This window comes from Moschus berezovskii, chromosome 15 (genome assembly GCF_049115385.1).
Source record: "Moschus berezovskii isolate FMDL1 chromosome 15, NW_MosBer_1.0, whole genome shotgun sequence".
NCBI classification, from domain to species: Eukaryota; Metazoa; Chordata; class Mammalia; order Artiodactyla; family Moschidae; genus Moschus; species Moschus berezovskii.
The window spans coordinates 36,562,329-36,706,507 of record NC_142474.1 but is presented as its reverse complement, the minus strand read 5'-3'; the positions used below and the strand labels follow the sequence as shown (position 1 = coordinate 36,706,507).

General features: G+C 39.6%; 1 protein-coding gene and 1 non-coding gene across 4 annotated transcripts; one reads left to right on the top strand and one right to left on the bottom strand.

The window, feature by feature from the left end:
• The first annotated feature begins 31,685 nt into the window (after positions 1–31,685).
• On the top strand, positions 31,686–31,790 carry LOC129535542 (U6 spliceosomal RNA). Its single transcript, XR_008681674.1, has one exon. It is a non-coding gene; the product is annotated as a U6 spliceosomal RNA (small nuclear RNA).
• Positions 31,791–60,698: 28,908 nt separating this feature from the next.
• GPCPD1 (glycerophosphocholine phosphodiesterase 1) lies at positions 60,699–127,798 on the bottom strand. 3 transcript variants are annotated; one of them, XM_055431970.2, is made up of 20 exons: positions 127,621–127,797; positions 122,460–122,536; positions 119,422–119,518; positions 114,583–114,667; positions 108,451–108,526; positions 106,597–106,638; positions 97,186–97,309; positions 90,946–91,177; positions 89,015–89,177; positions 88,385–88,517; positions 87,700–87,754; positions 83,117–83,209; positions 79,236–79,313; positions 78,481–78,520; positions 75,374–75,435; positions 73,107–73,172; positions 71,465–71,601; positions 70,861–70,996; positions 69,757–69,917; positions 60,699–64,122 (listed from the first exon to the last, which is right to left on the bottom strand). In XM_055431970.2, exons 2-20 carry the CDS (start codon positions 122,506–122,508, stop codon positions 63,933–63,935), a joined length of 2,019 nt encoding a protein of 672 aa, XP_055287945.1. In that variant the 5' UTR covers positions 122,509–122,536; positions 127,621–127,797; the 3' UTR covers positions 60,699–63,932. The 3 variants fall into 3 exon arrangements, 2 of the variants coding, with proteins under 2 accessions (XP_055287945.1, XP_055287947.1); XR_008686692.2 differs by having other exon boundaries at positions 63,988–64,122; positions 68,355–69,917; positions 127,621–127,798; XM_055431972.2 differs by lacking the exon at positions 122,460–122,536.
• Positions 127,799–144,179: the final 16,381 nt, after the last annotated feature.

The following is a 144,179-nucleotide window of genomic DNA, read 5'->3' as shown; positions in this document are numbered from 1 at the left end:
TTGAAGAGGCAACTTGGCCATTCTTTAACTAGGGTTAGGGATAGGATTTTTGAGATAAATGAGAATCTGGGCTCTACGAGTCCCTGGCTACCCTATCTGAGGGTCCAGCTGGCTACCCACTGCAAATAGAGGGACAAGAAGAAGGCTTTGCACTCTGCCATTCCCAGAGCTCAGTCCCAGCAATGGAAGCCTCTTTCATTAGGCCCATTTATACCCTTCCTGGACTTCCTTGGTGGTCCAGTGGCTAAGACTCATGCTCCCAAAGCAGGGGGCCTGGGTTTAGCCCCTAGTCAGGGAACAAGATCTTACATGTTACAACTAAGATCTGGTGCAGCCAAATAAATACTAATTTACTATTTACTAATAAATAAATAAAAATAAATACACACCTCCCAGCTTTTGATTTCTCCCTTCACATCATACACTGAATCCATTGCCTTCATAAATCCTTAGTTTTTCCATCACATGAGCCACGGGTAAAGGATGACTTCTGGGCAGCTAAAATTTTCAGCTTTTGTTTATCTTTGGCTGAATATTGGACATGGCATTTGTAAAATATCTGTTGAAATAATTTGATGTCAAAAATAATGTTACTTTCCTCTGAAAAGGATTTGATTTCCCTTTGCAAAGGACCTTGGGGAACTAGCAATCAAAGTTCACATTAATTCACATTAATTCAAATGCAGGGCTCTTTACAAGGCAACTGAATTTTGCAGTTAGGAGTTTATGATCTGAGCCACAATCAGCTCATTCCCTTGTTTTTGCTGACTGTATAGAGCTTCTCCATCTTTGGCTGCAAAAATATAATCAATCTGATATTGGTATTGACCATCTGGCAATATGTCTATGTGTAGAGTCTTCTCTCGTGTTGTTGGAAAAGGGTGTTTGCAATGACCAGTGCCTTCTTTTGGCAAAACTCTGTTAGCCTTTGCCCTGGTTCATTTTGTACTCCAAAGCCAAATTTATCTGTTACTCCAGGAATCTCTTGACTTCCTACTTTGGCATTCCAGTGCCCTATAAAGAAAAGGACATCTTTTTGTGGTAGTAGTTCTAGAAGGTCTTGTAGGTCTTCACAGAACCATTCAACTCCAGCTTCTTCAGCATTACTGGTTGAGGAATAGACTTGGATTACTGTGATATTGAATGGTTTGCCTTGGAAACAGAGATCATTCTCTTGTTTTTGAGACTGCCCCCAAATACTGCATTTTGGACTGTTTTGTTGACTATGAGTGCTACTCCATTTCTTCTAACGGATTATTGCCCACAGCAGTAGATACAATGGTCATCTAAATTAAATTCGCCTGTTCTGGTCCATTTTAGTTCACTGATTCCTAAAATTCACTCTTGCCACCTCCTGTTTGACCACTTCCAATTGTAAGCTTACAGTGAAAGATGTCAGATCCATGATCTCTGAAGATTTAGCTTCAGAACCAGGAACCAGGCTTGATCACTCAAGAGCTTTTGTGTAGCAGAGTTTTATTAAAGTGAAAAAGGGACAAAGAAAGTTTCTGTCATAGACATCAGAAGGGGGACGGAGAGTGCCCCACTAATTAGTCTTTAGCAAGGGAATTATATATTTTTAAAATTAGCTATTACAATAAATAAAAAAAAGTCTCAAGATTGTAAAAAATTTACCAGACCCACTCCCACAACTTACATTTTAGGAAAACAGGATTAGAACTTAACAATAGAAAGATCCTACCAGACCCACTCCCATAATAATCATTCTAAGATATCAGAATTAGTCAGAAGGTTTTCAGGAGGGAGAAACTGTCCTCAAGCAGGATAAATTGTTGTTATATAATCCCTGGTACAGAGTTTAAACTGAGTTGTTTCTTGTGTAAACATCAGTTCTGGGCTTAAGGGAAAAAACAACAATGTTATATGTGATTAAGACTAGTTCAGTTCAGTTCAGTTCAGTTGCTCAGTTGTGTCCGACTCTTTGTGATCCCATGAATCATAGCACGCCAGGCCTCCCTGTCCATCACCAACTCCCAGAGTTCACTCAAACTCATGTCCATAGAGTTGGCGATGCCATCCAGCCATCTCATTCTCGATCATCCCCTTTTCCTCCTGCCCCCAATCCCTCCCAGTATCAGACTCTTTACCAATGAGTCAACTCTTCGCATGAGGTGGCCAAAGTATTGGAGTTTCAGCTTTAGCATCAGTCCTTCCAATGAACACCCAGGATTGATCTCCCTTAGAATGAACTGGTTGGATCTCCTTGCAGTACAAGGGGCTCTCAAGAGCCTTCTCCAACACCACAGTTCAAAAGCATCAATTCTTCGGTGATCAGCTTTCTTCACAGTTCAACTCTCACATCCATACATGACCACTGGAAAAACCATAGCCTTGACTAGACGGACCTTAGTTGGCAAAGTAACGTCTCTGCTTTTTAATATGCTATCTAGCCTGGTCATAACTTTCCTTCTAAGGAGCAAGCATCTTTTAATTTCATTTCTGCAATCAACATCTGCAGTGATTTTGGAGCCCCAAAAAATAAAGTCTGACACTGTTTCCACTGTTTCTCCATCTATTTCCCATGAAGTGATGGGACCAGATGCCATGATCTTAGTTTTCTGAATGTTGAGCTTTAAGCCAAATTTTTCACTATCCTCTTTCACTTTCATCAAGAGGCTTTTTAGTTCCTCTTCACTTTCTGCCATAAGAGTGGTGTCATCTGCATATCTGAGGTTATTGCGGTTTCTCCGGGCAATCTTGATTCCAGCTTGTGCTTCTTCCAGCCCATTCTGTGATCTATCTTCTTACTTTTGTTGTGTTGTCCTTTGAAGTACAAAATTTTTAATTTTGATGAAGTCCATAATTTTTTAGTCACTTGTGTTTTCAGCATCATAGCTAAGAAATCATAGCCTATTCCAAGGACTCCAAGCTTTACTCCTATGTCTTCTTCTAAAAGTTTTATCGTTTAGCTCCTACACTTAAGTCTTTGATCCATTTTGAATTAATTCACACAAATGGTATGGGATAGGGGTTCAACTTTATATTTTGCTTGTGACTATCCATTTGTCCCAGAACCATTGGTTGAAAATACTTCTGTTCCCTATGTAGTTGTTTTGGCATCTTTCTCAAAAACCAATTTACCATAATTTCCAAGTGATTACGAAGACCCCTTTCTGATGCTGGGTCTCTTCACAAGCGACTGTGTAATTTTAAGGTCATACATATTTTAGTGTTTTTACTTTAATAATTCTGATTCATTTCATATATTTCTTCAATCACTTAACAAATATTTACTGAGTACTGACTATGTACCTTACACTGTTCTAGACCCCCAAAGAACAGTTTTGAAAAGGCAGATGAAGTCCCTGTCTCCTGGAACTTCCATTTTAAGAGGAATGAGTAAACAGCAATAAATATAGTGACAGTGGGTGGTGAACATTGCTATGACTAAAACATTTCAGTCATATCCAACTCTTTTCAACTTCAACCTGTGGGTCGCCAGGCTCCTCTGTCCATGGAGTTCTCCAGGCAAGAATTCTGGAGTGGGTTGCCATTTCCTTCTCCAGGGATCTTCCCAACCAAACGGATTGAAACTGAATCTCTCATATCTCCTGCATTGGCAGGTGAGTTCTTTACCACTAGTGACACATGGGAAGCTTAAAAAACATTTTGATAAAGGAGGAAGTGGAGACTTATTTTTATGACTAGCCTACCTGTTACTGTCAGCTGGATGAAAAATGAAGGGTTAATTTTAATGCAAAAATTCATGTATTTGCTGGGAAGTAGAATAGAAGGAATTCATTTACACTGGATCCGGTACTGATCTCAGAGAAGCAGCAGTGAGCAGTCCTGAAGAGAGATCTTAATTTCCTGCCCAGGAATTAAACCTGTGTAGCCTGGATGAAAACCAGGAATCTTAGCCATCAAACAACCAGGGATTAGAGGCTGGCTCTTTCCCCTGTTTGAAAGCAAGGATATTTCAAGGAGGCAAAAACTATAAAAATAGGTACAAGGTTTATTGTTAGAGACACAGCATAACATGTGGGGAGAGCACATAGAGAAACAGTTCATTCAGTGAAGACAGAAACAAGGCAGAAATACACAATCAGGAGTGTGGGCATCCTGAATGAGGAGCATGGTGAAGAGGTGATTTAAATCACTTACATAGGACAGTCCTTCCAGGTCTTTGTTTACATTTGGCCAATTATCCTGTTTCTTTTTTCACACTTGATTTGTTCTCAGACCCTCCCCAAAGATGCATGTACAACTTTTTGCTAAGATGGATTCCACTGCAGAGGCCTGTGGGGATATATCCACACTTGTTATATAGTGGGGGCCCCTCCCTTTTCCACCTCCAAGAAGCTTGCCTGTGTATATGCAGACAGGGAAACTTTCCTTAATCTCTAGAGTGGGCACCTTATCTCTCTACTTTAGCAGAACTCAGTTTTTACTGCCAGCTTTGTCCTTGGAGTGCCTAGATAAGAACAAAGCTTCAATTTTACTCCACGACAAACACCAGCTGTCCAGTCCAGTGGCCCATCTATCTTCTACCTCAATACAACCACTTTGGAAAAGAGTTTGGCTTTTTATCCAATAAAGTTGAATGTGAACTTTGGACCTACAGTTCCACGACTAGATAAAATTTGGCATGTGTGTCCCAGAAGACAAGTAAATCTTGTTCAAAGAAGCAAAAAGGAAAACAATCCAAGTGTACATTAACATAATGGAGAAATAAATTATGGTAGAGACATTGCATGTGGTAGAGGCATTGCATACATGAAATACTTCACAGAGCAGAAATGTACAAATCACCTGTCTATAACACTAGATGCAGGAAAGTCACACACATGGTGAGTTAGAAGACCAAGCAAAGAACTGAGATCAAACTACCAAGAAAGGCAATCAATTGAGAACCATAAAATTCCAGATAGTGGTTTCCAAGGATGTGACTCATGGTGGATGCATGGAGCCTGCAGAATTAACGTGAAGTCTGTTGAAGAGCTCAATTTGAAATCTGAGCTATTTCAAATCCAAAAAGATGCTGTGAAAGTGCTGCACTCAATATGTCAGCAAATTTGGAAAACTCAACAGTGGCCACAGGACTGGAAAGGTCAGTCTTCATTCCAATCCCAAGAAAGGCAATGCCAAAGAATGCTCAAACTACTGCACAATTGCACTCATCTCACACGCTAGTAAAGTCATGCTCAAAATTCTCCAAGCCAGGCTTCAGCAGTATGTGAACCGTGAACTCCCAGATGTTCAAGCAGGTTTTAGAAAAGGCAGAGGCACCAGAGATCAAATTGCCAACATCCCCTGGATCATGGAGAAAGCAAGAGAGTTCCAGAAAAACATCTATTTCTGCTTCATTGACCATGCCAAAGCCTTTGACTGTGTGGATCACAATAAACTGTGGAACATTCTGAAAGGGATGGGAATACCAGACCACCTGACCTGCCTCTTGAGAAACCTGTATGCAAGTCAGGAAGCAAGAGTTAGAACTGGACATGGAACAACAGACTGGCTCCAAATAGGAAAAGGAGTACGTCAAGGTTAAATATTGTCACCCTGCTTGTTTAACTTATATGCAGAGTACATCATGAGGAACGCTGGGCTGGAAGAAGCACAAGCTGGAATCAAGATTGCCAGGAGAAATATCAATAGCCTCAGATACGCAGGTGACACCACCCTTATGGCAGAAAGCAAAGAACTAACAAGCCTCTTGATAAAAGTGAAAGAGAGGAGAGTGAAAAAGTGGCTTAAAGCTCAACATTCAGACAACTAAGATCATGGCATCCAATCCCATCACTTCATGGCAAATAGATGGGGAAACAGTGAAAACAGTGGCAGACTTTAATATTTTGGGTTCCAAAATCACTGCAGATGGTGACTGCAGCCATGAAATTAATAGACACTTACTCCTTGGAAAGAAAGTTATGACCAACCTAGATAGCATATTAAAAAGCAAAGACATTACTTTGCCAACAAAGATCTGTCTAGTCAAGGCTATGGTTTTTCCAGTAGTCATGTATGGATGTGAGAGTTGGACTGTGAAGAAAGCTGAGTGCTGAATAATTGATGCTTTTGAACTGTGGTGTTGGAGAAGATTCTTGAGAGTCCCTTGGACTGCAAGGAGATCCAACCAGTCCATCCTAAGGGAGATCAGTCCTGGGTGTTCATTGGAAGGACTGATGTTGAAGCTGAAACTCCAATAATTTGGCCACCTGATGCGAAGAATTGACTCATTTGAAAAGACCCTGGTGTTGGCAAAGATTGAAGGTGGGTCGACAGAGAAGAAGGGATGACAGAGAATGAGATAGTTGGATGGCATTGCTGACTCAATGGACATGAGTTTGAGTAAACTCTGGGAGTTGGTGATGGACAGGGAGGCCTGGTGTGCTTCAGTCCACGGGGTCACAAAGAATTAGACATGACTGAGGAACTGGACTGAACTAAAGTGTTCGAGAGCTGAGAGATAGCTACACTGGGAATGCTTCCATGATTAGTTCTCTTTCTGCCTCACATATGCAATTATTTTTTCCTGTTGTTGTTGTTGCTTAGTTGCTAAGTCATGTCCAATTCTTGCGACCCCATAGACTGTAGCCCGCCAGGCTCCTCTGTCCATGGAATTCCCCAGGCAAGAATATAGGAGTGGGTATCCATTTCCTTTTCCAGGGGATCTTCCTGACCGAGGGACCAAACCCACATCTCCTGCATTGGCAGGTGGATTATTTACCACTAGGTCACTAGAGAAGCCCTTTTTCATGTTAGCTACTGTGTTTCATTTCTTAAAATAGAGAAAAATTCACACCCACAAAAACCTCAGCTTCCAGAAATTCTGAGAACCTGGGCCACAGCACTCAGTGCTCCACTGGATGAACTTCCTGCTAAAAACTGATTTGGGAAAAACTTAACCTCATACAAAAATAAGAAAGAGCTGGGGAGAAATATAAAAAACTGCAAAAAGACTTGGGGGGAAAAAGCAAACCAAAAGCTCACTGAAAACACTCACCAGAAAAAATAAACACTGCCTTAGGGCAAGGACCTCCATCCAGAGTTCATCAGGCACTCTATCTATCAGATCTAGTCCCTTAAATCTATTTCTCACTTCCACTGTGTAATCATAAGGGATTTGATTTAGGTCATATCTGAACAGTCTAGTGGTTCTCCCTACTTTCTTCAGTTTAAGTCTGAATTTGGCAATAAGGAGTTCATGATCTGAGCCACAGTCAGCTCCTGGTCTTGTTTTCGCTAACTGTATACAGCTTCTCCATCTTTGGTTGCAAAGAATATAATCAATCTGATTTCGGTGTTGACCATCTGGTGATGTCCACGTGTAGAGTCTTCTCTTGTGTTGTTGGAAGAGGGTGTTTGCTATGACCAGTGCGTTCTCTTGGCAAAACTCTATTAGCCTTTGCCCTGCTTCATTCCGTGCTCCAAGGCCAAATTTGCCTGTTACTCCAGGTGTTTCTTGACTTCCTACTTTTGGATTCCAGTCCCCTATAAAGAAAAGGACATCTTTTTTGGGTGTTAGTTCTAAAAGGTCTTGTAGGTCTTCATAGAACCGTTCAACTTCGGCTTCTTCAGCGTTACTGGTTGGGGCATAGGCCTGGATTACTGTAATATTGAATGGTTTGCCTTGGAAATGAACAGAAATCATTCTGTAGTTTTTAAGATTGCATCCAAGTACTGCATTTCGGACTCTCTTGCTGACCATGATGGCTACTCCATTTCTTCTAAGGGATTCCTGCCCACAGTAGTAGATATAATGTTCATCTGAGTTAAATTCACCCATTTCAGTCCATTTTAATTCACTGATTCCTAGAATGTCTATGTTCACTCTTGCCATCTCCTGTTTGACCACTTCCAATTTGCCTTGATTCATGGACCTAACATTCCAGGTTCCTATGAAATATTGCTCTTTACAGCACTGGACCTTGCTTCTATCACTGGTCACATCCACAACTGGGTATTGGTTTTGCTTTTGCTCCATCCCTTTATTCCTTCTAGAGTTATTTCTCCACTGATCTCCAGTAGCATACTGGGCACCTACCGACCTGGGGTATTGGAGAAGGAAATGGCAACCCACTCCAGTGTTCTTGCCTGGAGAATCCCAGGGACGGGGGACCCTGGTGGGCTTTTGTCTATGGGGTCACACAGAGTCGGACACGACTGAAGTGACGCAGCAGCAACTGACCTGGGGAATTCCTCATTCAGTATCCTATCATTTTGCCCTTTGATACTGTTCATGGGGCTCTCAAGGCAAGTATACTGAAGTGGTTTGCCATTCCCTTCTCCAGTGGACCACATTCGGCTGTGGTCCATGTGATCAGATCGACTAGTTTCCTGTGATTATGATTTCAGTGTGTCTGCCCTCTGATGCCCCCTCGCAATACCTACCATCTTAGGTGGGTTTCTCTTACCTTGGGCGTAGGGTATCTCTTCACAGATGCTCCAAGAAAGCGCAGCCGCTGCACCTTACCTTGGACGAGAGGTATCTCCTCAAGGCTGCCCCTCCTGACCTTGAAGGTGGAGTAGCTCCTTTCGGCCCTCCTGCGCTCGCTCTGTCACCGCCTATTGGACGTGGGGTAGCTCCTCTCGGCCGCCGGCCCTGGCCTCAGGCGTGGGGTAGCTCCTCACGGCCGTGCCTCTTTGCGTGGCCGGCGTCTCTCGCGTCTGCGCCGCCAGGGCCGGTGTCTCTCTGGACGGAGGTTCGTGACATTGTACAGGAGACAGGGACCAAGACCATCCCCATGGAAAAGAAATGCAAAAAAGCAAAATGGCTGTCTGAGGAGGCCTTACAAATAGCTGTGAAAAGAAGAGAAGCGATAAGCAAAGGAGAAAAGGAAAGATATAAGCATCTGAATGCAGAGTTCCAAAGAATAGCAAGGAAAGATAAGAAAGCCTTCCTCAGTGATCAATGCAAAGAAATAGAGGAAAACAACAGAATAGGATAAACAAGAGATCTCTTCAAGAAAACTAGAGCTTCCAAGGGAACATTTCATGCAAAGATGGGCTCGATAAAGGACAGAAATGGTATGGACCTAACAGAAGCAGAAGATATTAAGAAGAGGTGGCAAGAATACACAGAAGAACTGTACAAAAATAATCTTCACGATCACGATCACGATAACGTGATCACTGACCTAGAGCCAGACATCTTGGAATGTGAAGTCAAGTGGGCCTTAGAAAGCATCACTACGAACAAAGCTAGTGGAGGTGATGGAATTCCAGTTGAGCTATTTCAAATCCTGAAAGATGATGCTGTGAAAGTGCTGCACTCAATATGCCAGCAAATTTGGAAAACTCAGCAGTGGCCACAGGACTGGAAAAGGTCAGTCTTCATTCCGATCCCAAAGAAAGGCAATGCCAAAGAATGCTCAAACTACTGCACAATTGCACTCATCTCACATACTAGTTAAGTCATGCTCAAAATTCTCCAAGCCAGGCTTCAGCAGTATGTGAACCGTGAACTCCCAGATGTTCAAGCAGGTTTTAGAAAAGGCAGAGGCACCAGAGATCAAATTGCCAACATCCGCTGGATCAGCAAAAAAGCAAGAGAGTTCCAGAAAAACATCTATTTCTGCTTCATTGACTATGCCAAGGCTTTTGACTGTGTGGATCACAATAAACTGTGGAACATTCTGAAAGAGATGGGAATACCAGACCACCTGACCTGCCTCTTGAGAAACCTGTATGCAGGTCAGGAAGCAACAGTCAGAACTGGACATGGAACAACAGACTGGTTCCAAATAGGAAAAGGAGTACGTCAAGGCTGTATATTGTCACCCTGCTTGTTTAACTTATATGCAGAGTACATCATGAGGAACGCTGGGCTGGAAGAAGCACAAGGTGGAATCAAGATTGCTGGCAGAAATATCAATAGCCTCAGATATGCATATGACACTACCCTTATGGCAGAAAGTGAAGAGGAACTCAAAAGCCTCTTGATGAAAGTGAAAGAGGAGAGTGAAAAGGTTGGCTTGAAGCTCAACATTCAGAAAGCAAAGATCATGGCATCTGGTCCCATCACTTCATGGGAAATAGATGGAAAAACAGTGGAAACAGTGTCAGACTTTATTTTTGGGGGCTCCAAAATCACTGTGGATGCTGATTGCAGCCATAAAATTAAAAGACGCTTATTCCTTGGAAGGAAAGTTATGACCAACCTTGATAGTATATTGAAAAGCAGAGACATTACTTTGCCAACCAAGGTCCGTCTAGTCAAGGCTATGGTTTTTCCCGTGGTCATGTATGGATGTGAGAGTTGGACTGTGAAGAAAGCTGATCACCAAAGAATTGATGCTTTTGAACTGTGGTGCTGAAGAAGACTCTTGAGAGTCCCTTGGACTGCAAGGAGATCCAACCAGTCCATTCTAAAGGAGATCAATCCTGGGTGTTCATTGGAAGGACTTATGCTAAAGCTGAAACTGCAATACTTTGGCCTACCTGATGCGACGAGTTGACTCATTGGAAAAGACTCTGATGCTGGGAAAGGCTGGGGGCGGGAGGAGAAGGGGATGACAGAGAATGAGATGGCTGGATGGCATCACCGACTCGATGGACATGAGTTTGAGTGAACTCCAGGAGTTGGTGATGGACAGGGAGGCCTGGCGTGCTGTGATTCATGGGGTCGCGGAGAGTCAGACATGACTGAGCGACTGAACTGAACTAGGACAAGGACACTATGACCCAAAATATTGCAACAAATGGCAATGTGGCAGTTGTGAGATCTAAGTGCTCACACAGCAGATGGGAGACAGCAGGATACCTTGGACTAAAGCTGGCAGAGCTGGGGCATGGAGAGAGGGAGGGAATATTAGAGAAGATCTTTGTGGCTCAGTTCAAATAGGAAAAATGGGTTTCTAAAAGGGGCAGACAATGGGGACAGGCCAGGGGAGGAGGTGGCTGCTTCCTGAAATAAAACCTGTTAGAAGGTATTTGTTTAATCTATGCTGAATTAACAAATTTTATTTTAAAAATAGAAAATATTAAAAGGAGACTTTGGGAATTCCTTGGCTGTCCCGTGTTTAGGACTCTGCCCTTTCACTGCCAAGGGCTCAGGTTCAATCCCTGGTGAGGGGACTAAGGTCCTACAAACCAGACAGCATGGCCAAAGAAAAAAGAAAAGAAATGAGCCTCTTTCCTGGCCATCACCCAGGGTTGATTCACAGATGGTGTTCCCTGCAGGAGGAATCTCAGACCTCTATTCACACAGCCAGAATGCCCACTGCCCCACCTGCCCAGTCCCTTCCAGGATAACCCCATCAGCACCAAGATCTTCCAAAGACAGAGTTATCCCCCACCTCTCCCAGTGTATCTTCTTCAGGCTTGTCCTAGCACTGGCCACCCAGGACTCAGGAATATCTGGGTATATCAGCCAAACCTCACTTATGTTCCCCAGAGCTGCTGAGACCCTGAATTGCTATGCTTCCCGTGGCTGCCACTCTGTTTCCCAGGTCCAGAGCCCTGGAATTCAGTGCCTCACCCTTCCTTGTCTGAGACCCTAAGGTTTGGCACTCTCCTTGAGGCTTCATTTCTCTGTATTTCTGCTCATTTCACTTGCACATCTGGGCTACCAGCCTGTGGCAATATTATTCTCTTTACACCTCAGTTATTTTTGTGTTATGCAAATACATAATCACCTTTACTCTGGATGATGGGGGTAGGATGAGGTGAGATGGAGATGGAAACAGGAGCTAGAAAAATGGAAGCACAGATTGGGAGTTGGGCTGGGCAGGATAAGAGGCAATTCCTTGAATAAAGTAACTGGGGAAGGGGCAGTGATGTCACAGGAGTTCCACTGTGACACCTATCACACCTACCCAGGAGAGGAGCTATGACTGGCTGGGAGGGCACAGAAAGGAATAAAAGACCATTTGCCCAGTAATCAAACTAGAAATCTGTAACAAATAATAAGAAAACCTCCAATACACTTGGAAACTAAACCACACATTCTAAATAATCCATGGATAAAAAAAAGGAAGTCCCAAGGAAAACTTTTAATAGAGTGAAATAAACAAAAATGATAACAAAACATATCAAGATTTATGGGGCACAGTTAAAGCAGCACTAAAAGGGGAATTTATAGCAATAAATGCACACAGAGAAAAGGATGTATCTCAGATTACCCAGTTGCTCCCTCACGAAGCTAGGAAAACAAGAGCAAAATAAACCCAAAGCTAGCACAAGGAAGGAAATAATGAAAAACAGAAATCAATGAAATTTCAAAATAAAAAGAGAAAATCAATAGAGCAAAGGGTTTATTCTTTGACAAGACTGGTAAAATTGACAGACCACAAGAGTGACAAAGGGAAACAAAGACAAAGGGGGAAAAAAAGTGTTAATCGCTCAGTTGTGTCCAATTCTGCAACCCCTTGGACTATAGCCCATCTGGCTCCTCTGTCCTTGGGATTCTCCAGGCAAGAATAATGGAGTGGGTTGCCATTCTCTTCTCCAGGGCATCTTCCCAACCCAGGGATTGAACCCGGGTCTCCTGCGCTGCAGGGTGACTTTTTACTGTCTGAGCTACCAGAGAAGCCCAAGACTACCTTTTCAATAATAGGTCTTAGAAACTGTAATACATAAATTACTAATATTGGAGTGAAACAGGGAATATCACTGTCACCAAATTTGCTCTGCTGTTTGCACAACAGGTCAATAAATGAGAAGTTGTTGGGGCAAAGAATAATGACTTCAACTGGAAGGCTAGCTGACCTAGAAGATGGACTATTGTCTCAAAAAAATTATCTGCCCTCAGTGGAAATTTGGACTTCTCCGATACATATGAAGGGGAGGGGGAGGAGTCCACTGTGATTCCAACCAATGCCTGAGACAGACTGATAACAGCCGTGCACCTGCCCTGACCATATCACAATTCCCCACTGTCAATGTCCATTCCACAATCACGTGGGAAAAGGAGCAACGATGTTTCTGGCTACATCCTACTAAACAGGAGTAATAAAGAGGTGACTGTGAAATAGAATTGGTCAGTTTTGTGTCCAGAATTCAAAATTTTTAGTAAGTAATCCAATTCTTTTTCTTTATCTACAACTATTTGAATCTGACAAAATTCCTTGTACAATGAAATTTTATTTATACTCAATACTTATACTTTTTGAAGAGCAAACTTAACCCTTCTAAGGGTTCACAAACCACTGTCCTCTCAGGAGTTGGGTCATTTTCTGATGACATTGGGGCTGCTTTAACCCGAGTGTGATGAATCCATGGCTTTACTCCGGCTAACTTCACGGGTAAGTGCATGGTAAGTAGGATCACATGTGTTCCTTTCACTTTGCAATCAGCGATGCTCAGGCGCTTGTTCTCTCCAGGTTTTAAGAAGGACTTGGTCTCTAGGCTGGACAGAATGTAAGTCTATCTCATGTGATTAACCAGGCCTGTTGAAGGAAAACTCATGAACAGAGGTTAGTATAGTGCCCAGAGTTGTAACATAATTGGCAACTGCTAGATATTTCAGAGCATTTATAGATTCTCCCACCTTGGCAGACACCTAGAATGGCATACCATACAATAGTTCAAAGGGGCTTAATTTACGTCTACTTCTGGGAACCACTCTGATCTATAGCAGGGCAACTGGCGACGCCTTATCCCAAGTTAAATTAGTCTCTTGACAAATTTTGTCAATGCTTCTCTTTAATATACAATTCATTTTCTCAGTTTTTACTACCTGTGTTTCTGGGTCTTGCCATTCACAAGCTGCTGTGACTTTTATGCAGCAGGAATGCAGAAAAAAGCATTTTGAAGTCCAAAACTGAGAACTAGTTGTATTCTCCTGTAATAGTTGTGAGAACGATGTATAGATTAGGTACCACAGGGTGCAAATCTTGTACCTGCAAGGGGGTCCTCTCATTAATAGTCTCAGACAAAGCAATACTCTACTGAGTTTGGCTTTTTGACTGGGAGGATAAGGTGGTTATATGGGGACCCTGAAAGGTTTAATCAGTCCTGTTTTCAAAACTTTTTGAGAATTGCCTGAATTCCCTTCTGAGCCTCTGGCCTCAGAGGATATTATTTTAGATTAGGTGTCCCAGTGTCTCTTTTAAATGGGATTTATATTGGTCATGTGTTTTACCCTGGATGCCATCAGCCCACCCTTCCAGCTTTACCTTTTTGTAGACCTCAGGGGAAAGAGCTCTGTCTGAGTGTGCATGAATGCAACCTTCAGGCTTACAGCATGCTCTCTTGGGACCTTGATGTTAAGCTGTCCTGGCAAAAAAGTTACCTGCATGTTTAATTTACAAAGGAGATCTCAGACCAACACTGGTATATATAAAACACTGAGTTTCAGGGTGAGGTCCCTTATTGGGATTCTAGAGGTTGTAAGAAAGAACAATTTTGTACTTCTCCAGAAATTCCCATAACCAGGATGGACTGAGAAGTTTTCTGTGCCATCTTGGTATTTACCACAGAGTATGCGTGTGTGCTAAGTCTCTTCAGTTGCATCCAACTCTTTGGGACCCTATGGACTGTAGCCTGCCAGGTTCTACTGTCCATGGGATTCTTCAGGCAAGAATGCTAGAGTTGGGGAGATAGGAGGTAGATTCAAAATGGAGGTGTTATATGTATTCCTATGGCTGGTTCATGTTGAGGTCTGACAGAAAACAGAAAAAATCTGTAAAGTAATTATCCTTCAATTGAAAAAAAAAAAAAGAATACTAGAGTGGGTTGCCATTCCCTCCTCCAGGGGATCTTCCCAATCCAGGAACTGAACCCATGTCTCTTATATCTTCTGCATTGGAAGACAGATTCTTTCCTATTAGCGCCACCTGGGAAGCCCCCACCACAGAGTATGTTGCACCCATATCTATCAGAAACTCAATCAACATTTCCCTCACTATCAGAGTTTCCTGGGGCTTCTGTTGGGGCCCCATCAGAGGGTTCGTCTCTTTCTACCATATGAGAGGCTCCTTTTATTGTGTTCTTTCTTATTCCTTCAGTTCAGTTCAGTTCAGTCACTCAGTCATGTCCGACTCTTTGCAACCCCGTGGACTGCAGCACGCCAGGCCCCCTGTCCATCACCAACTCCCGGAGTTTACCCAAAATAATGTACATTGAGTCGGTGATGCCATCCAACCATCTCATCCTCTGTCATCCCCTTCTCCTCCTGCCCCCAATCCCTCCCAGCATCAGGGTCTTTTCAAATGAGTCAGTTCTTCGCATCAGGTAGCCAAAGTATTGGAGTTTCAGCTTCAACATCAGCCCTTCGAATGAACACTCAGGACTGATCTCCTTTAAAATGGACTGGTTGGATCTCCTTGCAGTCCAAGGGATTCTCAAGAGTCTTCTCCAACACCACAGTTCAAAAGCATCAATTCTTTGGTGATCAGCTTTCTTTATAGTCCAACACTCACATTCATACATGAGTACTGGAAAAACTATAGCTTTGACTAGATGGACCTCTGTTGGCAAAGTAATGTCTCTGCTTTTTAATATACTGTCTAGGCTGGTCATAACTTTTCTTCCAAGGAGTAAGGGTCTTTTAATTTCACAGCCGCAGTCACCATCTGCAGTGATTTTGGAACCCAAAAAAATAAAGTCAGCCACTGTTTCCACTGTCGCCCCGTCTGTTTGCCATGAAGTGATGGGACTGGATGCCATGAATGTTGAGCTTTAAGCCAACTTTTTCACTCTCCTCTTTCATCAAGAGGCTCTTTAGTTCTTCTTCGCTTTCTCCCATAAGGGTGGTGTCATCTGTGTATCTGAGGTTATTGGTATTCCTCCCAGCAATCTTGAGTCCAGCTTGTGCTTCTTCCAGCCCAGTGTTTCTCATGATGTACTCTGTATATAAGCTAAATAAGCAGGGTGACAATATACAGCCTTGATGTATTCCTTTTCCTATTTGGAACCAGTCTGTTGTTTCATGTCCAGTTCTAATTGTTGCTTCCTGACCTGCATTCATGTTTCTCAAGAGGCAGGTCAGGTGGTCTGGTATTCCCATATCTTTCAGAATTTTCCACAGTTTATTATGATCCACACAGTAGCCTAGGGAAATCTCTTTTCCAAAGCCCTTCCTCCTTGCAGTAAGCACATTGTTCCTCCCCCAGTGGTATGGCTAACCTCTCTTCAGGTTACTTCAGTTCAGTTCAGTTCAGTCGCTCAGTCGTGTCCGACTCTCCGCGACCCCATGAATCACAGCACGCCAGGCCTCCCTGTCCATCACCAACTCCCGGAGTTCACTCAAACTCATGTCCACAGAGTCGGTGATGCCATCCAGCCATCTCATTCTCCGTCGTCCCCTTCTCCTCCCGCCCCCAACCTTTCCCAGCATCAGAGTCTTTTCCAGTGAGTCAACTCGTCGCATGAGGTGGCCAAAGTATTGCAGTTTCAGCTTTAGCATCAGTCCTTCCAATGAACATCCAGGATTGATCTCCTTTAGAATGGACTGGTTGGATCTCCTTGCAGTCCAAGGGACTCTCAAGAGTCTTCTCCAACACCACACTTCAAAAGCATCGATTCTTCGGCGATCAGCTTTCTTCACAGTCCAACTCTCACATCCATACATGACCACGGGAAAAACCATTGCCTTGACTAGACGGACCTTTGTTGGCAAAGTAATGTCTCTGCTTTTAAATATGCTATCTAGGTTGGTCATAACTTTCCTTCCAAGGAGCAAGCGTCTTTTAATTTCATGGCTGCAGTCAGCATCTGCAGTGATTTTGGAGCCCAAAAAAATAAAGTCTGACACTGTTTCCACTGTTTTTCCATCTATTTCCCATGAAGTGATGGGACCAGATGCCATGATTTTTGTTTTCTGAATGTTGAGCTTCAAGCCAACCTTTTCACTCTCCTCTTTCACTTTCATCAAGAGGCTTTTGAGTTCCTCTTCACTTTCTGCCATAAGGGTAGTGTCATATGCATATCTGAGGTTATTGATATTTCTCCCAGCAATCTTGATTCCAGCTTGTGCTTCTTCCAGCCCAGCGTTCCTCATGATGTACTCTGCATATAAGTTAAATAAGCAAGGTGACAATATACAGCCTGACGTACACCTTTTCCTATTTGGAACCAGTCTGTTGTTCCATGTCCAGTTCTAACTGTTGCTTCCTGACCTGCATACAGGTTTCTCAAGAGGCAGGTCAGGTGGTCTGGTATTCCCATCCCTTTCAGAATGTTCCACAGTTTATTGTGATCCACACAGTCAAAGGCTTTGGCATAGTCAATGAAGCAGAAATAGATGTTTTTCTGGAACTCTCTTGCTTTCTCCATGATCCAGCGGATGTTGGCAATTTGATCTCTGGTGCCTCTGCCTTTTCTAAAACCTGCTTGAACATCTGGGAGTTCACGGTTCACATACTGCTGAAGCCTGGCTTGGAGAATTTTGAGCATGACTTTACTAGCGTGTGACATGAGTGCAATTGTGCGGTAGTTTGAGCATTCTTTGGCATTGCCTTTCTTTGGGATTGGAATGAAGACTGACCTCTTCCAGTCCTGTGGCCACTGCTGAGTTTTCCAAATCTGCTGGCATATTGAGTGCAGCACTTTCACAGAATCATCTTTCAAGACTTGAAATAGCTCAACTGGAATTCCATCACCTCCACTAGCTTTGTTAGTAGCGATGCTTTCTAAGGCCCACTTGACTTCACATTCCAAGATGTCTGGCTCTAGGTCAGTGATCACGTTATCGTGACTATCTTGGTCGTGAAGATCTTTTTTGTACAGTTCTTCTGTGTATTCCTGCCACCTCTTCTTAATATCTTCTGCTTCTGTTAGGTCCATACCATTTCTGTCCTTTATCGAGCCCATCTTTGCATGAAATGTTCCCTTGGAATCTCTAATTTTCTTGAAGAGGTCTCTTGTTTTTCCTATTCTGTTGTTTTCCTCTATTTCTTTGCATTGATCACTGGGGAAGTCTTTCTTATCTCTCCTTGCTATTCTTTGGAACTCTGCATTCAGATGCTTATATCTTTCCTTTTCTCCTTTGCTTTTCACCTCTCTTCTTTTCCCAGCTATTTGTAAGGCCTCCTCAGACAGCCATTTCACTCTTTTGCATTTCTTTTCCATGGGGATGGTCTTGGTCCCTGTCTCCTGTACAAGAGTCCAGAGTTCATCAGGCACTCTATCAATCAGATCTAGTCCCTTAAATCTATTTCTCACTTCCACTGTATAATCATAAGGGATTTGATTAGCCGAGAGGAGCTACCCCACGTCCAACAGGCGGTGGCTGCACGGGCGCAGAGGGCCGAGAGGAGCTACTCCACGTTCAAGGTCAGGAGGGGAGGCCTTGAGGAGATACCCCTCGTCGAAGGTAAGGTACAGCGGCTGCACTTTGCTGGAGCGGCTGTGAAGAGATTTTCCACGACCAAGGTAAGAGAAACCCAAATAAGACGGTAGGTATTGCTAGGGGGCATCAGAGGGCAGACAAACTGAAATCATAATCACAGGGAACTAGCCGATCTGATCACATGGACCACAGCCGAATGTGGTCCACTGGAGAAGGGAATGGCAAACCACTTCAGTATACTTGCCTTGAGAGCCCCATGAACAGTAACAAAGGGCAAAATGATAGGCTACTGAATGAGGAATTCCCCAGGTCGGTAGGTGCCCAGTATGCTACTGGAGCTCAGTGGAGAAATAACTCTAGAAGGAATAAAGGGATGGAGCAAAAGCAAAACCAATACCCAGCTGTAGATGTGACCAGTGATAGAAGCAAGGTCCGGTGCTATAAAGAGCAATATTGCATAGGAACCTGGAATGTTAGGTCCATGAATCAAGGCAAATTGGAAGTGGTCAAACAGGAGATGGCAAGAGTGAACATAGACATTCTAGGAATCAGTGAATTAAAATGGACTGGAATGGGTGAATTTAACTCAGATGACCATTATATCTACTACTGTGGGCAGGAATCCCTTAGAAGAAATGGAGTAGCCAATATGGTCAACAAAAGAGTCCGAAATGCAGTACTTGGATGCAATCTTAAAAACTACAGAATGATTTCTGTTCATTTCCAAGGCAAACCATTCAATGTTACAGTAATCCAGGCCTATGCCCCAACCAGTAATACTGAAGAAGCCGAAGTTAATCGGTTCTATGAAGACCTACAAGATCTTTTAGAACTAACACCCAAAAAAGATGTCCTTTTCATTATAGGGGACTGGAATGCAAAAGGAGGAAGTCAAGAAACACCTGGAGTAACTGGCAAATTTGGCCTTGGAGCACGGAATGAAGCAGGGCAAAGGCTAATAGAATTTTGTCAAGAGAATGCACTGGTCATAGCAAACACCCTCTTCCAACAACACAAGAGAAGACTCTACACATGGACATCACCAGATGGTCAACACCGAAATCAGATTGATTATATTCTTTGCAACCAAAGATGAAGAAGCTGTATACAGTTAGCGAAAACAAGACCAGGAGCTGACTGTGGCTCAGATCATGAACTCCTTATTGCGAAATTCAGACTTAAATAGAAGAAAGTAGGGAAAACCACTAAACCATTCAGGTTACTTACCTTCTTGGAATTCAATGCTTCTCCCAGGCAAGTGGTGTTACTTCTTGGTCATCTTAGTTCTGTCTTTGTTCCCTGCTGTTCAGCACCTTAAAAACAACATATACCAATTGAGAAAAGTTCATTCCAAATACAACATATAACTTTTGTAATTTTCTTCTTATATCTGGGATGCTTTCGCCAATGAAGGTCATATTTAATATACTTGTATTTTGAGGGGCCTCAGAGTCTGCATCCATGTAGCTCCTTGGAAGGAAAGTTATGAACAACCTAGACAGCATATTAAAAAGCAGAGACATTACATTGTCCACAAAGGTCAATCTAGTCAAGGCTATAGTTTTTCCAGTAGTAATGTATGGATGTGAGTTGGACTATAAAGAAAGCTGGGTTCTGAAGAACTGATGCTTTTGAACTGTGGTGTTGGAGAAGACTCTTGAGAATCTCTTGGACTGCAAGGAGATCCAACCAGTCCATTCTAAAGGAGATCAGTCCTGGGTGTTCATTGGTAGGACTGATGTTGAAGCTGAAACTCCAATACTTTGGCCACCTGATGCGAAGAGCTGACTCATTTGAAAAGACCCTGATGCTGGGAAAGATTGAGGGCAGGAGAAGTGGATGACAGAGGACGAGATGGTTGGATGTCATCACCAACTCAATGGACATGGGTTTGGATGGAATACAGGAGTTGGTGATGGATAGGGAGTCCTGGCGTGCTGTGGTTCATGGGGTCACAAAGAGTAAGACACGACTGAGTGACTGAACTGAACTGAGTGCCTATAAGCTTGGCAAATTCTTTCTAGAAACCCTAAAAATTTGGTTTTTTTTTTTACTCTTTGGCCTAGGTAATGCCAAAGAATGCTCAAACTACTGCTCATTGCACTCATCTCACATGCTAGTAAAGTAACACTCAAAATTCTCCAAACCAGGCTTCAGCAATACCTGAAGTGAACTGTGAACTTCCAGATGTTCAAGCTGGTTTTAGAAAGGGCAGAGGAACCAGAGATCAAATTGCCAACATCTGCTGGATCATCAAAAAAGCAAGAGAGTTCCAGAAAAACATCTATTTCTGCTTTATTTCTCAAAGCCTTTGACTGTGTGGATCACAATAAACTGTGGAAAATTCTAAAAGAAATGGAAATACCAGACCACCTGACCTGCCTCTTGAGAAATCTCTATGAAGGTCAGGAAGCAATAGTTAGAACTGGACATGGAACAACAGACTGGTTCCTAATAGGAAAAGGAGTACGTCAAGGCTGTATATTGTCACCCTGCTTATTTAACTTATATGTGAAATGCATCATGAGAAACACTGGGCTGGATGAAGCACAAACTGGAATCAAAATTGCTGGGAGAAATATCAATAACCTCAGATATGCAGATGACATCACCCTTATGGCAGAAAGCAAAGAACTAAAGAGCCTCTTGATGAAAATGAAAGAGGAGAGTGAAAAAGTTGGCTTAAAGCTCAACATTTAGAAAACTAAGATCATGGCATCTGATCCCATCACTTCATGGCAAGTAGATGGGGAAACAATGGAAACAGTGGCTGATTTTGTTTTTTTAGGCTCCAAAATCACTGCAGATGGTGACTGCAGCCATGAAATTAAAAGACGCTTGCTCCTTGGAAGAAAAGTTATGACCAACCTGGACAGCATATTAAAAAGCAGAAACATTACTTTGCCAACAAAGGTCCATCTAGTCAAGGCTATGGTTTTTCCAGTAGTCATGTATGGACTATAAAGAAAGATGAGTGCTGAAGAATTGATGCTTTTGAACTGTGGTGTTGGAGCAAACTCTTGAGAGTCCCTTGGACTGCAAGGAGATCCAACCAGTTCACCCTAAAGGTGAACATCCACTGTTCCAATCCTGGATGTTTATTGGAAGGACTGATGTTGAAGCTGAAACTCCAATACTTTGGCCACCTGTTGCAAAGAGATGACTCATTTGTAAACCCCCTGATGCTGGGAAAGATTGAGGGCAGGAGGGGAAGGGGATAACAGAGGATGAGATGGCTGGATGGCACTACATTAGTTTGGGTAAACTCGGGGAGTTGGTGATGGACAGGGAGCCCTGGCGTGCTGCAGTTTATGAGGTCGCAAAGAGTCGGACAGGACTGAGCAACTGAACTGAACTGAACTCCCTTTCAAAGACCTACTAAGATACACTTCCTATAATGCTTTAGTAGTGGCATATCTCCATTATTAGAATCCCAGCCAGGCTCATCAAAGGGAATTGCCAGGGTTTTTTTTTGTATATGGTTTTTATTTATTTAGTGGCTATGCTGAGTGTTCGTTGCTGTACACGGTTGTTACTGCTCTCTACTCGCAGTGAGTTAGGTTTACTCTCTAGTTGTGGTATGCAGGCTTCTCATTGCAATGACTTCTCTTGTGGTGGAGCATGGGCTCTAGGGTGTGTGGGCTTCAGTAGTTGCAGCACACAGGCTCAATAGCTGTGCCACACAGGCTTAGTTGCTGCACAGCACGTGGATCTTCCTGGACCAGTGATTGAACCTGTGTCGTCTGCACTGGCAAGTGGGTTCTTAACCACTGGACCACCAGGGAAGTCCAGAACTTCCAGATTTACTTCTGGAGTCCCATCTGAATCTGCTAGATGAAGCTGGTACTCTTTCTCTCTAGCCTTGTCAATGACCACCCTCCTTTCAGTAAACATTATGCTCATGAGAGTGTGAATGTCTGCCCAAGAGGGATGGTGAGTAACAAAGACAGAAGTGAAAAGTTCAGTCATGTAGAGGGGGTCCTCTCAGTAAGCACAGTTTTTCCAAAAAGCAAATGTTGAAGTTCAGAATGTGCTTCCCAGGTGGTGCTAGTGGTAAAGAACATGTCTGTCAGTGCAGGAGATGGAAGAGACACAGGTTTGATCCTTGGGTTGTGAAAATCCCCTGGAGAACAGCATGGCAACCAACTCCAGTATTCTTGCCTGGAGAATTCCATGGACAGAAGAGCCTGGCAGGCTAGTCTATAGGATTGCAAAGACTGAAGCATGCACACACAAAGTTGAGAATGGCTTGTGCATCCATGGAAACTCAGCTGATTGGCCATCTGTATTAATTTAAGGCCTCCTGAAAGGAGATCCAACCAGTTCATTCTAAAGGAGATCAATCCTGGGTGTTCATTGGAGGGACTGATGCTAAAGCTGAAACTCCAATACTTTGGCCACCTCATGCGATGAGTTGACTCACTGGAAAAGACTCTGATGCTGGGAAAGATTGGGGGTGGGAGGAGAAGGGGACGACAGAGTGAGATGGCTGGATGGCATCACCGACTCGATGGACATGAGTTTGAGTGAACTCCGGGAGTTGGTGATAGACAGGGAGGCCTGGCGTGCTGTGATTCATGGGGTCGCAAAGAGTCAGACATGACTGAGCGACTGAACTGACTGACTGATGAGATATCAGCACAAGGGAAATTTCCCTGCTGCCAAAGTGACTCCCAGTCCAAATTGGGTGCCCTGTTGGATCTTAGATAATAACACTAGACCAGGCCCCAGGCCCCTGTGCCCTGAGGGTTAATGTGTGTGTGTACTAAGTCACTTCAGTCCTGTGCCTCCTGTGGCTCCTGCATTACAGGTGGGTTCTTTACTGATGAGCCTCTGGGGAAGCCAGAGGATTAACATAGAAAGTTCTAACTGAGGTTCAATGCAATCCCTATCAAGCTACCAATGGTATTTTTCACAGAGCTAGAACAAATAATTTCATAATTTTTATGGAAATACATAAAACCTCGAATAGCCAAAGCAATCTTGAAGAAGAATGGAACTGGGGGAATCAACCTGTCGGACTTCAGGCTCTACTACAAAGCCACAGTCATTAAGACAGTATGGTACTGGCATAAAGACAGAAATATAGATCAATGGAACAAAATAGAAAGCCCAGAGATAAATCCATACACCTATGGACACCTTATCTTTGACAAAGGAGGCAAGAATATTCAATGGAGAAAAAACAATCTCTTTAACAAGTGGTGCTGGGAAAACTGGTCAACCACTTGTAAAAGAATGAAACTAGAACAATCCGTAACACCATACACAAAAATAAACTCAAAATGGATTAAAAATCTAAATTTAAGACCAAAAACTATAAAACTCCTAGAGGAGAACATAGGCAAAACACTCTCTGACATAAATCACAGCAGGATCCTCCATGACCCACCTCCCAGAATATTGGAAATAAAAGCAAAAATAAACAAATGGGACCTAATTAAACTTAAAACCTTCTGCACAGTAAAGGAAACTATAAGCAAGGTGAAAAGACAGTCTTCAGAATGGGAGAAAATAATAGCAAATGAAGCAACTGACAAATAATTAATCTCAAAAATATACAAGCAACTCCTGCAGCTCAATTCCAGAAAAATAAACGACCCAATCAAAAAATGGGCCAAAGAACTAAACAGACATGTCTCCAAAGAAGACATACAGATGGCTAACAAACACATGAAAAGGTGCTCAACATCACTCATAATCAGAGAAATGCAAATCAAAACCACAATGAAGTACAATTTCACACCAGTCAGAATGGCTGCTATCCAAAACTCTATATGCAATAAATGCTGGAGAGGGTGTGGAGAAAAGGGAACCCTCTTACACTGTTGGTGGGAATGCAAACTAGTACAGCCACTATGGAGAACAGTGTGGAGATTCCTCAAAAAAACTGGAAATAGAACTGCCATATGATCCAGCAATTGCACTCTTGGGCATACACACCGAGGAAACCAGAATTGAAAGAGACACATGTACTCCAACGTTCACTGCAGCACTGTTTATAATAGCGAGGACATGGAAGCAACCTAGATGTCCATCTGCAGATGAATGGATAAGAAAGCTGTGGTACATATACACAATGGAGTATTACTCAGCCATTAAAAAGAATACATTTGAATCAGTTCTAATGAGGTGGATGAAACTGGAGCCTATTATACAGAGTGAAGTAAGCCAGAAAGAAAAATACCAATACAGTATACTAACGCATATATATGGAATTTAGAAAGAGGTAATGATAACCCTGTATACGAGACAGCAAAAGAGACACAGATGTATAGAACAGTCTCTTAGACGCTGTTGAAGAGGGCGAGGGTGGGATGATTTGGGAGAATGGCATTGAAACATGTATATTATCATATGTGAAATGAATCGCCAGTCCAGGTTCGTTGCGTGATACAGAATGCTCGTGGCTGGTGGTGCACTGGGATGAACCAGAGGGATGGTGTCAGGAGGGAGTTGAGAGGGGGGTTCAAGATGGGGAACACATGTACACCCGGGGCGGATTCATGTCAATGTATGGCAAAACCAATACAATATTGTAAAGAAATTAGCCTCCAATTAAAATATATAAATTCTTTTAAAAAGTTCTAATTGATCCCCATAAGTAGGGGAAACAGGAGGCCGTGAAAGGAATGAATATGTTGGTGGCATGAGGATTGTCAGAACAACTGTGGGTGTAGCCTGCTTGGCCAGTGGGGGAGTGGGGTTGGCTGGACGGTGTTAAATTTTGAAATAACATGTCTTCAATCTCATTTTCTCCCTCTCCCTCTTGTAGAACAGTTTTCCCTTTAGACTGCTCTACCATAAGGCAGCTTTAGCATCAGTCCTTCCAATGAACACCCAGGATCGATCTCCCTTAGAATGGACTGGTTGGATCTCCTTGCGGTGGAGGCCTGACGTGCTGTGATTCATGGGGTCGCGGAGAGTCGGACACGACTGAGCGACTGAACTGAACTGAACTGAACTGAACCATAAGGCAGCAACCATCTGACTTTTTTCTTCTGATGCAGTAGCACAAATGTTTCTACATATGGACTCATCATGTTACCTGCTCTTTCACGAAACAATTCTAATTGCACTTCTAAATGATAATAATAATAAGTGAGCCATTCAAAGGCCATTACTCTTCTGATCTTAACATATATTGGGACAACACACTATTACAATAGAAAATCATCTCTTTCTTAGTCACAAGCCCACAGCTATATTTTGCTCTTTTATTTAAGATATGCCCCCAAGGACTTTCCTTAAGGACAGATGGAGCATTTTCTATATTTAAATTCAAAAGCAACAAAACAGAAAAATCATAAGTATATACCAATATCAAAAGCACAAACAGAGTCCATCATGAATAAATACAAAATGAAAGCAATGAAACAGTTCACAAATCAGGTAGAGTCCAACAACAATTCCCCTTTCCAACAAGGTACCCCCAAACAAATGCAAAATAAATTGGTTTTTCCCCCTAAGGAAAAGCCCAAACACCCTGCTATATAGAGCCTGTCAACTCCCAAATGTCAATTCTTTTTTCCAACTGCCAAGTGCTGAGGCAGCTAGTTCCACTTCAGGGAATTTTGAAGGGAAGATCCTCAGGAAAAGTGGTCTTAGCAGTTGCTAGGGCCTGACCCCAAAATTCCCCAATCAGAGCAGTAGGCCACAAGCAGCAAGGCTCCTGGCTGACTTTGCTAAAATTGTTACTAAGTCCAAGCTTGCTCTGCTCACCACATCAGTTCAGTTCAGTTCAGTTGCTCAGTCGTGTCCGACTCCTTGCGACCCCATGAATCACAGCACGCCAGGCCTCCCTGTCCATCACTAACTCCCGGAGTTCACTCAAACTCATGTCCATCGAGTCAGTGATGCCATCCAGCCATCTCATTCTCTGTCGTCCCCTTCTCCTCCCGCCCCCAATCCCTCCCAGCATCAGAATCTTTTCCAGTGAGTCAACTCGTCACATGAGGTGACCATAGTATTGGAGTTTCAGCTTGAGCATAAGTCCTTCCAATGAACACCCAGGAGTGATCTCCTTTAGAATGGACTGGTTGGATCTCCTTGCAGTCCAAGGGACTCTCAAGAGTCTTCCCTAACACCACAGTTCAAAAGCATCAATTCTTCAGTGATCAGCTTTCTTCACAGTCCAACTCTCACATCCATACATGACCACTGGAAAAACCATTGCCTTGACTGGACGGACCTTGGCTGGCAAAGTAATGTCTCTGCTTTTTAATATGCTGTCTATGTTGGTCATAACTTTCCTTCCAAGAAGGAAGTGTCTTTTAATTTCATGGCTGCAATCAGCATCTGCAGTGATTTTGGAGCCCAAAAAAATAAAGTCTGACACTGTTTCCACTGTTTCCCCATTTATTTCCCATGAAGTGATGAGACCAGATGCCATGATCTTAGTTTTCTGAATCTTGAGCTTCAAGCCAGCTTTTTCACTCTCCTTTTTCACTTTCATCAGGCCGATAAGTCAAGAGACAAGCTGTTGAGGCAAAGGAATAGTGACTTTAACCTGAAAGTTAGCAGGCTGAAAAGACGGTAGACTAATGTCTCAAAAAAATCTGTAATAGGGGTGGGGCAGGCATGACTTATATAGCAGGCCTGCTCAGTCATTGGTCAGTGCTGACGTGCCCCACCCACTCCCCCTCCTCTGTATAAAAAAAGCCTGAATTTGACCTGGGACAAGATGGTTTTGGGGACAAGAACAAGCTTGGGCTTGGTAATACATCTTCACTCAGTCTGAATTCAGGCTCCTTTTATACAGAGGATTGGGAGGAGTAGGAAGCCCACTGTGATTCCAACCAATGGCTGAGTGGGACTGCTAATGGTTGCTTGATAACAGCCTCTCCAAACAGTTGCTCACTAATGGTCGCCCACTTGAGGGAGGGGCCAACTTCAATGCCAACCAATGGCTGAGCAGGACTGCTACTGTTCACTCACTAACAGCTATGTGCCTGCTCTGCCCCTATTACATCACTGAAGACCATGCAGACATCAAAAGATAGTCATGGCATACTACAAACAACTCTAAACACAGATTTAGCAGCAACTGCAGTAAGTCCCCTACACGAAAACAAGTTCCATTTGGAGAGCAGGTTTGTAGGTCCAACGTGTTAATAAGCCCAACAAATTTAGCCTGTGTAACCTAACTAACACAATAGGCTATATAGTACTCTACTGTAATAGGTTTATAATCCTCTTCATACAAGTAATACATGAACAACAAACACAAAAAATAAACATTTTTAATCTTACTGTATAATCTTACTGTACCTTGAAAAGTACAGTAGTACAATACAACAGCTGGAACTTCTTAGCAGTGCCAGCTTCTCACCATTGCTTTTACACTTGCTTCTGGACATCCTGGGCTTGAAATAAAGATGTTTTGCTACTGTATTCTATACAGTACTGTACAGTAAAGTACACAAAAGCCCGATTCCTTGTAGAGGATGCGTGCAGGTGACAATGTACACCAGAAACATCAACTAACTTACATGTTTGGACATGCAAATGCCATTTGCATCTTTGAAAGCTCACAACTTGAAGTTTCATATGTAGGGGAGGACTCACTGTACTATAAAAGCACAAACTTACCACAACTCACACAATTGAAGTAGATAATTTGAATAGTCAAATAGCTATTAAGGACTTTGAATTTATAATTAATCTTCAGACAGTTTCACTGGAGAATTCCAGCAAACATTTAAGAAATAATTAAAATCGACTCTACAAAATCTTTTCCAAAATAGAATAAGAAGAATGACTACTTCCCAACTCATTCTAGGAAGCTAGTATTACTTTTGTACCAAAACCAGTTAAAGACAGTACAAAAAAAAGAAAGAAAACTATGGACCAATATTTCTCATGAATATAGATGCAAAAATTCTTAACAAAACAATGACAATAGTATTCAGCAATATGTTGGAAGAAATATATATCATAAACAAGTAGGGCTAGTTCCAGAAATGTAAGACTAATTCAATATTTGAAAACCAATTTAACAACATAATATACAAATTAACAGGCTATTGAAAAAAAAGTCACATACATATATTAGAAATTTCCTAGCAAAATAAATAGGTCCTCTTTGTGGATGACATGATCTTCTACTTAGAAAATCCCAAATAATATTAAAAAAACAATAATACCCCCCCAGAACTAATAAGTTCAGCATACAAAATCAACCTACACTATCAACAAATATATGGACACTAAATTTGAAAATATAAAACCGTTTACAGTTACTTAAAAAGATATGCTTACTTACATGCAAATGTAACATAACTTATACAAAACTTATATGCTGAAAACTACAAAACACAAATGAAAGAAATCTAAAGAGATCTTAAAAATGGAGGGACATACTATGTTCATGGATTGAAAACCCAATAAGGAAAAGAGGTCAATTATTCCCAAATTGGAATACAGGTTTAGCAAATCATTGCAAAATATCAGCAGGGCTTTTTTTGTAGGTTTAGAAAATATTATTACAAAATGTATAAGGAAAGGATTTATGACAGTTAAAACAATGAAAAATAAGAATAAAGCAGGGAGGAATCAGTCTGATTATAGGGCTTATTATATAGTTATCATTAAGACTGTGTGGTTTTGGCAGAGGGATAAAGATACATATCAAAGGAACAGAATAGAAAACCTAGAAATCACCCAAGTAAAGTGAATGCGTTTTTTACAAAGGCACACAGGCAATTTAATATCTGAAGGATAGCCTCCTCAAGAAATGGTGATGGAGCAATGGCAAAGAATGAACCTTGATCCAATTCTCACACCTTATACAACAATTAACTTGAAATGGATTATGACTTTAATGTAAAATGCAAAACTATAAACCTTTCAAGAAAAAACATACAAGAGAAAATGTTTATGTTCTAGGGCAAGAAAAGAGTTGCTAAATTTTATACCAAAATCCTGAGAAATAAAAGGCAAAAATAATAAATTTATTTTCACCATAACAAAAAACTTTTTCAGTGTAAGAGATCTTTTAAAGAGGATGAGCATCTCCAGATAGGGAGAACATATTTGCAAACTACATATCTGAAAAAAAAATGATATAAATGGAGTATATAAAGAATATTTAAATCTCAATAGTTTGAAAAAACCCAAATCAGTTACAAAATGGGCAGAAGAGACTTCTGCTGAAGGGGATGTACAGATAGCAAATTGACACATGAGAAGTTCAACATTATGAAACATTCAGTTCAGTTCAGTCGCTCAGTCGTGTCCGACTCTCTGCGACCCCATGAATCACAGCACGCCAGGCCTCCCTGTCTATCACCAACTCCCGGAGTTCACTCAAACTCATGTCCATAGAGTCGGTGATGCCATCCAGCCATCTCATTCTCTGTCGTCCCCTTCTCCTCCCACCCCCAACCTTTCCCAGCATCAGAGTCTTTTCCAGTGAGTCAACTCGTTGCATGAGGTGGCCAAAGTATTGCAGTTTCAGCTTTAGGTAAATGAAAATTAAGACCACAGTGAGATATCACTATATAACTATGATGATAGTGATTAAAACAAAAATAGTGGTAAGAAGAGATCAAGATGATGGAGTAGGGGAAAACTGAGCTCACCTCCCCATGAACATATAAAGAATATCTCTACAATTCTCACTGAAAACAAACTAGAGACTGTCAGAAAGACTCTTCTACAACCAAGGCTTCCACATGGAGTTGCACAGGAAGGCAGTAGAAGGGATCAGGTTGGGACTTGAGCCCCAAGCAGCAGACACAGAAGAGGAGGGGGATCACATGGGCTTGGAGAGCCTCCCTGCAGAGTCAGTAGTTAGAACCACATATTGGGAACTTCAGGCCTGAGGGCCAACAGCCAGAAGATAATTCTCCTTAGCTGGTAAGAAAACCAATGGGGCTTAGAGGAAAGCTGTAAGAAATCTAGACTTTGCTCATGAAGTTCATGCAACTGCTTGATTCAGTTTAGGTCAGTTCAGTTCAGTCGCTTAGTCATGTCCGACTCTTTGCAACCCCATGAACTGCAGCACACCAGGCCTCCCTGTCCATCACCAACTCCCGGAGTCCACATAAACCCATGTCCATTGAGTCGGTGATGCCATCCAACCATCTTATCCTCTGTTGTCCCCTTCTCCTCCTGTCCTCAATCTTTCCCAACATCAGGGTCTTTTCAAATGAGTCAGCTCTTCGCATCAGGTGGCCAAAGTATTGGAATTTCAGCTTCAACATCAGTTCTTCCAATGAACCCCCAGGACTGATCTCCTTTGGGATGGACTGGTTGGATCTCCTTGCAGTCCAAGGGACTCTCAAGAGTCTTCTCCAACACCACAGTTCAAAAGCATCAATTCTTCAGCACTCAGCTTTCTTTATAGTCCAACTCTCACATCCATACATGACTACTGGAAAAACAATAGCCTTGACTAGACGGACCTTTGTTGACAAAGTGATGTCTCTGCTTTTTAATATGCTGTCTAGGTTCATCATAACTTTCCTTCCCAGGAGTAAGTGTCTTTTAATTTCACGGCTGCAATCACCATCTGCAGTGTAACCCTGATTGATTACTCCCAGGAAAAAGATTGAAACTGCCCAGGGAATTAGAAAATATAAAAAGAATCAGTCAGAGCTGAAGAATACAATGACTAAGATGAAAAGCAATAGAAAGAATTAATAGTCAACTAGGTGATACAGAAAATGCAAAAGTGACCTGGAATATAGAATAGCGGAAAACATCCAATCAGAACAACAAGGTAAAAAAAGAAATGTTCAAAATGAGAATAGGGTCTCCCTGATGGTCCAGTGATTAAGAATCTGCCTTGCAATACAGGGGACACTGGCTCAATTCCTGGTCTGGGAAGATTCCACTTGCCACGGGGCAACTAATTTGTTGCACTGCAACTACTAAGCCAGCATTCGAGAGACTTCTAGCCACAACTACTGAACCCACACACTGCAACTACTGAAGCCCAGGCACCCTAGAGCCTGTGTTCTGCAACAAGAGAAGCCACCACAATGAGAAGCCCTTGCACTGCAGCTGGAGAATAGTTTCCACTCACCACAACTAGAGAAAGAGCAACAGATAATTTTTTTTTTAATGAGAACAGCTTAAGAGGCTTCTAGGACATTACAGAGGTCCCAGAAGGAAATTAGAGGAAGCGGTCAAAAATGTATTTGATGAAATTATTGTTGAAAATTAACTGAACCTGAAAAAAAAAAACCAGATACCCAGGCCTATGAAGCACAAAGAATCTCAAACAAGTTGAAACCAAGATAAAATATAATTAAAACAGCAAAAGTGAAAGATAGACAATTAAGGCAACAAGAGAAAAACAATGAGTCACATACAAGGGAACTCCCATAAGCTAATCAGCTGATTTTTCTGCAGAAACTTTGCAGCAAGAAGGGAGTGGTATATTTTAAGTGCTGAAAGGGAAAAACCTACAGCCTAGGATACTCTACTGAGAAAGATTATAATTCAGAATCGACAGGCTCATTAAGAAAAAAAGAAAAGAGTGCTGGCTTCAGCAGCACATATACTAAAATTGGAATGATACGGAGAAGATTAGCATGGCCCCTGTGCAAAATGATATGCATATTTGGATGCATTCCAAACTTTAAAAAAGAGAAAGACATGAAAAAAAGGGAAGGGGACACAAATAAACAAATAAGAAATGAAAGAGGAGAAATTACAATCAACATCACAGGGAACAAAAAAATGATAAAAGGTCCAATGGTTAAGAATCCACCTTGTAGTGCAGGAGAAATGAGTTCAACCCCTGGTCAAGGAACAAAGATCGCACATGCCACAAAGCAACTAAACCCATGTACCTCAATGACTGAGTCCACATGCTCCAGAGCCCATGTGCTGCAACTAGAGAGCCTGCATGCTGCGACCACTGAAGCTCATGGACCACTACTAAAAAGTCCACAAGCCACAGTGAAAGATCCTGCATGATGAAATAAAGACCCTGTGTGCAGCAACCAAGACCCAATGCAGCCAACAGATTAAATAAATAAAAAGGATACTATAAACAATTATATGCCAACAAATTCAACAAGCTAGGAGAAACGGATAAATTTCCAGTAACATACGGTCTTCCAAAACTGAATTGGAAGAAATAGACAATCTGAACAGATCAATCATTAGTAGTGAAACTGAATTAGCAAAAAACAAAAAGTTTAGTCTCTCAGTCGTGTCTGACTCTTTGTGACCCCATGGACTATAGCCCACCAGGCTCCTCCATCCATGGGATTTTCCAGGCAAGAGTACCGGAGTGGGTTGCCATTTCTTTCTCCAAACAAAGCAAAATAAAACAAAAAAATTCCCAGCAAACAAAAATCCAGGACCAAAAGCCTTCACAGGATAAGTCTAACAAGCATAATAAAAGCTAAAGCTTATCCTTCTCAAACTACTACAAAAAATAACTGAAGAGAACGGAACACTCCCAAATTCATTGTATGATGCCACCATTCAGTTCAGTTCAGTTCAGTCGCTCAGTCGTGTCCGACTCTTTGGAACCCCATGAATCACAGCACGCCAGGCCTCCCTGTCCATCACCAATTCCCGGAGTTCACTCAAACTCATGTCCACAGAGTCGGTGATGCCATCCAGCCATCTCATTCTCTGTCGTCCCCTTCTCCTCCCACCCCCAACCTTACCCAGCATCAGAGTCTTTTCCAGTGAGTCAACTTGTCGCATGAGCCACCATTACCCTGATACAAAAACCAGAAAAAGATACTACCAAAAAGAAAAAAAAAGGAAATTACAGGCCAATATCTCTGATGTCTATAGACACAAGAATTCTCATCAAAATATTAACAAACCAAATTCAATAATATATTAAAAGGATCATACACCACAATCAGTGAAATTTATTCCAGGGATGCAAGAATAGTTTGGTATCTGCAAATCAAGCAAAGTCACACTAATAATAAAAGGAGAGATTAAATTACGTGATCATCTCAACAGATTTAAAGAGCATTTCAAAAACTAATAATAAAAGGAGAGATTAAATCACATGATCATTTCAACAGATTTTAAGAGCATTTCAAAAACTTCAACATCCATTCATGATTTTAAAAAACCTCCCATCAAAGAGGGAGATTATATATGACACAACCATAGGTAACATCATACTTGATGTGAAAAGCTGAAAGCTTTTCCTTCAAGGTTGGGAACAAGACAAAGAAACCCACTCTTGCCACTTCTATTTGACACAATGTTAAAATTCCTAGCCAGCAATTAGCCAAGAAAAAGAAATAGAAGGCATTCAGATTGGAAGAGAAGTGACAGTAAAACTGTCACTATTTGAAGTAACATACTATATATAGAGAAGACTCTTGAGAGTCCCTTGTACCACAAGGAGATCCAACCAGTTCATTCTAAGGGAGATCGATCCTGGGTGTTCATTGGAAGGACTGATGCTAAAGTTGAAACTGCAATACTTTGGCCACCTCATGCGACGAGTTGACTCACTGGAAAAGACTCTGATGCTGGGAAAGGTTGGGGGCGGGAGGAGAAGGGGACGACCGGGAATGAGATGGCTGGATGGCATCACCGACTCTGTGGACATGAGTTTGAGTGAACTCCAGGGGTTGGTGATGGACAGGGAGGCCTGGCGTGCTGTGATTCATGGGGTCGCGGAGAGTCGGACACGACTGAGCAACTGAACTGAACTGAACTGAACTATATATAGAAAACCCTAAAATCTGTAAGCCAAAAAACTATTAGAACTAATAAATGAATTCAGTAAAGTCTTGGGATAAAAGATTAATATATAGAAATGTTTTTCTATACACTAGTAATGAACTATCAAAAAGAGAAAGCAAGAAAACAATTTAAAATCATATCACAAAGAATAAAATACCTAGAAATAAACTTAACCAGGAAGATGAAACACCTATACTCTAAAAATTGTAAAACACTGACAAAGGAAATTGAAGATTATACTGAAAAAAAGGTAAAGATATCCTGTATTCATGGGTTGGAAGAATTAATGTTCTTGAAATAACCATACTACCCAAAGAAACCTACATATTTAATGTAATACCTATCAAAATATCCATGATATTTTTCTCAAAACTAAAATAGTCTTAAAATTTCTATGGAACCAAAAAAGAGACCAAATAGCCAAAACAACCGTGAGAAAAAAGAAAAAGCAGGAGGTATCATGCTTGCTGACTTCAGGCTTCACTACAAAACTATGTCCCCAAAAGAAATGAGAACTCAAATTTACACAAAAACCTGTACACAGATGTTGATAGTAGCCTTATTCATAATAGCTCCAACCTAGGCACAATTTAGATGCCCTTCAGTGGGTGAATGTCCACAGAATATGAGGACAGATGCTACAGTTTAGACTCAGACTGTTTGTGACTTTCCAGAGAATGAATACATGATTAGGGCAGTCAGGATATATGCTGAGAGGCTCGGAAAGAAAAGATGACACACAAGCAGAACTGAATAATTCAGTCTATAATTAGTAAATATTGAACTGAATCTGTAAGGCCTTAATGTTTCCAGATCTGCTTCAGTCCAAAACACTTAGGAAATACAGACTCAGTAGGTCAGCCTCCTAGGCTTACCGAGCAGCATGTATTTTTCCTTCTTTGGCAGAGATGAGCCTTGTCATCTGTTCTGCATTTAGAACAACCTGTGAATAACTTCATGGGCAAAGTGACCCACTTTGTGGAACACAAATTTTGTGTGTGGATTTATGGGTGTTTGTGTAAGATGTATGTGTATGTAATATGCAGTTTGCCATCCTCAGAAAGGTTGTTGTTGTCAAGTCACTAAGTTGTGTAAAACTCTTTGAAACCCCATGGTCAGCAGCACGCCAGGCTTCCCTGTCCTTCACTGTCTCCGAGTTCATTTAAATTCATGTCATTGAGTCAGTGATGCTATCAAACCATCTCATCCTCTGCCGCCCTATTCTCCTTTTGCCTTCAGTCTTCCCCAAAAACAGTGGCCACAGGACTGGAAAAGGTCAGTTTTCTTTCCAATGCCAAAGAATGCTCAAACTACTGCACAATTGCACTCATCTCACATGCTAGTAAAGTAATGCTCAAAATTCTCCAAGCCAGGCTTCAACAGTACGTGAGCTGTGAACTTCCAGCTGTTCAAGGAGGATTTAGAAAAGGCAGAGGCACCAGAGATCAAATTGCCAACATCTGCTGGATCATCAAAAAAGCAAGAGAATTCCAGAAAAACATCTACTTCTGCTTTATTGACTATGCCAAAGCCTTTGATTGTGTGGACCACAACATACTCTGGAAAATTCTTAAAGAGATGGGAATACCAGACCACCTGACCTGCCTCTTGAGAAACCTGTATGCAGGTCAGGAAGCAACAGTCAGAACTGGACATGGCACAACAGACTGGTTCCAAATTGGGAAAGGAATATATCAAGGTTGTATATTGTCACCCTGCTTATTTAACTTGTATGCAGAGTACATCATGAGGAACGCTGGGCTGGAAGAAGCACAAGCTGGAATCAAGATTGCCGGGAGAAATATCAATAACCTCAGATATGCAGATGACACCACCCTTATGGCAGAAAGCAAAGAAGAACTAAAGATTAAAGTTTTTCTTAATGAAAGTGAAAGAGGAGAGTGAAAAAGTTGGCTTAAAACTCAACATTCAGGAAGATCATGGCATCTGGTCCCATCACTTTATGGCAAATAGATGGGGAAACAGCAGAAACAGTGACAAACTTTATTTTTGGGGGCTCCAAACTCAATGCAGATGGTAACTACAACCATGAGATTAAGACGTTTGCTCCTTGGAAGAAAAGTTATGCTAGACAGCACATTAAAAAGCAGAGACATTACTTTGCCAGCAAAGGTCTGTCAAGTCAAGGCTGTGGTTTTCCCAGTAGTCATGTATGGATGTGAGAGTTGGACTATAAAGAAAGCTGAGTGTTGAAGAACTGATGCTTTTGAACTGTGGTGTTGGAAAAGACTCTTGAAAACCCCCTGGACTGCAAGGAGATCCAACCAGTGAATCCTAAAGGAAATCATCCCTAAATATTCATTGGAAGGACTGATGTTGAAGCTGAAAATTTGGTCACCTGATGTGAAAAACTGACTCATTGAGAAAGACCCTGATGCTGAGAAAGATTGAAGGTGGGAGGAGAAGGGGACGACAGAGGATGAGATGGTTGGATGGCATCACTGACTCAGTAGGCATGAGTTTGAGTCAACTCCAGAAGTTGGTATTGGACAGGGAGGCTTGGTGTGCTGAGCGACTGAACTGAACTAAACTTCCCCAGCATTAGGGTCTTTTCCAGTGAGTCGGCTGTTTGCATTAGATGGCTAAAGTATTGGAGTTTCAGTTTCAGCATCAGTTCTTCCAATGAATAGTCAGGGTTGATTTCCTTTAGGATTGACTGGTTTGATCTCCTTGCAGTCCAAGGGACTCGCAAGAGTCTTGTTTAGCACCACAATTCGAAAGCATCAATTCTTCTGCGCTCAGCCTTCTTTATGGCCCAACTCTCACATCCATACATGACTACTGGAAAAACCATAGCCTTGAACTCAAAGGCCTCTTGATGAAAGTGAAAGAGGAGAGTGAAAAGGTTGGCTTGAAGCTCAACATTCAGAAAACAAAGATCATGGCATCTGGTCCCATCACTTCTTGGGAAATAGATGGGGAAACAGTGGAAACCGTGTCAGACTTTATTTTTTGGGGCTCCAAAATCACTGTGGATGCTGACTGCAGCCATGAAATTAAAAGACACTTACTCCTTGGAAGGAAAGTTATGACCAGCCTAGATAGCATATCAAAAAGCAGAGACATTACTTTGCCAACCAAAGTCCATCTAGTCAAGGCTATGGTTTTTCCCATGGTCATGTCTGGATGTGAGAGTTGGACTGTGAAGAAAGCTGATCACCGAAGAATTGATGCTTTTGAAGTGTGGTGCTGGAGAAGACTCTTGAGAGTCCCTTGGACTGCAAGGAGATCCATCCAGTCCATTCTAGAGGTGATCAATCCTGGGTGTTCATTGGAAGGACTTATGCTAAAGCTGAAACTGCAATACTCTGGCCACCTCATGCGACGAGTTGACTCACTGGAAAAGACTCTGATGCTGGGAGCAATTGGGGGTAGGAGGAGGCGGGGACGACAGAGAATGAGGTGGCTGGATGGCATCACCGATTCGGTGGACATGAGTTTGAGTGAACTCCGGGAGTTAGTGATGGACAGGGAGGCCTGGTGTGCTGTGGTTCATGGGGTCGCTAAGAGTCAGACACGACTGAGCGACTGAACTGAACTGAACTGAACTGACTATACAGTACTTGTGTAATCAGGCTAAGTGGTGTCTCTGCTTTTTAATATGCTGTCTAGGTTTGTCATAGCTTTTCTTCCAAGGAGCAAGTGACTTTTAATTTCATGGCTGCAGTCACCATCCACAGTGATTTTGGAGCTCAAGAAAATAAAATCTGTAACTGCTTTCACTTTTCCCCGTCTATTTGCCACAAAGTGATGTTAGACCTCACCAAGTGAGCAAACAGCACCAGACTACATCAGAGACATGTTCCTCAAAATACCACAAGATGGCAGCACATGCACACAACATTTGAAGTTCCTTCATTCAGAAAAGTGAAAGTGAAAGTTTAGTCACTCAGTCAAGTCCGAGTCTTTGGGACCCCATAGTCTGTAGCCCACCAGGTTCCTCCGTCCATGGGATTTTCCAGGCAAGAATACTGGAGTGGGTTGCCATTTCCTTCTCCAGAGGATTTCCCTAGCCAGGGATTGAACCCAGGTCTCCCACATTGTAGGCAGATGCTTTACTGTCTGAGCCATCAGGGAAATCATCCAGAGAACAGTGCAATTAAACTGTCCCCTGTTAATACCTCTGCTATCCTGGAAAACTCTACACTAAAGGTTTATGATGAACCTTTATGACATCCTTTATGGTATCCTTTTATGACAATGTGTTGCAAACACAAAGAAATTTAGGTAAATACATAGATCCAAGAGATGGCCAGAGGAACTTCCTTAGTGGTCCAGTGGTTAAGAATCTGCTTTCCAATGCAGGGAATGAGGGTTCAAGCCCTGGTCTAGAAACTAAGATCTCACATGCCTTGGGGCAACGAAGCCCGCATAGGCTGATGAGGGTGTCAATACTGGACAGGACATCTTTGAGATGTGACTGTGGGAACACACAACTGAGACGACACGATCATTGATGGAGAGCCGGGAGGCCAGTGTTTTGGAAATGTTAATATTATCTTGGCAACCCACTCCAGTACTCTTGCCTGGAAAATTCCATGGATGGAGGAGCCTGGTGGGCTACAGTCCATGGGGTCACAAAGAGTCGGACACAACTGAGCAACTTCACACCGAGATATTGATCTTACCAAGGAATATGACTAGGGGGTGTTAGAGAAAGTTTCAGTGATTCAGGAAGTGAAACTTCAAGGAATAAACTCATCTGCCCAGACTTTCCCTAGAAAAGGAAATGACAACCTACTCCAGTACTCTTGCCTGGAAAATTCCATGGGCAGAGGAGTCTGGCGGGGTTCTTGGGGTTGCAAAGAGTCAGACACGACTGAGTACACACACACACATGCCCAGAATTTGGTAGATGACTGTGACCACAATGATGGTAGGAGAAACAATTCCTGGTGAGAAGGAGGGAGTATGTTCCAGGAAAGCAACAGTGAGTGAGGGAGGAAACAGCCCCTTCTCCCCGCCTTCAGGCCCACAGAGGCACAAAGAGTTCACGAAACATCCGCACCTGAGAGAGCAGAGGGGAAAGGTGATCTAGCGTGCCAGCTGCCAGTCATGTGTGGCCATGAGCACTTGAAATGTGACTGGGGTGGCTGAGGAACCGATTCTTTAAATGAATTTAATTTCAATCGGGTTAAAAGCTGAAGCCATATAAAATTTTTTTCTGTTACTCACAGATCTGTTGTTTTGGTAGGACTACATTTCACTTTAACTGTTGGAAATCCAAACTGACATATGCTCTAAGTGCAGAATACACACCATATTTCAAAGACAGTAAGATAAGTTTAAATATATCAATATTTTAAATATTTTGTTTATTAATATTTTTATAGTTTCACATATTAAGTATATTATTATTAGCATGTTACACAAATACATTTTTGCATGTTGGAATTGTTTTGTTTGAGAAGATATATTATCAAAATTAGTTTGGACTGCTTCTTTCTACTTATTTTGTGTGGTTTTTTTTGTTTGTTTGTTTGTTTATTTGGCTGCCCCAGGTTTTATTTGTAGCATATGGGATCTTTGATCTTCATTGTGGCCTGTAGGATCTAGTTCCCTGACCAGGGATCAAACCCAGGCCCCCTGAGTTGGTAGTGCAAAGTCTTAACCACTGGACAACCAGGGAAGTCCCTTTTCTTAATGTGACTATTAAAAAACTTAGAATTACATGTATGGCTTACTTTACATTTCTATTGGGCAATGCCAGCTTAGGGAAAGATGATGAAAGAAGCTCCTAGAAAAGAAATGGGCACTTAGCTGACAACTGACCAAATGTTTCAAAAGGCACAGTAGAAAGGCCAGAAAAGGTCAGAGAGGCAGAAGCACACTCATGACTGTGGGTGTCTTGACACTGAGGGATCTCCAGAAAGTCCTGGGCCTCTTGCGGTGCCTGGAGAAAACACAGACAAATATAAAGAGCTGTCTTGATTTTCTCAAAGCAAGAACCAGTGGTGAAGCCGTGACTGGAGGTAAGAAGGTGAACCTTCTAGTTGGGAACCCTAACTCACTTTGCCAAAGGAGGCAGGGAAAACAACTCTTTGGAAGGAAACCTATTCTTCAAGGTATGAAAGTAAAGGAGGAGTCAGGGGTGACTCGAAGATTTGGTAACTGAAAGGATGGAGTTGCCTTTTATCAAAAAGGGAAGACTGCAAACCGAAGATGGGGTGGTGGTGATGAACAGCATGGATTCACAGCGGGCCACACTAGGTTCAAAGATTCTCTTAGACTTCCAAGGAGAGATCCTGAAGAGGCAATTAGTTGTAGGAGTCTGCAGTTCACAGAAGAGTTGAGGCTAGAGATAATCTTCGAGTCTTCAACATCCAGATTGTATTTAAAGCTATGGAATGTGAATTCTGAGACTTCCCTAGTGATGCAGCAGTAAAGAATCCACCTGCAGTACAGGAGATGCAGGTTCCATCTCTGGGTTGGGAAGACCCCCTGGAGAAGGAAATGCCAACCCACTCCAGTTGGATTTCCAGGTGGGAAATCTCATGGACAGAGGAGCCTGGCGGACTACAGTCAATGGGGCCTCAAAGAGTCAGACATGACTTAGTAATTAAACAATGACGAAAACAACAATGTGAATTCTGAGGTCAAAAAATTCTAGATCATTACAGCTATTTCCCACTAGTTTGCTGAAAAACTATGAAATACATAACCCCTAATTCATTTTTTAGCTTATTTTTTCCTCGGATGTATCTTCCTATTGATATTTAACTCAAGCGTATATTACACTGAATACCTGCTGATAGAGGGTACAAGGGTCCAGAAGCCAGACTGGTGTTTCTACATTTCATACCAAAGAGGACCTATTACCATTGACTCATTGAGAGCTTCCTAACTGCTGCTCACCATGCTTACAAGTTGCTCCTGCCTCATTGCAAATGTTTGCCTACATGCCTGAAATTTGTTTACAAAAAATTAAATGTTGGGTGAGAGTCTTTTGAACTGAACTAGCTATATCACCTCAACTGACGGCAGTCATTCTCTTTGCATTAGGCTAACTGGTGAATAAGCAGTTATCCTGTCCAGATCCTTAGAATAGAGCTTTCTGCACAGTAATTAAACAAGAGCATATGGAAGAGAAAGAGAGACAGAGGAAGGAAGAGGAAAAAGGAGCGGGGGCAGAGAGAAGGAAATTACATCAGATAAATCTGTCTTTCCTTTTGTGGCTCCTTGGTTAGCTGAAACAAAACAAAAACTCTTAATTTTCACCATTTAACCCTGATGTGGTTTTGCACTCTACTTCCTTCTGGAAGCACCCCACCACCATCCGGCATCCCATCCCCCTTCCCACACAACTTGTACTACAGATGCCTCCCCTCATGGACATAACTGGGAAGGCATTTTAAAAGTGGTTTCCAAGTTGAAGAGAGAATAAAAAATCACAGAGGTCAGACTGCAAGCTTTTCCTTTCAATTACCAATTTGCTGAGGAAACTGAAGCTTAAAACTGGTGGTGACAGAATCAGAACCAGAGCCCTTACTCCCTTTTCTGCCTTCTCTTTTAGCTTCTTATTACAGAAAATTAAAAACACATACAAAAGTAGACAGAATAGTATAATGATTCCATACATACCCATCAAATTCCCTGGAGGCTCAGATGATAAATAATCTACCTGCAATGTGGGAGACTTGGGTTTGATGTCTGGGTGGGGAAGATACCCTGGAGAAGGGAATGGTCATCCACTCCAGTATTCTTACCTGGAGAATCCCATGGACAGAGGAGCCTCATCCATGGGGTCACAAAGAGTCCAACACGACTGAGAAACTAACACTTTCACTTTTTTTCATCAACATTTTGTCAGTATATTGCTTTATTCATCCCCTCTTCTATTTGTACTGAATTGTCGTAAAAAAAATCCAAAATACAGTGTCATTTCTCTTGTAACTACTCTAGCTTGCTTCTCTAACTGATAAAAATAGCTTAAAAAAGAAAACCACATGCCATGAAACATTCAATAAAGTTAACAATAACTCCTTTAGTATCATCTAATACCTGTCCATATTCATTTCCCTGATTATTAAAGGTGTCTTTGTAGTTTAGTCATTGGAATCAGGATTTTAAAAATTCATACATTGCATCTGGTTGCATGTCTCGTAGGTCCCTTGAAGGATGTGGCAATCTTACTGCTCTTTGTGATTTAGCGCCATTGATTTCTTCAGGAGAGTGGATCATTTAGCTTCCAGTATGTTCCTTGCTCTTAGTTTGGCTTTTGGCTTCCTGCGGTGTTGTCTGGGTCCCATGGTGCTCTCCTGTTGCTTGTACTCCCTGCACACCAGAAGTCAGGTCTAGAGGCTTACTCAGATTCAGATTCAACTTTTTAGGCAAGAAGAATGAATAGGAGGGATTGTGCACTTGCTATGACTCTCCATCAGGGGCATATCATACAGAGCTCCTGGCTGTTTCTAGTGACGCTAAAGCTGTTTACCAGGTCCAAGTGATACTGGCCTGATCCGTCCATTATGAAGTTTCCTATCAGGGCTTCTCTGATGGCTCAGTGGTGAAGAATCCACCTGCCAATGTGGATTCCATCCCCAGTCCACGAGGATCCCGCAGGCAGTGGGGCAACTAAGCCTGTGCAACACAACTCTTCAACCTGTGCTCTAGAGCCTGGGAACCTCAACTGAGGAAGCTCGGGCACTCTGGGGCCTGTGCTCAGCAACAAGAGAAGCCACTCCAATGAGAAGTCCATGCACCTCAACTAGAGAGTAGCGCACACAGCAACAAAGACCCAGCACAGCCAAAAAACAAACAAATAAAATAAACCTTCCTATCAACTTTCACACCCAGCACAGCCAAAAAACAAACAAATAAAATAAACCTTCCTATCAACTTTAACATTGTGGTTCTAGCATCACATGAAGATATACTCATTGCTTCATTAATGCTTGTTGCTGTTGTTTGTTATTGTTGCTGCTGCTAAGTCGCTTCAGTCGTGTCTGACTCTGTGCAACCCTACAGAAGGCAGCCCACCAGGCTCCCCTGTCCCTGGGATCCTCCAGGCAAGAACACTGGAGTGGGTTGCCAAATCCTTCTCCAGTGCATGAAAGTGAAAAGTGAAAGTGAAGTCGCTCAGTCGTGTCCGACTCTTAGCGACCTCATGGACTGCAGCCTACCAGGCTCCTCCATCCATGGGATTTTCCAGGCAAGAGTACTGGAGTGGGGTGCCATTGCCTTCTCTGGTTGTTTGTTATTGTTTAGTCACTAAGCCGTGTCTGATTTTGTGACCCCGTGGACTGTAGTGGATTGCCATTTCCTTCTCCATCATTAATAGTGGAGTGGGTTGCCATTTCCTTCTCCATCATTAATGCCTGCAAGATGGCAGTTTTTCTAATTCTATCATTCCTTTTGCTTCTATTAGCTGGAATTCTATAAAGGGAAATTTTTCTTTATTAACTACTTGGTTTTCCTGCTATGGGACTTCCCAGGTGACACAGTGATAAAGAACCCACCTGGCAAGGCAGATGATTCAAATGAAGGTTCCATCCCTGGGTCAGGAAGATCCCTTGGAATAGGAAATGGCAACCACTCCAGTAATCTTGCCTGGAAAATTCCATGGACAGAGGAACTTGGTGAACTGCATAATTCATGAGGTCGTAAAGAGTCAGACACAACTGTGCACACACCACCTTTCCTGCTATGTAGTTGATCTTATCAAGGATAAATGTTTGATTCTGTCCATTTATTTACCAATTGTCAAAGAACTGAATTTTGCCCTGGTAACTTCTAGTGGTGACAAATGCAGGGATTTTGTTCTTTCACTTTTTTTTTTTTTTGGTATCATTATAATGTGTTTCAGTCTATTATCTGTTTTGGGGCTAAACTGTTCAATCTTAGGTGAGTGCAAGTCCCTTCAGATTGGCTTGTGTGCTCTTTTACTTCTCTGATACCTTCCCTTTTTTAGGCATAATAAGCTATCCCATGCTCCTGTCCTTCAAGCCCTGCCCTACACCTGTTGAAATCTATTTTCTGCTGGTCCGGTGGCAATCCACAGCCTTTCTTCATACTGCCTGTTCCTTAGTGCATATCTGCGCCTTTCCTTTAGCTGACAGTTGTGGTCATGAGAATCTGCTCTTCACTTGGCAAGATACCTTGGAAATTTTACTCTGTGGGTTTATATAACCCTTTCTTTTTAAGGCCCCTGAAGCTCTTTGCATGCCCAGATCTCATGATTTGCTTTTTGTTTTGTTTTTCCTCTTAACATGACTGCTTCATAGCCACATAGGGAGATACAGAGAAAAAGCAGGAGAAAGAAGAACATTGTGGAGGGCCAGGTTGGCCCTTAAAAGAATCCAGTATTGATTCAAGCACTGCCTTCCTCCTTCCTCTCCAATCACTGTTTCCCTTGGCCAGAGTGGATGGCTTAGCTGAGGCAACTTCTTGAATGGGCATTTGACATCCAACATCCAAAGAACAAATTCCCACTTGCTATTATCCACTTCTGATTCTTCCTCCATCTCTGAGGTCAGAGGTAAAGTGGGACAGGGAGCAGTGAGTGGAGCTGCAGAAGCAGGGATGGACTGGAGCTCCAGGTGGGAGCGGAGGCCCAGGGCTCACTGCTGGGTGTGGTTCAGGGATATGGGGCATCAAGGAAGCTGGGGAAGAGGAGGGGAGGTATAGTCGGGCAGAGTGAGACTCAAGGGTGGAGTGAAATTACCTGCTGTCCATATACCAGCTGGAAGTTCTGTTGAACAACTTTTTGTTGTTGCTGTTGTTGTTGTTCAGTGCTTTGTTTATTTAGCATGATGAATTGGTTGTGAAACCATTTTGTTCTGAGGTTGCTCAGGATTCAGATTACATCCATTCTCATTTGCATATCAAAATATCCACATCTCCAAATGGCACCAGGTCTCATGGCCTCAGTTCAGTATAACCAAGGGAGCCATGACATGCCCACTAAAGGAAGGATGGCAGGCTCAGCTCAAAAAGATGGGGAGGATGTAGAGTTAGGCAGAGGCTGTAGGGCTGTGACCCATGAGAGGGCAGCAGCCAGGACTGGGATATTCCAGTGGTGACTCACCACAGGGCTGGGTGATGCCACCACACCGTCTAGGAAGTCATTGGCCCCAGACTGATACGTTCTTTCCTCACTCCCTCTCACCGCTCACCCAGCTGTGGAAAGAAGCCCAGAGTTTGTCGTGACACCATGGAGAAGTTGGCTAGTTTATGAGATCAGAACATCTCCAGTGAGTGTTTACAGCACTCATTAAATTTCAAGGTTAGCTTTGAAGGTCATCTTGTTCAAAAGGCAGCTGGGGGGCTTTCCCTGAATGTCCAGTGGTTAAGAATCCTTCTTCCAATGCAGGGGACACGGGTTCGATCCCTGGTCAGGGAAATAAGATACCATATACTGTAGGGCAACTAAGCCCACGAGCCAAAACTAAGACCTGACGCAGCCAAATAAATAACTTAAAAAAAAAAAAAGGCAGTTGGAGAAGCATCCCGTCTCATGAAGGGAAGGGCCCTCACAATCCCTGAGGCATCTCAATTTTACACTGTGATGATGGTCAAGGACCCTTAAAATATAGACGAGACGTGTTTAGTCAGTGTCACCTCCAGCATAGTAGGAACTCAGTAAAGGTTTGTGGAATAAATGAATGAATGCATAAACAGTGTCTTCTTGGCAGAAGCAGGAGCCGAAGACAGTCCTCTGAGTATAAGCAGAAAGTTTCTGGACCTTTAAGTTTGTCCTAACTATTCCACCTCCCCTTCAAGTTCAAGGAGAATCCAAACGGAAGTGTTTCCCTCACCCACATGGTTTTTAATTGGCTACAGGTTAGACACGGCCCCTCGGGGATTTCGGACAAAGTGTCCGTAGATGGAGACTCACTCAGTCAGTTGCCCGATTCCCCAGGCTGCCTCCCCAGAGTTTGCTTAGTTTCTCACCAAGTGAGAAACACACCCAGTGCTGGGAGGGGAATGAAGGGAGAGCCGCGACCTTCATACACTGAGGCAACATCCCTGCTCTCCTTGAGCAACAAAGACCAAGTACCCAGTGGCCCTTTTAAAGGATGCTGAAAAGTCTACCGGAGCAGTGCAGTTTTTCCTGAAATGTGAAATTCAGAAGGAAATGGCAACCCACTCCAGTGTTCTTGCCTGGAGAATCCCAGGGACGGGGGAGCCTGGTGGGCTGCCGTCTATGGGGTCGCACAGAGTCGGACACGACTGAAGCGATTTAGCAGCAGCAGCACAGGCAGATTACAAGCAATACATACTATGTGAGCATATATATACATGCTTCTGTTCAGAGAAAGGCCTGAAATAGCCTAACCAGATCAGTGTCACCTCTCGGGGATTATTGAGGCCTTTACTTTTATTTTGTACATTTTTGCTTATCTATATTCTAAATTTCCTTAAAGTAATAAAGTTGCAGATTAAAAAGACATTTTTAAAATTAATTTATTTTTTAATTGAAGGATAATTCCTTTACAGAATGTTCTTGTTTTGTCATTTTGAAGATAAGAAAGAAAATGAGATTGTATCTCATAATGTACCGTTCATTCAACACTAAGAGGTAGTTTTCTGAGAAGCCTGGAAAAGAGCCCTCACTCCATCACTCAGCCTTGCCAAGTTCTCTGGGGCCCACTCCAGGCATTCAGGAGCCTGTGAGCCCTGACCTGACCCCTCTGACAGGGAATAGACAGGAGGTGTTATACTTTGGTCATTTTTATTTATTTGTCCATGTATCACTTGGGGCCTAATGAGTGCTAGGCTCTGAACTACGTGTTAGGGCTAAATTCTTTCCTGGTGAAGAGAAGGGTGTTAAGTACTGAATTGTGGCCCCCAAAACCATATGTTGAAGCCCTAGCACTCAATGTGATAGCATTTGGAGATGGGACCTTTGGGGAGTAATTAAGTTTGGATGAGGTCATGAGGGTGAGATGCCCGCCATGGGATTGGTGCCCTTATAAGAAAAGTAGCTCATTCTGTCTCCAAGAGCACACACCCAGAAAAGGCTGAGGACCCAGAGAGAAGGTGGCCATTTGCAAGCCAGAAAGAGAGTCTTCACCAGGAACTGACCATGCTGGCACTTTGATCTTGAATTTCCAGCCTCCAGAACTGTGCAAAATCAATTTCTAGTATTTATGTATTTATGCCACCTCTGTTGGTGGTGTTTTGTCATGGCAGCCTGAACAGACTAAGACAAAGGGCACATAAATCAGAAGTACAAAGCAATGTCTTAAGTGCTATAGGTGGGGTGATGGCCAGAAAGTTCTAGCCTGCTCTTCTGCTAGCTACTCAGTGTCCTGGAGCAGAGACATAGCTGGCCTGGAAGATCACGCCACATAGTACAGAGAAATCTGCCCAGAAGTTGGGTGGGTTTACAGATGAAAGGGGAGGGAACTTTGTGTTCAGGATCCCAGGCTAACCCAACATACATGCATGCTGCTAAACTGTGGGCCATATTCAGTCTGGGTTTCCTGTCATGGAGGCAAGAGAGGACAGGAAGTCAAGAAACTTGTCCTTCCCTGATATGGGGCCAAAGCTAGGCAAAGTGTTACTTGTTTCTCTTCTTGTTGGCATCATCTCAATCCTCCTCTAAATCCTGTATCTATTTCCTTGGGCTCTTGTCCCCATACCATCGTGCTGTCTAGTGGGCAGGATAATACCCATGCATCCTGTATTCCAAAATTATCTGCCTGTACTCCTAGCCAATCAGAACATCCACTCCCTCAACACTTGAATCAGAAATTAATCCACACTGAGATGTAAGTCACTGATTGGATCAAAATCTTACTAGAGCATTTCCCAGAATGAATGCATAGACAAGAATTTTTTTTAAGTTAGACATATTCCTTTATTACTAATTCTCCAGAGCTTCCAATATGTTCTTGGTCAGAATTTCTGACCTAACATGTCCCTAACCTTTTATCGAGAGAACGCTTTTTTTGTGTAACACCTCTTACATCTTCCCTTTGGCTCCAGAATTCCATAGTATGCACTATCAAAACTTTGTCCTGAAGATTTTGCATTTAAAAGTAGGCCTATGATGCTAATTAACTATTGAAATTTCTGACTGTGTAACAATGAGTTAAAGAACTTTCCTGGCTTGTGTATGTGTGTAAGCAGGCAGATTTATGTGAGGATGACTCTGAATTCTCCACCTGACATCTTGCTCAGGCCCAGAACAATATATCCAGCCGCTCATGGGACTTCCCTGTTGGGTGTTGCCCAAACACTTCAGACCAGACAGTCCCAAAGGGAAAATCAGTATATGCCTTCATGTCAGCACATGGCAGGATTATTCACTCAGTCACTCAAGACAGAAACCTAGGAGTCATGACGGACACCTCCCTTTCCACCACACCATGCAGCCAAGGCCTGCACACAACAGCTGAGGCCTGCAGCTTCCTCTGCTCACTATCTTCCAGATCTGAAGCTCCCCTCTACCACTCATCACTCCTGCTAATGCTGGTGTTGAGAACTTCATTACTTTTCTCCTGATTGACCAGCAGTCTCTCCTCTGGACAACTGGAGTAATAATGGTACCTGCCTCACTGGGTGGCTGTGAAGAATAAAACACTTAATAAACATAAAGCAATAACAGGGCAGGCTTGTGCGGCACCCAGGAGCTCGTTATGTCCTCAGCAGTCAGTGTAGCCCAGGTTGTCTAATGAAGCCCCTGCTTTCACCAAGTCCCCTGCTGCACCTGCCTCAATCCCATGTATGTGCAGTGATAGAGCCACTAATGCTCCACAGTCCTCCCTGCTTATCAGGGGGCTTGTTCTGCAACCCTCCCAACTCTACCTCAAGGGAAGGAAATGGGATCCCAAGAACTCTGGAATCTCACCTGCTCACTCCTCCTCTCTTTTCCCACATGTGACTGGCTTGGAAGTACTTTCTCTAACTTTTCTTTCTTGTCAGGATGGGATGTCCCCTGCTGCTTCTATTCCAGTGTCCGTGACTTGCCCCCTTGCCTAAAGCCATGTGGCAGAACAGTTGTCAGGGAATATCATTTATGAAGCAGAGAAAAATATCTGGAATTACAATTCCAAACTGCTGTCTAATACAAAATTTATATGCTTGAATTTTCTGTCACATGTGAACATCTTTTAAAAAAAAAAAACTTCAGAAGAAAAAAGAAAATCCAGGTAAACATTCAGAAGAAAAAAGACAATCCAGGTAAACAAGCTTCTGAATTCATTGTGATGTTGTAATCGTCTATAGAAAATTCTGTATTTTAAGCCTGCTTATTTGATGCTAAGGAATTAATGCATGCTTACTTCTTTTTGATCCAGTTGTTTTTTGTGTATGTGAACCTGGGTTGCCTTAAATCTGTCAAACAAACAAAAACAGTTTTCATGGCATTGGGCATCTCTGATATCTGACCAGACTGCTACTATCAGTCATTACCACAGGTGACCCAAAGTATGTGCTGAGCAGGGACTGGGCAACATCCAACATTAGTCCTCAGCATGGCATGGGATCTGATATGGCACAGAGCTGGAAAGGTGTGTGTGGAACACTGGAGAAATGCAACCAGCTCTTTTCCGCCCTACAAAAGACAATGGTACTTGCTAAGCTGCACAGAACCTTCCTTTCCTAGAATTGGCTTCCAGGAAGACAGACAATGGCCTCCAGCTGGTTCAGTAGGAGCCCGTGGAGACAGAGACAGCTGCTCTGGACAGTGCTGACCACTCTCTCTAGCAGCAAAGACAAGAGACCTCCTCAGCTCAGAGAAGCAGGTTTGACTCTGACAGTTGGTCAGCAACCATGATGTCGGACATTAATTTAATGAATAAGAGAAGGTAAAGTGGTAAGAGACAAGAGAGAGACAAAGACAGATGTTTTCCTCCATACCTCTAGAATTACTGGTGTTTTGGTAACTGGCATCAGCAAATACTGAAAAAGAATGCATCACCAGGTAGAAGGAGGCAGTCCCCAGTTTTTACCCTTGCTAAGTCACTTCAGTCGTGTCCGACTCTGTGTGACCCCATAGACGGCAGCCCATCAGCTTCTCTGTCCCTGGGATTCTCCAGGCAAGAACACTGGAGTGGGTTGCCATTTCCTTCTCCAGGGGATCTACCTAACCCAGGAATAGAACCTAGGTCTCCCACATTGCAGGCAGATTCTTTATCATCTGAGCCACCAGGAAGGCCCAGATGGAATCATACAGTATATAACCTCTTGATACTGTTTTTTTCACTCAGCATAATGCCATCATGATCCATCCAAACTGTTGTTTCGGCCAATAGTTGGTTCTTTTTATTACTTAATAGTTTTCCATGGTATAAATGTATTACAGATTGTCTAACAATTCACCTATTGAGGAGCATTTTGATTGTTTCCAGTTTAGGGCTATTACAAATAAAGCTGCTGGAAACAATTGTGTATAGGTTTCTGTGTGGACAAAAGTTTACATTTCTCTAGGTTAAAACCTCAGGAGTGCATACCTGGGTCATATGTTAAGAATATATTTCGTTTTAAAAACACTGCCTAACTTTTTTCTAAAGTAGATGTACTATTTAATGTAAAATTAACTTTGTATTAATTTTCCCATCAGTAACAGCAATCTTTTTCCATGTTCCCACCAGCACTTGGTACTGCACAATTTTGTATTGTGGCTATTCTAATAGATTGTAGCTATTCTTAATAGATTTGTATTGTAGCTATTCTGATTCGTAACGAGAGTGTAGTGATACCTCGTTACTTTGCATTTCCTTAATGGATAGTGATGTTGAATATCTTTTCAAGTATTTATCTAATGCCCATATATACTCTTCAGTGTAAATGTCTTTTCATGTTTTTTGACTGTTTTCTAATTGAATTTTATTTACTATTGAGTTTTGAGAGTCCTTTACTAGATATACGGTTTGCAAATATCTTCTCCTAGTCTGTAGTCTCTCTTTTGATTCTCTTAACAGGGTCCTTGCAGAGCAATAGTTTTTAATTTTGATAAAATCCTGCTTAGCAATTTAAAAGACCTAAAGATTTTCTGAGAACTAAGGTGTTTTTTTTTTTTAAAGCCCCAAGACCGAAGATTTTTTCCAATGTTATCTTTCAAAAGATCTAGAATTTTGCATTTCAACCCATGATCCATCTTGAGTTACTTTTTGCATAAGATATGAAATTTCAGTTCAGTTCAGTTCAGTCGCTCAGTAGTGTCCCACTCTTGGTGAGCCTATGAACCACAGCACGCCAGGCCTCCCCGTCTGTCACTAACTCCTAGAGTTTACCCAAACTCATGTCCATTGAGTCAGTGATGCCATCCAACCATCTCCTCCTCTGTCGTCCCCTTCTCCTGCCCTCAATCTTTCCCAGCATCAGGGGCTTTTCAAATGAGTCAGCTCTTCGCCATCAGGTGGCCAAAATTTTGGAGTTTCAGCTTCAACATCAGTCCTTCCAATGAACACCCAGGACTGATCTCCTTTAGAATGGACTGGTTGGATCTTCTTGCAGTCCAAGGGACTCTCAAGAGTCTTCTCCAACACCAACCACAGTTCAAAAGCATCAATTCTTCAGCGATCAGCTTTCTTCACAGTCCAACTCTCACATCCGTACATGACCACTGGAAAAACCATAGCCTTCACTAGACGGACCTTGGTTGGCAAATTAATGTCTCTGCTTTTTAATATGCTGTCTAGGTTGGTCATAACTTTTCTTCCAAGGAGTAAGCGTCTTTTAATTTCATGACTGCAATCACCACGTGCAGTGATTTTGGAGCCCCCCAAAATAAAATAAAATCAGCCACTGTTTCCGCTGTTTCCCCATCTAGTTTCCATGAAGTGATGGGGCGGGATGCCATGATCTTAGTTTTCCGAATGTTGAGTTTTAAGCCAACTTTTTTCACTCTCTTCTTTCACTTTCATCAAGAGGCTCTTTAGTTCTTCTTCACTTTCTGCCATAAGGGTGGTGTCATCTGCATATCTGAGGTTATTGATATTTCTCCCAGCAATCTTGATTCCAGCTTGTGCTTCTTCCAGCCCAGCGTTTCTCATGAGGTACTCTGCATATAAGTTAAATAAGCAGGGTGACAATATACAGCCTTGACGTACTCCTTTTCCTATTTGGAACCAGTCTGTTGTTCCATGTCCAGTTCTAACTGTTGCTTCCTGACCTGCATACCGGTTTCTTAAGAGGCAGGTCAGGTGGTCCCATTTATTTCAGAATTTTCCACAGTTTATTGTGACCCACACAGTCAAAGGCTTTGGCATAGTCAATAAAGCAGAAATAGATGTTTTTCTGGAACTCTCTAGCTTTTCCAATGATCCAGTGGATGTTGGCAATTTAGGTGAAGGTTTTGCTTTTTTTTTTTTTTTTTACAAATGGATGTCCAATTGTTCCTGCATCATTTGTTGAAAAGACATTTATCCACTGATTTGCTTTTACGCCCAAGTCAAAAATCAGTCAGCTATATGTACTTCTGTAGATTCTCTACTGTTTCACTGATGTATCTGTCTACCCTTTCACAGTACCATTCAGAATCAATTCTTGAAACTACATTAAGTTTTGAACTCAGACAGTAATTCCTCCCACTTCATTCTTTTTTAAAACTGTTCTTAGATACTCTAGGTCCTTTGCCTTTCCATATAAATTTTAGAATAATGTGTATATCTACAAAATGTTTTGCTGAAAGAGTACAATATGAATTGCATTAAAACTGTATATCAGTGTGGGGTAAATCACCTCTTTTACTAGACTGAGCCTTCCAACCCATAAACCTGGGATACTGCCCCATTTATTTAGATCTTTGTTTCTTGTGACAATGCTGAGTAGTTTTCAGCATACAAGCCCTACATTTTGTTGTATTTGCACCTAGCAATTGTAAACGGCCTGTTGTAGTTCAGTCGCTAAGTTGTGTCTGACTCTTTGCAACTCCATGTAAATGACACAGTATTTTAAAGTTTGGTGTCCATTTGTACATTGCTAGTATACAGAAATATACAGAATATATAGTTTCTATATATTGATTAAAAAATTGCTTTTGATTTTTTATGTTGATCCTCTGACCTTGCTGAATCACTAGCTCTCACTGTAGATTCCTTGCTGAGTCACTAGCTGTCATAGTTTGTTTGTAGTTTTTCTATGTAGATTAATATCCTGTAATCTGCAAATAGGAATACTTTGATTTCTTCCTTTCCGATCTGTATGCCTTTTCCTTTTAAAATCTATTGCACTAGAAGAACTTCCAGTACTACACTAAATAGCATTGGATAGTGGACATCGTTGTCCTGTTCCCAGTGTTGGGGGAAAGTATTCAATATTTCACCATGATTTCAGATGTAGGATTTTTGTAGATATCTTTTATCAGTTTGAAGAAGTTATCCTCTATTCCTTTTGAGAGTTTTCATCAGAAATAGGTGTTGAATTCTGTCAAAAGCTTTTTCCACATCCATTGATATGTTCATGTTATTTTTCTAAGTTAGCCTGTTAATATGGTAAATTACAGTTTAACTTTCAAATATTATATCAGTTTTTCATCTCTAAAACAAATTCCACTTGTTCTTGGTATATAATATTATATATTGCTGAATTCTGTTTGCTGGCATTTCAAAAGAATTTTTGCATCTACATCCATAAGGAAAGTTGGTCTACAGTTTTCTTTTCTTGCTTTTTGTTTTAAAAACTATTATTATTTTTTTTGGTACTCGCTTCATTTGGTTTTGGTACCAGAATAATAACTAACAACTAGCTTCCAAGAATGAGATGGGAAAGATTTCCTTCTCTTCTATTTTCTAGAAGAGGTTCTGTAAAGTTAGTCCTAATTCTTATTTAAACATTTGGTAGAACTCTCCATTGGAGACATCTGAGCCTGAAGACTTCTTTTTATTTTGGCTGCTTTGGGTCTTTGTTGCCACAAGATTCTCCATTATGGTGCACAGGCTTCTCTTGTTGTGGAGTAGGGTCTCTAGTTGCCCCATGGCACATGGGGCATGCCATGTGGGATCTTAGTTCCTTGCCCAGGGACTGAACCCTGGTCCCCTGCACTGGAAGGTGAATTCTTAACCACTGGACCATCAGGGAAGTCCTGGAGATTTATTTTTCAGGTTTTAAAATTTAATTTCCTTAATAGTTACAGGGTTGTTCAATGTATGCTTCATTTTGGGTGTTTTAATAGTTTGCATCTTCCAAGAAATTGGCCTATTTCATTTAAGTTGTTGATTTTATGTGTAGTTTTTCATAATATTGCCTCATTATCCTTTTGATGTCTGTTAATAGGACCTGCTTTCTTCCTGATAATAATTTGCCATTTTTGCCAATCTTGCTAGAGGTCTGTCAGTATTCAGTTCAGTTCAGTCACTCAGTCGTGTCTGACTCTTTGCGACCCCATGAATCACAGCACGCCAGGCCTCCCTGTCCATTACCAACTCCCGGAGTTCACTCAAACTCATGTCCATCGAGTTGGTGATGCTATCCAGCCATCTCATTCTCTGTTGTCCCCGTCTCGTCCCACCCCCAATCCCTTCTAGCATCAGACTCTTTTCCAGTGAGTCAACTCATCGCACGAGGTGGCCAAAGTATTGGAGTTTCAGCTTTAGCATCAGTCCTTCCAATGAACACCAAGGATTGATCTCCTTTAGAATGGACTGGTTGGATCTCCTTGCAGTCCAAGGGACTCTCAAGAGTCTTCTCCAGCACCACAATTCAAAAGCATCAATTCTTCGGCGATCAGCTTTCTTCACAGTCCAACTCTCACATCCGTACATGACCACTGGAAAAACCATAGCCTTGACTAGACGGACCTTGGTTGGCAAAGTAATGTCTCTGCTTTTTAATATGCTATCTAGGTTGGTCATAACTTTCCTTCCAAGGAGTAAGCGTCTTTTAATTTCATGATTGCAGTCAGCATCCACAGTGATTTTGGAGCCCCCAAAAAATAAAGTCTGACACTGTTTCCACTGTTTCCCCATCTACTTCTCATGAAGTGATGGGACCAGATGCCATGATCTTCATTTTCTGAATGTTGAGCCTCAAGCCAAACTTTTCACTCTCCTCTTTCACTTTCATCAAGAGGCCTTTGAGTTCCTCTTCACTTTCTGCCATACAGGTGGTGTCATCTGCATATCTGAGGTTATTGATATTTCTCCTGGCAATCTTGATTCCAGCTTGTGTTTCTTCCATCCCAGCGTTCCTCATGATGTACTCTGCATGTAAGTTAAATAAGCAGGGTGACAATATACAACCTTGACGTACACCTTTTCCTATTTGGAACCAGTCTGTTGTTCCATGTCCAGTTCTAACTGTTGCTTTCTGACCTGCATACAGGTTTCTCAAGAGGCATTTTTCAATGAAACTGTCAGTATTATTGATCTTTAAAAATAGCCATCTTTTTATTTCATTGATTTTTCTGTTTCCAAATCTACTCATTTATAATCTTATTTTTTTCCTTCTTTCTGTTTCCTTTAGGTTTATTTTGATCTTTCCTTTCTAATTTCTTGAGATGCAAACTTAGGATATTGGTTTGAGGTATTTCTTCTTTTAAACATATGCATTTGGGTGCTATAAATTTCCTCCTTAGTCCTGCTTTAGTTGTATCCCAAAAATTTTGGAATGTCACCTACATCCTGTTGGTTGATGGTCTTGTTCTATCAGTTTTTGAGAGGATCTTGTAGTCTTCAACTATGGTTGTGTATCTTTCTTCTTTCAGTTCTAGCAGTTTTTGCTTCACATATTTTATAGTTTGTTTTTTGTTTTGGGGGGAGTTTTGGAGATATACACTTTTAAACTGCTGTCTTCTTGGTGAATTGACACTTTATTCATTATGCAATGTCCCTCTCTGTCTCTGGTAACTTTTGCTCTAATGTCTACCTTATTTGATATTAATAGCTGTACTTGTTTTTTTTGCATCCCATGTCTTTTTCCATTCTTTTACATTCAGTCTACCTTTATTATTGTACTTGAATTTCTTGTCAATAGCATGTTCACTCTATGAATCTTTTAACTGATACATTTAGACAAGTTAATTGTAATATAATTACTGATGTTAAGGCTTAAATGTGCTATTTTTTTTCTACTGGTTCTGATTTTTTATTTTCTTTTCCCTGACATCCTGTGGGTTACTTAAACGTTTTTTACAATTGCATTTTTACTTGCTTATAGTATTTTGAGTGTATTTCCTTGTGCAGCATTTTGAGTGTTTACTCAACCTTTTATATATAAAACTTATCAAAGTCTGGACTTCCCTGGTGATCCAGTGTTAAAAATCCACAAGCCAATGCAGGGACATGGGTTTGATTCTCAGTCCAGGAAGATTCCATATGCTGTTGGGCAACTGAGCCTGTGAACCGCCAGTACTGAGCCCACAAGACTAGAGCCTATATACCCAACAGGAGAAAACACTGCAACAAGAAACCTGTGCACCACAACGAAGAGTAGCCCCTGCTCACCAGAACTAGAGAAAGTCACACGAAGCATCAGACCCAGCAGAGCCAAAAACAACAAAACAAAGTCTATTGGTGCCATTCTACCAATTTGAGTATAGAAACATCTCCATTTACATGCTTTTCCCTCTCCCAAATACTCCCCCTACATACACTGAGAACCACATTAGGCAGTATTATAATTCTTGCCTTAAGCATCAAACATAATTTAGAAGACTCAATAGGATAAGGAAATTCTATTATATTTGCCTGCATTTTTGCTATTACCAAGCTTTTTACCTTCCTGATGTAACCTTTCCTCTTACCATTTTCTCTTTAGAGAACTCCATTTTAGCTATTCCTTCAGTGTAGTTTCACTGGCAACAAATTCTTAGTTTTCCTTTATCCAAGTTTCCCCCTTCACATCTAGGAGTATTATTTCTTCAGGGTATAAAACTCTGGGTTGTCAGTACTTTCCTTTCAGCACTTGAAAAATATCAAGTCCTTCTAGTCTCCATGGTTTCTGAAGAGAAATGTGCTGTTTGAATTGTTTTTCCCCAGTAGGTAATGGACCATCTCTCTAATTGTTTTCAAGTTTGTCTTTAATTTTCACAAGTTTGCTTACAATGTCTTGGTGTGGATTTCATTGGGTTTGATTGTGGTTTGTGCAGCTTAAATCTCTAGGTTTACAAGTTAGTTTTTTCCCCAAATTTGGGGAATTTACAACCATTTTTTCAGCTCCACCCTCTTTTTCTTCTTCTTCTGGGACTCTGATGATGTTAAGATTTTTAGTCCCATGTGTTTCTGAGGTCATGCTCATTTTTTTTATCAGTCTATTTTCTGTTTAGATTGGGTAATTTTTATCTCTAAGTTCTCTGATTCTATCCTCTGTCCTATTCTGCTATTGAGCCCACTTTTTAAATTTGTTCATTCTACAACTTTTGTGCTGTTCTTTGTATCTTGTTTCTTTGCTGAGACCATTTTTCCATGTTTCAATTTGTTTCCATTTGTTTCATGTTTCTAATCGCTTGTTAAAGCATCTGCTGACAATTGCTTTAAAATCCTTGTCAGATAATTATAATATGTGTCACCTGTATTGTCTTTTCTCACGTGGTTTGAGATCTTCCTGGTTCTTGGTATAAGTGGTTATTGATTGAAACCAGGACGGTTTTGGTATTATGAGACTCTTACTAAATTTTACTTAAATCTCGTTTTTTTTAACAGATCACCTCTGCCACAGCACTGCCTCATTACTGCCAGATAGAAGGTTCCTGTTGACACCTGAGGACAGGAAGGGCTGGGAGTTCAGGCTTTACACTAGGCTTCCTCTGACACCACAGGGTGAGAAACACCTGTTACTGAGGATGAAGTCTAGGCTCCTTGTGCGGTCTCCACTGACACTGTTGTGCAGGCCATCTCTTTGCCACTGTGCAGTGGTAAAAACCCTGATTCTCCGTTTCCATCCCAGAAAGCAAGGAGGTTGGAGACCAGGTTCCTCACTAGACCTTCTCTGACACCATCCTGGCAGAGGGTTGAAGTACTAAGTTTAAGCCTCCTGGGGTGGAATCTAGGCCATCCCTTGGCCTTAACTGGTGAGGGTGAGGATACGATTGCAGTCTTTCATGAGATACTTGATTAGAATAGAGAAGTTCCTGCTTAAAGGATTTCTGACTTGTTAAGCTGCCCTTTTCCTGGTCTTTTGGGTGAAGAGAGCAGGCTTTTACTGGGTTTTGGTGTTTTTTATTTCATTTTTGCCTACATCTTCTGGTATTTCCTGGTAGCCAACTTCACCAAAATTGTCTGAGATAGATAATGAAAATAAGAAAACCCAGAGAATTCACGTTTTTCCTTGAGTCCTGAAGTCCATTGCTAAATCTGTCTTCTCTCCACCTTTGTCTTCTTATGTTTGTTTTGCATATAATTGTTCATATTATGTCAGGGGTTTTAGTTGCATTGGGAAGTATATATATTCCATGTTTCCTAAGAAGTTCAATTTTTCATTACATACATTTTAGTCAAAAAATGAAAAAAAGAGTAAGAGCCAAATTCCTGTTAAAAAATAAAACATACTATGTGCCTAGAAAAAATACCAAATTAATATTTGGGTAGTAAATTTATGGGTAATATTTAAGTTTCTTTTGCTTACTTCTATTTTCCATGTTTAAAATAATGAACATGTGTCACTTTGAAAATTAGTCATTTTCCTAAGTTGATTTCTACTACTCTCTTCATGACACACCACAGGTTATGTTCACTTCTGTAAGAGGAGTATGGATCCCATCCAACTAACATCAAATAGCATTTGAATCTTCATTTGGTGTGCTTTTTAAAACTCCCAGTAAGCTGATACTTTACAGATTCATGTCCTGGCCACTACTTTCCAGGAATGGATCCTCTGCACTCTTTCTGTCCAAGAGGCAGAGAGGAGAAAAGTTGGTACCCTGGACAAAAGTGTAGGCCCTCTGTGATTGCTTTGTTGTTCAGTCACAAAGTCGTGTCCCAACTCTTTGTGTCCCCATGGACTACAGCATGCCAGGCTTCTCTGTCCTCCACTATCTCCTGGAGTTTTCTCAAATTCATGTCATTGAGTTGGTGATTTTACCTAACCATTTCAACTTCTGCTGCCCCATTCTCCTTTCATCTTCAATCTTTTCCAGCATCAGGGTCTTTTCCAATGAACCGGCTCTTACCATCATGTGACACAAGTCTGTCAAAGCATCACCTTCAGTCCTTCCAATTAATATTCAGGGTTATTTCCTTTAAAATTGACTGGTTTGATCTCCTCACAGTCCCATAAACTCTCTTAAGAGTCTTCTCCAGCAGCAGAATTCAAAGGCATCAGTTCTCCAGCACTGTCTTCTTTATGGCCCAACTCTCACACATGTACATGCTACTGGAAAAACCTTAGTTTGGACTATATGGACCTTGGTCAGCAAAAAGTATTGTCTCTGCTTAATACGCTGCGATTTGGACCATAGTGTTGGACGCTGTATGGTCCATACAGTGTTGGACAGAACACTGAAGGAGGTGAGATGGGAGCAGGTTTGGTGAAAGGAAGGAAAAATCTTTGTTGAGGTGTGTTAAATGTGAGATGCCAAGTGGAGATGCAAACTGACAACTGGATGTATGAATCTGGGGCTTACAGAGGTCTGGGCTACAGAGAAATACACTTGAAATCATGGGATAACATGGAACTTTTGCTAAGGTTCAGTTTCTTTCCCATGAAATTATATAATTTGGTTCTGCAAGTAAGTTTCAGAAGTTCATTCATCCCATATGTATTTGTATTCTGAGGAAAAAGGCAGAGGTATGTTTGGATCAATTTAGTAGAGGACTAGACAAATTATTTCATTCATTGCCAAGTCGTGTCCAACTCTTTCATAACCCCATGGACTGTTGATGGGACTTCTTAGGCAAGAATACTGGAGTCAGTTGCCATTTCCTTCTCTAGATCTTCCCAACCCAAGGGCCAAACCTGCATCTCTCCTGCATTGCCAGGTGGACTCCCTACCACTGAGCCACCAGTGATTTATTATTCCTATACTAACATTACTTTCTTCATTATTTAAAAATTCATTTCACCTTTGTGTCATTTTCCTTAAAAATCATCAATAAACTTTATCTCCTACAAGGATGCAAGGCCTCTGACATTCCTAAATCCTTTTCCATTGCTGGGATGGCTCCACGATCCTCTCTGAACATACTACTACTTTGGCCTCTGAGTTTACAAAGGTTGTGCCCCAAACTGACCACCTCCCCATTCTGCAAGGGCTTGAGAGCCTCATGAAAACTTCGTTCCAATCCATGATCTCTCCTCCAATACATACTTGTGGATCTTAATCATATGCTTACTTTTAAAACATTTCAAATCCATTTCTCAATATATACCCACTAAGAGATTATTTTAATAAATTTCCACTCATGAACACCAAATAATACATTACTTCTAGCATGTATATTCTTTCTATCCCAAACGTACATGATCCAAACCTAAAACAGAGTAAATCACTTGTATTCAAATCTAAATGAATAGAACTCCACTGTCAACCTAGAGTACCAAGCCAGTGATAATGTGTGTGTGTGTGTGTGTGCGTGGGGTGGGGGAGAGGAATGCAGCCAGGGTGTGGAGTCAAGGAACAAAGGATAATGATGGTCCCTCAAGACTCACGAACACTGGCCCCACAGGTCATGCAAGTCCTACCCAAGGCAATACCTGATTCAGCCACCCACAGCAGGATATAGGTATACTGCCCTAGAAAGGGACAGGCCTGGGAGAAAACTACCTTATCTGCCACTCATTCCCATGACTGTCCCTCATTCAGCACGGAGAAAATTAGTTATGGTAACCCATAAACTAAGTGACCCCAAGAAACTGGGGGTGTTGAGAACTCCATGTTTAAACATGCCAACATACATGCACATGCATGCACACACACTCCAGACAACACGGCTGCACACCATACAAAAACATATATACTGTGAAACAGTCTGAGTTAGGAAACTAGGATTGTAGTCTCCACCATTTATTTATCTAGTTCATATCTAAGTATAGAACACTATGGTAGTGATAGAAATGCAAAGAAGTCCTTGCCCTTAAGGGGCTTACAATCTTATAAGGGAAATAGAACAGGCACATAAAAAATGGGACAAGAAAGCATATCCTAACAAATGCCACAAAAATTCAGAGGGCAGCATTGTTCAAGAACACGGGGCTAGGAGTCAGAAAGTCCAGTTCTAGTCCCAACCCAGTAAGTCAGTTAACTTGTCTGGGTTTACTACCCCAGTTGCAAAATTGTAAGATTTAGAGGCTGTCTGTACTTGTTTGCATCATGATTCTGATCAAAAGCAGAGGAATGGTTTTTGAGGAGGTGGCACCTGAGCTGAACGCAGAAGGAAGTCAAGGAAAGCGGTGCTGAGGTAGGCCTAAAAATGGGCTTCGGAGGGGAGAAGAAAGACAAATGTCACAAGGAGCAATGGGAGTGAGGTAAACAGGTGGTGGTGGCAGCCCTCAGGCACCACTGACACAGGAATGAACTGTGTTCCTCATATTTACAGTCAGTTACAGTACATAATTCCAGATAATGGAAAAAATCAAAGAATGGCAGCATTTTATCAAACATTTCACTCGATTTCCAAAAAATATAATTTAACATTATACTTCTACATTTAAAAGTGACATTAATAAACTATTCCAACTGCCAAAATGTAAACCAACTCACTGCCAAAATGTAAACCATCTCAAAGTTTACATTCTTAGTAAATTAAATCTCTTAACTCAAAAGTACATTTGATACAAATTGTATTATCCTCAAAATTCTAACACTTCTTTTCTACTATGTCCCCATGTACTATGGAAATAAAAATTTGTAAAACAAGGTCCCTACCCTTGAAGAGCCTGCAGCGTGGTGAGGCAAACATTAACTGTGTCTACCAAGAATGTACCATGATGCATGACATGACCAAGGAATGAACATTCGGCCATGGAGTAAAAAAAGGTGGATTCATCCCTTCCTAAGTTTTGGCAAGGGTGCTGCAGAGAGGTCGATGAAGGGCTAAAGGAGAAATGAGTGTGAGCAGGGAGAAAGTATCAGGGGCAGAAAAGGCTTCCAGGCAAGGCACATGGCTACAGACAGGGAGCAGTGTAGGAATACGGCATGGCAAGGGCCTAACACAGGCACAGTATAGCTAGAGCAGAGTGTATGGGGCAAAAGCTAGTGATATGGAAGCCAGGACTTAGTCCTATAAAAAGGGAAGCTACCGCTAGCTATGAGTTAATCATCTACTAACCCTGGTGTTTATAAGGTCAGGAGGAGACAGGATAAAGTGAGCAGTGAGGTTCTGTCCTTGTCATAAGCAGTGGCTGTAAGCTCTACTCAGCAAATCACACTGTTGAGGAAACTGACCCCTACATCACTTCCCTTCCTGTTCCTCTTCTTTCCATTCATGATCTGCAAGTCTTCAAAATGGAGCTGGAACTAAAAATGCACAAGGGAGGAGCAAACAAACAGGACTAGAAATACACGTATGGCTAATCAAGTTATCATAAAGTAATGGTAACTGTATTATACCAGGTCTGTAGATCAAAAAAAGTAATTCTTTTTCAGAGGTTTTCTAAAAGTGCCTAATTCACACCAAGTTAATTTCCACACAAAGTGTTGCAAAATCTCTTTCAACATGAGAAAAGTATATAAAATCCCTGAAGAAAACTCCATTTCCTAAACTATTTTCCATTAAATATCAGTGTTACAAACACAGTACCATAGGATTTTAAAGCCTATCTTAAGATCTGACCAAAACTGCATTACTCAGCTTAAAAAAGTAAAGATACAACATACAACCCAAGTTTTAGGTTCTCAGCTACTACCAGATCATATCAGTAATGAATAAACTGCCTACATGAAGTAAAAGCTATATGCAAATAAGCCATCCTTTCAGGGTGGACACTAAATTCCAATATCTCATAATAATAATAAAGGACCAATTCTACAAAAGTTACATCTTGAAATTTCATTTTATAATGAAGAAAATAAATCTGTGTATTTTATTTAACATTCACTCATAAATTAGTTATGCCAAAACAATCTGCTTCTAATGAAAGAAACCTTTATATATAATCCTAATAATACGCATATACATTTAGTAGAATCTTCTACATTTCTAAATAAGTTACATGCATGATATTCATTAACCAATAAAGAATACCAATGAGAATTCAGGACATTTATTTTTTGCACAGGGTTTTATCTACTGTACAACACACACATACATAAAACAAATCCACAAAGCAATGGTGTGTAATAGGTAGTGAGAGACACACTTAAGCATATTTAACATGCCTATAGACAACTGTTTTTCCTTTTTTTTTAGGCAACAAAATATTTTTTCAGTCCTTGACACCTTCTCACACTCACCTAGCACCACAGATGCAAGGACTTACAGTAAACATGTACAGTCTCATGCTTAAAACAGAAAGCATGCAATCAATAGAATTTATACATTATCATCTATTGTATGAAGTCCGCAATCCATACTTGTAATATTTTCTACATTAAGTTACCCTGCAGCTTTTTGGAATTTTAATATTTATGCAAAATAACTTCTGAAAGATTTATGAAATAAGTTTTCAAGGATCACCTTTAGGCTATTTACACAGGTATTGGTTTGGTTAAATGGGAAAATGGCAGCAGCCTCAAGGTTCATACTGAATGAAAATGGTGTGCATGTCAATTCATGTGAAAAATACATATACACACAGATGGCACAAAGGTTTGTGCAGTTGGAATCACCAGTGCAAATACATGCATTTGAGGTACTTATTTTTCCCATGGTCAGGTATAATTATGCATAGTCATGTTCTTCTGAGTGCTAAGTATTTCCGACCTGATCAAATAAAAAGCTGTAGTAAGTGTAAATATGAGATATTTATATAGTTAATTCCAAAATCCTATGTTTAACATTATACATTTACATATTTAGCTTAAAATATTTACCAACCAATAAATATTCTCATTGTAAAGAGATTGACTGGTAATTATACCTGGCCAAGTGATTTAAATAGCATACTTGAAATTCTAGCAAGAACTGTAATGAAATAGAAAATAACTTCATTATTGCTTCATTGGACTGAAAACCTAAAAGGCATAGATAAACCGTGCTTAGTGATGAAAAGTGAATACCCAGAATAGCGGTGCATGCCCCAAATGGTCTCCACCCAGTAAACGCTAAGCACTCTCCACATTATCAATGCCATTGGCATCCACATGAATGTCAGGCTCCCCACACAAAGATGAGGGAACAAAGCGGCTAACAGTGGGACACAAACAGCTCTTAAGCTCTGGTAATTCTTGCTTCAGGCGTTCCAACTGCTCCACTTGGAATATATTTGGCTGTTCAGGCATCCAATCATATATCCTATGATGAGACAAACACAAAACATAAAATAGGTAATTTTATGGCTTACTTAGGATCTGACAACGTACAGAATGCCTAGAACACCTATACTATGAAGTCTTTTCTTTAAAAGATATAAGCATCAGTTCTACTTAAAAATATTTCTCTTCTTCCAGTCTACTCACTGCCTTTTTGAAACCCTGAAGCAAAAGAGCTGATTATAAAATTGAATCAGAAAATGAAATCTGCAGCTTACTAGTGATTCTTCAAGTATCTTCTCTCCAAGTTTATCAATCAGCAATGCCTTATCTGACAGATGAGAAGTTACTACAAGGTAGAGTTGGAATTCATACCCAGTTCTGACTTCAAAGTACTAAAGATAAAGATGAAAAGGACTGCTTGGGACTTCCCTGGCAGTTCTGTAGTTAAGAACCCACATTTCCACTGCAGGGTACATGGGTTCCAGCCCTGGTTGGGGAACTAAGATCCCACATGCCACACGATGCAGCCTAAACATTAAGATTAAATTAATATTTAAAAAAAATAGGACTACTCACCAGTGTGAAAATTATGCTAAAGCTATGTAGTACTAACAGATGTATCTAAGCTGAGAGCCCCAAGTGCCAATGACAGTATTAGCTTTGTCCACCAGCACAGCAAGGAAGGCCTTTCACTGTTCAAATGTAGAAAACCAGACAATTTACATGAGGCACTAACTCTTTATGACATCAAGCCATTCAGCAGTGCTCACTCTTTGCAACACCACTGACTGTAGCCTGACAGGCTCCTCTGTCCATGGGATTTTCCAGGCAATAATACTGTCCTCCGGGTGATCTTCCCAACCCAGGGACCGAACCCAAATCTCCTGCGTCTCTCCTATTAGCAAGTGGATTCTCTACCACTGAGCCACCTGGGAAGCTGCTATGATATCAGAATAGGGAAAATTTTCTTAAACAAGATTTTTCAAGTATTGATTTTATGAAATGTTTCACTATTCCAACACAAAGACTTAATTAAAGGCATATATAAAATAATGAAAAGTGACCTCTGGATCAAGGTATCAGACTGAATAGAAGCATCTAAGTTCACTCCCTATATCCTGTTAGAAATAAAATAAGGGTATTGAGATAAAATTCACTAAATATGAGAAAAACCAAGAGACACAGCAACAAAATTTTGGAAGCTGGCAAACAGATGGGTAAGTAATAAAGTACTTCAGTTAGCAGAACAGAAAAGTCCAAACCACAAGCTAGTAGTTGAAAAATTGAAAAGGGTGAGTTAAAAGTAACCCAAACTCCTCCAGAACTGGGTGAAGGGAGGAAGGGGCTCAAAGATGGAGGATGGGGTGAAGGTTCCCTTCTATTTAAATCCCTGCTGTGGAGGCTGCCCCTGCCCTACTTGGTCCAGGTTGAATGAAGGAAAAGACTAGGTGAGAGAGTTTGAGGCATTTTATAAAATAGCCATCAGCATCAGGGAAATTAGAGATGGTACAAATCCAACAAATTCTAAATACAGAAACATGCCCTTCTTCACCCATCTCTCTTTCCTCACTTGACTCCAAGAAACTGAGAAGCCAGACTTGTATCCTCCAAGTACAATATATCAGAGAGTCTTCTACGAGGAACCTGATCAATCAAAAAGCAAAGTTTTTAATCTAATGACAGATGTATGACCAAAGGGGTCACACAGTGAGATTTCACAAGCCGTATTCATACACGCAAGAGTTTCCAACAAGCTTTTTAGATTCCAATTCCTTAACCAAGGATTTCTAACATGTAAGAATAGTAAGCAAAAGAGAAGAAAAAAAAATTTTGTAAGTGATCCTTAATGACTTCAGAGAAATAGTAATTTCATCAAATGAGAACAGAATTTTTAAAATACATATAGAAAAAAGAGCATTCAGAGGAAAAAAGACAGTTCTTGAAAATTAAAAGCACCAACAGCAGATACAAAAAACTCAACAGGATCAGTGAACACAAGGTTGGGGAAATCTTTGAAAGTAGAACAAAAAGACAAAGATATAAAATAGGAAAAAAGCTAAGAATTTAAATCTGGTCGAAGAGTATATAATATAAAAATGAAAGGATTTCTATAAAGAAAAATAAAAGGGATACCAAGGGTCTAGCACATGGGTAAAACCAGACCCACAAGACCATCTTTATGAAAATTCAGAACACCAGAGACAAAAGCGAAGATTCTCCACACTTCTGGAAAACAAACAAATCACATGTGAGGGAGTAGGAATCAACATGGTTTCACATTTCTTAAGAGCATAATGGAATTGTGAAGATAATGGAGAAATGCTTTTAAAAGTCTAAAGAAAAATGCTTTCTAACATGAATTTTATGCCCCAGCACTTCCAGACATGCAAGACTTCAGACTTTCCATCCTCCTTTCTCAAGAAGATGCTGAACTATGTGTTCGATAAAAATGACAGTAAAGCAAGAGGGAAAAAGATCTGGACTACAGGAAACAGGAGCTCTGACCTAAGAACTGTTGGTCAGCATGGCAGTTGTACCCAAAGAAGGCAAGCAATGTTACTGAAGAAGACTGAGTGGATGGACAGGCTTGCTGTGGGCTAGGACTCCCAAGAAAGCCCCTGACTATCCTACCAGCTTTGAAACCTACAGAATGCCCTGAACCATTTAACATTTGTTGATTCAGTTTCCACTCTACTTGACAGGTTTATTTTGGGCTGGCCTACTCCTGAGAACTCTTAGGAGGCTCCAGTGAGCACAGAACAAGCACAGAACAGCCCGCTCCATGTCCCCATATTCCTATTATACTTCCAATGCCTAATCCACAGACAAATGCCTTATGCTGAGCTAGAGACCCAGCGGGTCACAAAATTAGTCCAGAAAGTTAAGACTAGCATAGAAAAAGTGCAAGACAATAGCACAATCATTTAAAAAGCACACACACATAAATACTCAGAGACCATTATCTTTTTAACTTATTTAATAGTTTCAGGTACACTTGTAGATTACGTATCTACATGTGCACTAGGTTGCTATGTAAAATTCATTTGTAACTGGGTTTGGGGTCAACAGGTTTAAGTCATTGCCCTAAAGAAACTTATACACATACTGTAGACAACCTGGTCAACAATGTTTACAACAAACACTGTAACGCCAAACTTTGGCAACCACCTCAACATTCTCCAATAGTAGAATAAACTGTGGTAGAATCATAGAGCCATGAAAAGAAACAAAGCATAACATGCAACAAATGGGTTGACTTTAAGAATGTAACAAGTAGGGAAAGAGTACAAATAAAGTTTAAAGCCATGATAAACTAAATGTTATCATATTGTCTAGCAATAAAAATAAGAATTTAAAATTTTTTAAGAGAATAATCTGATAATCAGTTATATCTGAGGGAGGGGGTAAGGGAATAGAATTAGAGAGGGGCACACAAGGGCGTTCATGTCTAATAATAATGTTCTTTAAATGTGGGTTCTGTTACTGAATTCTTTTAAATCATTTGAGCAGGCACAGTATACAAAGAGGAGAAACACTGCTCAATTTACTGCATGAGGCGAGTATTATCCTCATGTCAAAATTAGACAATCATCTGATAAAGGTAAATTAAAGGCCATCTCAGTCATTACTACAAATGTAGAAATTCCAAGTATCAGCAAATTAAGCATAGCAGCTTGTATAATAAATCAGAAAACCATGATTAAATCTAAAATCTGTGTTAATGCCTTTGTAAAAACAGAACTGGTTTTTGATAAATTAAAACATCACAATTATCCCCCATGTAAAACGAAACAAAGGCTCTGAATCATTTAAATCTTCAATATATCTAAATTTGATAATGAAAAAAATAATAGCAATAAGCACCTTAAATACCATAAGAAACAGTTTAAAAAAAAATTTACACAGGAACTCAGGGACAATGAAAGAGAAAGGAAAGATTGCTAGGGTTTTCTTGGTTGCACCTCATTGCTTGCAGGATCTTAGCTGCCCAACCAGGAACTGAACCTAAGCCACTGGCAATGAAAGCACTAACTCCTAACAACAGAGTGTGAGGGAATTCCCAGGACTCTTAAGTTTTTATTATTAGTCTTGAACTATTTGAAGTACGTTCACACACACACACACAGAAGACACATATATATGTAGTTCATATATATAAGCATGGTTGATTATATATACATACACGTTAATACTTTGACTAAAATTTTTTTAAAAAGAAGAAAAAACTTCCAAGAATAATAAAAATTGACTCTAACCCAGTCCATATCTCACCTCTCATTGGGCCCAAGCAGAAGCCCAGTGCTGGGCTGCCTCAACATCCTCCACACACACCCTCAACACAGTCCTGCCCTGGTGCCTGCTCCCACCTCTGCCTAAAATGCAAAATCTGTCAGAGCAAATTTAACCACCACTACCCACGCTCAAATCTATCTCTTGCTTCCTCTTTAAAATTACTTTTGTTGCCCCTGTGCCAGGAAGCACTCACTTTCTTTTGGCCTTTTATATATATCACACAGTATCTTCCTGTTTTCCTTGCAAGGTCAGTGTTTGCTACAACCAAGTAGGGCCCTTTAGATGAAGGACCTGACTAAAATTTCTATACTCTATAACAGTTGTACATGGTATAATCTCACAATGTAATTTTCTTACCTGAAAATGTTTGCAATCATTCCTTCCTCCTCCTCAAAGAAATATTCCCTCAAAATTTGCTAAATAAAGCACTTCCATCATATTGCAATTTAAAAAACTTAACTTTCCTTTAATTAGATGGACATATCTAATAAAAAGAATCATTAATTATCAACTTAAAGAAATATTAACCAAATACTTTAAAAGGCAGGCATTATCCAGGTTGTAGTTTTAAGACAAGATTAATTCAGATAAAATAGTGGGGGTGGGGAAAGCTTTATTAAGCAAGTGATAAAAATTTATAGAATAAACAGTAATATGAACTAAATCCAAGGACTGTATTTTTTTTAAAGCAGGTCTGGTAACAAATTTTATCACTTACTTGATGTTGCTCAAGTATTAGTAAGCCCATTAAACCCCCTCAGCAAACCTTCTAACCCCAGATTTCTTGGCTGGATGGCATCACCGACTCGATGGACATGAGTTTGAGTGAACTCCAGGAGTTAGTGATGGAAGGGAGGCCTGGCGTGCTGGGATTCATGGGGTCGCAAAGAGTCGGTCACGAATGAGGGACTGAACTGAACTGAAGCAACCTTTTCATCTCTCAGAGGTCTTAGACTTACATTTTAAACAAACAGCTAATTTATTTAAAAGCAAATTATTTAAGCTATTGTATTGTTCAAAAATTTGGCAATACCAAAGTGAACAAAAACAGGCAAAGCCTTGCCTTCATGGAGGGAAAGGACTGACTTAGAGAAAAACATTTGGGGATGTACAAAGTATGAAAAGCCACAGAACTGGATGAGACCACCAAGAAAGTTGGTGCAGACAGAGAAGAGGGTTAGGGCAAACAGCCACCCCCACCTGCAAGATTAGTCAATATATCTAGGTTAGTGCCCAATCATCTGAATTTTTAACAAACTTCCCAAGTGACTGTAGTATACTCCAAAGTTTGAAAAAATTTCACTAACAAATAAATGTTAAGATATAATATTACTTTTCCTCTTCTAACAATCCATGAAAATTCTTCATAAAAAACAAATACCTATCATAAATTAGACCATTAACTCCAAATTCCTTTAATTTCTTTCTGTTTTCAGGATCGTTGGTATCATCGCCCCAGCAGAATATAACCAGTCCCTTAGCTTTTGCCTCTTGAATATAGGACGGATTTCTGAGCAGGTCTTCAGTATGCGCATTTATCCCCTAAAAGATGAAAAATAAGTTACTTACGAAAAAGTAACTTAGTAACTACAAACTCTAAATGGTCAAACTCTATATTAGTATTCTATAAAGTAGAATGAACAGGGAAAGAAAACGTTATAATTTTTTCTTACAATTTAATAAATCAAACCAGTTTACAATGTAACCATTTTAGATGATTCATAAAACCCACTCAGAACACTAAACTACAAAACATACTTAACCTAGGCTTGCAAGAAAATTTTTGTCAGTGGTGGTCATTTAACTGCTTTTCAGTCTGTAATTTAATATTCTCATTTTACGTAGAGCTATCTGCTCATTATACATAGGTCAAAATGAACCACTCAGATATTAAATTAATGTATAATTTTACTATGACCAACCTAGATAGCATATTAAAAAGCAGAGACATTACTTTGCCAACCAAGGTCCGACTAGTCAAGGCTATGGTTTTTCCAGTGGTCATGTATGGATGTGAGAGTTGGACTGTGAGGAAAGCTGATTGCTGAAGAATTCATGCTTTGAACTGTGGTGTTGGAGAAGACTCTTGAGAGTCCCCTCGACTGCAAGGAGATCCAACCAGTCCATTCTAAAGGAGATCAGTCCTGGGTATTCATTGGAAGGATTGATGCTAAAGCTGAAACTCCAATACTTTGGCCACCTCATCTGAAGAGTTGACTCACTGGAAAAGACTCTGATGCTGGGAGGGATTGGGGGTGGGAGGAGAAGGGGACAACAGAGAATGAGATGGCTGGGTGGCATCTCTGACTCAATGGACATGAGTTTGAGTGAACTCCGGGAGTTGGTGATAGACAGGGACGCCTGGCGTGCTGTGATTCATGGGGTCACAAAAAGTCGGACACGACTGAGCAACTGAAGTAAAATGAATTATTACTCTAAAACATTTTTCAAAAAACTAATATTAAAAAATTCAAGCATAACTTACCAGTAGATTTTCAAATTGTGCAAAGCTCATTGCAATGGGGGTTGTCCGAGATCTGAGGTCCATGAGTTCAGGGTAAATATCAGATTTCCCCTGAGTCAAAAATAATATGGGATATTTGTTCTGCTTTTGTCGAACCCTAAAACAAAGACAATTTAAAAAATATTTTTCACTGGGCAGATAACTGTAACATATTGCTTTGAAATTTGAGAAAATTCCAAAAATATAAAGAAAAAAAATTAAAGGCATACTCATTACAGAGGTATAACAAACACTAACACATACTGTCTTTAAGTTAAAAAAAAAAAGAAAAATTCAATTATTCTAGATAAGAGTTAAAATGCTCTCAGAAATGGGCAAAAAGAAAGCCCCCGAGGGATTACAATTCAGTAAGGAGGATTTTATATGTCTGTAAAATGAAACACAGGGTCTGAGGTGCTCCAACCCAGTGGTGTACAAGGCATCTCAGTAGAGAATATATAAAATGCAATACAGGAGACAAATCAAGGGTGAAGGCTGACAACTTCCTTACCTCCTACTGCAGTAATCCTACTCTAAATCCTAGCTATAGTCTAAGTATATAGGAGAAAAAACCTGAACTACTTACATTGTGCAAATATCTGCATCAAATGAAGAAAATACTATTCTCCTCTTTCCAGAATTTTCTAAGACAGTTTTCAAAATTATATCCAAAAACAGATTCATGTCAAAATATGTTGATAAGTTACCATCCCACATTCCATCCTATGGAAGAATAAGAAAACAAGTCATTAAATACCCTAGAATCACAGTACTAAGAAAAATTCTTGAGAATAGTCCAACTAGTATTTTACAGATAAGGAAAGCAAAGGCCTATGTGAATTATTATAATTAACTATAGACACTTACATACAAAGTGATTATAACATCAATTGACTTTTGCTTTAATAAAGTTTAACAAAATAAAAGCTAAAATTCTGGAAATGTTAAATCTACTGTGACTTTAAAATATTTTTATATAATCTTCATAAACTGTAAGTGGACAAAAAGACTCCACTTTATTTGTTAACTCACTAGCCAAAAATCCCTGGTATTTAAGAATTACCAGTTTAAAATCTCATTCTTGAGTCTTAGGCATATTAAGTACCCTCAAAAAATAATTTTCTAAATACAGCTAAAATACTAAGAGCCCTATTAATACCCAAATACTAAAAATTTAAAATATTAGTCATTACAGTTAATCTAAAAGCTCTGAAAACTAAAAATCAAGTACTAAGAAAAACATGTTAGCCAGGACCAGCTTATCATAAATAGCGATGTAAAAGACATGCTTTGAGGACAGTTTTGATCATTCTGACCAAAACAAATACCAGGATTGCCTGGATTAACTACTTCCAATGTCCCCCACCCCAACCAGCACTCTTAGCATGCAGTCCCATCTGATACATCCAAGAGTTAGTTGTTTTCCTGGAGTAGAACATTACTAGGCTCCACAAAGTCTAGGCTTTTTTTCACCATTTAAGCACAGAAAATGTCTGGCCCATAGCAGCTTTTCAATAAATAATTCTTTATTGAACAAAAGAATGACTAAATTTTAGATACGTGTGCAGAAATTTCTTGTCCTAATTAATTACTACTAGCTATTGCCACTTAACAGAAAACTGCTTTGACAATTATTTAAGGTATATATTGAGATGGGGTAAAAAAAAAAAACAAAACTAATCAGTTACAAAGTTCTGACTGGTTAGATTTCTCACTGTTCCTTTTACAAGTCCCAGAAATTGTCCATATTACTGTGCCCATGAGAGGCATGTAAATTGGAATTTCTACTATAATGTAATCATAACTGGGCTTCATCATAACTGATAGCTCAGTTGATAAAGAATCTGCCTCCAATGCAGAAGATCCCGGTTCAATTCCTGGGTCGGGAAGATCCACTGGAGAAGGGACAGGCTACCCACTCCAGTATTCTTAGGCTTCCCTGGTAGCTCAGCTGGTAAAGAATCTGCCTGCAATCCGGGAGACCGGGTTCAGTCCTGGGGTTGGGAAGATTCCCTGGAGATGGGAAAGGCTATCCACTTCATAACTACTTTTAAGAACTCAAATCAGTGTAAATTATGCTTTATTTAAAAGGTCTAACAAGCACTGTGCCTGTGGAAGAAGCCATAAAATTTCAGTTTCACTTATTCCACTAAAACAAAGAGATAAGAATCAATGCATTTAAAGAAACAAGAGGGAGGAAAGAATGGGTCACATGGAGAATGGCTTACCCTTTGTTGGCAGATCCATTTAATTTCTATGTTAAACCCTACATCTTCTGGCAAAGATTCTAAAACCTAGAGTTGAGTTTGTTGGTGGTAAATTTTGTTTCATTTTTGGTGAGATGAATGGTAGAAGAAGAAGGAAAAAAAGAAAAACAAATTTATCACAATAAGCAATCTGTAAGAAAACATATCACTAGTAAGGATAAAGCGCTCTGTGCCGTTGGTAAAAAACCACTACCTTTGTTATACTCAAACTGACAACCTGGATAACGATTAAACTGAATAAGAAAATCAAAACAAATTAAATAGCAAAGACGGTGGTCTTCAGCATGTGATAACTGATTACTACTAACCATTGAGATGATCCTAACCTAAAATCCTTTTCACCATTACTACTGAACAACTAAAGTGAGCAGTAATAACAGACAAGCAGCCTCATAAATTTTAAAAGACATCTGTCATAGTTTCTGAATCGCATCCAGGCATGTCAATCTACTAAGATATAGTTATACAAAAAAACACAATTTCTAGCTTGTTTTGAAGGTGGTGATACTTAATTTGTACCATAGTGATAACTCCCTGGAAAGATGTTATCTCCAAAGTTAAAGAGGCTCATAAATAAAAAAATCTTTATTTACATACATAACAGAGTATCAATTTATCTAAATTATCTAGACACTATGCAGTAATACCACTTGGCCAGCATAACTAGAAAATATAATCTAAAATATGAAGCATGAGACTTCCCTGGTGGTCCAGTGGTTAAGAATCTGCCTTACAATGCAGGGGATTTGAGTTCAATTGCTGGTCAAGAAACTAACTTCCCACATGCCATGGAGCAACTGGAGAACTACTGAGCCTCCATACTCTACAGTTATTAGAGAAGCCTGCACACCTCAATAAAATGCCCCTGTGGTGCAATTTGAGAAAGCCCATGGGATGCAATGAAAACCCAGCACAGCCAAATTTTTTTTTTTAAATAAAATAAAATATGTAGCTTTTTTATTAACCTACAAGCAGCTGGTTTGTTTATTCAAACACCAATTTGCTTTGTCAAATGCTCAAGCATGCTAAAGCAGAAAATGAATTTAGAACAATTTATTTCAAAGTTTAGAAATCACTTAACATGGATAGTACATACGGTATTTAATTTTATAACAGCAAGTAAAAGAATACTAACAGAATAAGAATATAGCCTGGAATTCTGGTGTCCTTGGATATAGCCCCGGTCTACATTAACCAGCTGCATGAAAAGTACAATACCTAAAACAAGCTGTACTCAATCTCCTGTGGGGTTTTTTTACTTTGTTCTCTGGGGTTTTTCACTTTGTTTAGCCTTACTTAATATATCTGCCATATTTTTACTGGACTAATGCACAATCAGAAAAGGACAACCCTTTGAAACACAGTTTTTTAAAAATCTGTTTTTCTGTTCTATGAAATCATGTCCAGAAATCATGAAATTTCTAAGAAACAAATGACTTCATAATTTTGTACTACAAGGAATGACTTAGCTAGACTTCATAAATATCTGAAAAATTATTCAAACCATGACCTAAAGGCACTAGGACAATGACTATTATAAGGATTCTCTTATAGCATCCCTTTTAGAGGGTAAATAATCATGATAAACTGGTATTACCTATTTTTTGCCTAAGAAAACTACTGTAGCTGACACATCACCAGAAAGACAGTGGAGAAAAGGAAAATTAGGAAATGGAGCCAACAAGAACAAAAGGAGATTCAGCATGATCAAAGAGGGTATTTGACCTGCCTGTCAAAGGAACTCCTCTATGAACTGTGTCTAGTTTTAAATCTTCATGCCAGTTTTTGTTACACTTTTTCAAAGTGAATCCTTGAAATCTGTATCTCATTTTAAGTAACCAGGGTACCTAAATTCTTTGGTTGGAGAATTTCCCTCTAAAAGCCAAAGACCAGCCTTAAACTTTGTAAAAATGTCTCTCCCATCATCACACTTCCCCCTGTATCCGCTTTTCTATGCCCTTTCCTCTCCGTTTATATACAGGAATATGTGAATTTCCTGTTCTTACCAAATTAATCCATTGAGGTAGGAAATTTATTCATCTGAGCAAATCAGTTTCTCATTTAAAAAAAGGTACACAAATACACAAGAATGTATCTTCTCTAAAAAGCATCAAACATTAGTTTACATTACACAGCCTTTTTAGTGCCCATTTAAAAGATGAAAATAAATTATTCAGATACAGAAGAATTAATGATAGCATTACCCTAAGTTTATCTAAAGAACTTACCATCTTAAGAGAAGGAAATGGCTGATTTTCAGAAAAAGAATTTTCTTCTTCAACCATAGATTCTGAAATTTTAAATTATAAAAACTCAGTAGATTAATGCCACTTTATCACTAAGACCTTCCCCTAAATTCTTAAGGAAGTAGTTATGAGATCCTTTCACATATAGCATTTTTGAGGGCTCTTGTATTTAGCAATTTTAACTAATAAAACCCCCATTTTCAAAATAAGCATCCTTTATGAAGACCACTTTACAACATTTAATAGGAACATCTAAGTTTATGACCTCAACTGTGATTATTTTCTTATAAATATTATACTTTATAAACAGAAGTTATAAGCAATTATTTTTTATAGCTCATTGAGATTAAGGGCTATGTAATCTTGCTAAGATACCAAGGGAACATTTCATGCAAAGATGGGCTCGATAAAGGACAGAAATGGTACGGACCTAACAGAAGCAGAAGATATTAAGAGGTGGCAAGAATACACAGAAGAACTGTACAAAAAAGATCTTCACGACCAAGATAATCACGATGGTGTGATCACTCACCTAGAGCCAGACATCTTGAAATGTGAAGTCAAGTGGGCCTTAGAGAGCATCACTATGAACAAAGCTAGAGGAGGTGATGGAATTCCAGTGGAGCTATTTCAAATCCTGAAAGATGATGCTGTGAAAGTGCTGCACTCGACATGCCAGCAAATCTGGAAAACTCAGCAGTGGCCACAGGACTGGAAAAGGTCAGTTTTGATTCCAATCCCAAAGAAAGGCAATGCCAAAGAATGCTCAAACTACCGCACAATCACACTCATCTCACACGCTAGTAAAGTCATGCTCAAAATTCTCCAAGCCAGGCTTCAGAAATACGTGAACCGTGAACTTCCAGATGTTCAAGCTGGTTTCATAAGAGGCAGAGGAACCAGAGATCAAATTGCCAACATCCACTGGATCATGGAAAGAGCAAGAGAGTTCCAGAAAAACATCTATTTCTGCTTCATTGATTATGCCAAAGCCTTTGACTGTGTGGATCACAATAAACTGTGGAAAATTCTTAAAGAGATGGGATTACCAGACCACCTGACCCGCCTCTTGAGAAACCGGTATGCAGGTCAGGAAGCAACAGTTAGAACTGGACATGGAACAACAGACTGGTTCCGAATAGGAAAAGGAGTACGTCAAGGTTGTATATTGTCACTTTGCTTATTTAACTTATATGCAGAGTACATCATGAGGAACGTTGGGCTGGAAGAAGCACAAGCTGGAATCAAGACTGCCAGGAGAAATATCAATAACCTCAGATATGCAGATGACACCACCGTTATGGCAGAAAGTGAAGAGGAACTCAAAAGCCTCTTGATGAAAGTGAAAGAGAAGAGTGAAAAAGTTGGCTTAAAGCTCAACATTCAGAAAACTAAGATCATGGTATCTGGTCCCATCACTTCATGGGAAATAGATGGGGAAACAGTGGAAGCAGTGTCAGACTTTATCTTGGGGGGCTCCAAAATCACTGCGGAAGCTGACTGCAGCCATGAAATTAAAAGATGCTTACTCCTTGGAAGGAAAGTTATGACCAACCTAGATAGCATATTAAAAAGCAGAGACATTACTTTGCCAACAAAGGTCCGTATAGTCAAGGCTATGGTTTTTCCAGTGGTCATGTCTGGATGTGAGAGTTGGACTGTGAAGAAAGCTGATCGCCGAAGAATTGATGCTTTTGAACTGTGGTGCTGGAGAAGACTCTTGAGAGTCCCTTGGACTGCAAGGAGATCCAACCAGTCCATTCTAAAGGAGATCAGTCCTGGGTGTTCATTGGAAGAACTGATGCTAAAGCTGAAACTGCAATACTCTGGCCACCTCATGCGAAGAGGTGACTCACTGGAAAAGACTCTGATGCTGGGAGGGATTGGGGGCAGGAGGAGAAGGGGATGATAGAGAATGAGATGGCTGGATGGCATCACCGACTCGATGGACATGAGTTTGAGTGAACTCTGGGAGTTGGTGATGGACAAGGAAGACTGCGTGCTGTGATTCATGGGGTTCCAAAGAGTCGGACACGACTGAGCGACTGAACTGAACTGAATCTTCTAATACTTCTACTTGAAATAGCAACTTAAAAATTAAGAGACTCTACAAGTACCATTGTGTCTTTGTTAGCATTATCATTTAATCCAAAATCAATTATGTCAAGGTACACAGAATTCTTTCCTAGAGAAAAAATTTTATATCAAGATTTAAACCTCCCCAACAAACAAAAAGCAAAAGAAAGCCAACAACAAGTAAGTAATCCTGTGCAATACAAATTCAAAAACTAACTCATATAAAATTTTCCAGTAAAATAAGTTAAAAGTAAATTCATTTTCTATTAATAGTTATGAATCATTTATAAGCTTGCAAAGTCATATTTATGCTCCAGGGATATCTCTGGAGTTTTTGGCAACTCACAATGTCTTTATAAAAGCATTACAACTATCCTGTTATTCTAACTGCAGATAAACATTTAATGAATACCTACTATAACCACTTAATTATAAATTTTTCAGGGAATACAAAAATATTTTCACATCCTTGAGAGGTTTACATTCTGGTGGAAGAGACAGACATGTGCAAAAATAAAGGGTTAAAAAAGGACATATTGAGGCTAAGATGAATGCCATACACTGTTAAGTTCTATGGGGGCAGAAAGCAAAGTGGGATTACAAAGGTATTTTATAACCCATTGAGGAGGTGAAGCACAGAATGGTTAAACACAAAGATGGAGAACATAGCTGATAAATGCTAGAGCTAGTTTCAAACACCTATATAGGGCTAGATTCTATATTTGATACACTCTTGTACTCTGTAATGCTTAAGAATGTGTGGAAAGATTGGTAGGTACAAAATAATAAAGATTTTTGATCATCAAGCTAAGGAAACTCATAAAAGTAAAAAATCATGCTTTCTGTACACGACACATATGCATTTGACAAGTATTATATGTAAAGCCTTTGCATTTATAACATTACATTTATATAACTGAATGTTATATTAAGGTCACAGTACATTAAAATGGATAAGAAGATTCATTATGCTAATCGTGAAATGAAAACAATGTTTTCATATTGGTACATACCTTTCAGATCTTTAGATTTCAGTGCAGTCACATGAGTGAGCTGAAAAACACACACAAACACATACAAAATGCAATCATTAAAAGAAGGCCTTAGTTTATGAAGATATGGCTAACAGAACTATAGCTTGAAAAGCTAGCAAGTTAGAAAAAACTTATAAAAATGTAGAATTATTATTTTAGTAAGAATAAGCACTTATCAGTGTATATATTTTATATTTACCCACATACACAAAAGATCATGATCAAATAACCAAGGAGAGGGGAATATATAAATCAATAGGTAAACTGCTCACACTCAAGCAAGCATTTATTTTATTTGGAAAGGGTTTTTGAAAACAGGAAGGATCACCATGTAAAATTATATGGTATCAATAAAATAAAGAAGGATCTTAGTAGCATAAGTATAAAAATCAACAATAGCATAGAAGGTCAAGTATGAAATAAAAAGAACTAAAGCAGACCAGAGACAACCTAAGATTATAGCTAGTCCCCATGGCCTATAAAGACTGATAGCCCAGTCTCCTTCATGAAAGCAAAAACTGATGGGATCCATGGAAACTGTTAAAGGTGACAGATGGATGAGCACAAACTCATTGTTCCTAATAGAACAAAAAACCATGGACTCTACACATGCTGTATATATAGTCATCCTCATGGGCAAAGAGAACATTAGCATATACAGACAAGAACCAATAGTACTAAAACTAAATGATAAATGTAAAACCAAAAAGATTAACATTTCACACTATTATTACCTTTAACAACTGGAGTTGGTCAAATGTTAATTCTTTCACTGGAATTTCAAATAATTCAACTGGATCAGCATCAAATTTCTAAAAAGAAGAAAACTGGGCCGTAAATTTTTACTATTTACTCTAGACAGTCCCTATGTCTCAATTTACTGATAAGAATAATTGTTTGGTGGCCACAGAGAGCCCATGAAGAGGAGATCTTTCTACCTAACATCACCTTCCAGCTCTTAAATTCTGGCTTTTCTGTTTTTAATGTAGATAAAAACATTTTTTTTTAGTGAAGAAAAAAACAGCTGGGAAGAAGCTGTAGCACTGAAGACACTGAGAACCAAGCCATACATTCAGGTAATTTCTCCTGTTTCCTGCCAGGCTATATACATTTATTTGACATATATCCATGCTACATGACTAGGAAATCAACAGGCAAGCATGATCCAAGTATGGATTAGTTTTTGTCAAGTTTCTAAACATTTCAAAACCTTTTATACTCAAGTTTGGTTAAAAACAGTCACAGAAATCAACTTTCAAGAAAAAACTGACTATCTCTAAGTAGTAATATTTAATAAGAACTGTATTATAGATGCTTTCACAATAAGCAAATTCATTTTATTAGATTTTAATAAATCAAAAGTCACACTATTCAGGCACTTCTATCTGAGATGAATTAATGTACCACCAGTAAATCATCAATCCAACAAATAAATTAAAATCCAGTGTATGTCTATTCATTTTCACACCAAGTACATACAGGATGAGACTACGTAAGTTTTTCTGGAAGGATTCACAAGAAACTACTAAGTAAAGGAGAGAGTACAACCAAGGAGAAAAAGGAAGATTTACTTCTCATTTCATATTCTTTTTACTTTTTAAAATTTTATTTGTTTACTATTTTTGGCTGCACTGGGTCCTCATTGTTATGCCCAGGCTTTCTCTAGTTGTGGTGAGTGCAGGCTTCCTTGCGGTGCTCAGGCTTCTCTCACTGCTGTGGCTTCTCTTATGGCAGAGCACAGGCTCTAGGAGCACCAGCTTCATAGTTGTGGCCAGTGGGCTCAGTAGCTGTGGCAAATGGGTTTAGTAGACCCCATAGCATGTGGAATCTTCCCGGACCAGGGATTGAACACTAATCCCCTGCACTGGCAGGCAGAAATTCTTAACCACTGGACCACCACTGAAGATCCATTTCATAATCTTCTGAACTACTGGTAATTTTATAAATGAACATAAATTGGTTTTATAAGGAAAATACCAACTTAAAAATGAATGCTGAAAAAATAATTCATTGTTTTCATTCTGCAATTAACTCAATCAGGTTCAATCAAAGAACAATCAAAGTCTGGTAAAAACGAGGGGTCAGTTATACTCTTCAATTAACTCTCACGGATTTGAAGAAATTACAGCTAGAGTCACTAATCTCAGTCTTGGTTAGTGAGTTCCTTCACCATTCCATCCGTTTTTGTTTCACTTTGCATTAACATTTCCCCTACAGCAAAAACAACCTGTCCCAAGTCTAAGTAATTCTACTTCTTTCATCTAAATAGATGCATCTTGGGAATTCCCTGGAGATTCAGTGGTTAGTACTCAGCACTCTCACTGCTGAGGGACTGGGTTCAATCCTTAGGGAAGCAAGAGTCCCCAAGCCATGCAGCATGGTGCTCCCCCGCAAATGATTTAAATAAATAAATAGGTGCATCTCCTTCCTTCTCCTAATACCATTTCACAAAAAGGAAAGGATCCTTTTCTATAAATAAAAATAATCCAAACCCATATGACTGATTATAAAAGAATCCACTAGCAGGCAGAGTCAGGTGCCTTGTCAGAGATTTACAGTACATTATGCAGCGTCTGGTACATGTCAGCAAAGCAAACTTTATTTTTCTTAAAGTATAGTTAATTTACAATGCTGTATCAGTTTCAGGTGTACAGCAGAGTGATTCAGTTACACTTACATATATATATATATATATATATATACACACACACACAAATATATATATAAATAAATAAATAGGTATATCTAGTCTTTTCCATTACAGGTTATTATAAAATATTGAATTAAGATACTGTTCCCTGTGATATACAGTAGGACCATGTTGTTTATCTATTTTATATATTGCAGTTTGTATCTGCTAATCTCAAACTCCAAATTTATATGAAACAATCCCTTTTCCCCTTTGGTAACCATAATTTTGCTTTCTAAGTCTCTATTTTGTAAGTTCATCTATATTATATTTTAGATTCCACATAAGTGATATCATATGGTGTTTGTCTTTCATTTTCTGAGTTACTTCACTTAGTATGATAATCTCTAGGTCCATTCATGTCACTCTAAGTGCCATTATTTTATTCTGTTTTATGGTTGAGTAGTATTCCATTGTACATGTATATATCTCAACATATTCATCTGTATCCATTCATCTGTCGATGGACATTCAGGATGCTGCCAAGTATGAGATACTCTAAATAGTGCTGCAATCAACATTAAGGTGCATGTGTTTTTTCAAATTATAATTTTCTCTGGAAATTCCAAGAGTGGTATTGCAAGATCATACAGGCTCACTTCATTTTTTAAGGAATCTCCATACTGTTCTCCATTGTGGCTGCACCAATTTATTCTCACCAACAGTGTAGGAGGGTTCCTTTTTCTCCATACCCTCTCTCCAGCATTTATTATTTCTCAACTTTCTGATAATGGCCATTCTGAGCAGTAAGAGGTGGCAACTCACTATAGATTGGATCTCTAACAGTAATATTGAGTATCTTTTCACGTGCCCATTAGCCACCCATATGTCTTCTTTGGAGAAATGTATATTCAGGCATTCAGCCCATTTTTTGACTGTTTTTTTTTTTTTAAATATTGAATTATAGGAACTGTTTGTACATTTTAGAAATTAATCCATTGTCAGTAGCATCATTTGCAAATATTTTCTCTCAGTCAGTAGGTTGCCTTTGTGCTGTCTGTGGTTTTCTTTGTTGTGCAAAAGCTTCAGAGTTTAATTAGATCCCCTTTGTTTTTTATTTGCATTACTCTAGGAGATAGATCCAAAAAAATATTGCTGCAATTTATATCAGAGTGTTCTGCCTCTTTCCTCTAAGCTTTATACTGCCTGGTCTTACATTTAGGTTTTTAATCCACTTTGAGGGTTTTGGGGTTTTTTAAAATAATTTTATTTATTTTGGGCTCTGCTGGGTCTTTGTTGCTGCATGGGCTTTTCTCTAGTTGCGGTAAGAGATGGCTTCTCTTGATGCAGAGTGTGAAACAAGGGCACGAAGACTTCAGTTCAGTAGTTGTGGCTTCCAGGCTCTAGAGCACAGGTTCAATAGTTGGTAGCACATGGGCTTAGCTGCTCCGCAGCAAGTGGTATCTTCCTGGATCAGGGATCAAACCTGTGTCTCCCACACTGGCAGATGGATTCTTCACCACCACAGGGAAGCCCTGAGTTTATTCTTCTATGTGGTGTTAGAGAATGTTCTAACTATTTTCCATGTAGTTGTCCAGTTTTCTCAGTCTTAACTTCAGATCAACTCAACTGAAAACGATACCCATCACAGTTTTAAAGAAAATGCCAGGAGACGTGGGTTCCATCCTGGATCAGGAAGATCCCCTGGAGGAGGGCAGGGCCACCCAGTCCAGTATTCTTGCCTGGAGAATCCCATGGACAGAGGAGCCTGGCAGGCTACAGTCCACAGGGTTGTAAAGAGTCAGACATGACTAAAGCAACTGTGCACACACACATCAGTATCTGCTGGAGACTGGTTCCAGGACCCCTCATGGATACCAAATCCACAGACACTCAAGTCTCTTATGTATAATGGCATGTGTATATAAAACTTGCTAGTTTTTAAACTTTTGTCTAACTGTAAGAGTTAAAGGAATTTCTACATACCTTTTTCATAGTCAAACAACAAGTCAGATCATGATACACCACAGGCACAAAATCTTTTGAAAGATGTACATCAAATTCTACAAAGGCTGCACCCTGAGAGGAAAAAAAAAGAAAAATATTATCTAGCCCACAATACATCTAAAACTCTAAGAACATAACAAATTTATTGTTCACTGTAAATGTATAGTCCTATACACACAAAAACTTCCTCATGAATTATTTAATGCTATACTTCAAGCTTTTTCTAAAAGGTAATCTTTTAAAACAATTATAACTTCTTTTTTGTTAACAGCACAATTTTTCCTGGCAAAAAATCGGGTACCAATCCCACTCAAACACACTCCAGGACCATTCTGTGGCAGTGGACAGCCTCCACCAGTGTCACCTCTGCTACTGCTATTACTCTGCTACAGTTATTAACAGAAATGGAGCCTACGAGGAGTCTGGGGCATGGCTACCTCCCATTGTGCTGCCCCCTGCACACCTCAGTTCGACAGTCAAACCTTGGTGCATTTGAACAACACACTTTACACAGCCTTTCTTAATAAAACCTCAATAATCAAATTAAAGATGAAATTACAACTTCTGCTGAAGAGAAAACAGAAATGGATAACAAGAACGATGCATACACCAAATTTCCTAATAGAAGCCTAAACAGAAGAAATATGGACATCAATCAGATTTAAGTCAGATCCATCATGACTTATTAATTAATCCAAATAAAGGCTAAAAACATAAACTGACAAATTTGTGAATTCACTAAAAGAAAACCAATTGAATCAAAGGATACAAGGTCTGATGGTGTCTATGGCCCAAAGAAGTGCTGTGTAAGAATGGATGGACATGCTTCCATCCCTTACCCTAGCTTTAGTCAAGAAAGACGCTTAACTTGTCAGTATATATAGATCATAGGCTAGCACCAAAGGAGCCTGCTTCCTCTGTAACTTCTGAAGCAGGAAATAAGCTTAACTGCTTCCACTGTCAACAAGAAAAAAACACAAATAATTTTTACCAAAAAGGGAAAAAAAACCCTATACCCCCTAAAGAGCTAAAACAATTATACATAAAGTATAGCTTCCCAGTTTTAAAGTTTAATTTTACATGATCACCATCCTTTAGGAAGATAAAATTACTAAGGGATAAAATCTGATCTCAAAATTCATGTGTGAGGGACTTTCCTGGTGGTCCAGTTATTAAGACTCCACATTTCACTGCAGGGGGCCCGGGTTCAAGCCCTAGCCAAGAAACTAAGATATCACATGCAGTGTTCAGTTCAGTTCAGTTCAGTCGCTCAGTCGTGTCCGACTCTTTGCGACCTCATGAATCACAGCACGCTAGCGTGGCCAAAAATTAAAAAGAAAAGAAAAATTCATGTGTGAGAAAGTTTTAAGAAATAAGCCAATAATAACCAAAACCTCTTCAAGGATGTCTTTAACATGAAACCAAACCAGCCTTTCATAACTAACATAAGACATTCGATAAAGTGATCCCTGGAGATCCAACCAGTCCATTCTAAAGGAGATCAATCCTGGGTTTTCATTGGAAGGACTGATGCTCAAGCTGAAACTCCAATACTTTGGCCACCTCATGCGAAGAGTTGACTCACTGGAAAAGATTCTGATGCTGGGGGGGATTGGGGGTGGGAGGAGACGGGGACGACAGAGAATGAGATGGCTGGATGGCATCACCAACTCGATGGACATGAGTTTGAGTGAACTCCAGGAGTTGGTGATGGACAGGGAGGCCTGGCGTGCTGTGATTCATGGGGTTGCAAAGAGTCGGACACGACTGAGCGACTGAACTGAAGAGTAAAAAGGGTTTCAACAGAAAAGGGCTCAATGGAATCTTCCGTCAAAAAGCAGACACCCTGAAAGCTCTTTATTAGGGATCTTCATGTTTTTGCAGCTAATAAAACCATGTTTAGATTACCTAAATTTAAGAAACTGAAACTGGTTACAAATAATGACTTACATCACAGCATACTTGTATATTTAACATCCTTTCAACACAAAATTATCAACTAACCATTTTTAAACATTAAAATAAATAATTACGATAATGAATCTAAGATGTCGAGAAATACAAAATGCATCATTATTTTATACTCCAAGAGGGAGAAAAAACAATGCCAATCAAACCATGACAAGTTAAGACAGTTGTAAATCCTATCCCAATTTTAGAGATGTTAAAAAATGGGAAAAGTATGTCTTAGAATAGTTGTTTGCTTCCTATAAGTGATAAAATTAAAATCTAACAAATCAAGTTTACTTGCTGAACTATTTTTAAAAAGGCAATATATATATTTTTAAGGCATATATGTGGAGGACAATGGGAAAAAACTGAAATATAATTAGAATTTCTCAGTTTTCCCCTTAGTTTAACTTCAGAACATGAGGCTTAACTTGAGATACAGTAGAAGGTAAGGAGGGAGGAAACACACAGGCTCTTAATTTAAAATGTCAAACTTCAGGTACTGAAAAAATTAAATGCTAAAAAAAAACACCACTAACTGAATAACGATATAAAAGGAGTTAAGAAATTCAGTGTAATCAGGTTAGAATCAGTATGGTATACAGTGTATGTGTATATATATATACACATACACACATTATATATATATCTCCATATATATATATGGAGTTATATATATATATAATATATATAAGGAGTTTTATACACACACACACAGAGTACTATAAAAAGTTAAGAAATTCAACATAATCAGGTTGGTATACAGGAGGCAAACTGACATACTAAGTGTTTTTCTTTGCAACCCCCACCAGGCTCCTCTCTCAAGGGAATTCTCCAGGCAAGAATACTGGGAGTGGGTGGCCATTCCCTTCTCCAGGCAATCTTCCCGACCCAGGGATTGAACCTGAGTCTCCTGCATTCCAGGCAGATTCTTTACCATCTGAGCCACCAGGGAAGCCAAGTGTTACAAAAAATCACTATAAAATCCTTCTGTAAGCATTATTTACAAAGTAAGTATCAAAATGAGCATAGTAATTCAATTGATGAAATGCAATGTTTCATGGGGAACATTTTTGCATGTGTCAAACACTTAAAACATTATCTCAAAAAAAGAGGGGTATGCTTAAAAAATAAACAAATGGGACCTAATTAAACTCATAAACCTTCGAAAAGCAAAGCAAACCATCAATGAAACAAAAAGACAAGCTACTGAATAGGAGGAAATATTTCCAAGAGATATGACTAATAAGGAGTTAATATCTAACATATAAAAATTTACAACTTAGCATCAAAAAAACCCCAAAACTATCCAATTATTTAAAATGTTAGAAGAAGTGAATAAACATTTTTCCAAAGAGGAAATGCAGATGACCAACAGATATAGGAAATGTTATAACGCTCAGCATGAGGGAAATGCAAATCAAAACCACAAAGAACTGGACTTCCCTGGTAGTCCAATGGTTAAGAATCCACCTACCAATGCAGGCGACACGGGATCAAACTCTGGTTTGCAAGACAAATAAGCCTGTGCAGCACAACTACCAAGCCTTCATGCCACAACTACTGAAACTCGCATGCCTTAGAGTTCCTGCTCTGCAGTAAGAGTAGCCACCACTTGTCACAACTAGAGAAGTCCTTGCAGAGCAACAAAGACCCAAGCACAGCCGAAAAGAAATACAAAACAAAAAACCACAATGAGTTATCACCCCACTATCATCAAAAAGATGTTCTTATTTATGAATAAATGCTGGCAAGCATGTAAAAGGAGCCCTCCTACACTGCTGGTGGGAATGTAAGCTGGAATTGACACTGTGAAAAACAGTTATGAAGGTTTTTCAAAAAGCTAAAAAGAGAATTACTATATGACCCACCAATTCCACTCCTAGATATATAGCTGAAAAATACTAATTTGAAAACATATATGCTCTTCACTGTTCATAGTAGCATTATTTACAACTGCTAAGATATAAAGAAATCAAAGTGAATGGATAAAGATGTGATGTATGTATGTAGACACACACACAGCTCAGCCATAAAAGAGTGAAATTTTTCTATCTGTAACAACATGGATGGACTTGGAGGGTGTTATGCTAAGTGAACTAAGTCAGGCAGAGAAAGACTATACTATATGACATCACTTGCACGGAACAGTGGTTACCAGTGGAGAGAGGGAAGGCAGAAGGGGCAACAAAGGCATAGGGGATTAAGTGGTACAAACTATTAGGTTTAAAATAAGCTACAAGGATACAACACAGGGACTATAGCAAACATTTTACAATAACTATAAATGGAGCATAATCTTTAAAAAAATTGTAAATCATTACACTGTATACCTATAATTTATATAATATACATCAACCATACTCTAAATCACCTAATTAACTTTTAAGAGGATGCTTAGGATTCCATTGCTTTAATTCCAATTTGTACCACGAACTGAAATTAAAATGCCTATATTTTATCTTCACTTAGAAATATATTTAGGAGAAGCAGAAATATTCTCCCTTTTACCCTATTAATGAAGACTAGAGGAGGCTGCCCCAACCTACAACTCTCTACTTTTCTACCTGTGGACCACCAGTCCAAAGTTGTTTAAAGAGAGGTTCACTTACATGACTGGCAGCATTTCTTAAAGAAGCAATAGTATTTTCTTGAACTTTAGCAAGCCTGAAAGAAAATTAAAATACAGAAATATAGTTATCATTAATAAAGGAAAGATAAATTTAGTAAAGAAGTCAACTATATTTTCAATAATGGACACAGCACTAACTCTCAATTTTGATGGTAACATCCCCAAAATAAGACTGACCATTACTTGGCTGGTGTGTGCATTCCTTAAATCAAGTTCTAATAATCACAGGTATTTACAAGCCAATTTAAAGCCCAATTACCAAATTACAACTAAATTCAGGGTAATAATTAAAATGGTCCTTTGACCTTTAGTTGGTTTAAACCTTATCATCAAGCATAAGCTACCAAATGCTGCTGCTGCTGCTGCTAAGTCACTTCAGTCGTGTCCGACTCTGTGTGACCCCATAGATGGAAGCCCACCAGGCTCCCCAGTCCCTGGGATTGTCCAGGCAAGAACACTGGAGTGGGTTGCCATTTCCTTCTCCAATGTGTGAAAGTGGAAAGTGAAAGTGAAGTCGCTCAGTCGTGTCTGACCCTTAGCGACCCCACGGACTGCAGCCTACCAGGCTCCTCCATCCATGGGATTTTCTAGGCAACAGTACTGGAGTGGCTTGCCATTGCCTTCTCTGCTACCAAATGCTAGTACTACTCAAATATTCAACTTACTGAGCAGTTGTTGTTGAATTCCCTGCACCTCGATGTCCAACATCCAATGGTATTCTTGGTTTCCAATACTTAGAAAATGAAGATTTCATGTCACAACTGTATCCTGGTAATGGCTTAATAATTATATAGTCAACTTTCATAGGAAAAAAGGGGGAAGGGAAAAAGACAGACAATTAAAGGCTACAATGAACTCAATTACTCATAAATACCACTCAAACCAGCTTTATCAATTGATCAAACAGAGAGAAACCAAGTCAATGCCCATTCAAAGTAAAGCTTCCAGAAAATGGCTGTTGTTCAGTCACAAAGTCATGTCCAACTCTTTTATGACCCCATGGACCATCACCCCCCAAGATCCTCTGTCCATGGGATTTCCCAGGCAATAATACTAGAATGGGTTGACATTTCCTTTTCCAGGGGATATTCTCAACCCAGGGATCAAACCCGTGTCTCCTGCCTCGCAGACAGATTTTTTACCAATGAACAACCAGGCAATGTATTTGTTAATATTCTGAAACAACTTATTAATTTAACTCTTTACCATTCTCAAAAGCACAATTTGAAACTAATTAGAATCCTAACTTAACCTTTGCTTATTTGTAAAGGGCCACCATGTGTGTCTAAGCTTACCTCTCACTTTGCCTATTGTTTTTCTAGAATTCCTGCTCATGATGGGAAGAGTAAGGATTCCAGCACTCTTCCCACTCTCTGCAATGGTGGACGATAAGAGACATGCTGTACCCACATGTCCAGGAAAAGCATCACCCTGAACTACATGTTCACTGAGATCTTCCTGAAAAATAAGGATAAGAATAACACAAATACTTATAATTCAATATTCTCCATTAAAAGATCAAAAAAGACACCCTTAAAACCAACTCGGAATCTATGGAAGAAAATCAATAAGAAATACAACTAAATTTATATTCAGGTAATTTAGATAGCTTCGTTATAACAAGTAACATTTTCTTTTAGCATGCAAAGATATTTAATATACAGTATATTTAAGATTTTATGTTCATTAATCGTTACTGTTGATTTGTACTTCTGATCCTCTAACATATATTATGCAAATATAAAGCATCGACTGAATGTTTCTAAATACTTTTACATTCAAAGACTAAGATATACCTGTTGTTGTTTAGTTGCTATGCTGTGATCAACTCTTGCAAACCCGTGGACTAAAGCCCGCCAGGCTCCTCTGTCCATTGGATTTCCCGAGCAAGAATACTGGAGTGGGTTGCCATTTCCTTCTCCCAGGGATCTTTCTGACCAAGGGATTGAACCTGCATTTCCTTCTTGGCAGGCAGATTTGTTACCACTGAGCACTAGGGAAGCCCAAGATATACCTGTAATTATTTTCCTTGTGGCTCAGCTGGTAAAGAATCTGCCTGCAATGAGGGAGACCTGGGTTCGATCCCCGGGCTGGGAGGATCCCCTGGAGAAGGGAAAGGCTATCCACTCCAGTATTCTGGCCTGGAGAATTCCATGGACTACATAGTCCATGGGGTCGCAAAGAATCAAACACGACCGAGCAACTTTCACTTTTAATGTATATTTTGTTCTTTACAAATGCATCTACACAGATGACACAGAGGGATAGTAACCTCTAGGACACTGAATACTTGAGATTATATAGTGTGTTTTATCCACCTAGTCTATGAATAAATTAGTATTTCCAAAACTGCTAACCAAATGAAAGGAAGTCAGCCTGTTCAAGAGATTAATAGGTAGATACTAAAAGAACAAGGAAACGTTCAACCAAAACTTCATATTTTTATAATAAATGTCTCACAGATCTTATTAATTAGGCAAGATAACTTTACATTATAAAGCTATAAGAATTACTCAGGTTCTAATCCATCCTGAATTTGGCTATTTTCAGAAACAGTGGCTAGGTGCTACTGTTGGGAAAGGTTTATTCCCCACCCTCAAAGAGTCAAATTCTAATCTAGTGTAAATGTGAGTGGAAATATCAAAGAGCCTGGACCTTAGGGGAGGACCCAGTTTTATTTTTGAGGAGCAGCTGAACAGCCCAAAAGCCAAGATAAGCATCACAAGCAGCTCTAGAAATTTGGCAGTACAGAGTCTGAATAACTTGGCACAATTTTCACAGCAACTATCTTTTCTTACATATTTATACTATCAAGTAAGGTTGGAAAAATGAGTTTATTATTACAATGGATTCTTATAAAATGCTTCAGTAAACAAAACTTCAGTCATGAAGAGGGCTCAATCATGCTAGTTACATCAGTCTCCCTATCAAGTAACAGCATCTATTCTTCAAAACGCCTTTGGATACATTCATGTTTAAAATACACACAGACATCAAGACATCTGGTCATAATTTGAATGCAATTCTGAAGTTCTCAATTATATTCTTAATGAGTCTGCCACCTCTAAGTTTTTAAAATCTGCTAACATGTACAGAGGAGTAAACATCTAAAAAGTTGTATGACTCATACGTTTACATAAATTAGACTACAATAAAAATCAAAACATATGTAAAAATAAGCTCATGTCTACATTGTCTCTCACCCTCTTCACTGAAATATACTCACCTCAAAAAAATCAAATATTAGTTCTAGGTTATCTGGTTCCATTGTCTGTATACTATACTCTGTCCAACGGTCAGGCTGTAAGCCATACCCACACTCCGGCTGTGAATGTCTACACTTGAATTCATTGTCGCTTATTAAGGATATCTCCAGGCTATTTGACATTTTGTGAAGAACAGTGGGAGATACTCTATCATCATCATCTTCCTCCAGACCCTCTAATGTCAGCTTTACCCTAATTGAAAGGAAAACATGATGAAATGCAAACAGTTAAGAAAATCCATATGTTACCTAAACACTGAATTTAAAAGTGCTCCCTTTATATGCTAAATCCTCAAATAACAAAAGAATTATACATACTACAGGTTAAGGCATTAGTTATAAAATAGTGGTGTTTTATCTCCAAATATTTTTGCTAAGTATTAAAATGAGATAAATGCTCATTATGCCTAAGGCTATTTTCATGAATTCTTTGAGTTTTTTAAAATGAATCTAAAGAGGCATTTATTATTATCCATTTATAACTTGCTATCTCAATTTCTTATGATAAGTTTCACAATAACAAGTACAATTTTGAACCATATTCTGTTAATGTGCATTAAAAGACTGTTAGACAGGGACTTCCCCAGTGGTCCACTGGTTAAGAATCCGTGCTGCAATGCATGGGTTGTAGGTTGGATCCCTAGTTGGAGAACTAAGACCCCACGTGCCTTAGAACCTGAGCACCACAACTAGAGAAAAGCCCTCATGCCTCAACTAGAAAATACCACATGCCACAACGAGAGATCCTGAATGTTGCAATTAAAACCTGATGCAGCCAAATAAACATTAAAAAAAAAAAAAAAACAACCTGTTAAGAGTTAGATGTCGTAAATTTTTAAATTTCCCCTACTTCTCTGCACTACAGTGAGACCAGGTACTTTGTGAACAGATTATTAAAGAAAACTATGGTATTAATGGTATTAAAAGTGTGGTATATACATTTGCATGTATGCATGGCTTTTATGTATTTACACACATGTACTTTTTAATGAAACAAAGGAACAAAACAAGAAGCCAAGAGTCTTATAACTCCCACAGCAATAGTTACCTAACTGAGCCACTGGGTCACAAAGACTAATTCACTCCCAATGAGAAGAAATCAGCTGCAGAGAACACTTGTAATGCCAATAGCTCATCTCAATTCTAGAAAATTTCTTGCACCAACTGGAATGTATACAGATCAAAGAACTTTAATATCAATGATGTAGGAGTAATGTTATTGTACAGAATACAGTTGAGCTAGGAAAGCTTTTCATTCTAGATTTAAATGAGACCCACTTAATAATGCAAGTAATAGCACTGCATTAGTGAGGCCTGTTCTCTCTGAATGACCTGCTGCCTCCAACAACTGTGCAGACTTATCTTACAGGCACATATTCCAAGGTATCCCAGAGGGGACATGATTATTCAATTAGTAATAATGTGCCTTAGTCATACTGTAAAATCAAAAGTAGCATCACTTTAATAATCCAAACAAAAAAGATCCTTTCTTCTCTCCAAACTCTTAGGAATAGTTCTGAACTGATTTTGCTGGTGAGCCTGAAGGAACAAACATTCTCCACCAGGACATACAAAAAGCGACCACAAATGGACTGTAATGAATTGGCAAGGAAGGCATAGAAGATTAAATATGACTATTCTCAGGACTTCCTGGTGGTCCAGTGGTTAAGACTCCAAGATCCCAACATAGGCAACAGGGGTTCAATCCCTGGTCAGGGAACTAGGATGTTACATGCCATGGCCAAAAAAAAAGGCTAGTCTACAAATAGCAATGTGCAACTACCTACCTCTCTCTCTCCCCCCCAAAAAAAAATTTAAAGGGAGTCAATGAAAGAATTTAGTTCATTTATATTAAAGGTTTTCTTCAAACAGCTATATAAATGTTATCAGTTCAGTTCAGTCACTCAGTTGTGTCCGACTCTTTGTGACCCCAGGGACTGCAGCACGCCAGGCTTCCTTGTCCATTACCAACTCCCGGAGCTTGCTCAAACTCATGTCCATTGAATCGGTGATGCCATCCAACCATCTCATCCTCTGTCGTGCACTTCTCCCACCTTCAATCTTTCCCAGCATCAGGGTCTTTTCCAAGGAGTCAGTTCTTCGTATCAGGTGGCCAAATACTGGAGATTCAGCTTCAGCATCAGTCCTTCCAATGAATATTCTGGATTGATTTCCTTTAGGATTGACCGGTTGGATATCCTTGAAGTCCAAGGGACTCTCAAGAGTCTTTTCCAACACCACAGTTCAAAAGCATCAATTTTGGTGCTCAGCCTTCTTTATGGTCCAACTCTCAGATCCATACATGATTACTGGAAAAACCATAGCTTTGACTAGACAGAACTTTGTTGACAAAGTAATGTTTATGGTTTTTCATGCAATGTCTAGGTTGGTCACAGCTTTCCTTCCAAGGAGCAAGCGTCTTTTAATTTCATAGCTGCAGTCACCATCTGCAGTGATTTTGGGGTGCAAAAAAATAAAGTCTCTGTTTCCATTGTTTCTCCATCTACTTGCCATGACCTGATGGGACTGGATACCATGATTGTCATTTTCTGAATGTTGAGTTTTAAGCCAGCTTTTTCACTCTTCTTTCACTTTCATCAAGAGGCTCTTTAGTTCTTCTTCACTTTCTGCCAGAAGGGTGGGGTCATCTGCATACCTGAGGTTATTGATATTTCTCCCAGCCATCCTGACTCCAGCTTGCGCTTCATCCAGTCCAGCATTTCGCATGATGTACTCTGCATATAGGTTAAATAACCAGGGTGACAATATACAGCCTTGACGTACTCCTTTCCCAATTTGGAACCAGTCTGTTGTTCCATGTCTACCTATAACTGTTGCTTCTTGACTTGCATATAGATACAGGTATACATGTAGGAACTGCATAGAGAAGGCAGGTAAGGTGGTCTGGTATTCCCATCTCTTCAAGAATTTTCCAGTTTGTTGTGATCCACACAGTCAAAGGCTTTGGCATAGTCAATAAAGCAGAAGTAGACATTTCTCTGGAACTCTCTTGCTTTTTCTATGATCCAACAGTTGACAGCAATTTGATCTCTGATTCCTCTGCCTTTTCTAAATCCAGCTTGAACATCTGGAAGTTCATGGTTCATGTACTGTTGAAGCCTGGCTTGGAGAATTTTGAGCATTACCTTGCTAGTGCGTGAGATGAGTGCAATTGTCTGGTAGTCTGAATGTTCTTTGGCATTGCCTTTCTTTGGAATTGGAATGAATATATAAATGTTATAGTCTATCATAAAGTAACACTGTTTTTCAAGTTCTAGTGGAATCAAGTGAAAGAGAAACTTGTGTTTAAAATGTGGTGGTGAGATTTGCTTGTTAGATTACTCCTTTTGGCTTGTGGAAATCGCTAAGTAAGCAGTGCTGAAGGCCAGTCCAAGTCAGAGTCTCCCAAAAAGCCTTAACAGCTGTAGAAGCTCTTCATCAAGAGTGAGCTTTGCAACAATCGAGGAGAGTCTGAGAAGCCATTTTGAGCACTGGGGAATGTTCACAGGCATTGTGTTCATGAGGGGTCCAAATACCAAGCACTCAAGAGGCATGGGTTTGTCACGTTAAGTCACAGTGGAGGAGGCAGATCTGGCCATGAACGCAAGACCACACAAGGTAGATAGAGGAGTTGTGGAACCAAAGAGGATTGCATCAAGAGAAGATTCTCAAATTGCCCACTTAAATGTGAAAAAGATAGTTGTTGGTAGCATTAAAGAACATGACCTAAGAGATTAATTTGAACAGTATGGGAAAACAAGTGACTGAAATCATGAATCACTGAGGCAGTGGCAAAAAGAGAGGCTTTGCTTTTGTAACCTCTGATGACCATGACTCTGTAGATAAGACTGCCATTCAGAAATACCATATTGTGAATGGCGACAACTGTGAAGTAAGGAAAGCCCTATCTAAGCAAGAGATAGCTACTGCTTCATCCAGCCAAAAAGGCAGAAGTAGTTCTGGAAACTTTGGTGGTAATCAAGGAGGTTGTTGTGGTGAGGATGACAACTCTGGTTGTGGAGGAAACTTCGGTGGTCAAGGTGGCTTTGGTGATAGCCATTGGTGGTGGTGGATATGGTGGCAGTGGGGATGGCTATGGATTTGATAATAATGGAAACAATTTTGGAGGTGGCAGAAGCTACAATGATTTTGGCAATTACAACATCAATCTTCAAATTCTGGACTCACGAAAGGATGAAACTTTGGAGGGATAAGTTCTGGCTCGTATGGTAGTGAAGGCCAATACCTTGCCAAACCACAAAAGCAAGGTGACTCTGGTGGTTCCAGCAGTAGCAGTAGCTATGGCAGTGGCAGAAGGTTTTAATTACTGCCAGGAAACAAAGCTTAGCAGGAGAGGAGAGACAGAGAAGTGACAGGGAAGCCACAGGGTGTAACAGATTTGTGAACTCAGCCAAGCACAGTGGTGGCAGGGCCCAGAACCTATGAAGAAAGATGTTTTAGACAATACTCATCTGTATCGGTAAAAAACTTGTGAACTGTATTTGTGACTAATTGTGTAAGAGGTTATTCAAGTTTGTTCTGTGTAAAGCATTCCAGGACAGTGTTTTAAAGTAGACTTTTTTTTTTTTGCACCCATGCTGTTGATTGTTACATGTGACAGTCTGATCATGATACTGAATAAATGTGTCTTTAAAAATAAATAAATAAAATGTGGTGCTAAGGAGATAAATCATGTTAAGTGTTTTATTTAAAATGTAAACACTGTTGCTAAGCTTTTAAAATAGTCATGATAAATTTGCAGATAAATTATTTTCTAGCAAATGAAGGCTTAACCTATCAATACTATGAATTTGGGGGAAAGAGATGGTCAAACAAACATCAATTGCTAGCTATGCACAATTATTTCAGTAGGAATCAGTTAATTTGTAGTGGCCAAACCAGTATGGTTATAAAAATATTCCAATTTAAGCCTAAGCAACACAGTAATATATACAAACACTCAACTTCTATATAAACAAGAAAAACATAGGACTCAGTATGCATAAGCAATCCCATCAGAACACAATTAATTATCTATTAATTTTTTTGGCTGCATAGCTGTATGCAGGATCTTAGTTCACCAACCAAAGATGGAACCACGACCCTTACAGTGGAATTGAGAAGTCCTACCATCATCATTTCAAGGTCATAAAACGAAGACACTTTATAGCTATAACACAACTTATTTGCTTCTTTTTAACATGTAAATAAGATATCTAATTATTTATGACTATCTGGTTAGAGAATCTTTGCAATCAAACTGACTGAGCAGATCAGCTATGTGGTCCAATTACCTACGTTTCTCAGAAGCAAAGCAGAGGCTAATGAACAGAGACAAGATACACCCAAAACACTTTACTCATTCTCCGAACAGGCCAATGGAAAGGGTTGAAAGTGTCACCCACCCTTTCCCATATGTATTTTATGACTAGGATAAGTAATATAATATTTTCAGCAGTTACTATAAAGCATTTATGAATTTACAAACTACAACATCATTACTAATTTTATCATGAAAATAGATATTAACTATTATAATTAACTAGTTACTAAAAATGGCCCTTTCAACCCAGTCCTGACATTTTGTTAGAAAAAGCTGCATTACATAGCATACTTAGAATTCTCGGTCCCAAAGTTAAAAAAATTCAAATGATAAGGCTGCCTGATTTAATTATTTATATAAAGCCTGACATCTATTTCTTAAATTAAGATTAAAACTGCACTAATCTGGAACTGCTATGGTAAACTGTGACCTTTCCTTAATGAAAAAGTTTTCTGCTTTTAAGACACAGGAAAATTTAGGACACTAACGTGTATTTCCAATGACCATTTTTCTGTTTGTGCCATTCTCCCCTCATTTAACACAAAATCATTTCATCACATCAATTTTAAAACAAATATTTATTACTACACTAAGAAATTTCAAATGGTAGGAACTACAAAGACATGTCAGCTTAGAAATCACTTACGTAATGTAAAAAATATTTTCTGATTTCACATTTGGAGATTAAGACTAACAGAAGTACATTTAACTGTAGTAATCTTCATGCAAGGAAGCAAATTCACTTTTACAAGACCCTGTTGTTTGTAAGTATGCTATTTCCTCAGTTGATACACTTAAAAGTCTATAACCAGATGGATCGGAAATCTACAGCAATGGTGAAAATAAATAACTTAAGTAACAAATACACATGGTCCTACCTAAATCTAGATTTTTTAAATTTTTTCTTGGTTATTGAGACAGGAGGTTTTTCGGAATAATGCAAACGTAATCTGATTTCGGTCTGACATGTCAGCCATCCAGAATCCAGAGTCTCAATACCATCTAGAAAAAGTATGAAGAACACTGATTAATATACACATTTTAAAAAACAATCCAATAACTACAAGACACATTGACAATTCCACTTCACATTCACAGTTTGATACACTCAGGTTATCTATCACTGGTATTTCTCTTCAAAGCAAATATACAAGTAGTCTTATATTTGTCATTAAAAGAAAACTTTTATACGAAGTATATAAAGTACATACATATGAAGGGGGAAAAAAACCAAATGAACATTAACAACTGAACAAACTAAAATTAAAATACTCTTATTGAATATATTATCGAAGTAATACAAATCCATCTCAGAAAGAATACATATCCCAGGAAGGCTTATAACCTAGCACTGGTGACCACAGTTACACTTCCAAGAGTCGCATGAGATACTCAGCTGAAAACTAGTTATTCCACTAGTGCTGGCAGTGGAGATACCAGGAGGTGAGAATCAAACAAAATCAATGTACTGGGAGATGCTAGGGGCAGGGAAGAGGCGGTTGCCACCCAGAGGGTAGCCAAGGCCGAACAGGAAAAGGGGCTTGGAACAGAGCCTGACATACACCTCGTACTGAACAAACATTTGTTGAAAGATTTTATCAAGTAACAACACACCATTTCTGAAGCTGTTTGTCTCCTGAGCCATGGCACAGTTCATGACTCCAACGAGATTAAGCCCTGAGCCTTTGGAATGGGAGCACTGACTCTTCCAAGACCCTAGGCCACCAGAGAACTAACCCTCAGTTCAGTTCAGTTCAGTCGCTCAGTCGTGTCCGACTCTCCGCGACACCATGAATCACAGCACGCCACCTTGCTTATTTAAGTTATATGCAGAGTACATCATGAGGAACGCTGGGCTGGAAGAAGCACAAGCTGGAATCAAGATTGCTGGGAGAAATACCAATAATCTCAGATATGCAGATGACACTACCCTTATGGCAGAAAGTGAAGAGGAACTCAAAAGCCTCTTGATGAAAGTGAAAGAGGAGAGTGAAAAGGCTGGCTTGAAGCTCAACATTCAGAAAACGAAGATCATGGCATCTGGTCCCATCACTTCATGGGAAATAGATGGGGAAACAGTGGGAACAGTGTCAGACTTTATTTTTTTGGGCTCCAAAATCACTGCAGATGCTGACTGCAGCCATGAAATTAAAAGACGCTTACTCCTTGGAAGGAAAGTCCAGCAGAGACATTACTTTGCCAACAAAGGTCCGTCTAGTCAAGGCTATAATTTTTCCCATGGTCATGTATGAATGTGAGAGCTGGACTGTGAAGAAAGCTGATCGCCAAAGAATTGATGCTTTTGAACCGTGGTGTTGGAGAAGACTCTTCACAGTCCTTTGTACCGCAAGGAGATCCAACCAGTCCATTCTAAGGGAGATCGATCCTGGGTGTTCATTGGAAGGACTGATGCTACAGCTGAAACTGCAATACTTTGGCCACCTCATGCGACGAGTTGACTTACTGGAAAAGACTCTGATGCTGGGAAAGGTTGGGGGCGGGAGAAGAAAGGGACGACAGAGAATGAGATGGATGGATGGCATCACCGACTCTGTGGACATGAGTTTGAGTGAACTCTGGGAGTTGGTGATGGACAGGGAGGCCTAACTCTAGGGAATAGCAAATAGTGAGAACTAACACAAAAGAAACCACCTGAATACAAGACCCACCATCATCCAACCACCAGTAGCATCCTGTATAGTAAGCCTCATCTAAACAACAAAACAAAAATACAAATCCAATCATCAGAAGACAGGAGTACCACCTCACTCAGCATTTCCCATCAGAGGAAAAACAAACAAACAAAAACTCAGCACAAATCTCACCCTATAGGAAGCTCACACAAACCACTGGACCAACCTTAAGAGGGCAGAAACCAAAAGGAAGAAAAATTCAACCTTCTTCAAAGAAAAAATTCAACTTTCCTTCAAGCCTGAGAAAAGGAGACCGCAAACACAATAACTTAAAAAAAAAATAATGAAGAGGTAGAGAAATACTGCACAAACGAAGGAACAAACTAGAAATACAGAAGTCCAAATAAATGAAGAGGAAATAGGCAAACTACCTGAAAAAGAATACAGAATAATGATAATAAAGTTGATCAAAAACCTTGAAAACAAAACGGAGAAAATTCAAGAATCAATTAACAAAGACCTAGAAGAGTTAAACAATAAACATACAGAGACAATTACTGAAATTAAAAATACTCTAGAAGGAATCAATAGCAGAATATCTGAAGCAGAAGAAAAAACCAGTGAGCTGGAAGATAAAAAGGCAGAAATATCTTCTGAAGAGCAGAATGAAGTAAAAAGAATGAAAAGAGCTGAGGACAGTCTCAGAGACCTCTGGGACCATATCAAATGTACCAACATTCCAATTACAGGGGTCCCAGAAGAAGAAGAAAAAAAGAAAGGCTATGAGGAAATTTTTGAAGAGATTATAGTTGAAAATTTCCCCAACATGGAAAAGGAAATAGTCAAGTCCAAGAGGCACAGAGTCCCAAACAGGATAAACCCAAGGAGAAACACCAGGACAGAAACAAAAACTAAACACAAAGAAAGAATATTAAAAGCAGCAAGGGAGATGCAACAAGTAACATACAAGGGAAACCCCATACATTTAACACCTTATCTTTCAGCAGAAACTCTGCAGGCCAGAAAAGAATAGCAGGATATATTTAAAGTACTGAAAGGGAAAAATATCTACAACTAAGATTACTGTACCCGGCAAGGATCTCATTCAAAATTGACGGAGAAATGAAAAGTTTTTCAGACAGCAAAAGTTAAGAGAAATCAGTACAACCAAACCAGCTTTACAACAAATGTTAGATTGGCTTATATAGTCAAGAAATACAACAGAAGAAAAGAGATCTACAAAATCAACTCCAAACAATTAAGAAAATGACAACAGGAACGTACATATCAATAATTACTTTAAATGTAAATGGATCAAATGCTCCAACCAAAAGACACAGACAGGCTGAATGGATACAGAAAGACACAATATATATGCTGTCTACAAGAAACCCACTTCAGACCTCAAGACACATATAGACTGAAACTGAGAGGATGGAAAAATATATTTCATGCAAACAGGAAGCAAAAGAAAGCTGGAGTAGCAATCCTCATATCAGACAAAACAGACCTTAAAATAAAGATTACAAGAGATAAGGAAGGACAATGCATAATGATTAAGGGATCAATCCAAGAGGAAGGCATAAGAATTGTAAGTAACTATGCACCCAGTATAGGAGCACCTCAATACATAAGAGAAACACTAACAGACACGAAAGGAGAAATTGACAGTAACACAATAATAGCAGGACACTTTAACACCCCACTCACACTAATGGACAGATCATAAAAATAGAAATTAATAAGGAAACACAAGTCTTAAATGATACATTAGATGAGACGGATCTCATTGATATCTTCAGGACATTCCATCCAAATGCAGAAAAATACACCTTCTTCTCAAGTGCACATGAACATTACCCAGGAGAGACCACATCTTCGGTCACAAATCAAACCTCAGTAAATTTAAGAAAATTGAAATCATATCAAGCATCTTCTCAGACCACAACACTATGAGACTAGGTATCAATTACAAGAAAAACTGTAAAAAAACAAAACAAAACAAAACAGATTTGACATAAACACATGGAGATTAAACAATACATTTCTAAATAACCAACAGGTTATTGAAGAAATCAAAAGGGAAATAAAAAATTTCTAGAAACAAGTGACAATGAAAACACAACTCAAAATGTACGGGATGCAGCAAAAGCAGTTCTAAGAGGGGGAGGCCTGGTGTGCTGTGATTCATGGGGTTGCAAAGAGTCGGACATGACTGAGCGACTGAACTGAACTGAAGAGGGAAGTTTATAGCAATACAATCCTACCTCAAGAAACAAGAAAAACATCGAACAGACAACCTAACTTTACACCTAAAACAAGTGGAAAAAGAAGAAGAAACCCCCAAGTTAGTGGAAGGAAATAAATCATAAAATTCGAGCAGAAATAAATGAAAAAGAAATGAAAGAAACAATAGTAAAGATTAATAAAGCTAAACGTTGGTTCTTTGAGATTTAAACAAAATTGACAAACCTTTAGCCAGACTCATCAAGAAGAAAGAGAGAAGAATCAAATCAACAAAATTAGAAATGAAAAGGAAAGATTACAACAGACAATGCAGAAATACAAAGGATTATAAGAGACTATTCAGTTCAGTTCAGTCGCTCAGTCGTGTCCGACTCTCTGCGACCCCATGAATCACAGCACGCCAGGCCTCCCTGTCCATCACCAATTCCCGGAGTTCACTCAAACTCATGTCCACAGAGTCGGTGATGCTTATGAACAAATATATGGCAATAAAATAGATAACCTGGAAGAAATAGACACATTCTTAGAAAAGTTCATTCTTCTAAGACTGAACCAGGAAGAAATAGAAATTGTGAACAACCCAATTACAAGCACTGAAATTGAAGTTGTGATCAAAAATCTCCAAAAAAAAACAAAAGCCCAGGACCAGATGGCTTCACAGGAGAATTCCATCAAACATTTAGAGAAGAGCTAATGCCTATCCTTCTAAAAATCTTTCAAAAAATTGCAGAGGAAGGAGCACTTCCAAACTTATTCCACGAGGCTACCATCACCCTGATACCAAAACCAGACAAAGACAACACAGAAAAGAAAACTACAGGCCAACATCACTGATGAACATAGATGCAAGAATCCTCAACAAAATCTTAGCAAACAGAATTCAGCAACACATCAAAAAGCTCATACACCATGATCAAGTTCAGCTTATTCCAGGGATGCAAGGATTCTTCAATATACGCAAATCAATCAATGTGATAACCCGCATTAACAAATTGAAAGATTAAAACTATACAATCATCCCAACAGATGCAAAAAAAGCCTTTGACAAAATTCAGCACCTATTTATGATTAAAACTCTTCATAAAATGGGCATGGAAGGAACCTACCTCAACACAGTAAAGGCCATATATGATAAGCCTACAGCAAACATTATTCTCAATGTGAAAAACTGAGAGCATTCCCCCTAATATAAGGAACAAAACAAGGGTGTCTATTTTCAACACTATTATTCAACATAGTTTTGGAAGTCCTAGCTACAGCAATCAGAGAAGAAAAAGAAATAAAAGGAATCCTGATCGGAAAAGAAGTAAAGCTCTCACTGTGTGCAGATGACATGACACTGTACATAGAAAACCCTAAAGATAGTACCAGAAAATTACTAGAGCTAACCAGTGAATTTAGCAAAGCTGCAGGATACAAAATCAATATACAGAAATCACTTGTATTTCTATATACTAACAGTGAAAACTCAGAGCAATTAAGGAATCAATTCCATTCACCATTACAACAAAAAGAATTAAATATCTAGGAATAAACTTACCTAAGGAGACAAAAGAACTGTACAAAGAAAATTATAAGACACTAATGAAAGAAATCAAAGATGACATAAACAGATGGAAAGATATTCCATGTTCCTGAGTAGGAAGAATTAATATTGTGAAAATGAGTATACTACCAAATGCAATCTACGGATTTAATGCAATCCCTATCAAATTATCAATGGCATTTTCCACAGAACCAGAACAATAAATTTCACAATTCACATGGAAACACAAAAGACACCGAATAGCCAAAGCAGTCTTGACAATGAAGAACGAAGCTGGAGCAATTAACCTTCCTGACTTCAGGTTATACTACAAAGCTACAGGCATCAGGACAGTATGGTACTGGAACAAAAACAGAAATAGAGATCAATGGATCAAGATAGAAAGCCCAGAAATAAACCCATGCACCTATGTGTACCTTATTTTCGACAAAGGAGGCAAGAATATACAATGGGGCAAAGACAGCCTCTTCAATAAATGGTACTGGGAAAACTGGACAGCTACATATATAAAAAAAAGGAATTAGAACACTTCCTAACACAATACACAAAGATAAACTAAAAATGGATTAAAGATCTAAATGTAAGACCAGAAACTATAAAACTCTTAAGAGGAAAACTCAGGCAGAACCCTCGATGACATAAATCAAACCAAGATCCTCTATGAACAACCTCCTAGAGTAATGGAAATAGAAACAAAAGTAAACAAATGGGACATGATTAAATTTGAAAGCTCTTGCACAGCAAAGGAAATTATAAGCAAGGTGAAAAGACAAGCCTCAGAATGGGAGAAAATAATAGCAAATGAAACAACTGACAAAGGATAAATTTTCAAAATATACAAGCATCTCATACAACTCAATACCAGAAAAACAAACTACCCAATCAAAAAGTGGGAAAAAGACCTAAATGGACATTTCTCCAAAGACATACAGATGGCTAACAAACACATGAAAAGATGCTCAACATCGCTCATTATTAGAGAAATGCAAATCAAAATTACAGTGAGATATCACCTTACACTGGTCAGAACGGCCATCATCAAAAAGTCTACAAACAAATGCGGGAGAGGGTGTGGAGAAAAGGGAACACTCTAGCACTGTTGGTGGAAATGTAAACTGATCCAGCCACAATGGAAGATGGTATGGAGATTCCTTTAAAAACTAGGAATAAAACCACCATGCTGCTGCTGCTAAGTCACTTCAGTCCGACTCTGTGTGACCCCATAGACGGAAGCCCACCAGGCTCCCCCTTCGCTGGGATTCTCCAGGCAAGAACACTGGAGTGGGTTGCCATTTCCTTCTCCAATGTGTGAAAATGAAAAGTAAAAGTGAAGTCGCTCAGTCGTGTCCGACCGTTAGCGACCCCACAGACTGCAGCCTACCAGGCTTCTCCGTCCATGGGATTTTCTAGGCAAGAGTACTGGAGCGGCTTGCCTTCTCCAATATAGGACCCAGCAATCCCACTCCTAGGCATATACCCCGGGGAAACCAAAATTGAAAGAGACACATGCATCCCATTGTTCACTGCTGCACTATTTACAATAGCTAGAACATGGAAGCAATCTAGATGTCCATCGACAGATGAATAGATAAAGAAGTTGTGGAACGCATACACAATGGAATATTACTCAGCCAAAAAAGGAATGCATTTGAGTCTGTTCTAATGAGGTGGATGAATCTTGAACCTATTAGAGAGTGAAGTGAGTCAGAAAGATAAAGATAAATATCGTATTCTATCGCATATATACGGAGTCTAGAAAAATTGTACTGAAGAATTTATTTACAGGGCAGCAATGGAGAAACACATAGAGAATAGACATACGGACATGGGGAGAGGGCAGGAGAGGATGAGATGTATGGAAGGAGTAACAGAGAAACCTCCATGATAATATGTAAAATAGACACCAATGGGAATTTGCTGTATGGCTTGGGAAACTCCAACAGGGGCTCTGTATCAACCTAGATGGGTGGGATGGGGAGGGAGATGGGAGGGAGGTTCAAAAGGGAGGGGATATATGTATACATATGGCTGATTCATGTTGGGACTTGACAGAAAACAGCAAAATTCTGTAAAGCAATTATCCTTCAATGAAAAATAAATTTTTTAAAGTGAAAAAAAAAAATAAATGTATTATCCACCTACATATTCTGTCCTTGATAAACTGCATGATTGTGATAACACTGCTAGCACTGTTTAATTTGAAGTTTCTTACTAACAAAAGTAATAACACTGTCATAAATACCAGGGAGCTGACAACTGTTTTGGACCTAAGTTTTCTATCAACAGGATTAAAAAAATATATATATCAAGGAAATGTTCTCCTTCGGTCTGATTTCCTAACTATCAAAATTTTATACATAAAGAGAAACCAGTACCATCTCAAGTGTTAGACTACTTTATGATGTAATATAAATAATCCCAAACAAAATCAAGAAAATAAGTTAAATTACTGTCCAAACACTGCAAAAGCATATACATCTGTAAAGTGGATAAATATATGTACCTAGTAAAACCACAATCAAAACATCCAGGCCCAGACTTCCCTGATGGCTCAGTGGGAATCCATCCACCAATGAAGGGAATAGAGGCTTGATGGCTAGTCTGGTTATAAGATTTCACATGCCACAAAGCAACTAAGCCCTGGCACCACAACTATTGAGTCCACCAGCGTAGAAGCTGTTCTCCACAAGAGAAGTCACTGCAATGAGAAGCCTGCATACCACAACGCACACCACATTGAAGAGTAGCCCTCTCTCACCACAACTGGAAAAAGCCCACATGCAGCAATGAAGACCCAGCAGAGTGAAATAAATAAAAATAAAAACATCCAGGCCCCACTCCTTCCTGTATTCAACAGGAACAAGTAATTCTGGTTTTGAGCAATTATCTCTGGTTCTATAAGCACACATTCTGCTCACCCCCTTTATAACTTTTGATTCCTATGGTATAGTATCTAAAATGAAGATGGAGGTTTAGCATGATAATGAATTCCAGTCACTGAAAAAATAACTTGAATCCTTAGGATAAAATATCTACTGATGTAGAAAGTATAAGAATGCATAACATTTTCAGAAGTAAAAGGACTTTAGACTCCACTGTAAACTGTTTACTCAGCCAGAATGACTAGAACATTCTCCTTAATCTGGATTCTAGTATAAATGCACATACAAACTATGCACAAATGTAGGTTATGAGTAATGGTTCACATTTAAAGGTTTAGAACAATTAATATTCTCAAACACAACAGTGTTAAGTGATGATATAATAATCATTAAGTATAATACTTTTAAGTTAATTTTTTTAATTCATATACCTAAAGTTACCAGCCAAATAAAAATCAAAAAGATAAAATTGTAAAGCATAAGAATTATAATGGAGAGAACTCCCTGGCAGTCCAGTGGTTAGGACTCTGCACTTCAAGTGCAGAGGACACAGGTTCAATCCCCCAGATTGGGGAACTAAGATTCCACAAGCAGCATGGTGATACAGTAGATCCTGGTGATCCAGTGGATTAAGAGTCAATCCTGCCAATGCAGGGGACACAGGTTTGACCCCTGATCCAGGAAGATTCTATACACCATGGACAACTAAAGCTCATGCCCCACAACTAATGAGTCCCTGAGCTGCAATTATTGAAGCCCTCGTGCCTAGACCCTGCAACAAGAGTAGCTACTGTAATGAGAAACCCACATATTGCAACTCCCACTCATCCTAACTAGACAAAGATGCAACACAACCAAAAAGAAATAGATAAATAATCTAAAAAAAATCATAGTCTTATTTCTCTGTGTTGCTTCTAATGAAATGTTATGTAAGATCTCAACCATGTGAATGAAGATTTTGGAAAACTCAGTCTCACTTACTGTGGATTCCAAATTGTCCATCGTCAATAATAATTTCACTTTCTAAAATTGAAGGAAAATAGAAAACTTAGTTAAAAGTCATGATGTACATATAGAATGAACTGAGAAATTACCCACCTTAAGGATTTTTAAAAAATTAATTAAAAATATAAAAGCATCCCAAAGTGAATAAGCATATTTATTGTAGCCCTCAATAAAGAAACCCCTTTTAAGGAGGCTATCAGACAGTAATAGTTCTTACATTCATGGTGATTATTCACAATGTTACAAGGAAGAGAAAAGAAAACTCCTCAGAGAGGTGCTCCAGACTAGAGGCACTGGGACAAATGTTTATACCAACCAATGTAAGACTGTAAGACTGACAAGTTGCTGGACAACAATATCGCCTGGTTTTTTTTCAAACCAAAGGTCTTGGCACAATTAAAATGCTTATTCTCACATAGTGCCTATTCTGATCTTAACTAAAATATAATGCTCCTCAAACCCCAACTATTCTCTACAGCCAGCTAAAAGCTTTTCAAACAGCATAAACTTACCTGTATACATAGAGCTGTGAGGAACTACCGAAAGGTAAGTGCTCCCTTCCAACAGAAATGTCAACTAAATGAGAAAAACTGTTAATCCCCACCCTCTAAGTAAAATACTGGTTATCTTTCTTGCTACTTCATTCCCCAGTTTACTTTAAACATAAATCTGAAATAGGTGTCAAAATAAGTGTGATAGTTTCCAGTGAAGATTCTCTGGTATATTTCACACAGCTCTTAAGTTCAGAAGTTATACTTTCCAAAAGTTTAAAATAAATTTATTAAAAAGACCAGAAACAAAATTATCCTACCTCTCAAAGAAAATATATTTAATTGCAGGATGCTTCAAAATGCAATTTTTTAAATATTCAATTCCTAACAATTTCCAACCTCAGTATAATTCTAAAGAATTCATAACAATTCTAAATATAATACCAGAAATGTATTAAAACATGCAAAAAGAAAATCCAACAGTGGATGGAACAAGATACTTGTTTAAACGAGATGTGTCCTTGATGCAGGGTAAAGCAGAATCACTCATTATTTTCTAATCTAAGCTAGTAACTAACAAGCCATTTATTATCTTTAAATTATAATTTTCTCTAGAAACTAAAAGATTTCTCAGCACTAATTTATACACGAAACCAAGTGGGTAATTAAATTGATATGAAAAGAATTTCAAATTTCAATCTCAGTATGGAAAAGGAAATTCAAAAATACTTGTATGAAGAGAAATGCCACTGTTGGGCATAAGAAAACTAAACAACACTTAAACAAACAAGAAAAAATTATCTGAATAGCAATTTTAACATAGCCAGCAGGGTACTGGGGGAAAATGTCTGCTACAACCAGGAAATTTGAATTCATTCATACAAGTTTAAATATTCACTAGTTTAAAAAAAAACACACACACAATAAATAAAATAACATACTACTCAAAGTTAAAAGAATCATTGCTTTGTGGTAATTCGTTCCTTGAATGTTCTAAGTTCTCTGAGCAAGTAATCAAAGCCACGGACAGATGCTCAGTTAAGAAAAATGCTATCTTACAAACTTTTGTAACTACTCCAAATGGAAATATATATTCCATAAAATCATCTAATTCAAGAAATTAAAAATAACTAGACAAAGGTTTCTAATTAAGTTTACGAAGAAAGGCAATTAAGAACTGCTTAGTTTTGAAAGTAAGACACTAAGTGAAACTTGTAGTATTGACAATGCATTTACCTTAAACTTTAAAATAAATATTTATTAAATCCCACTAAGCCAATCTGCAGCATATTAGTAACTTTATGCATATGCCTCAAACAGATGCAGTTAATGCCCATACCTAAAGGGGTTATTGATCGTGGTTGTAGATGAGTCTCCCACTTGTGAACTATGACTTGACATGGACCACCGATAGTCTGCAATTTAAAAGTTAAACGTCTGCAATAATTTCTTGTATCTTATTTTCTACCCATGATGTCATTAGATGTTTGTGGCCTAAGTCTTATACTAAGCATGAAACCAAGAGATTCATCTTGTTAATATCAATATTATATGCCCCAAATCAGGAATGTACCAGGTCACAAAACTTGATGAACGCTGGAAGAAAATGAGGGTGAGGCAGTAAACAAAGAAAAATGAGATGAACTGGCACATAAAACCGTTCTAAACCCATTCTTTAATCTGCCTACAATACTCAGTTTAATCTTTAACTGATACTCTGTTCTGAGTTAAATTAACAGCAAATACACATTATGTTCCGTATGTTGGTAGTCAATGGGATTACTGGAAGAAGTATCTCGTCTGAAGTAACTCTTCAAGGGTTTGGAAAAAGCTGAAACTCTCCAATAGAAATAAACAGTAAGAACAAATACTGAAAGATCAGTTATCTCAAGGATGCAAGGAACTAGAAGCCTTCATAAAGTTCTTCATTTCATGTATTTAAAAACTGGTAAGTAGGTAACAGGAAGAATATCAGATCCTCATATCAGAGTAACCAATGCTTTTAAGGAGCACAAGAAGCCCTTTCCTTCAGGAAAGGAAACATGCATGGGTAAATCTGAAGAACAAGTTTAATTAAAAGGGAGTAGGCATCCAGTTTTACTCTTCATGCCTCGAAGTTTATAAATTCATACAGTGTGAAAAATTATAATACTTGTCTTCTGTTATCGAGTTGTCTTACTAAAAAAGTGAAAGTAAAAGTGTTAGTTGCCCAGTCACGTTTGACTCTTGCCAACCCCATGGACTATAGCCTGCCAGGCTCCTCTGTCCATGGGATTTCACCAGCAAGAACACTGGAGTGGGTTACCAATCCCTTCTCCAGGGTATCTTCCCAACCCAGGGATCAAACCCAGGTCTCCTACACATCTGAGCCACCAGGAAAGCCCAGCCTTATGTATTGTTGATAATGTCTATAGCAATTTAAAAGCTAGAATGAACTACCACAAAGACTCCCTTGTGTGTTCCTAAGGGACTAAAGTATGAAGTGCTTCCTAATTTTCATTAAAAAAAAAAAACAAAAAAACACTTGATTAATTAAACTTATGTGCCAAAAACAATCCTTTACATATTTTAAAAGCAAAATTTCAAACTATAACCTAACAAGGTATTTTTTCCTCTTGAAAAAGAAATTTAATAAAATACAAAAAAGCAAAAAGAAAATAAAATCACCCATTATCACATCACTTACAGACAATCACTATCAATATTTTCACATATTCAAACTCTTTTCTAGGTATGTATTATATATACTCTTAAGTCTGGAACATGTACATTTCTCCCTATAGTACATATGTAGATGGCATTAAATACTCTTTTATAAATTTTTTCTAGGATTTCAATATTGATTTAATAAATGTGCCAAATGATAGTAAGTATGTAACAAGTTAGGCAAGAGAGAATTCTGCTACTTAAAATATCCAGAGGCTAAAACCTTACTTAAAACTTGCAAACTTCCAAAGTTTGAAAACTAACATTGCATTAGATATACATTCAATTCCTTGATCCTGGGACAATACAGGAACTCATTTTCTCCAGCTGATTGCATCCTTGTCATAAGTGTTCACTTGTGAATTGATAATAAACTGTGTAGACGTTTTTAAAAAATGTAATGTGAAAGTGTTCATCTTAAAATATGGTGAATTATGTTTAAAAACGAGGAACATTTGATCATGCATCTGTTAGATATTTTTTACTAAAACTTTTTGCTGTCATTTTTCTGTATTTTCACATATAAAACTTTATCATCCTCAAAAGATGTGTATATATATTAAAAATAGGAATATTTCTTAGCAATAACAGGCAGCCAGAACTAACCTATTCCCTTCCACCCTCCATGTCCTTTGCACCCACCTCAAAAAAAAACCCTCTTTGCTACAAAAATGGTAGATACATATTGTTACAAAAGTTATTAATGAAATGTGACTTGAAAGGGTGCCATGAATGTAACAGTAAATACCAGTGGGCATTAAGTGAGTAAGAGACTGTTTCTGTTTTAATTCTGGTATCAGAGGAATTTCACAAAGTGTTGACTACAGTATCTATAATCATATAAGAAAAACCCTGTGGATTAAACATTTGAGAATAAACACATTTTAGTAATTAAGTTTAAAAACCTCACCCGGTCTGTTTTAGTAACAAACCCTCTAATCACAGCATAAAGCAAACTAGGCTCGAACAGAATGGAGTTTTGAGGAGCAGTCCGATGGGCCAATTACATGTCCGAAGGGCTTGTGAATCTACTAACATTCACACTAAAAATTCATGATTGGTACATAAAATCTTACTGTACTGACAAATGAACCAAATCTTAAAACACACTGAATTTCCAAAATTGTAATGCCTACTTTATAGAAGGTAATCTTAGATTTTAGCTAATATTTTTTAAAACAAAAAACTTAAGACTTGAGCACTGGAAAATTAAAGATCTCAGTAACAATTCAAAACATGCAGTCCTTTATAATACTTTAAATGTAATAATTCACTCTTCAAGATCTTAGAAAAAAACAAGAGCTCCATTCTGTAAAAGACTATCAAAATATTAAGTGCTTTGGAGTGAAAAGGAAGGTGGCTCTTTGGAGGAAAAAACTAACTATTAGCCCAAGACAGTATTCTAGTAACAGTCCTGTTAGAGTTATTTATTCCACATCTTATTTTTATTATTATTATTGAAAGTCACTCAGTTGTGTCCAACTCTTTGCAACCCCATGGACTATACAGTCCATGGATTTGATTTCTCCAGGCCAGAATACTGGAGTGGGTAGCCTTTCCCTTCTCCAGGGGATCTTCCCAACCCAGGAATCAAATCAAGGTCTCCTACATTGCAGGCGGATTCTTTAATCAACTGAGCTACCAGGGAAGCCCATCTTAGCATGTATTAAATCAGATGATTGCTGGAACACTTTTCAAAATGCATGTTTCCAGAAAAACATAATGACTGCTTTCTTAAACACTTATTGATTGACATCATTCAGCTACATCAAGCACTGAGAAACAAGAAAGATTATATAACATATAGAGTGCAGTTTTTGTTTTTAGCAAACCACCAAGCAAAATTATCACTATCATGTAATATCACTGTTTTCAAATATCATAAAAACTGTTAAGTATAAATTCTAGAAATTCACTGTTTCCACAATTTTGAAACAAATGCCCCATGTGAAAGGAGCTCACACCTGAAGTCAATTCCCCTGCAACTGGTAATTCCCCCATTCCCCACCTACAGTGAAGACTGCTACCATGTCCTGCCTGCCAAGGTTTGCACACGGTGGGGTGTTGCTCCAAAAGTTGTTTCATACATGCAGGCTTCCCCATTCATTAACTATTGATGTCTCCGTAAAAAAAGGGAGGGGGGGACTCTGAAGAATTTTTAATCTATGTCAGAGGCCAGATACATAGTTATTTAAAAATCACTATTTTTAATGAGACCAGTAAGAAACAACTGTCTGCCTATCAGATGATTGATTCTTTTGTTAAAGGATTTAAACAAAAATCAAGGGAGATTAAACACAAGATAAAAAAAATTTGTAATGAATCTAATTATGAGTGAATGTTAACACCTGTAAAAATCAAAAGTAGATGTTATTGTAAAATAAAGAGCTGTTTCACTGAAATAAATGAAAAATTTTAAAGACAATATAATCTTAGTATGAGACAATCCCTAATTCCAGCCACAAATAAAAAGGGGTGAACATGGATTTAAAAATGTTTAAGTTACATGTTAATTCAAAAATTATCTTTGGTGAAGATGTGAAAATAACGGGTTATCTGCAGACTCACAGCAACTTTTCCATTCCAAGAGTATCTACTATTTTTGTGTGCTATGTTAAAATATATTTGTTACCTGTAAAATTCTTTTAAAATTTAATTATTAATACCTTATTCTAATTCTACAAAGTATAAGAATATGAAAAATTAGGAGAAAAAGAACCTCAATACTCTTCTAAACTAAGAGGAATATGCCAGAAAAAGCAAATTATGAAGAGAAACTATGAATGGTAAAATGTTTTATAGAAAAGTTTTAGCAATGAAAGGGACCTAAAAAAAATCTACAGTTCAAACCCTTCATTTTATAGATGAGGAAGCTGAATTCTGAAGGTCAAGCGACAGTCACAAGATTTTTGGCTTAGGTTCTACAACTGCCTCGAGAGACTACTGAAAACTTTTGACTCAGTTAAATTAACCTTATTACCCATTTCAGTTTTTCAATGCTTTTATAATTATTTTTCCTTCCAATCATACTTTATATTCACAAAACATTTACTCTAATGATTTACATCATTTCACAATTTAAGATTCCTTGCACATTGGTTCTATCATTGCACAATTGAGACAAAGTTTCTATTTAAAATTATTATTCATTTAAAAAGCGCCACCAACTTTAAAAAGAAAAGCGTCACTTTAAGCTGACATGTGGGGAAAAAAATCTCTAGCCATATGTATGGAATTTATTATGTGGCTATTTACTCTATTCCATGAAAAACATACTTACCATGGCAGCCCCTGCATCACACGGTACATGTGTACACGATACAGAGCACCTACTTAAAGAAACACACTCACCAACACATACTGTAAACTTTTGCAAGTATTACAAGGGGAAAAACTTGTTTCTTACTGTAAACAGAATTCTTGCCAATTTTTTGAAAAGACATTTTGGATTGATTTGCTGCTTTTGGTTACATCTTCAATGAAAAGAGAAAATAGATTGGCTTAATTTGACCTGTGTTGCCAACAGTCTTACTTTAGGAAACTATGCCCAAAGGATTCATTATGATTTTTCTTGTCCATATGCCCCCTTAAGTAAAATTTAGTTAATTTCACATGTTACAGATTTCATATACTAGGATCCTCAAATAAGCTTAGTCATGAGCTATGATCTATATTCTATGCACAAATGTTCACTGTATACTAAAGAATTCTACCACAATGCACAACCCCTCAGCCAAATAAGTGATCTTTTCCCAAGCCATTAAAGTGAGACTATTGTCAAGATAAGTCAACATAATGATCAACTATAATGTAATTTAATTTTAATTACTGAGTATATTCACAATATATTTTTGGAATAAGAAACGTAATAGGTGCAAAAGACAGCTGAAGTGGGTTTGTCAGTTTTTTTTGTTTTTTATAATGGTGGCTAACGAGACTAAGGAAACAGTGGCTGCTTGCATTTTTTTTTTCTCATATGTAACTAGTATTCAAGGACCCCACAGGGAAATACATTTTTAAAAAGATCTAATCCACATTCTGCTTCCTAGACTCCTGCTTAAGCTCTTTTTCACATGCAGCCCAAAGTGTGCTCAGATAAAAATCTGAAAGAATCCTTTCAGCAAGCAACTATCTTTAAAATAAGAAAGAATCGACTTTCTTTTCTAAACATGAAAATGATCCCAAAATAATAAGCCATTGTGAGCAAGCAGATTTAGAGCTAATTGACACTCCAAAGCCTTTAGAAAAGATCCTGATTTATCAACACCATCACTGAAAAAAATCTAAAAAGAATGACTTCAGTTTTGATAGCAGTTAATGCAGCCATTAAGAGTTGGCTGCAGTGAAATAATTTTTAAAAGTTACTTAAGAGTTGGCTATATACTCCTCTAAATATATTTTACCACAGACAAATTAAAAACATGAAACAAACAGAAAAACCCTTACTATTGGTTACTAACTAGTTTACAAAAGTTATAGAAAATGCACACCTATCAAGAACATTTATCATTAAAACCAATTTCATGATAAGAATATTGCAGAACATACTTACTATTAGTCTTTTAAAAATTCCACTGCACACACTGTTTGCCTCTGAAGTGGCTACTTCCTTTCTTTTGGGTACTGAAACATTATTAATCTAGAGTTCTTTTTTCCTTATTTGATCAAAACAAACTCATTTTACGTTTAATGTTTCCAAACTTAAGTTATTTGCTTCTGAAAGAACTATTCTAAAGAAACTGGAAACTAGATAAAGAAAACATACCTTTGGTTCTAAAAAGCACCCTTTGAAATAGCGGTACTGAACTGATACTCCTCTACTGAGTACAATGGTTGCTTTCCATAACATGCTGTGAGAAAAAAAGAAAGCAGCAGCATCAGTATCAAACTAAAATGCAAGACTTCATTAATTCATAAAATCCTTCAAGTAAGATGTGTAATCAATACCATTTATCCCTACAAAAATTTTTACTCAAGGCCTGGTATCAGTTGGGAACTGGGAACATAATACCATGCTGGGACCCGTGGAGCTCCTGGGCACAAGACCTTTGTGTCCCCCATTTCTTTGATTAATAGGAAACAACCTTCATTCAGTCTTCATGACCTTTCCTGAGTTCCAATGGGCAGATTCCAGCAGTTCTTAAGGAAGGGAGGGGATACAAGACCAGGGAGAAAGGAACAGTCAAGAGCAGCCTTGGGGCAAGGTCCTGTTTCCCTACTAAGGATACATACAACAGTTATCTTTGAGCTATTTTACAGATACTGAAATCCCCTCCAGGTGGGAGAAGTTAATGGTATGCAGCCCAAAGCACGAAGACCCCAGACCAGTTAGACCTGAAGGTTGAAGTTGACCCCCATTTACCTCACCCATTAGAAGAAATGTCCATTGAGCTGATCACGCCTTCTTTGGGCAATTACTATAAAACTCTTGACTATCTTTCCCAATTTGGGACACATAGTTTTGAGGGGATTGGCCCACTGTGGCCTGCTTTGCCTAGCAAAGCAATAAAGCTGTCCTTTTCTACTTCAACCAAAACTCTTGTTTCCAAGATTCATTTTGGCACTGATGTACAGAGAAGCTGAGCTTTAGGCATCAAACACAGTGATGAGTAAGGCAGAAAAAGTCTTATCTTCAAGGAGAATGCTTGCTTACATGAATAGACAAACATAGGAAGGACCAGCTGACCTATCTGAGGGGACAAATTTTGGAGGGAGACGTCAACAAGAGCTGTCTGAGCTGAGACATAAACAATGAGTCATACAAAGAACCAGAAATATTCCAAACAAAAAAAGGCAAGCAAGCACTGCAGACTTCTAAATCTCTTCACTTTTCACTTAGCTTTGAGGCTAAGGTCACTGACTTAATCGCCTGTTTCCACTGTCTCTTAATCTCCTGCCCAGCCTCTAGCTATTCCCCCCTAGTCAAGCAGAGTTTGTGTCTTACTTGTTTGTAAGTCAGTCTTACAACTTAATGTCTTCCTTTTAACTATGCTATTCTAACAAATTCTAAACGCTATTTCTAAAGTTTGGACTCAATGGTGAAAATTCACTACAATTCAAGATAAGTCATTTTTAACTTCAAATCATAGACCAATAGCATTTAAAGTGTGGTGCCAGGAACATCATATCACCTGGGAGCTTGTAGAAAAGTAAAATCTCAGAATATATCTAAAACAATTGAACTGGAAACTCCCGGGGAGGGCCCAAGCACTCTGTAATTTAACAAGCCTCCAGGCTCTGATGATGAACACTTAAGTTTGAGAGCCCATGTCATAGATCATTACCCAAACATTAATTCAGCATGAATAGTTCAGTGACTAAACAGGAGCTGCTAGCGTTCTTCCATGATACCAGATGGTCAGCACTGCTCCCCACCTGGCTCTGCCAAGACAGACTTAAGGCATTACCCTTACTCTGACTCAATTCTGGTCTCTAACAAATATCCACAACCAGCTGTCACCCCTGGTCTCCAGCTACAACAATCAGATTAACCTGGCAATAATAAAATACATATGTCCTGGCTCCACTTTGGGAGACTGGTTTCATAGGTCTGGGGTGAAGCCTGGTCACATGGAGTTTGATACACTGGATGCATATGATTGGTTGAGAAACACCGCTGCACAGCAAGGACAGACCAAATGCTCAGCACATGTGCCCTGACTACTTCTCCCTGATAAGCCTCAGAATCCTCTACAACACAGGGCTCTAGACAGATTCCAACTCTGGGGTGAAACTTAGTTCCCATCTCTGCTACCAAAATTATGGCAAATGTCCAGTATTATTTCATACATAAAATCAACCAGATTAAGTGAAACTTGCCCCAGATGTGCACAGTAGAATTAATATGAAGCTTTAAAAATGTGTTGGGGTCCCTCTCCTGTGCACTATTTATCCATCTTCCAGGGGTAGGACCTAAGCATACGTACTTTTTTTAAAAAGCCCCTTTTAAAAGTGCTTTAAATCATTTAAAGTCTTTTTTAAATTATTTTTTCAAGTGGTTTCAGGACTTTCCTGGGTCTATGGCTAAGAATTTGCCTACCAATGCAGGAGATATGGGTTCAGTCCCTGGTCCTGGAAGATCCCAAATGCCAGGGAGCAAGTAAGCCCATGCACAACAATGGTACCCACATGCTACAATTACTGAAGCCCTCAGGCCCTAGAGCCCTGCTTTACAACAAGAGAAGGCACTGCAATGAGAAGACAGATAATAGGGCAGTTTTCTGCTTCACTGACTATGCCAAAGCCTTTGACTGTGTGGATCACAAGAAACTGTGGAAAATTCTGAAAGAGATGGGAATACCAGACCACCTGACCGGCCTCTTGAGAAACCTGTATGTAGGTCAGGAAGCAACAGTTAGAACTGGACATGGAACAACAGACTGGTTCCAAATAGGAAAAGGAGTACGTCAAGGTTGTATATTGTCACTTATATGCAGAGTACATCATGAGGAACGCTGGGCTGGAAGAAGCACAAGCTGGAATAAGATTGCCGGGAGAAATATCAATAACCTCAGATATGCAGATGACACCACCCTTATGGCAGAAAGTGAAAAGGAACTCAAAAGACTCTTGATGAAAGTTAAAGAGGAGAGTGAAAAGTTTGGCTTGAGGCTCAACATTCAGAAAACAAGATCATGGCATCTGGTCCCATCACTTCATGGGAAATAGATGGGGAAACAGTGTCAGACTTTATTTTTTTGGGCTCCAAAATCACTGCAGATGCTGATTGCAGCCAGGAAATTAAAAGACGCTTACTCCTTGGAAGGAAAGTTATGACCAACATAGACAGCATATTAAAAAGCAGAGACATTATTTTGCCAACCAAGGTCCGTCTAGTCAAGGCTATGGTTTTTCCCATGGTCATGTCTGGATGTGAGAGTTGGACTGTGAAGAAAGCTGATCGCCAAAGAATTGATGCTTTTGAACTGTGGTGCTGGAGAAGACTCTTGAGAGTCCCTTGGACTGCAAGGAGATCCAACCAGTCCATTCTAAAGGAGATCAATCCTGGGTGTTCATTGGAAGGACTTATGCTAAAGCTGAAACTGCAATACTTTGGCCACCTCATGTGACGAGTTGACTCACTGGAAAAGACTCTGATGCTGGGAGGGATTGGGGGCAGGAGGAGATGGGGATGAAAGAGAATGAGATGGCTGGATGGCATCACCGACTCTGTGGACGTGAGTTTGAGTGAACTCCGGGAGTTGGTAATGGACAGGGAGGCCTGGCGTGCTGTGATTCATGGGGTCACAAAGAGTCAGATACGACTGAGCGACTGAACTGAACTGAACTGAAGAATTCAGAACAGAGGTAAACAAGTTCAGAAGAATATGAGGTTTCACCTCAGACAAGAGTGACAGATCCACGAATCAAGGAAAAAATAGCCACTTGAAGAGAATAAACATTTCATTTGTCTGTGATCCCAATATCATTTGTCAACAGAATTTAACATATATAAACAGAAGAGAACTGGCTGAGAAAACGTATCACACAAATGACAGAGAAAATGGTATTCTATGTGTTTGTTTTCTTTTCCTAAGCTAACATTATGGTCTTGTTCTACTTTCCCTGTTATTTCCCTGTGCTCCTCAAACTATCTGCTGTGAAGGACCAGTTTCTGTTTGTTTGTGTTACCCTACCAATACTTCTGGTCTAAAACACATCCAGTTCAATAAGTCCATTACATGTATCGGTGTCCTAGCAATGTCAAATTGCCATAAGCATTTCTAAACACTTGCTCTCAATTTGTGCATTTCTCACATCATGCACTAATAAAAAATGTTTTTGTCTAACACTGGGTCTACAGGCCACAGTTTTAGTAGAACTGCTTAATAATCATCTAATCTGATGTTTCTCCCTGGGGGCACTGCATGTATTTGTACACTACTTACAATCTCCTCATCTCTCCTTTACCCCCACACATACATCTTGACAATCAGTAACACTTCAAAATATCTGCAAGTGGAGAAGGATTACCATTGTTGACATCACTGATTCTATCCTAACCTCTTTACCATGTAGATGAGGGAACTGAGGCTTAAGAGATAAGGGATATGCCCCAAATCACTGTTAACTGCAGAACTGAAACTGGCACCCAGGCCCTCCTTTCTCCACTCCAATGCACCAACACACCCATGCTAAGTTTAGTGCTGTAATTAATGTCAGTAGTGAACTCATTTCATTAGCTAAAAATTCTAATGATGTGTTCCACTCTCTGCTTTTAATAGTATGTATGTCAAGAAAATTATTTCTTAGGCTAAAGCAAAAATGAGATCTTTTAAAGAGTATGTAACAAGAAGCCAAAGACAATGTCTTAAAAATATTTTAAAAATAAAAAACAACAATATAAGCCTGTTTAGAAACATGGTATTAAGTACCAAAAGATGCAGCTAACAGCCAAGATTTGAAACTATTTGAGAGGTCAAAACTGAGAAACAAAGGAACTTGTTTTTCACAGCAAAGTCTGTAAAATGACTTCACTCTCTATACATATGTGATAAGTTTGCTAAAAATTAAAAGAAAAATACACCAAGATATCTTTAAAAAAAAAAAAGTTTTATAATCTGAATGTCACAATTATTTGGTAATATGACATGTCCATGCTTACCTTTCACCTGTTTCATTCTCTGGAAGAAGCGCCACAGCTTTTTGAGGACTCCAGTTTCCCAAAGCATCACAGCTTCCACATATTGCAAAAACCTCTCCTAAAAAAACATAATGGGTTAAGTAGGAACATCTCCTTTTGTTTTAGGAAGTTGCACTGGTTTAACAGGCTGCAGAGTCCCCTTTAGCAGAGATGAAAGGGCTTCACTGGAGAAATGGGTTTGAACCCAGGTGGCACACACATTAGCACCTGTGGTTTTTTTTTTTTGGGGGGGGTTGTTTTTTCTGTTTGATTACACCTGTATTATTAACCTGACCCACTTCTACAGAACCAAAGGCAGAGAAAAGGAAGGATGTACAGGGACAGAATTTTCTTCATTTTTCAACTACTTACTGAGCCAATAATGAGCACCAAGAAGACAAAGTGATCAAAGCACAGTCCTTATCTTCAAAGCAGCTTCCAATTTAAAGGGGCAAACACTAAAGGCATATAAGTATCCTAGAGAAATAATAATTGATATTTTCCAGAAACTCAAACAGCAGCAATCAAGAAGTTAAAGATCAAGAAAATTATCAATGAGACATAAGCAATGTAACCATCACTAAAAAAAAAAAAACAAAAACCCTCAATACAAAACCAGCAAAAAATCTAGTATTCTTTACTTAAAAAAAAAAAAAGGACTATCACACTTCATCTGAACACTTCTCAACACACAAACCAACATCACCTATATTTCCTGATTTCATACATTTAGCAAAAGTCTACAAGTTCTTGAATATAAGTATGCAGAAGTCTTTAACTTATATATCAACACATTCTGAATTACTGTAATTAAAATTCATGAAGAAAAAGACTATGAACTGAACCCAAATGAACAAAACTTCAGAACAAACTCCTTCACACTCTGTGCAGCTTGGCTTCCAAGCTTTGGACACTATTCTAGTAAGACTGAAGCTATACTTGGCTTTAGCGACCTGCATGAGCATTTTGTATACTTGGCCTGTCTAAAACTTAACTAAAATAACAAGTGTGGCATTCAGAAAATTTCAGGGTTGTAAATACATGTCGATAAAGGTGGTTATACAAAAAGATTTCATGTTAAAATATTCACCAATCCTTAATCAGATTTTTTTTGCAATTAATTTAGGTTATCACTAACTTTTCTGATTTAAGAAAAAGATAAACACTTTTGTTAAATACAATGCACAAATATTTATTCTCAAGATCACATATGCTGCTATGCATACATATAGCATATGAGATGGTTCCTAGGTCAAAGTATAGATTACTGTAAAATCAGTGACTCAGGCCTGTTATACTTCTTTTATAAAGGAGCATCTCATCAAACTTATTCATGGACTCAGTTATTTCCTATTACCACACAGAACAGTAACTACTTTTTGTTCTGGAAAGAACATGTATCAGACATGGAAAAAAGTGAAACCTGGACAAACTTGGTTACTTTCCTTCTATATAAAAGCTCCTGCATTTTACCAATACCCTCCTACAATGTTACTCTTTCTGCTGACTGCCTTTGAATATGGCTTCTATGAGAAAACAAGGTTTTACTAGACTAGACCTCCTTCTTTCATTGGCTTTCATTTATCAAGAGACTTGAATGCTCACTAAAGGAATTTCAAACAGTACTGCCATATATTCTTCATAACTTGTTCCCTCTAACTTTACCCTTCTGTGCACTCTCGCCACATTTAAAAGAGAATACTTCCTCATTGCTTTGGGGAGGAAATTAAGGTAACCCAAGATTTAGGCAGAAGGTGAGAGTCCTTGTCCCTCCACCTCCTTTCCTCCCATTTAGATTCACCTACATTCACATCTACCACAATCTTCCCTCTAGTCCTTCAGGAATTACACCTTGTCAAGCTGACTCCTCTATAGCTAATTCTGCAGTCATCCTATTTGTCTGACATGGTCAGCCCCTTCTAGCTTAAACTACCTATGCACAAAAGTCAAAAAAAAAAAATACAGGTCTGCAGTCTTCTCTCCACAAAGGAGATTACACACTGGACAAGAGGTGAGTACTGGACCCAAGGGACGAGCAATCTTCAACCTGCAGAATCTTGCCCAGAGGTGGAGCTGTACAAGATCATCTTGGCTAAGCATGTGTGTTAGACAAACACAGACTATCAGGTGCTGTAATTGCTACTGGATCAAAGATGCTTGATATATAGAATGAATGAGTTGAGAGGTGGTGAGAAGGGACACAGATCTAAACAAAGGAAACAATTTGAGAAAGCCCCAAAGGAGAAAAGGAATACAACAGATTTGAGGACTGGCCAGTGTAATCAGAGTGCATTAAACAAGGAAGTATATAACCCAGGCGTGATACTGTATTTTTCTGTTGTTCATTTTTTGGGCTACACTATGCAGACATGTAGGATCTTAGTTCCCTGACCAGGGATTGAAAGAGATTCATGCTCTCTGCAATGGAAGCCAAGCAGAAGTCTTAACCACTGTACTACCAGGGAAGTCCCAAGGTGTGACTGCTCTGACGTGCTACCCTACACTGAAATTATTTCACACTGCTTTAGTAGACAGCAAAAAATACAATGAAGCTTTTAAAAATAGATGTACAAGTAAGGAACAAATTTATCTTAGCCAAATATTTAACCAACTTTTCACACTAGAAACATTTCCATCATTTTCATGCGACTTAAAACCTCTCTCACTGCTGAGGGCCCAAGTTCAATCTTTAGTCAGGGAACAACTAAGATCCCACAAGCTGTGGGTGTGACCAAAAAAACATAGCTCTAATATCTTTATCCTATGCAAAATTCACAGCTTTCCTGGAATATCTGAGAATAAGACACTATTTGAGACAGCTTTTTGATTTTTCCTTGACCTTACTATGCTCCAAGCACATTTCCGTTATCAGGCTTGCCCTGAAGATACTTTCATCTAAAAATTAGATATTTAAAAAATAAATTAAAATTAGGTCCACTCTAGTAACAACTCTATATTTAAAATAATCCATAAGAAAAATGTAATTTTTAAAAATGTTTAAAAGTAAAGCTTTACAATACCTGGTAAAAGAGTTCCTCTTATTTCAAAGGTAACCTGAGAAGGTGTCATTCTGATGGATTTATTTTAGGATGTCGTGCTATAAAGAAAAAGATGATGTCATTTATAGTACATCTAGATAGCTACCACCAAGAAATAAGCTAAAAGGCACAAAACAAAAATGAATCTCAACTGTGAGCAAAAGATTTCAGAGACTTTATATAGAGAGACTGAATTATTTGGGAATCACCCAGCAAGTCTTAGGGCCTAATGTTACAAACCTATTCTGCAAGAATGCATGGACCAGAAAAAACTGCAGAACAAGTGTGTCCAAGCTTTTTTTTTTTTTTTTAGAATTCAAGACTATCTTGTCACACAGTTACTCCTCTAATAAGCAGCTGTTTTGAACTCCACCTATCTTTCCTGACCAGGCTCATGTTTACAGTGGAGGGAAATAGACACACACACAACTACAGACAGAAAAAAGCTTGGCTCAAGAGTATTTTTACATTAAGAAGGTTCCAATTTAATAACAAGAAAACAACCAAAGAACCTAAGCACCATCCACCGAAACAAACTGATTATGTTTCGTAACTAGTTTGAGAATCTGCTTCTAAGTGACCTGATGGCTTAAAAAAGAAAAAACCCATTCCCCCACAAATCACTTTCCAAGTTTCTCTTTATTAACTATAGGGCCATCATTACTCCAGTCCTGTAGTCTCAACTCTGCAATCTATTACCAAACCCTGTAGATATGAATTTATCTTACATACATGCTTTATAAGTTTAAACTTCTTTAAAAACTCAAGCCTCCTACTTACATTTTGTCTTCCAATCGCTTTTCAACAATACATTTTTATGTCAATTAGAATGCTTCTTGCATCCCTGGCTTAGAATCGCTTCCATTATTTTACAGAAATCTAAACCCCAAAGCTCTTGGTGTCCTTTACTCCTTTAGCCACATCTTTGCTCCAACTTGCTTTCCATTTCTTTGCTGTTTTCCCCAGCCTAACCAACTTATTCACCTTACCATCTCTTTATTTAAGTACTTAAGGTAGGAAATTTTTAAAGACTTTAATGTACATCAATTCTCACGCAGTTATAGAATTTAAATATAGAAAGAACACATACTCCACACAAAAGGCCACATCATATTGTACATAACCTGTCTCAACACCTCCAAAAAAACTTTTGTACCCTCAATCCATCAATGTTCCTAAAAGAACTCCAATGTCTTTGTCATTTCCATTAATTTTCCAGCTTAAATATTGTTTATTTGCATTTACACATTTTATTCCAAAAAAATCCTGAAGTACCTTTCTCAGCTATTCATTCTTCCATTTTTGCTATGCCCCCTTCTCCTCCCTGTGAACACAGGCACAACTCTGCAATGGTCTTTTAATGAACACTAACACCCACAGCTAACCACACTTTCAAGTCAAAGCAGATAGATCTAGAGCAGCAGTTGCCACTGGAAGCAATTTTGTCCTCTAAGGGTATTTGGCAATGTCAGGAGACATTTCTGGTTGCCACAACTGTGGGTGATGCTCCTGGCATCTAGTGGTAAAAGCTGGGAGTGCTGCTCAACACCATATAATGCACAGAACAGCTCTCCACAAATAATTATCCAGCTCCAAGTATCAAGAGGGCTAAGGATGCGGAATCTCTAATAATTAACCCTAGTGGGGGCTGCAATGAAAATCAAGAGTCACTATGCATCATCTCACCTACATCAATTATAAAATGTAAATATAGTAAATAAACTAATCAAGTGAAGTCAAAGTCGCTTAGTTGTGTCGGACTCTTGGTGACACCAGACTGTAGCCCACCAGGTTCCTCTGTCCATGGAATTCTCCAAGCCAAGAGTGGGTAGCCGTTCCCTTCTCCAGGGGATCCTCCCAACCCAGGGATGGAATCCAGATCTTCCACATTGCAGGCGGGTTCTTTACCATCTAAGCCACCAGGAAGACCATCAGTCAACGTGGTTTCACATCACTTGGCTAAATAAATCCCAATTTAGTAACTCTATTCAGTTAGAAAACCCAAGATTCCACACTGGAAGGAAAAAAAAAAACCTGTCCTTGATCAAACTACATATGCTAATCTACTTTCTATGTCTAAGAGTAAACCTGATCTATTTAAAACATATATCAATACATCCAGTTTGAGCAGAGCCAAAGAATGTTTTAAATCTAAAATTAGTTCTAGATTGTTACCGGCCATTTAACCTATATAACTCAAATAACCTTCATCTGATACGAATCTAAGTATAATGCTAAGAATAGGATGATTTCCTTTCCTAATAGATAAATGATTCATTGAAGCACTGCAATCTACTTTTAATTTATCTTACATTTATCTACATCAATCGTATCAAGCAGAAACCTTAAGGCTATTTAAAAACTAGTCTTTTTAAGTTACTGAATTAATTGAGACAAAGCAAAAAGCTCTATCATCCAGCAAACTGCTGAATAACCAATCTCAACATATAACCTGAACTTTCATCCAATGCTTACTGCCACAGTTACTAAGAATAATCTCATGTATATAATTAAAAACTGGCACTTGATTATTTGTTGATCAATTTTAAGTAACTTTTAACCAATTTTAGGGAAACAGATGTAATTATTCCTATGTGTTTAAAATCAACACCTAGTAAAAAATATCTGAATTTCTACTGTGTTAAATTTTATGAAAAGGGAATTAGCTGATTACAGTTGAGCCTCTCATTATTAAGGTTGCTTGTAAGAGTAGCTATAGTAACTTGGCTGGAAACAGCTGCAGTTTACATTATGTATTATATAACAAAGCTGCATACACAAGCACAAAATTAACCCCATCCCTCCAAAAAAAAACCTCACTGGGTGTCAACAAAGCATCATCTCCACCTTGAATTGCCAAAAAAGTCATATAATCTGTTTAAGTTCCACTCCCCCACTGCCCAAATTTAAGGCCATTCCAAATAAAAGCCTGCAGAGTTGATCTTACAGCAGTTTACTTGATGGTGGACAGAGGCCAAAATTCTGGTGCAGGACTGAAGTGTACCATTTTGGCACCCTGCTACCACCAAAGTAAAATACTGTTTTGTTATGGAACAAAAAATTTACACAACCAAAATTTCCTCTTCTTCCAAACATGCAAAGGAAATCTCAACTTGAACAGGGACAGGTCTTCTAGATACATACAAGAATAAGATGGAAAATGCTAGTCATTTTATATACACGAGCTGACTGAATATGTAATTTAACTAATTCACCTATACCCTCACGTACAAAACATGCTTCCTGAGATATGTTTTTGGTTTGGTTTTAAACATAACCTCCATTTTTTGCTTTCTGAAGGTAAGTATTAAACAGCATTCTCATCTGAGACTTTGAGTTGCATTTAACACTATTTTAACACTTTTTTAAAGACTTGCATAATCTGCAAAATGGCACTGTAATTTACATTTTAAAAATACTTCAAAAATACTACCTGGCAAAGTAAGTTTTACTTTATTCTTTTTGTCAAATAAACTATTCTAACATATTCCTTTACTGGCTTGCCAGCTTAGGGAACAAAAGAGATTTAAACAAACAGAGGTATAATTTAGAACTAAACTGAAGTCACAGATATTTTCAGCAAAAATGTATTTTTTTCTTAGCCAAAAAGACATATTTCACTGTTTTCCTTCAAATATTTTTTCAAAGAAAAAAGCTGTTTCCAATTCTCTAGGGTCCAACAGCTTTGCCTCCTAAATGTATATTAGAAAGCAATATATAAATGCCTATACTTTCCTGAGCTAACTTCTGCTCATCCTGGTGGAAGATCATTATGATCCCTCTAGTCCAACCCTCCAACTGAGTCAATACTTAAGTCAAATGTACATAGACATGATGGGTTTTTATTAAGAAAGCAGTTCTGAAGATTTCATTAAGCCAGTAAACTCGTTAATCATCTTTCTACACAACGCCAGAAAACCATTCCAAATTTTTTTCATTTCATCTAGATATTACTTTCATATATATTTACTTTTCCTGGCTAAGTTATACACAAAGATCTGATTCATCAACTTACATTTTGTACATATCAAATTTTACTCACTCTGCCACTGAAATATCCTTTGTGGTGATTATCTGAGTCGAACTTTCCTAATCTCATCTTGTCTAGAATATCAGATCTCGCTGGTGATGTCAAGAAAGGACCGAACCATGTGCAGTTTTACCTGTTTGTTTTACCTTATGCTACTTACTTGTGCCCAGGATGTTAGGCGTTGGAAAAAGGACTGATAGCTTGTATTTATTTCTCAGCTAAGTCACCACTGTCACAAATGCAGCAAGACGTGGGGAGGGCGGGAGGGGAGCAGTGGATAGAAATGGGGCAGAAATAGGAAGGGCAACAGAAAAGTACGAAGGAAAACACCAAGCCCAAACATCCAGCCAGTTCCTCTATGTGTTACATCAGACTAGACCGCTGTCTCAATGGTGCAAGATTTCCACACTTCGTGACTGAATTCATGATTCATGCCTGATCTCCTTTATAACCGGGCAAGGGGGAAAGAGGGGGCTCGATGAACTAGGTTTTCTACCACAAGTCGTAATCTGAAGAGCTTGGAAAAAGTAGAGCTTTAGAAAAAGGGGCAGCTGTCTTAAAATTGTATCAAGGGCACTGATGTCTATTACTGGAACCTTTTCCTAAAAAAGTAAGGCACTTCGGTTTCTTGGAATAACTGAATTATACAAGCAAGACCTGGACTACTTGGATAAGCAATTTCAGAAAGGCAGCAGTTGTCAAAACACTAAGAATTACTTATGGATGAAGTTAGACAGTGGCGGTGAGCGAGTTCTGCTGCATTTACGTTTCTTCGTTCCCTAAACGGTTCTTCCAATACTTAGGTGGTCTCATGCTCTATGCATTCTGGTATTACCGAAAACGCTACAGAATTTTCCAACGGGAACTAAGCACTAGGCAGCACAGCGTAATCGATGGAGCAAACGATAAATACAATAAACATGTGTAACCCAACGATTTACAGGAGTAAACCTCCAGGCCGCTGGTCCCCGACCGGCTGCCCGTCCAGGATGGGGGATCCTGCCCACAACTCGCCCCCCGCCCCGCCGCGTAGCCCTGACAGCTCGGCCTCCACGTGAGCGACCGCCACGGCCCCCGCACCGAGCGCCGAGCCCGCACGGCCTCCCACCTCACCTGCTGGGTCCACGGGTCAGCGCCACCACCGACGCCGCGCCCGACAGTCAGTGTCGCAGGCCGAGGTGCCGGGTGCCGGCCGTCAGCACCTCGCCAGCGCTCCCTCAGGCAGCCCGCAGCGGCACCAAGCTACAGGAAGCGGTTCCGCTCAAACCGGTTTCAGCTGCTCCAGACCAAACCGCCAGGCCACCTCGCGGGGCGGGGCCTGAGAAGCGGCGAGGCGGAGCCTGACGTCACGCCCGGCGCCCTCCGGGCCAATCGATGGCCGCACGTTGGGGGCGGGCCCTCGCGATCCTGGTAAGGCCGGGCATCGGTGACTGAGGGCTACTGGGCATTCCTGGGTCTCTGGCGTGGGCTTTGTCGGCTGACCGGGACGGCAGCAGAGGCCTGGCCTGGGTTCTTAGACACCTACCTTGGTCCCTTAAGCCGTCCTAGGACAAACTAGAATGGAAGGTGGAGCTGAAATCCTGAATTGCGTCTTTTGTCCCATTGGAAAGCGGGGGAGATTAACAAGCCTAACATTCTGTGGAAACTATTTCGTTACAAAGTAAAAAGCGCACTTAGACCAAATCTTTAGGGTTAAGGAGAGTTGAGAGACCTAAGATTGTTGAGAGTTTGTACCTTCCCTATGCAAAGGACGGGGTTCATACTGGTAGTATCACCTGGTGGTTATTATCACAGTTGCACTCTGGAGACCGTGTCAGATCTGCCTTATTCCAATTGCTTTTAAGGGCTTCCCAGGTGCAGTGATAAAGAATTCTGCCTGCCGATGCAGAAGACGGCAAGAAAAGGGGTTCGATCCCTGAGTTGGGAAGATCCCCTGGAGAAGGAAATGACAACTCACTCCAGAATTGTCTGGGAAATCTCATAGACGGAGGAGACTCGCATTTTTTTAAAGTCCATGGTATCTGCAAAAGAGTGAGACACAATTTAGCGACTCAGCAACAATGTCAATCGTCAATTGGCATGAATTGCAAGTAACAAGACCCAGGTTATTCATATGTAAAATAAAGCTTGAAGCTAGAAAGATCTCTGCAAAACTCGTAGTCATTTATTTTCTGAGGGCGGGAGGCCTTACCAAGAAGAAGAAGAAGAAAAAAGGCAAGGTTAACTCTCTCCTTTGATGGTTCCAAAAAAATTAATCGGCCAACTTAACACTGTTGCTTTCCAGTCTTCAAGGTTAACTGCTGGTTTACCCGTAATAGAAAATTGTTATCCGATTTCATTTAAAGTGAGTGAGATTCCAACTCGAAAATTTCATAGTTCTATAGCAATATGATAATAATATATTTGTAATTATATTTAAAAATCGAGTACGATATGGAAAATATCTTAAGATACGGAAAAAGGACTCAAGAGCTAGCTCAAGCTGCAAATTGGTTAGAATGGTCCTATTGAAAAGGCATGTGGGTTAGAGGCGCTTTAGCTTTTAGACCGGAGAAGGCAATGGCAAGCCACTCCAGTACTCTTGCCTAGAAAATCCCATGGATGGAGGAGCCTGGTAGGCTGCAGTCCGTGGGGTCGCTAAGGGTCGGACACGACTGAGCAACTTCACTTTCACTTTTCACTTTCACACATTGGAGAAGGAAATGGCAACCCACTCCAGTGTTCTTGCCTGGAGAATCCCAGGGACTGGGGAGCCTGGTGGGCTTCCATCTATGGGGTCACAGAGAGTCGGACACGACTGAAGTGACTTAGCAGCAGCAGCTTTTAGAGAGTTCCCAGTTTTATAAGTCGGATTTTATAAATAGATATATTTGTTAATAAAATTTTATGCATCGGGTGACTGAATTTTATATTTGATCTTGGATTATCTCCCAGAGCATTTCTGAAATGTCGTCTATTCAGTTAATAAATAATTACTAAGTGCCTGCTTAGTGCAAGACACAGGATGCAATGGTTTCTTGATGTCACTAGTTTTAATCACAATTTTCGTAATGAATTAAAACTTCCTCTTAATTATGTACTGTTATCTGCTGAAGTCAGCTGTTAACATTTCCTAATACCTTAGAGTTCATTTCATTCCTCTGCTCTTAGTCATACTTCAGTGATGAATTTCTTTCATATATTTGCTTTTTTAAAATGTTTATACTATATCTTTTTTTTTTTTTTTACTGTATTCACAATTTAATCAAGCTATTACTTGCCTAATGTTTATTGTTCAAGTTGATGGGTCGAAACCATGCTCTTTCCCTAAATCCTATTGAAATCACAGAAGAATTACACATATTTGAAAATCACCATCAGTGGGCCAGAAATTGAGGAATTTCTAGAAGATTTAAAACAAGCCAGCAGCATTGGATAATTGAAAAACTGAGAACAGAGAACATGGACCTGCAAAGGGAAAGAAGGGACTCCTGGAGCTGACACTTTTACACAGTCTTGCTTAAAAACTCTTATAATAATTCAACATATTTTAGATTATATCATATATGCTTTGTTATTGTCACTTGAGTGTAAGTTCCTCAGCTCTTTGTCTCGTCACAACGAAGATTTGGGGTGATGGACATTAAAGCCCCCTTGGCGTGTCACAGTTCTCGGGTCTTGGACAGACCGTGTTATAGCTCTCAGGTCTCAAACAGACCGTGTTATAGCTCTTAGACAAATCAGTGTTACAGCTCTATTTTATTTAGAAGATAGCAGGAAAATCCATCTTCAAGGCGTGAGGGCACGACAATCCAAAGACAAGAAGAGAAGAGCGCCCCAGCGCGCGGGGGAGGGGAGAGAGAGTGCGCTAGCTTTGGCTCCTCTTTTTATATGCTTTTTTCCCCTGGGCATGTCCTATGTAAATTGGGCCGGCCAGGAGTGTTGTTTGTTTTACCTGAGGTCCTCACTCCGGTCCTTGGACCTTCCTTTGTTCTATTTTCATGGGTTTTTCCCTTCCTTGTCTTTTGGCCACCGCCATTTTGGACTCCTTTTCCCTATTCTACCTACCTAACATTCTGATTGCTATATTAGAGTAAAATATAAACAATACATTCCTTCCTCCTACTTCTGTGGAATGTTATAACTTTTGCAAGAAATGTTTATTGAGATTAACTTGGATCTTACCTCATTTAAAATATGTAATGTTATCTTATTTGATTAAATAATGAAACATATTAACTCATTTGTCCAAAATCAGCTGCATGAGCTCTTTTTGTCTTTCATGTATTAACAATGGTAGTAGCATTGGTGAAAAATCTTCTAGACTTAGGTCGCAGACTTGAACTTAAATCCTACCCACTATCTGTGATTGAATATAAATCTTTGGAAAATTTTTTACTGCAATTGATGAACTTAAATATATTTATTTATTTGTTTGCTCCGGGTCTTAGCTGTGGTACTAGGGATCTTCAGTTGCATCATGGGGGTGGAATCTGGTTCCCTGAGGGGGGACTGAACCCAGGCTCCCTGCATTGGGAGTGCAGAATCTTAGCCACTGGGCCATCAAGGAGATGTCCTCAAATTGATGAATTATGAGGCTTTCTTTATGGACAAAATGATTAACCCCATTTCCTTTCTTACTTAAATTTTGTAAAGGTGTTGCAGGAAGGAACCCAATTCTGACTCCATGTTGGAAACTATTTTTTTGACTTCCTTATATTATTATAATCATACTCAATGGCTTGTTTGGAGGACCCTGCCCCTCTGCTTGACTGTAAACTAAAGTGCCTTTGTTCAGCTCCTGAAGAGATAGTTTGTCCCTGCCCACCTGTGAATAGAAGAGATTAACACACCCCTTCTGAAGGTTGGCCATTCCCTTGGAGATGTTTTGCAAGACTGAAGACCCTTCCACTTTATTTCCCCACTGCATTTCCCTCTCTATGCTGCCTTTTGACTTTTTTCTTTCTCTCCAGTCTGTAAGAGAACCTGGCATCCAGACCCAAATAAATTGGTTATTTTGAGGTGCTAGCTTGCCACCTTCTTGATCTGCTAGCTCCCCAGTTAAAGTCTCTCCCTTACCTCAACCAGGGCTTCCCTGGTAGTTCAGATGGTAAAGCATCTGCCTGCAATGCAGGAGACCTGGGTTTGATCCCTGGGTCAGGAAGATCCCCTGGAGAAGGCAATGGTAACCCACTCCTGTATTCTTGCCTGGAGAATCCCATGGATGGAGGAGCCTGGTAGGCTACAGTCCACAGGGTCACAAAGACTGTGGACATGACTGAGCGACTTCACTTTCTTTACCTCAACACCTCATCTCTTGGATTCATTGGCCTATCGTGTGGCAAGTAGAGTGAGCTTGGACTTGGTAATAGAGGTAGAAGTAAGCTGTTGCTAGTTTCATTTTTATTTTATTGAAATTACCTTCGTTGGGTTCAGGGTTTTTTAAATACATTTTTAGCTGTGCTGGGTTTTCGATTCTGTGCTTGGGATTTTCTCTAATTGCAGGGGGTGGGTAGCATGGAGACCGACTCTTCTTTAAGGTGTGCAAGCTTCTCATTGGAGTGGCTTCTCTTGTTGCAGAGCATGGGCTCTAGTAGTTGTGGTGCAGGGTCTTAGTTGACCCTCAGCATGTGGGATCTTCCCAAATCAGAGATCAAACCCATGACCCCTACATTCTTAACCACTGAACCACCAGAGAAATCCCGGGTTCAGTTTTTTCATATAAATTTTACTACAAAAAAAAAAGTTTTATGTTGATATCAGTATTTTTTTTTAATGAACTAAAGCATCTACTTTTGTGGCCACTATTTTACCAAGTCTAATTTTGCAAGCCTTTATTTTTATCACAAAGTGTTGATTCCTCCAATAATGGAATTCCCTGACGGCTCAGACTATAAAGAATCTGCCAGCAATGCAGGAGACCCAGGTCTGATCCCTGGGTTGGGAAGGTTTCTGGAGAAGGGAATGGCTACCCACTCCAGTATTCTTGCCTGGAGAACTCTGTGGACAAAGGAGCTGGTTCAGTCCATGGGGTTGCAAAGAGTTATATGGGAGTGCAAAACATCAGACACTTGTGAGTAACTAACGTACGCCTGTACACTTTTGGTAATTTTAACTAATCAGCTTTGTTTTGTCCTGAGTCTTCTCCCAGAAATATTCATTATGATGTGGACAAAAGATCATTTGGGAAATTCCCTGGTTGTCCAGTAGTTAAGACAGGGGACACAGGTTCAATCCCTGGTCAGGGAACTAAGATGCCACGTGCCTTGGAGAAACTAAGTTCACACACTGAAACTACTGAAGTCCACACTCCAAAGACCATTCACTACAACTCAAGAGAGTCCATGCACCACAACAAAAGAGCCACATGATGCGATGAAGATCCTTTGCACAACAACTAAGACTTCACCTGTGTGCCTGCTAAGTGGTTTCATACTTCCAACTTGATGCGACACTGTGAACTGAAGCCTGCCAGGCTCCTCTGTCCACGGGATTTTCCAGGCAAGAATACTGGAGTAGGTTGCTATGCCCTCCTCCAAGGGACCTTTGACACAACCTAATTAATTAATTAATTTTTAAAAGACAGTGATCATTCATACTTACCCCTTGATCAACCCATGTAAATATTTTGAATATTCTCCTGAGATATTCCACAATCTCTGTACTGTCAGAACCTTTTGCAGATTCAAAAGGCTATCAATTTTGTGTTTCATTCACCTCACAGGTGGCCCTGTCCCTCGAAGTTAAGGTCCATGCCTTTCATTCCCTCTGCATGAATCCATGAGCCATTCCCAAGTTATAGAAGGCACTACTAATTCTTTAGCAGTGGCCACAGGACTGGTAAAGGTCAGTTTTCATTCCAACCCCAAAGAAAGGCAATGCCAAAGAATGTTCAAACTACCACACAATTGCACTCATCTCAAACACTCGGAAAACAATGCTCAAAATTCTCCAAGCAAGGCTTCGACAATACATGAACCATGAACTTCCAGATGTTCAAGCTGGATTTAGAAAAGGCAGAGGAACCAGAGATCAAATTGCCAACATCCATTGCATCATCAAAAAAACAAGAGAGTTCCAGAAAAACATCTACTTCTGCTTTATTGACTACGCCAAACCCTTTGACTGTGTGGATCACAACAAGCTGTGGAAAATTCTTCAAGAAATGGGAATCCCAGACCACCTTACCTGCCTTCTGAGACATCTGTATGCAGATCAAGAAGCAATAGTTAGAACTGGACATGGAACAACAGACTGGTTCCAAATTGGGCAAGGAGTATGTCAAGGCTATATATTGTCACCCTGCTTATTTAACTTATATGCAGAGTACATCATGAGAAATGCTGGGCTGGATAAAGCACAAGCTGGAATCAAGGTTGCTGGGAGAAATATCAATAACCTCAGACACACAGATGACACCAAACTTATGGCAGAAAGCAAAGAACCAAAGAGCCCCTTGATGAAAGTGAAAAAGGAGAGTGAAAAAGTTGGCTTAAAACTCAATATTCACAAAACTAAGATCATGGCATCTGGTCCCACACTTCATGGCAAATAGATGGAGAAACAGTGGAAACAGTGAGAGACTTTATTTTCTTGGGCTCCAAAATCATTGCAGATGGTGACTGCAGCCATGAAATTAAAAGACATATGCTCCTTGGAAGAAAAGCTATGACCAACCTAGATAGCATATTGAGGAGAGAGACATTATTTTGCCAACAAAGGTCCATCTAGTCAAAGCTATGGTTTTTCCAGTGGTCATGTATGGATGTGAGAGTTGGAGTATAAAAAAAGCTGAGCACTGAAGAACTGATGCTTTTGAACTGTGGTGTTGAAGACTCTTCCCTTGGACTCCAAGGGATCCAACCAGTCAATCCTAAAGGAAATTAGTCCTGAATATTCATTGGAAGGACTGATGCTGAAGCTCCAATACTTTGGCCACCTGATAGAACTGACTCATTGGAAATGACCCTGATGTTGCAAAAGATTGAAGGCAGGAGAAGGGGATGACAGAGGATGAGTTGGTTGGATAGCATCACCGACTCAATGGATATGAGTTTGAGGAAGCTTCAGGAGTTGGTGATGGACAGGGAAGCCTGGAGTGCTATAGTCCGTGGGGTTGCAAAGACTTGGACATCACTGAGCAACTGAACTGAACTGACTAATTCTTCATAAAAGTGACACTTTCTTACTGTTCATTTTTCTTTCATATAAAGATCAATTCTATATGGAGGAAATCAAGGGAACTGCTGATTTCCAAAAATTTTTAAGTGTTGCAAATGTGAACCTTTAAACCAATTTCAAATTGGCTGCTGCTTTTCTGGTCCATGCTTTCCAAGCTCTCAGTTGTACCATCATATCGAAATGTCTGTAGCACCTAAGATTCAGATGGTTAGCTCAAAATGTCTTTGACCTGTTTCTTCATCAGTGAAGTGGAAATTTGAATACCATAGGTTATTTCAAATGAAGTTGGAGAAGGCACCCAGCCTCTGACACAGTACCTGTTGCTACCTAATGACTATGTCCCTCCTGAAAGTGAGAGTGAAGTCGCTTAGTCATGTCCGACTCTTTGAGACCCCATGGACTGTAGCCTACCAGGCTTCTCCACCCATGGGATTTTCCAGGCAAGAGTACTGGAGTGGGTTGCCATTTCCTTCTCCAGGGGATCTTCCCGACTCAGGGATCGAACCCAGGTCTCCCACACTGTAGGCAGACACTTTACCATCCCCCCAGACCTTCCCTATACCTCAATTCATGAAAGAACTACCAATTTCAACATACTTAAGAAGTTGATTGTAAGACAATACAAAGAATCAAAAAGTGCTGCCCTTTAAAATACGCCATAACATCTTCTTATATTTTGTTTCATTTTATTTAATGAAAGTATTCTTTTATATCTATTTAGACACAAATTTTATTATATATCATTATTGTGCATATATGCATGAAAAGGAAAATATAAGTGAAATAAATTGCTTAGTTCAGTTCAGTTGCACAGTCGTGTCTTTGCGAATCAATCCATAGAGTCTTTGCGCTGCCATGGACCGCAGCACACCAGATTTCCCTATCCATCACTAACTCCCAGAGCTTCCTCAAACTCATGTCCATCGAGTTGGTGATGCTATCCAACCAACTCATCCTCTGTCATCCCCTTCACCTCCTGCCTTCAATCTTTCCCAACTTCATGGTCTTTTCCAAGCAGTCAGTTCTTCACATCAGGAGGCCAAAGTATTGGAGCTTCAGCTTTAGCATCAGTCCTTCCAATGAACATTCAGGACTGATTTCCTTTAGGATGGACTGGTTGGATCTCCTTGCTGTCCAAGGGACTGTCAATAGTCTTATCCAACACCACAGTTCAAAAGCATCAATTCTTCAGTGCTCAGCTTTCTTTATAGTCCAACTCTCACATCCATACATGACCACTGGAAAAACTATAGCTTTGACTAGATGGAGCTTTGTTGGCAATGTCCCTGTTTTTTAATATGCTGTCTAGGTTGGTCTTAGCTTTTCTTTCAAGGGGCAAGCGTCTTTTAATTTAATGGTTTCAGTCACCATCTGTGGTGGTTTTGGAGCCCAAGAAAATAAAGTCTCTCACTGTCCCCATTGTTTCCCCATCTATTTGCCATTAAGTGATGGGACCAGATGCCATGATCTTAGCTTTCTCAATGTTGAGCTTTAAGCCAACTTTTTCACTCTCCTCTTTCACTTTCATCAAGAGGTTCTTTAGTTCTTCTTCACTTTCTGCCATAAGGGTGGTATCATCTGCGTATCTGAGGTTACTGATATTTCTCCTGGTATTCCTGAAACATCTTCACATTTATAGTTCAACCATAAATAACATTGTAATGCCCTTGTTTTCTAAACAATATTATCCAATAACATTAGTGACGCAATATTTTTTTAAAGTGCTCAAATATAATCACCAGGATCTAAGTCACTGATACCGATGGCCAAGTTTTGAGCCATTGCTGATTTTGAGCCTAAGGGAAGCTATCAACAAAGGACTACAGATAATAGTCCAGATTCCTACTCCATCTTCAAAGGTCTTCAGGGAAAACAACATTCAAGTGTGTCTAGAGGACAAGTATGTTAGGGCTGCTCCTCCCTGGCCATCAGGGATTTCAGAGATTAAATTTTTCAAAGGGGACAGTAGAATGGGTAGAGTAAGGTAATGCCCAGTCTAATTCACAGAATTGTGGAAATTATGCTAATAGTTTTGGTAGAGTACCATTACCCATTTAATTTCCCTATCGCATTTTAAATGTATATAGCCAAAAAGGGAGCACTTAAAAAAAATTGTTTTAAGTAAATGGAAGAATTATTTAGAAAGCTTTGTCAGTTGCTATATAGAGTCTCCTCCACAAAAAGGGAGAATAAAATTACAGTTTTCTCATTTTGGTGAAACTGGATACAATGAAGCAGAACAATTAAATGATGGACAGAGGACATAACATTTTTCCAATGAAGACACACAGATTGGCCAACATGAAAAGTTGCTCAACGTCACTAAACATCAGGGAAATGCGAAACCACAATGAGCTATCGCATCATGCCTGTCAGAATGGCTATTATCAAAAAGACAAGAGACTAGAAGTCTTGGCTATTATGTGGAAAACGGGAAACTTGTGCATTCCTTGGTGGGAATGTAAATTAGTGGAAAACAGTATCAAGGTGCCTCAAAAATTAAAACTAGAACTACCATATGATCCAGCAATTCCACTTCTAGATATTCACCTGAAGAAAGCAAAAATACTAATTCAAAAAGATAAATGCACTCCCCTATGTTCACAAAAATGTATGAAATTGTCAAATCACTATGTATTACACTTGAACTAACACTATATTTCAATTTTTTTAATACACACAAAAAATTTTATCAGAAAATACTGAACATTTTGTCTTCAGTCTGTTCCACTTATTACTATTTTCTTGTCTTTCCAAATGCCTCTGAGTCGTGTGCATTTTGCATTACAATGGATCCCCACAAAGAGTTCCCTTTACTGCTCAAACTGTTCCACAGTTGACTGGCTATCATTTTAACATTTTAGTGAAAATATTGACTGTCCACAAAATGAGCTGCTGTTTCAGGGCATATCCTTACTCTGAACAACAAAAAAACAACCACTATCAGCACTGCTACCACACACAAGGGCCAAAAACCCAGCTGCTCAACCCAGGCTGGTGCCAGGCCAAAGAATGCTGGAACCTGAGTCAGGAAGGCAGAGTTTTTTTGGCACTGGTGGTGCATCTATTATGTGAATGATTTAGATGGGGAGATTAGCAGCAATAACCCTTCTCTCTGTTCTACTCTTAACTTGTTTTGCACCATACCTTTGTTATTTTACCTAAAAATGAAAACAAGACTGAGAACTAACACTTCATTGCTTTTATTTATTATATCCCTATTTTGCACCCCTGTAATCCAGTCTTTTTTTCTCTAGATTTATTTAACTATCAGAATCTGCCAGCCAATGCAGGGGACCCAAGAGATGAGGATTCAATCCCTGGGTTGGGAAGATCCTCTAGAGGAGGAAATGGCAACCCGCTCTGGTGTTTTTGCCTGGAAAATTCTATGGATAGAGGAGCCTGGCTGGCTACAGTCCATGGGGCCACAAAGAGCCAGACATGACTGAGTGGGCACACAGGCATTTTTAAAAAAAAAAAAACAACTGAATAAATGACCTTTATTTAATACAAATATTGTATCTATGATTAATGGTCAGAAGACTCAGTTATAGTGTGTGTAGCCAACCAAAGTCCATCAGAAATAGAAATTGTCCCCCAAGTTATTTAATTACCCAGCCAACTATAGAAGTGAGCGTTAGTAACCTCAACAAATTAGTTGGTTTTGAAGATATTTATTTTACTGGATTTGGAGAGAGAAGTTTCCTGCAGGGAGTTATTACAGAAAAGTTCTTTAGGAAATGACATCCTAGGCTGATAAAACTCATTAAAATCAGTGATTACTTTTTAGGTCTCAGATTTCAAATCATAGACTAATTGAAACTGAGCAAGTCCTTGCGGTGCCCTCCAAGGTACAAATCCTTCCACATTGCCTTTCCTCCTTTGCAGGAAGTGGGCTTTACTTGGCCTCCTTGACCTTCCTTAATTTCCAAAGGGCAGATTAAAACAGTTGCCAATCAGAAAAGGGAAAAAAGTGAAAGTGAATGTTAGTCACTCAGTCATGTCCAACTCTTTGTGACCCCATGGACTGTAGCTCACCAGGCTCTTCTGTCCATGGAATTCTCCAGGCAAGAATTCTAGAGTGGGTTGCCATTTCCTTCTCCAGGGGATCTTCCCAACCCAGCAATCAAACCCAGGTCGCCTGCATTGTGACAGACTATTTACCAACTGAGCCACCAGGGAAGCCTTAAGCCTTAAGCCACCAGAAAAGGGAGGGAATGCAGAAAAAGAGGAGGGGCAGTCAAAGAAACAATAGTGTAGGGATAGGGCAGAATCCTGGCTCCTTCTCAAGGGGTATACATTACAATATATCTTTGAGCTCTTTTGCAGGAACTAAGGCCCCCCCACCCGCCTTAAGAATCGCCTGCAATTCAGGAGTCTGCCAGCAATGCAGGAGACCAGGGTTCGATTCATGGGTCCCGAAGATCCACCGGAGAAGGAATGCCTACTCACTCCAGTATTCTTGCCTGGAAAATCCCACGGACAGAGGAACCTGGCAAGCTACAGTCCATGGGGTCGTAAGACTTAGCAACTAAACCATCACTGAGGCCCCCATCCAGGTGGAGGATGGAAACTTTAGGCTGAGCTCAAGATTCCTAGAACCACACCCTGTTACCTCACCATCAACCAATCAGAAGAAAGTCTGCACACAGTATGTGATAACAAAGACTCTTGACACCTTCCCCTAAATAATTAACTTCTTCTTTCTCCCTTTAAAAAATTTTCATGGTCGACCAGAAACTTCAGAATTGGTTCTAGGACATGAGTTTGCTTTCTCCACAGGTTGCCAGTCCCCTGAATAAAGCAAGCTTTCCTTTCCAACTAACACTCGTCTATTGACAAGGTGTTTCTTGCATATTGACTTTCAAGCAGCAAACAGCCTAATTTGAGTTCAGTAACATGGCCAAAGCAGGCACCTGCTACCTAGGGCAAACAGCCAAATTCTTTTTGTAGGAGATTAAAACTCATCTTGGAAATTTTAAGAAATTCAGAGACCTAAGAATTCTGTAATAGCCAGAAATTTCTGTTTGTCTTCAAAATAGAGAAGCCTTCCTCTTTGTTTGCTTCATGTAAGTTTGGGGTGTGGAGGAGGAGGTAGGGGGAAGGCAAAGAAAGAAAAAGGGTAGATTTATTCTCATAGTCTACCTCTCTGGACTAAATTTCACTACCACCTCCGTGGCTCTCCGTGATTACTGAATCCTCAGTTCAGTTCAGTCGCTCAGTCGTGTCTGACTCTTTGCGACCCTATGAATCACAGCATGCCAAGGCCTCCCTGTCCATCACCAACTCCCGGAGTTCACTCAAACTCATGTCCATTGAGTCGGTGATGCCATCCAGCCATCTCATTCTCTTTCGTCCCCGTCTCCTCCCACTCCCAATCCCTCCTAGCATCAGGGTCTTTTCCAGTGAGTCAACTCATTGTATGAGGTGGCCAAAGTATTGCAGTTTCAGCTTTAGCATCAGTCCTTCCAGTGAACACCCAGGATTGATCTCCTTTAGAATGGACTGGTTGGATCTCCTTGCAGTCCAAGGGACTCTCAAGAGTCTTCTCCAGCACCACAGTTCAAAAGCATCAATTCTTCGGCAATCAGCTTTCTTCATAGTCCAACTCTCACATCCAGACATGACCACTGGAAAAACCATAGCCTTGACTAGACGGACCTTTGTTGGCAAAGTAATGTCTCTGCTTTTTAATATGCTATCTAGGCTGGTCATAACTTTCCTTCCAAGGAGTAAGCGTCTTTTAATTTCCTGGCTGCAATCAGCATCTGCAGTGATTTTGGAGCCCCCCCAAATAAAGTCTGACACTGTTTCCACTGTCTCCCCATCTATTTCCCATGAAGAGATGGGACCAGATGCCATGATCTTCGTTTTCTGAATGTTGAGCTTCAAGCCAAACTTTTCACTCTCCTCTTTCACTTTCATCAAGAGGCTTTTGAATCCTGCTGCTGCTAAGTCACTTCAGTCGTGTCCTACTCTGTGCGACCCCATAGACGGCAGCCCACTAGGCTACCCCGTCCCTGGGATTCTCCAGGCAAGAACACTGGAGTGGGTTGCCATTTGAATCCTACCTACCTCTAAAGCTTTGTCTCTGACCCAAGCCACTCCCTTCCTTCCCAGTCATTCCAAAGGATTTCGGGCTATGTCAGCCTAGAACTTCTTCATCCTAAGTGTGGTCCTTGAACCAGCAGCATTTGGTATTCCAGTCCTGCCAAACCCAGAATCTGCATTTTAACAAGATTACTAGGTTTTCAAAGTTGAACACAAAGTTTGAAAAGATCTGCTCCAAGGGACTCTTCTCCTCTGCCTGTCTTCACCCCACCCACTTGAACCACTGTAAAATTAGCTCCAAGAAGTCATCAAATGGTCTACACTTATCTTGGAAGCCTTTCCTTACAACCCTTTTCTTTCTTCCTACTTTCTTCTTAGAGTTTTTGTGTGTTGTGTGTGTGTTGAGGGGGTGGGTGTGATACAATTTTACGTGGGTAAATTTGCATAGACAATATCAACTGCATCTTTATTGGTATTGGTTTTTGGTTTTCAGTCTCCCCAGTCCCAACTAATTTGTGAAAGTGAAAGTCGCTCAGTCATGTCCTTGTACTGATTCTTTGCAAACCCATGGACTATATAGTCCATCGATTTCTCCAGGCCAGAATCCTGGAGTGGGTAGCCTTTCCCTTCACCGGGGAATCTTCCCAACCCAGGGATTGAACCCAGGTCTCACACATTGGAGGCAGATTCTTTACCAGCTAAGCCACAAGGGAGGCCCAAGAATACTGGAGGGGCAACTTATTTGTAAACTCCTTGAATTTACTGAATCTTATGTTGTTCTATTTTGAAGCCCAGTGTCTATAACTATGCCTATCAGATGGACTTGATAAGTTCTGTTGCCTGAGGGAATAAATAATTGACATCTAAAGCCCATGCTTTCTCATAATTAATCTCAGCTACCAGAAGGGCCATCTAATCTTTAGAAAAGTTTGGAGAGATTTCAGAATCACAAACTTTAATCTCATATGACTATTTTAAAAATATTTATTTATTTGGCTGTGCTAGGTCTTCATAGCTGCGCCTGTGCTTTCTCTAGTTGTGGCAAGAGGAGGCTACTCTCTAGTTGTGGTGCATGGGCTTCTCATTGCGGTGGCTTCTCTTATTGCAGAGCATGTGTCCTAGGCGCAGGGGCTTAGCTGCCCCTCGGCATATGGAATCTTCCTGGACCAGGGATCAAACCCATGTCCCCTGAATTGGCAGGCAGATGCTTAAGCCCTGGACTACCAGGGAAGTCCAAAGTTTGTTTAATTTTTGACTGCACTCCATGGCATATGGGACCTTAGTTCCCCAACTGGGAATTGAACCCATGCTCCCTACTTTGGAAGGTGGAGTCTTAACCATTGACCACTGGGGAGGTCCCGCACATGACTATTTGAATTTGGCACAGGGCTGAGCATGACTATTCTAACAGATGCAACATCTCATCCTGTTTCTAGTCCAAAGATACTGCCCTGAGCCAAAAGGAAGGTGGTGGTGGTGGTGGTTTAGTTGCTAAGTTGTGTCTGATTCGTGCAACCCCATGGACTGTAGCCTGCCAGGCTCCTCTGTCCATGGGATTCTCCAGGCAAGAATATTGAAGTGGGTTGCCATTTCCTTCTCCCGACCCAGGAATTAAACCCAGGTCTCCTGCATTGCAGGCAGGTTCTTTACCAACTGAACTATGAGGGAATCCCTAAGGAAGGTGTCTGACATCTAATTATGCCACCACAGGCTTATGCTCTGTGTAATCCTTTGGTTTACAGACAAGCATGATCTCTTCCTGCTCAGACCACAGAATGGCCCTCTTTGATTCCAGAACCAAAACTTTTCTAGCAGCAAACAGAGGAATTCATTCCACCATATCTCTAGTCCTATGACTTTCAACTTCCTGGGTTTCCAACAGTCTTTAACACAGAGAAACCACAGGAACTTATCAGTAATAGAAGTAAGAATTTATAGCACCCAGTTTTGGAAGGATGTGAAAAAACCAATAATCTGGAACATTATTGTTAAGGATGTTCATTGATAGCACTCTTTTGGAGAGTATTTGAATCATAGCTATGAAAAATTTGTGTGCATAGCTTTCAACCCGGAATTTATATTTTTTAGAAAGGTATACTTACAGGCATATGAAAATACACTAAGAATTAAGAAAAAAAGTAGAAGCAATACAAACATTTGGCAGTGGTTACATAAATGATGCTAGTTTATCTACAAAAGAAATAGTCACTTAAATAAGAATTTGATTACTCCTTATGTACCTGCTTAAAAAGATGTCCACAGTCTATTACTAAGTAAAAAACAGTGGTAGAGTTTTTAGTATGATCCTACTTTTTAATAAAAGTATTTCTTGATATATATGTATTTATAGAAATATATTTATTATACTACTTTTAAAAGGCTCAGTGAATACACAAAAAGGTAGTGGAAATATGTGAGGTTGTTGCTTTTTTTGTGTTTTTCTCAGCTTTTCAAATATTCTATATGAATATGTATTAATTTTTAATCATGCTCGAAAATAATAGAAAAGGCATATATAAGCATACTAAACTACAAGCTCATCTTCTAATTACTGAATTATGGCAACAAATTGTGGTAACAAATGAAATAAAAATGAGAGGTGGGAGTTGTTTGTTTTTTGATCACTCTGCAGAGCTTTTGGAATCTTACTTCCCAATGAGGGATCAAACCTTCACCCTCAGCAGTGAGAGCACAGAGTCCTAAACACCAGACCCCCAGGAAATTCCCAATAAATTTGTTTTGAAGGAAAAAAAAAATGTGTGAAATTTTCAGCAAAAAAAAGTGTCCCGTCTTGGATTTCACTGGTAGTCCAGCAGTTCAGTTCAGTTCAATTCAGTCGCTCAGTTGTGTCCGACTCTTTGCGACCCCATGGACTGCAACACTCCAGGCCTTCCTGTCCATCACCTACTCCCCGGAATTTACCCAAACTCATGTCCATTGAGTCGGTGATGCCATCCAACCATCTCATCTTCTGTCATCCCCTTCTCCTCCCGCCTTCAATCTTTCCCAGCATCAGGGTCTTTTCAAATGAGTCAGCTCTTTGCATCAGGTGGCCAAAGTATTGGAGTTTCAGCTTCAACATCAGTGCTTCCAATGAACACCCAGGACTGATCTCCTTTAGAATGGACTGGTTGGATCTCCTTGCAGTCCAAGGGACTCTCAAGAGTCTTCTCCAACACCACAGTTCAAAAGCATCAAGACGCAATAATTCCACTACAGGAGGCTCAAGCTCAGTCTCTGGATGGATAAGTCCTACATGCTGCAGCGGTGTGGTCAAAAAAAAAAGTATCACTTTTTGTTTCCACTGAAATCCACTGAAAGTCCTCTGTCAAATCAGGTGGAGAACTGTGATCTACTAAAAAATAGCACACAGCCTCCCTGCACCCCACCCCCACACACAGAGGAGAAGCTCCACTACCCCCTGTACAGGGAACTCTAAGTAATGACTTGGAAGAAACACA

Bases quoted from the DNA above. Each gene is read 5' to 3' on its own strand.
- GPCPD1 (XM_055431970.2), bottom strand. From the start codon at position 122,508: ATGACACCTTCTCAGGTTACCTTTGAAATAAGAGGAACTCTTTTACCA. The intron at 71,602-73,106 runs GTAAGCCATTCT...ATTCTTCCATAG, and splicing joins AATGGATCTGCCAACAAAGG to GATGGAATGTGGGATGGTAA. The intron at 64,123-69,756 runs GTATTTGTTTTT...GTCTCATCATAG, and splicing joins AATGGTCTAATTTATGATAG to GATATATGATTGGATGCCTG.